Source organism: Copidosoma floridanum, unplaced genomic scaffold (assembly GCF_036245765.1).
Source record: "Copidosoma floridanum isolate Cflo_tuat_1 unplaced genomic scaffold, Cflo_Japanese_pri ptg000013l, whole genome shotgun sequence".
Classification (NCBI taxonomy): Eukaryota; Metazoa; Arthropoda; class Insecta; order Hymenoptera; family Encyrtidae; genus Copidosoma; species Copidosoma floridanum.
The window spans coordinates 37,870,855-37,977,541 of NW_028321890.1; the positions used below are offsets into that span (position 1 = coordinate 37,870,855).

Consider the following 106,687-nt stretch of genomic DNA (forward strand, 5'->3'; position numbering starts at 1 on the left):
TCGTGAATTCGTTGCTACAATCACGTTTTAAGAAGTTTGGTTAATTTTTTCTTTTCTTTTTTTTTTCGCATCGGTAGGAAAAGTAATGCAATTGCAATTAAAATGCTCGCGCTGCACTTTACCGAGATTACAACGTCATCGTTGTAAAAAGAGACATTACTTTGGCACGTAGTGTTATTTTTATTTTACCCTCGGTGAACACAGGTGATTTGTTAATTATCATACATTTATACGCATAAAAAAATATATTCGTATACATTTAAGCCTGAAAATTATATTTGGAGGCCAAGTTGTCCAATAACACCCTGAAATCATTATATAGACCAGCCATGTCTATATACTTGTATAATAAGCCTTACACATTTTCCTACAAATCTCAAACTACCTATTGCTGATCCACTCCTCAAACATCAAGAAATTCGTGTGTGGCCACTTAAATTGTAGTTTTCTTTGATGAAAATTATAACGAAGTAAGCATTTAATTTCCTGGTTGTCCTGTAAACTACAGCAACCACCATACCAGAACTTCCATGAATCTTTGACTGAACGTAAAAAGAAAAAAAAAAAAAAAAAAAACTCCAAAGTGCTGTTTGCTCATAGACCGTAGGTATAGGTACAGGTGTGCGCGATCTGCATACGCGCGGGTACGGGTGAAACATCCTGCCTCCGAGAGCCGCAGAAAAAAAGACCCATGTGGAATTTCGTACGGAAACGAACGTAACGTCCGCGGCGTGGTGGCTGTAGCCGAAGCACCGGGTGATTGACCGGATCGCATATTTTCGCCTCATTTCGTATCTCACGCGTCGTCGTGTCGTTGCACCGGGCCACACACCCAACCGATGATGATTAGTTGTACACTGTTTGCCCCGTACTCGCTCGTGTGTAAGTATCGTCTTGCCGGCTTATTACTATACCGAGCTATTTTTTCGTCTAAGAAAGCGCAAGTACACGCGCTCACTTATCGCACGCTCGTGATGATGGATGCCTCGATGAATTCATTGTTAACTCCGGCCAGACAACACAAATGCACGATGAGCGTGAACTTTGATATTTTTATCCGCAAGCTCCGTTGCTCGTTTTCACGCTTTTGCGAATACTCTGCGTGTACGTGCTTTCTTCTCAACGAGATAATTCGTCCCGAGTGCCGATTTACCGATCAGCCCTGGTTCATTTCAAGGAGTTTGTTAAACCATGTATTACCTCACCGCAGGCACTACATTGTCATTACCTCCCTGTACGTATGGATATAATTTTTTTTTTTTTTTTTTTTTTTTTTTTGCGTAAATTGCTATGATATATCGTAAATGGTTGATTACAGTACAAATAATATGTGCAGGACTTTACAGTGCTGTGATTCGGAAATAATTGAGCGTACCGTATAATATGTATTTCATATATATTACTGTAAAATTACGTGTTAAATTTGTTTTCAAGTATTAAATGAAAGGACGTTTTTTCCTAATTCATTGGCAATTAAAAAAAAAAAAAAAGTGCATGTACATGGGAGTGAAAAGGCGTGAATAGAGATCTCAAAAAAACCTCGACAATGTTGTAAAATAATTTTTATAGAACAAACATATTACATACTAGTCATGAAATCCCAAACATTGATAGCTCGTGAGTTAAAGACGCGTAATGATTCAAATGCTTATTGAAGCTATGATAGCGGCCAAGAAATCAAAACATGCTTTTCAATTACAATTTCTTGCATCACAATGCATATATCATTATGTACGTACTTGCTGAGATTTTACATCAAGTTGGATTTATTTATGGCTCGTTACCCTAAACAACAATTGGAATAAAAATATCGCGTGTACGAAGGCGTAAATAGTTTTCAACGCAAACACGATGCGTTGCACAAGTTCTTGCACTGTTGTGATTCTATTTCTGTTGAGTGACTGTCTCGTTACGATAAAAAATGAAAAGCTCTCGACGTTTGTTCTTCAAAAATCATAATTTCTTGGGAAAAAATTGAATAAGCAAAAAGGTTAACTTGTTTTACATAACGCGTCTCTCGTACTTGTCACGTCGATCGAAATTTTTTCAAGATACCTAAAAAATTTTATTCGTCATACTTTATCAAAAAAAAAAAAAAAAAAAAAAAAAGAAAGTAAGTGCGAAAAATTTACACTGCTATTACAAAGTCAGTGCACAGATAAGCTATTTGAAGTTCAAATAGCAAGTTTATTCATTATAACTCTGTACTCTTTTATCGGACCCTAATTAACATTTTTCACATGTGCGTCAACTATCATTCATATCGCACATTCGCGCCACTTGGTAACGAATTGATATTTTTTTTTTTCTATACAAACATCGGTATCATCGAGATTGAGTCCATTTTACATATTGAAAATTTAATCTTGACGATGGAGAAACTTTGACTTGATCGTGCAAAACAAAGCCAAACATATACCTAATCGGTGAAGTGAGAAAAAAACCTAGTAAAGATGTACACACCCGGAAGGTAAAAAACGATCATCGCCATTCTATTTGAAATACTTAGCAATGGCAGCTAAACAATTCAGCCAAGAGGCAAAAGAGATAAATTTTAGTTGCGGCGTAGTGTTGGCTGGCATAACTTGCGCGTCAAACAAAAAAAAACAATTACGCGCTTTGATTTATCTTACCTGTATACGAGAGTACCTACACCCCGCACTAACGATCGCGTCGGGGTGAGGTGCTTTGAACCAATTGCCGTTTAGAAAATCATCAGCAAAAGTGTAAGAAACCTAGTTTTTCTCGTTTACCAGTGTATCAAAGTTTGTCATCGTAAAAAAGTTTTTTTTTACTTTCCAATAATTTTTAAAATCATTAAAGTATCAAATGCCTACAAATAAATAGTCTCAGAGTCAGCGATCGTTGTTGTAACCGACGTGTGCATTGATGTTGAAGAATTTCGTTGTATTTGTAATATTTTGCACACGAGTGAATCACGATTGTTCAGAGGTAATAATATATGCGTCACACAAACAAAATATTTTCGAATCTTACAACATGTTTGTATACGAGCTACACGGCATCGTGACGATCACTACCGGTATCGTTGAAAATCACACGCCCATAGACTGTCGCGCGGCTCATAAAGTCTATACTAGAAGGGAAAACCAAAGAGTCAGCAAAGATTGAAATTTCGTCAACTTGTTAGTAGAGTTGCACATTTACGCGCCAAACGCAACTAATTATCCGGTAAAAACGTGGCACCGACTGCAAGAGCAAAAAATAGTTTCTTTCGCCTTCACCTTTGTGTGGAGCATCGTAATAAATCTTGAGCAAATATTTGACATGTATGTTCGTATCATAGAAACGTCAATGATGGTGATAACGTGAGCTCCATTCATACCACAATGATTCTCGAGGATAAGAGAGTCATCCGAAGTAACGCGAACCAAGGAAAAACGCATTTTAAGGCTTTATTTGATATTTAATTGACACTCGTGCTTCTCTTGTCGAGATACTCCGAATTACCGATGCCGTTGGCTCTCGAGCCTCTTCAAGTATACAAGTGCAATGCATCGAAGTGCAAGTACTTTAAGTTTAAAAAATTGGGTCTTAAAATGAAAAAAAAAAAAAAAAAAGATCAGTGATTAAACGACTCTTAAAGAGAAAAAAGCTCTTTTTGTCAAATTAAAAACGATGAGCATTCTCGTGAGGATTTCAACGTTTAGTATAACCATTGTATTTAACGAACAATTACATTTATCGAAACGTACATGAACGCGTTGGAATTTCAACACGCAAACACTTTCGAGATATTTTTATGTATAGTAACAACTTTAGTGATGAAAAGTTGATTTTTAATGCTATACGCTCGCAGATAAATTTATTGCAGCTTGATGTCGCGCTTTCAAGAGACGCTAAATTTCCCCTGTAAACTCAATGATTATTTTGAAACTACATATATAGTAAATGTATAAGTGTACAATAATGTAATAGAGTAAAATATATCAGCGCTCTCTCTCTTCCTTCGGGCAATTGGACGCGCAAATGATGATGCTATAGGTATATTTACTACACGTGTACACAACACGTAGTTAAAAAACCTATTGACAATTGTCGTGTGTAGATCGCGCGTAAGTATACACACAATGGGTCGCCGAGGCATTATCATCTCGGTATGTTATCGCTCTTGTTTCCTCGTGTGCTTTTTCCATCTACACCCCACTTGTACACCTCATCCCTCGGGCCAATCTCGCACCGATGCTCTTAGCCACGAAAATCGACTTTGGGGGCAGAGGGAAATTCCTATAGTTGCCCCGTGCATTTTCGTTGATGTACGAAAAAATTGATCAGGTGGACGCGCATAGGTACAATCGAGGGGAGAAACGGGGAGAAAGAGACGAGGCGGGCGTGAGTTAGTTGTAACACCTAGAGAGGGGGTTAGACTCGGGGCGCGCGAGTTTCGGAGCCGAGTCGGAGATCGGTAAGTGTATATGTATAAGCCCATCAAGAGAAGAAGTATATAAGGCCGGTATTATCTGTACGGTATATACACGAGGCAGAGGCAAACTTCAGGTCTCGGCTCGTCGGCTCAGTTGAGCCGCAAACGCCCGGCCGAGTGGTAGTATTTGTATATTATATTATATACATGCGGGACTCTGCTCTGCTGCAGTTCTCTCTCTCTCGATCTTCTTTTCTCCGTGGGTTATTGAGGTATTATACCTATACTCGCGTCTCGCGCTCTTCTCTGCTCTCTCTCTCGTTTTCCATCGCTGCATCCTCGCCGAGGCACCCTCTTGTGCAGCAGCTGTACTCTGCTTTGAGAGCATTGGTACATGTATACCTGTATACATATACGTATATGTACACACGGGCAAGGCAATCGAGGCTTCCTTTGTGCACTCATACCCTATTTATAATACAGTGTATAAGGTATTAAGCGTCGCCGCACCACCGATGCGACTAGTGTCCTGATCGAGTCGCGATCGAGGTGCTTCCGCTTGACAGCCCCCGCCACCTACGTCGCCACCACCTCTCCACCGCCAACCGCAACGTGCATACGTATATATATATTATATACACGTGCATTGGGCTCGCGCTCCTTGGACACTGTTTGTTTGGACACTGCAGCTGACACTGCTACTACATCTTCAGCTCGCGGCCACTTCAAGTAACGATAGGTGGCTACGCGCGCATTTTTACCCCTACGGCAAAGATCCACGTGCATCGGGTCCAAGTTACATCAACTGCGCGACATCCTCTCGAGTGAGTACTTATACATCTTGCACCGGTGGACAAGAAGAGGCCCTTCTATTGCCTCGCCAAAGGACGACTGTCGTCACGCACACCGACACGGGTGAGTTTTCGTTTATTTTACCTTCCTTGCTCTTATCCTTATTCTTATTCCTCGTTGTTGTTGTTGTTGTTGTTGTTGTTGTTGTTGTTTTCATCTGACGACGCAACGATGAATTACATATGTAAGTACTTGTACGCTATTACGGAGTCTTTTGACTGCTGCGCGTGCATTGCACTTTGCGTCCCATTGAGCGATTCTCTTTTATTTGTTATTTGTTCGTATACATATATGTACGTATACGATGTTGATCTTGCGTTACATTTTTACGCGGCATTTGTACGAGCTTCCGATAATGAGGCACCAATTTCCAATTGCTGTCATCCAAGTATTTAGTCAGTTTTACCAGGCCGGACAAAAATAATGTTAAATTTTTCTGCTCAGGTCGAAGTGAAAAATAATTAGTTGATTACTGTGCTGTGCTTTCCGTTTAAAAAGGCCATTTTGAAATTTTCAAACAAAGATTCGTACGAAGGATGCCGATGTTTGCGGACAAACAATTGAAGATCGCTGATGAAAGATTTTCTGCAGCTTTGAGGATACGAAAGACAAGCAAAGAAAACACCACTCTAGCGACTTATTTAATTTTCTTTTTTTTTTATTCGAATTGTAAGTAGATATATGGATAACGAAAGTTTCCAGTGAAACGACAATTATTCCAAAAATAGAGTACCTACGTCCAACCGTCCCCGGCCGGCGTTCGAACGCCGCGTTATGTTAAACGCCGCCTCGAACGATTTCAAACCGCCCACTTGAAACAGCCGAATTTCCTCCACGCCGTGAGCCCAATCATAATCATGTACGATCATGAGGGGAAAAAACTAAACTTTACCTCATCTGCATTTGATTCCTCGTCGTTTTCACCGAAAATCCAATTTGAAAATCAAATTTGCGTTTCGAAATTCGCCCCTCAATTAAATATTTTTCCACCGCCTTCTGTCTCTCTCTCTCTCTCGAGCTCCGTATAGACCGGCGTAACATTTTATTTATCAATTCGATCGAAAAATACCTGCCACGTTGGGTGCCGTTGAGCGACATTAAAACATTATATTATACCCAGATAATATAACACATTAACCGCGATACACAATTTTTTGTGTGTATACATATGCATAATTAAACGTCGCGCGGCATCGATTAACTGATTAAACGAAAACTCTCTCTCTCTCTCCTAAACTCGCTTTTAATACATATATATACCTATAATTTAATCTAAAAATATAGACATGTGCGCGAGCTTACGTAACGTATTACAAGTATATATATGTCGTATTGTAATGACGTGACGTACGCGTCTCGTTGGACAGCCGTGATCAATGTAAAGTTTAATGAAACAAAATTTCGGGACGATCGGCTTTAACACTTTTCGCTTCACATGTACTAATATGCTAATTGCACGAATCTCACCCGCGGCGCTCGGTTTGACACTTTTTTAACCAAACGCCTTTTCACTGCAACCGTGATTTAATTTTCTCGCGAGGTGTGCGTAGCTTTTGTTTGTTTACCTCGTACATTATTCGGTTGATGCGTATCGACGTAAATATAATATCTCGTTGTTTACACTCCGATCACTCGAAGCGGTATATACACACACATGCGAGACGTTCTATTTGTTTGATAAACAAAACGCGCTTGCGATCAATTTACAATCGGACGCGAGTATCGTTACAAAGCGAGGGTGTTCGTGCGAAATCGACGTTTCGTAACAAAGAAAAGGAAATTAATTTATAATCGCGCGAAGAAAAATAATCACGGGTCGTCCGCGTTTTACGATTTTTAGTTTATGGATATTGAAAAAGGGAGACAAGAAATACATATATTGACAGCATTTTTTTACCAACAAATCAGAGATATTTATACTAGTATCTTTTTTTTTTGTTAAGAAAAAAAAAAAAAAGAAAGAAAAAGAAGTGCTGTGGCGTGATTGATTTATTTAACGAAAGCAAGATACTTCCTCACGGTCACTAAGCCACGATAAAATGTCATTTATATATTATCATTTATTTTATCTGTCTCTAGCTGAAATGGCCATGTAAGTTGCCGGGGGCACAATAGATACATATATACATATATGGGTGTGTGTGTGTGTGTGTGATTCTCGGAAAACCACTGGGTCTTTCGTTTTTCGTGAAAGGCTGTGCGCACAGAGGGCTGGTATACTGAAAAGAAAACGAGGGACGGGGGGTTTCGAGAAAAGAAACATATGGGAAAACCGAAAAGCGTATACCTATATTCACGTCGAAATTTCCATAACTACTTTCCTGCACGACTAGAATCTCGGGTGCACCGCAAGATAAGCGATCCCTGAAACTTTCTCGGCACCGCATCAACTCGGCGCGGAATGCACCGCACTGGCTCGTATTAATAACTCTTATCACCATCACTGGATCTGTCATGTCGTGGTTGGGGAGTAAAAGAAAAAAAAAAAAAAAAAAAAGAAAGGGGAATCATATACCCATACATATTGTATACATGTATATATATACGGGCACTGTAAAATATACGGAGCTATTTCGTGTGATTTGTTTGATATCGAGAGAGAAAAGGGATGCTGCGGTATTGTGGACGGGATAGAGGAATTCTCAAACCTGTTGAGCAAACAGGGAATTGTATGGATGTATATATATATGCACACAGGCATAAGAGATAGGCCATTAGAGAAAAATGACCCGCTGAGAGCTGGTGGACAATATATAATCACGACTACCATAGGTACAACAAAACACACGTAAAATAAAGTAAAACTCACCAATTTACGAACATACACAATTAGAAATCGAAAGATGATCAATGTGATGAATAAAATTTTAGTTGGTAGTTATCGAGTGAAGCGAAACAACAGATTTATATTATATTTAAACGTATTAGTACACAATACATATGCCTACGGTATGTTTATTCATGTAAAACAGGGGAGGCCAAAAAATGCGCGTTCCCGATACTTTAGATATACTTACGGTTTACTTCAGTATACCTATGCTATACGAACAAATAACATTCATCGCATAGGTATACATTTATAGATTCGATCTCATTTAGCGACCATCGGTACTCATATCATCATCTTTAATTTTAATTTCAGCCAGAGTGGCATCGATTAATTGATAAAAAAAAAAAAAAAAAAAAAAAAAAAAATAAAGAGCTCGCGCGCATGAGGCTTCCTTGATCGCGATGAAAACGACTTACAGGTGTACTCATTTATTTATTTGCCGTAACGGCGCAATGTTTAATTAAGAGCAACATAGGTATACAGAGCAAAGGCGATTGCGCAAAGTAATCACGATTTTTCCCGACGCTCTGAAAATCTTGGCGCTCGCGCGATAAGCAGCGGCAGAGGGACGATGATATACATGTGTGTGTGTGTATTGGCGGTGCAGCGCCCGCGAGACGGATGAGAGAGATAAGAGGAAGATGGGGGTACCTTGCATGTATACATGTGTGTGTATGCACGTGAAATATCTGCGCGTAGATCGAGCTTTTTTTTTTAATCTCTCTCTCTCTTTACTGCTCCCGCGTTGAACGGATTCGCGGAAGCAACGGAGCAATGAGAAGCTGCCGCGGGACGGGAAGGATATACGCGCGGCGCTGCGGTCAGATGATCGGCAATGATAAGGTGATGCGTGTATAGCAGTGCCGCGGTCGAGAGCGCTGGCAATGAAGAAAAAAAAACAAACAAAAAAATACCACGCTCGTGTGGTTGCCCCCCCCCGCCCCTCTGCTTAGGTGTACCCATGGTGCGTTAGAGGTGCATCACCCCTGTGTTGCTGCATGCATTAAGTATACGTTTCTAACGTTTCTTCTTGGGTTTCCTGTTTCGTTTTCCTTTTTCTCGTCTAAATCAAACGCACGGGAATGGAGTCCGAAGCGATACTGTGGGCTGCATATGTAGGTATACGCTCGTACATACTTTATCGTTTCCCAGTTGAATTCGAGTTGAGTACTGTACTGTGATGATTTTTTTTTTTTTTTTTTTTTTTTTTTTTTTTTTTTTTTTCTCTATAGTTCCCATTTTCACGCGATTGTGTATAGCGTCCGCGTGCATCGCATTTCTTTGCTCCGGTTGTTCTAATCTCCGCTCGACTGTATTACGTATATATGGGTGATTCTGCCGTAAGTGGCCCCAATCAAATTCAATGTATTTTTTTTTTTTTCATGACTTTTGATGGTGAATAAATCAATTAAAAAAAAAAAAAAACATTTTCTCAAACAGAAAATCAAACGCTTTTTTCAATTCCGGCGGTCACAAATTCGGTTCGAGAATAATACATTCTGTCAAAGAAAGCCTACAAATTTTGGCACTTGTTACCATTTTTGAGTACACGATCCCCCCTATGCGGTATCCGACACTCTGAGCCACTATTACGGGAGAATCACCCATGTATATATATGTATATGTACGCACACGTACACCAAAAATACACGCGATGATGGACCCTATTACGGAAATAAGGGATGTATCGGAGAGGCAGCAGCAGTTGTGGCTTATCGGGTTTTCGCTGACTTGGTCGGAGAAACCATATAGACGGATGAATTAAACGAGCCAGAATGTAAAACTCGAGAACTGCTGATATGGAGCCCAGCTGTTGCTTCTCCAGCTCTTTCTCCTTTTTTGCATCAGTCGGAGTACCTTTATGTTATGCAGTTTTTAATGCGGGCTAAAACTTCGGGAGGATGGAAGATTCCGAAAATTAAGCGCCAACTGCACTTATTGTTATCATATTTATGTATATATTACTATTTTTAAGCCTCGATGTTGTACCTATATGATGTAATGGTCGATTTGCGGATGAATGTACATGCTTACGCGCACCTGTATATATGGCAGCGGATGAAGATGGGTAATTTTAATTTGATCGATGGGAGTCGCATCAGTTTTTTTGTCATTCGCCCATTGCGAATATTGCTCTTTCCTCGTTTTGAAATCTGAGTCAAATGCACGCGCTACGAATTTCATTACAGCTTTTTCAACGTTAGGGGTATGTAGTTGGTAAAGTAACAATCGAAGCGCCTACCTGAAAATAAATTTTACTTACTTTTTCTTGGTGTGTATTTAGCTTTTTTTTTTTACTGATTCTTTTGTTATTTCATGGCTTTTGATTCCTCACTACGAGCACAAAAGATGTTTCAAAAATTTTCGCATGTCACCCATCGCGGCCGGAAGTAAAAAGGAGCCTCAGATCGTCCGTTTATCGATACACGGACAATCTAAAACTTTTTACTTTACCGCGGGATTATATCAGTGTATTTATACGCCATTTCGGAAGAAATGGGTGTTTTTTCCCTGGTGACGTTACCTATATACATCATTATTTCATATCTTAACTTAAAAAAATTTTTCCTAGAAATTTCACGCTAGAACTAATCTTTGACTAACGTATGAAAAAAAGGGGAATAACGTCCATCACGTATACTCGTGCAGATTCGACATACATGCAACGAATCACCTTAATTCCTTATCTCCCTCTTCATTTCTCCCCTGGTTTTTTGGCACCCGAGACTTTTGCCCCGCGCTTTAAAAAGAATACGCATTTTTGCAACAGATAAAATTACATGTACTAAAAAACAAAAAAAAAAAAAAAAAAAAACGAACAAACTCATCTCGATGAAATGTAAGGCATGCCCGGTAATGGCAATTTTATCTGCGATTCCGGATATACATTGTTTTCAAAACAGCACTCGAGCACGCAGCGAGTATTGTGCAAATCAGTGTCGAAAACATCAACGGCACGCGCTCTCCTCTCGAAATGAGCAAGCAAGTAAAATTACTTAACGAGCCCAAGCGGAAAAGACTGCCGAATGGCAAACACATGGCACTGGTGTGGTTATATAGCGTTGCACCGCAAGTGTCACGTGTACGGACATATGTATAATATGTAAGTGTGACCAAGGAAGAGAGAGAGAGAGAGAGCAATGCGAACAACAAGATTATACATTATATTGACAAAAGGGGAAAAAGTTTCATAATTCATTCAAAAAATAATGTAGATCTCGCGTGGTACCAAACTTTGGGAAAAATATTTACGGTTGCGATTGCAAGAAAAAACCAATCATTGTGCTATCTAGATTTCGTTGCGAACTAATAAGGAGAAGAGGATAGTTTTTTCTTAAGATGAATCAATAACACATCAGCCGGACCGGTCCACATATCCTGTTGAGTCTACGTATATGTATATTAGCACCTGCAGCGCCATAGAAAGTTTTAGAAAGTCTTGTTTCACGACTCCCGTTAAATTATTATTAAAAATTCCTAAAAAAACAAATAATAATAATAAACTCCTCTGCATAATAGTAACAATTAAATTTACAAAGGGGTGGATCCTAATACTTTAATAATTTTTTTCAAACTGTAATTTTGTGCTTTCGGTGCTTTTGTGCGGTCTTTTTTTTTTTTTTTTTTTTTTTCAAGCTGAGTTTCCTAAGTATGTAGTAGCAGTAATATTGTATAAACTATAGCATCACGTTTGCGGCGGCACGAAGCAATCATCAGCCGATGTGCATCAGGATAAAATCCCGACGGTGACTCACGCGATGTGCTTCAATTGTCCGTACTTATTGTATACGAAAAAAAAAAAAAAAAAAAATAGTCCAAGAGGAAAGTGCGCAAGTTCAATTGCCGGATGGCAGCTCGTTCTCTTGATGAGTTGTTGAATTAATCTTCACTTGCTCGCGCCCATGCAGTGATTCATGGGGCGAAAGGAGACGAAAGTCTGAAAAGATGATAATAAATCGCTAAGCGATCATAGTCGCGGTTGATGGACGATAAATCATCGCAGTAACTCAACGTGCACGGACTTTAGTCGGTAACGTCTAAATCCTTAAATTTGTTCTCGTGCACTTTCAGCGCATAAACAGGCGCGTAACAAAATCGCCGTACTTAATTACTCGTTGCCAATCTAATCAACGTAATCGGCAGTGGCGACATTTTGACACACAAATACCATGTTTATCACACGAGACGGACAACAGGTGATAACCGACAGCTCGAGTCTTTCCCGTACCAACAATAACGCAATACGTAAACAAACCCGTCGGATGGCCGACGCGATGATAAACAACAATAAACAACAAAAAGAAAGGGGGGGGGAGCGAAAGAGAGAGAGAGAGTGGAGAAAAAAAAGGCAAAAAGCTTGTCGACAATTGCAGGATCATCATCATCGAGGCAATGTTCACGGACGGCAATTGGCTGGAGGTGGTCGCCACGGTGCTCCTCACGCTCGCTGTGGTCCTGACGAACTGCAAGCCGCTCGTGAAGTTCTGGAGCTGCAAGAAGTGGCCGATGGGAGCGCCGAGTAAGCCGCAGCTTTTAGCTACCATTGGTACACAGAGGCGTGGGTGATCATAGGGAGGTCAGGGGCTCAAAGTAAGACCGTTTTATTCGCAGGCACGACAGGCTCGATCAACGAGGGCGCCAAGGAGGAGGACGCGAGGCCGAAGAAGGTGAAAAAAAAACTCCTCACGGTTCGGGACGTGCCCGGGCCAATGGCCCTACCGATCATCGGCACTTCGTGGATGTTCTTTGGCTTCTGCGGCAGTTACAGCATCGAAAACGCCCACCAAGCCTACAGAGGTAAACTAAGCATCCCCTCTTCGTGTTTTCACGTGTTTAGCTCTTGCATACGCGTGTAATATAAGTATATATATCATGTGTGGCGTTTAATAAGCCTCACCGAGCTCGATTGGTTTATTTGGGTCACGCTCGTTGTTATTGGGGAATCGACCACCAAATAAGTACCTACAAATGTATTCGCGTCAGTGGTTGTTATTGGGATGGCCGCGACCATCCGGAGCCTCGACTTTATTGCATACTCATACGTGTGTATACAAGTATTGCGCGATTGGCCTTATCGAGTTTTTTCGGCCAAGTCAGTCGTAATGTATATATTATGACGACGAGTGTTAAACAAAATATCGGTTTGTCGATCGGTTGTAAGCGGCACCGGATCGTTCTTTAATTCGTCACTTAAGAGCAGATATGAGGAGTCGCTACGGGCAAGTGTGCAAGCAGGAATCGTACTGGAACCACCCGATAGTGTCATTGTACGAGCGGCGGGACATCGAGGCGATACTCAAGCGGCCCGTCAAGTATCCCATGAGACCGGCGCAGGAGGTCATCTCGTACTACCGGCAATCGAGGCAGGATCGCTACGCCACCCTCGGACTCGTCAACGAGTTAGTACACACTCATTTTATCATATTTTCATCTCAACTACATTATACGTGCTAATTGATAATCCCCACTGTTTTCATGCTCTCCCGATGTTTGTATGGTGATAAATTATTTTTTGTTTGTCCGCGTGAAAATCGGTTTCATTTTTCTCTTTTCTCTTTTTTAACGCCACTTGATTTGAGAATAAAAAGTGAAATTATTTTTTGCGTTATTTTTTCCCTCCTATTACGATCATCTGTATACACCGAATCATAACACGGGGTATTGAGCACCGTAAATTAAACCTCCGCGATAATCATTGTCCTGTAACCATGTGTGTGTACAAACAGTAGCAAATTCGCTTTACCATTTCATATACGAGAGGGCGTATGAATTATATTATGTATGTACCAATACATTCAATAAAATGAGATAAATGAGAGAAATGAAACCAAATAACATGAATGCACTGTAAATCCAAGTGTGTTATTTTAATTGGAGCGTGTAAACCGCCGTCACAGAACTTGCACGTTTCTAGGCGTTTTATTCCAACACGCCTCAAGTGTGTATTTTCCACACGCTTCAAACGTATTACAACACGCCTCTAAGCAAATTATTGCTAATTTCTTTTTTGCTCCGCAAATCATATGTTTTGTGGCCAAACAAATAATAAAGTTGCATATTACTAATAAAACAAGCAGATTCAAGTACCACTACTGAAATTATTATTTTAAAAAATTTTTGAATTAACTGTCACTTAAACTATTTTAGGTTCAAATGATTCCTTTTTTTTGTAGAAAAGAAAAAACCCACATACAAAAACTCGTCACTTTTGTTTAATTAAAGTTGAATTAATAAACTCACTATCACTGACTGACATCATAGCAAACTACCTGTGCGATGCATGTGACGCACATCTTAGGATAAACATCTCCTAGGAAGCTTCCACTATAAATTTCTTTCACGTAAATCCCGAAAAAGCAGTTTTTATCGTTAAAATCCTTCAGACATCAGCATCAAATGGCCAAATGAGCAAAGATGTATACCCTAACTCGTTGTTCGCGATGTTAACTCTTGGACTTGGACAAATTAATACTGAGATGACAAATAAACGGTTTCAATACATTATTTAATAAATCACATTTCATTACACAATTATTGTAATAAAACACGCTGTATATGTGTAATTAAACACACTTAGATTAACAGTGTGATGTATAAATTGTGCGATTTTCACGCTGGGAGATGATCATTATAGTGGCGGGTGTGAGTGATTGTGCGCGGGTGTGTGTTGAAACTAGCTATTAGTACGGGTGTGGGTGAGCGCGTGGTTGAGCGGGGCTGCGATGATATTAAAGCAAGTGCCAACAAACACTAGGCAGGGAGTTACGTGGCAGAAATTGCGGGCTACCCTGACGCCGGAACTAATGGGGGCTAAAACCATCCTAGGTTTCTTTCCCGCGCTCAACGGCGTGACCGACGACTTGATCGATCTGATACGAAGCCGTAGAGCCGTCGGCACGGCCGCCGTGCACGGGTTCGAGGAGCTCGCCTACAGGATGGGCCTTGAAAGTGAGTAAAACTCTCTTTTTTTCTTTTTCTTTTTTTACTCCAACATTAATCCGTATCCTCTATATCATATCCATACCATCCTCATTTTGGCCTTTTGGAGCAGTTATGTCAATGCATTGCTCTACCTTTCCCGATGACCGAATCATACCATGTCACTCGATTTATTTGTTTATATAATTGAATCCAACATCACCCTCGCTGTTTTATCTCGATTATTGTTTTCACGTCTTGAACAATGATGAATAATATTCGACTTCCGATTCATTACGATTTTTATGCGAGTCAGACCGAGTACATCACAAAAAAAAAAAAAAAAAAAAAAAAAAAAAAAGTTGAAATTATCTCAACTCAAAAGTTGTACATTTTTAATCGCGGGCACGAGCAGGTATTAATTTTTCATACAAAGCAAAAAAAATATATATATAATCAGTTACAGTGCCATCGATGCATCTTCGTCAATTGCCACGCTTTTGATTGAAACGATATATTTAATTCGCCAATAAATCGACGTTGACATCAATGATCGATTAATCAAGACACACGTTGATCCCTCCCACGATTAATGCACTCTCGTTGAACTTAGATAAAAGGGTCGATTAAATACATATATCACGAATACAATTTGCAGGCACCTGCATGCTGATGCTCGGCAGGCACTTGGGCTTCCTAAAGCCCGAATCCGTCGGCTCGCTCATCGGCAAACTGGCGGATGCGGTCAGGGAACACTTTTTGGCCTCGAGAGACGCCTTCTACGGCTTCCCCACGTGGAAGCTGTACGCCACTTCCGCCTACAAGAATCTCACGAAAAGCGAGGAGGCCATTTACAAGTTTGTTATATCCTTATTTACACGTTCATTACATCGTCCACGTGGTGTATTTTTCCTTGCCTCTCTATATGCGTATCGTTTATTCGATGATGTATTATTATTAAACGGTGAATTTTCACGTGCAGCATAATATCGGAGCTGATAGAGGCGACGATAAACGAGCACCACGAGAGCGCGAGCGACGAGGACATCGAGGCGGTCTTCCTCTCGATCCTCAGGGAAAAGAGCCTCGACATTCGGGAAAAGCGGGCCGCCATCGTCGACTTTATCGCCGCGGGCATCCACACGGTAAGTGCGAAGCAAAAACATGCATACTCACGGCTTGGAGGGATTATACATGGAATTGGTTGATATTTCAAGGTGGGCAACACGCTGGTCTTCCTCCTTCACACGCTTGGCCGGAATCCGCGAGTCCAGCGACACCTGCGCCGCGAGGCCGACTCCCTAGCGCCGCCGCGCTGCGACATCGGCATAGACGACCTCAAGGACGCCAAGTACATCCGGGCTTTCATCGCCGAGGTGTTCAGGTAACGGATGATCGACCACCGAGTGTGTGCGTTGAACGATTCATTTTTGCCAAGAGCAATTGCTCTCGATCATCGGGTCGTGTGGGTATATAGGCGAGTGAGAAATTGTTCGAGTTGCAGGTTACTTCCGACGGCTCCGTGCATAGCTCGGGTACTCGAGGAGCCCATAGATCTCGCCAACTACCATCTCGGTCAAGGGGTAAACACGTTGCAACAAATACATATGTATACCTATAAATACACTTTGGTTGCCCGTAATATATGTTTAATGCAATCGCGCTTGTTCATCCAGACGGTGGTGCTCCTGCAGACGTGGATCGCCGGGCTCGACGAGGCAAACTTCAAAGACGCCGATCAGTGTATACCGGAACGTTGGCTCGAGCCGGACAAGTACGAGCCCCACGCCCCGCTGCTGGTCGCGCCTTTCGGCTTCGGCCGGCGCATCTGTCCCGGCAAGCGGTTCGTCGAACAGGCCCTGCAGCTCATCGTCGCCAAGGTACCTTTTTTTCCCCTCTGGTCCTTTGAACTCCCGTGTTTATGCTTACTCGAGTTGATTTCTTTGCCCTACAGACCGCGCGGGAGTTTGACATAGTCGCGGACGAGGAGCTCGGGTTGCAGTTTGAGTACATAATGGCCCCGAAGGGTCCGGTGACGATTTCGTTCCACGATCGAGTCGACGCTACGTAAGTGGTCGTCCTTGATCCGCATACAGAGAGAGTGCTACGAAGAAGAGGAGGCGAAGTAAAGAAGAAAGCGAGAGAGAGCGAGAGTCTGAAATTATCAATACCACCCGAATAGCACTCGATTGTTGATAATTATCTACTTTATACGTATACATATACATATAATATATCGTTTATTGTTTAACGAGAGGCAAATGTCGGTCGATGTTTACTCGTCAACTTGGATTTTCTCCGCGTATTATTTATCTTCTTGTTTTTCCAATTTTAGCTCGTTTTCTTTTTTTTCTTCTTTTTTAATCGCATCGTCCTGTTTACATTGTCCGCGTCTCGAGTCTTGCGATGCTTATATTTATACACCGTTTATTTGTCAAATCACTTTTTTTCTTTTATTTTACCATATATGTAGCTCAAGTGTTTGAAAAAAACTGCGCGGATACGCAGAAAGATTTTTTAATTTAATTTTGTTTATCTTCAGGGAGCCATGGAAAAAAAAAAAAAAATGTTGAATCGCTCTTTTACGTAAGACCGCGCTTGTACGTCTCGTTACTAATTGTTATTTTTTTTGTTTTTCTTTTTTAATTTTACTCTCGTCAGTTATTATACGGTTTACGATAAGTCGTTATAGTGTGTAATGTGAAGATAGTACGATGCCACTTTACTACCCAACTTATAATATTTTAATCCATCAATCCCGAATGGAAAGTATTGCATGCATCGTTTACTATACTGTTTATTTAACAACTCATTTTTGTACGTTATATACACGAATACTTATGTGTCTTGGAGTCAATAGGTCGCACCTACTGTACAGTAATTAACTCGTTGATAAAAGACTATACGTGTCATGTTGATAGGTCAACTGCAAAATGTTGCACCCAACGTGTACAGTCTAACTTTTAGAGTAAGTGTAGTATGTGATGTATTATATTTTTGTACAAGACGTGCAATATGATCCTTTGTTTTTTTTTCTTCTGTTTTATTAAAAATTATCGCATGTATGCATACAAATTAAACCATTTGTTGTGAAACTGTTGAATGAAAAAAAAAAAAAAAAAAAAAAAAAAAAAAAAATTATGCAGTTACTCCGTGGATCTCTTATATTATTTATTTTTTTTTATAAATACTGTCCGATCGTTCTGCATGTATATTCATTATAACTGATACCGTAAATGAAAAATTTTATTTTTAAGTGAAGTACAGTAATTTGTTAATTATACTTTTTTTATTCAATAAGTGTGGAAAATAAGGTTATTTCGTTTAATACATCATTGATGTTTTATTTCGAATTCGATGTGTTAAAGTTAAACTCTACAATTAGTAGAGTAAAAAGAAAAAAAAATATGGTCATGGTGAAAAAAAAAAAAAAGAGAACAATAAAGTATTATTATAATCACAAGTCAAGTTTATTAATATCGATTTTCTCTTTGATACAGATAATATGTATGTATATTATATGCAAATATATATATATATATTACTTAATTGTTAGTCAGGTGTTACAAAATACTATTTTTATATTTATTTTGCTTGGCGGAGCGCTCGGAAGATTCGTGAGTATGGGTGAGAAAACAAACGTCAACGCGGGATAACATCCAGCTGTACCCGCTACGATGATGATTAAAGTACTAACAATAGTAATAATAACATCAATATTGACAGTACTAGTAATAATTATTAATAATAATAATAATATAATGAATCTCCTCCCTTCTCATACATGATCGTCCTTCCTTGCGTTGGCCATCAAATAACAAAGAGAGAGACGTCGTATTGTTACATGAGTCGTAGAATAAATAGATACAGAAAAAAAGAAAGTGGGAGCAGCGCAGTAAAAAAGCATTGGCTGACTCAAAAAAAGGATGATAATAAGAAACAAAAGAGCATAAGTAGCGTTCAGTCATCTCCCTTAAAACACGCGTAAAATGGCACGTGAGGGATATCATAATATGATTGTCGGTCATATTTAATATGTCATCATCATCATGGTATAATATATATATATTATATTCGGCACTTTATTGTCACACGCGTGTCTCTGTGCATGTGTAAAAACAACACCACAGACAGATTAGGCCAGAGAGAGAGATATATATAACAAAACAACAACAAATATACGTTCTAAAAAACAGTGTGTATAAATAATATACATAAGTATAGCTCATTACGTACTAGCCTCACTTGACGAGAGTTTTGATGCTCTTGGGCAGGTTTGGTATCGAGCCCTTGTTAACGCTCGCGGCGGTGGGCCGCATGAAGCTCTGGCTTCGTGCGGCGACGGTGCCGCTGCGCGGCTGGCTCAGTCTGGTCGCGCTGTTCCGCGCTTGCAGCGAGCTCCTCGAGTCGAGCTGCTTCGCGATCCGACCGACCAACGACGACGGTCCCTGCTGCTGCTGGCGCCCGACGCTGCTTCCACTGCTGCTGCGCGACGTCACGGTCGTCGGCCGATTCCGCTGATGGCCCGAGCCAACCCCACTCGACGGGCGCTGCTGCTGCACCTCCTGCGGACAAACAACGACGACAGCGCCACTTTACCAGGTTAGCTCTCGATGTGTCGATGTGTATGGAGACGGGTGGGTTCGCGAGAGACTCACCCCTGCGGCTCTGCGGATGTTCCTGGCGGGTCCGATGCTGCTGCCGCTGCTGCTGCTTCGGCTGGCCGGTATCTTGGTAACGGAGGACCTTGGCGTGGAGGGCCGCCGCTTGTCCTCGGCCGCTGCCCCTGAGCTCTTGCGCAAGTCGTTTGTGAGCGCCCTTATGGCCGAGGTGTACCTACCGAGTTGGGCTTGGCTGGGTGTCCCGGGCAGTCCCCCGATGTTCCTGACCGTGTTGACCGACGTCGAGCTGTTGAGGGAGCTGCGCGAGCTTCGCAGGCTACTTCGTGAACCCGAGCGCTCCACCGCCTCGTGGCGCGAGCTCGCCCCACCCACGGTGCTCAAGGACGTTGTTCCTCGCTTCGCGCTCTCCAGGCCCCGGTTGCTGCTGCTCGGGAAGCAAACGGTTGGTGTGCTGTTGTATGTATATAAAAGAGGAGGGGTGAGAGAGCTTACCGTGTGGTCGGGACCTCGCGTTTGACGCTGCTGGTGCGCTTGGGTAGGAAGCTCCCCGAGTCCTTGCTGGCCACGCTGTCCCGGCTGTCGCGCCTCTCGAAGCCGCCCTTGATCCTCGAGATGTTCTTGTCCTGGATGGCGTTGGGTCTCGGGTCGGAGCTACCGATGACGCCCTTCGGTAGGCCACCGCTCGTCCTCGGGACGGCGGTGCTGGTGGCGGTGGGGGCCGCCACGGCGGTGGTCGTGCCCGTGCGGGTGAGCTCGGCCGGGGAGCAGCGCGTCGAGTCGTGGGTGTCGGTCTCGTAGTTGCCGGACGAGGCCTCCTGGCTGAGGGTCTCCGAGACGAGGCTCTGCGTCTCCTCGAAACCCTCGTCGTTCAGATCCAGCTCGCGCGCCTTGCTCGTCGCCGTCAGGTCCGAGATGTACCGCGTCGAGCCCTGCTGGCGCGCCGGCAAAGTAGACGCCGGCTGCTCCGTGACCTTTGACCCGCTGCCACTGCTGCCTCCTGTTGACATTTTTTCGCTCATCTTACAATTTTCACCACCTACGTTATGTGGGTTTTTTTTTTTTTTACGAGTCCATGAATTTCGGTGGTCAAACATCAGGGGATCAATGGTTTCTCGAAACCCAAACACCAGAAACAGCTCGTACACATGACATAGGGATGACTGAAAGATTTTTCTGAAATACAGCCTACGGGATGAGAAAAACATTATACTGTACCGTTGGCTCGAGCGGTGGCCAGGAGCAAACTGCCGGGCGGCAGGTCCTCGGCGAGGGGGCTGGTAACGAGCTCGGGCTCGTTCATGAGTCTCCGCGACTCGCGCACTTGGCTGGGATCGATCATGCTGCGCCTCCTCTCGCGGCTGGGCGTGGCGCGCTCGGCGACGAAGCTCGCGGGCTCCCTTGGCCGAGACTCCTGCATCACCGGGCTCAAGACTGTATTGGTAACTGCCACGACGGGCGCCGGTTGGGTGACGGGCAGCCGGGAGGAGCCTCCTCCCCTGGTGGCGCTACCGGCGCCGGGTATTCCGGAACTCGCCAGTTGTTGGAGGTCCTTGGCCGCGGCACCTACCCCCGCCACGGCCGCGTCAATCTCCTGCTGGCTGGCCTCGCGCCGCTTGAGCTTGTCCTGCCAGACGCGGAGCATGGCCTCGCTGTCCCGAGCCTGGGAGCCGTCGTCCGTCGCCAGCGCGAGACTGCTGGGCCGACGGGCCGAACTGACCTCCCCGACGCCCCCGTCCGGCACGCACTGCTCGAGCTTCGCCGGTGTCGAGTCCTTGCCGTCGAGGACCACCGGGTCCTGGCTCTTCTTGTAGCGACGCGTGCGCCTGGTCGCCGAGAACCTGTCAAAGTTGCCGGTGCCCAGATCGGGCACCGCGGCCCCCGGCACCTCCTTGCTGTCGGAGGTGAAGAGCCGCCTGGAGGCCGGGGGTGTCTCCACGTTGTCCGAGTCTATGTCGATCCTGTCGTTGACCGCGTCCTCGGCGCCGCGCCTACTCAGCTGGGAGAGACGCCGGGACTGCGGGACGACGCTCGGGGCTACCGGGGAGCGCAGGTAGATCGTCAGCTCGTCGTTGCCGCCCGACTCGCCGCTCTCCGCGCTCGTCTTGCCGCTGTTCTTCTTTCGCTCCTCCTCGCGGATCGCCTGCAAATGTAGCCATGGCGGCTCGGTCATTTAGGATAGTTAAAGGCTGGAGATTGCACCCCGGGGGGTGCACGTACCTGTAGGGTGCTCGATCCGAGGATGTTGTCCGGGTTGAGCCGAGACCGATGCCTCCGGGAGTACCGGGGGTCGCTCTCCTCGACGCTCGAAACGTTTAGACTCGACTTTCTCCAGGGAGACTTGTCCTTTTGCGACGAAGCGGGCTGGGCTTCTGGTGTGTGTTTTAAAGAAGAAATACATGAAAATCCTACATTAATTGCCTGTACAGTGTTTATTGGGTGGCGCGTACCTTCTATGGCTTCCATGGTTCGCATGACGTCGGTCTTCTCGACCGACGGCCGCCAGTCGTATTTTTGGTACTTGTCGCTTGCCGATGCGTCCTCGGTGAATATACTCGGGTGCAGGACTCTGCCTTCGTTTTCTGCAGGATAAGCAAGTAATTGTTAGTATATAATATCACTAGAAAGCCACCGATGAATATGATACGCATATATGTATGGACGCTCACCAGAGTCTTCGAAGGACCGGCGATTGGCTTGTCGCTGCCTCGTTTTCCGCTGAAGCTCCTCGCCCGCGCGCTCTTCCTTCTCGTTTTCCGTGAGCCAGGCCTCGATCTTTTGCCTCCACGCTCTCCTATATTGTTTTCAAAAGAACCAATATTTACATAATTTCATCGGTACAAACGATATGCACATTAGGTATTAATTACCCAGTTGGTCGGGTCTCTTCCTCCTGAGCGAATGGCTTGCTCTCGACGAGAGGCGACGGCGAACTCGGTCTCTCGCGGTCTCCCGAGAAATCGGCGTTCAACAGGTCTCCCCGACGTGGCTGGCCGCGCGCTCGCTTAGCCCACGAGCGATCTGCGGACAGACACAAATTTCTGAGTCACCGAAGCACGACGAGCATACAACTATCAAACAATTGTAACATACCCAAGCTGCCCCACGACTTTCTTTCTCGCGCGTTGTCCTGGCCAGTGGTACGTAAAAAGTCCATCAGATTGTTGTCGTCGTCCTCGCACGGGATGCGACTTCTTCTTCGGCGTAGGGTTCCATTTGGCGTTATATCTGGGAAACGAGGGATCGGTATATGCAGGTCAATATGCATTTCGATACAAACATTTTTATGAAAAACAACGGCAAACCTGGCGAATAGGTATCTTCTTTGGTAGAGAGCTGATCGGGACCTCCCGAGCACGAGCCGAGGCGCCGGCGGATACTCGGCGATCCAATGGTCGATATGTCCTCGTCGGACGTGACCATGCCATTCTGCAGTCTCTTGATCTGACAATTTTCCAACAATGGAAATGTATATAAGGTCTACTGTCCAAGGGGGGAAAAAACCAACTCAACAGCGTAGGCTTACCTTGACGCCGGACTTCTCCAGCGAGCCGTACTCCATCAAGTACAAACTGTCCGACTCGGAGTTGGGCGTCTCCATCTGGCTGTTGTTCACTGCCGAATAAAAAAGAGAAGTAAGCGTTAGTTCGATCACCCGCGAGCACTAGTACAGGAATTGTTGAAAAACCAACACTCACGTAGACGCTTCTTGGCGAGGAGCTGCTCCTCCCTCTGCTTGCGCCTCGCGAGCACCTGCTCCTCCTGGAGCTTGCGCCTCTCGTTCTCCGCCACCGCTTGGTTGAACTTTTGGCAAAACTGGTGGAATATCTTGAAGCACTCCTCGATCTTGAAGGTGTTGGCGTCCTCGCAGAAGAACTCGGCCAGGGTCCGCCTGACGCTGTCGAGCTCGTCCATGTCGCGCTGCAGTTGGGCCATCTCTTGCTCGGCCATCTGGAGGAACTGAGCCATCTGCTCCTGGATGTCGGGCTCCGTAGACGGCACCTGTATTTGACTGCGGATCTTCTTGATGCGCGCGTCCAGCGCGTTGTACTCGTTCGTCAGCTGCTCCACCGTCGTCCTTTTCGTATTTACCACCATCATTATTAATACAATCATTTTTATCTCCAGACGATTGGATACTTAATGAGAAAAAAAAAAAAAGGATTTACTTGGTAGCTGAGTCGAGGGCGTTCATTCCCCGGGCAAAGTTCAGCAAGTCCTTTCTCTTCCGCTCAGCTTGCTGCGAAAAAAAAAAGGGGTCGGTGAAATTGAATACCACAAGTATATGTGAGCGCGAAAAAATTGGAACGGCAAGGACTCACCATCGCTACGTAATGTATGAGATTCATACCGGGCTTGTTCGCCCGGATCTCCGTGAGCTTCTGGAGGGACGACAGCTTGACTCCGGCGGCGTTTCCCGCGTAACCGCCCTGCGAAAATACAGCGAGTGTAACAACACATCATGTGTCATGCGTATACCGTAACCAAGTGATAATTATATCATGGGGGGGAGCCTCACCGAGTTCAAAAAGTTACCGGCCACTAATACCATGTAGAGCACCTCTTGCAGAGATTTGTTCGTCATGAGGTCCTCGCCAGCGAGGATCATCGAGTTTATACTTGGTTCAAGGTAACTCATGTTTGCCGCGAACTCCTCCTTCAGCAGCATGCACTCGATTCGCAATTTATAACTATAATCGGGATCATGTACTTTTTAATCATCAGCGATCATAGAAAAAAAAAAAAAAAAAAAAAAAAAAAAGGAAACTCACTTTGGTACTTGAATGAGCTGGAGGAAGAATTTCTCGGCGTTGCCGAGCTTCGACTTGTCGCCGTCGAAGCCCTTGAGCATTTCGAGCTCGTCGACCTCCGGCAAGATCTTCAAAAGGCCCCTTAGCTTCTCGGCGCCGATGTCGTCGTGACCCCCGTCCCGGATCAGCTGGATTATGTCCTCGTTCGAGCTGCAAGTTTCAATTATTATACTTTCGTTTTTTTTTTTTTTGTTTTTTTCTATTCATCCACCCATTAAGCATGTCATTGTACCGACCTTCTGAACTGCTTCAAAAATATGTTGACGTTCAAGCTCCTCTTGCCGTCCAGCAGCGCGATCTGCGGATAAACGCGTAGTGTCATCGATCGTATATCATATCATTATTAAAAAAAAAGTCGGATAATAGTTATGGAGGTTCAGCTGCCTGACCTCGGTGGGCTCGCGTCGGCGTCTCTCGGCGTCCGTGCCGTTGGCCGAGCCTCCGGTACAGTTGGCATTGGCGGGCACCATCGGGGGCACCTGCTGGCAGAACAGACCCTCCATCTCCGCCCAGTCGAGGTCTGCCATTGGCGAGTTCTGGTGCTCGTTGGCGACCAGCGACCAAATGTTCCGCTTACCGATCACCTGCGCCGATTCAAGTCGAGACAGGTAGTGTCGTTACTTAGCGATATCACCAATGGATATTATAATATATGATATGGTTGTAATCAATGTATGTGCACCTTGTGGTTCGGGATCTTGTTCCAGTTGATGGTCTTCATCTTGGCCTTGGGGGTGGGTATCTCCTGTTGGGGCAGGAGCTTGGCCCCGGTGCCGGTGGGAGGCTCGGGCGTGGGCACTCGGGCCGAGCCGGTACCACTCGAGCCCGCACCGGCCGGCTGGGCCGACAACTGCAGCAACAAACTGTTGGGAGGCGGCGACGGGGGTGGTGGGCCGCTCGGGGCCAACGTAGGCTGCTGTTGTAGCATGACGAGAGGCGGGGGTGGCGGCGGTGGTGGGAGTATGAGCGCCGGGGCAGGCGGGGGCGGTGGCGGGGGTGGCCCCGGGGCTGCACCTGTGATCCCGGGCATCGTTGCCGTGGCGGTCGTCGTCGTTGGCACCGAGGACTTGCGGCTGCCGCCGCAGGTCTGGTCGGCGCCTCGACAGTGACAGCATAGATTCGTCTGTGGAGATTATACGATGCATAACACGAGATTTTCCGTATAAATGTCTTTGATATAACCCAATGTGGAATAATAATAATGATAATTATATTCATGTAAAGTAAAGTATGGGTTATTGGGTTATTGGAGGATGCTGCGTACTTGCAAGCTGGGCGACCTCAGGAGTTTGGTGGCGTCATCCCTATTCTCCAATAGGGTGGCCCGGTGAACCAGCGTCTCGGCGGTGTCCCAGGCAAGATCGCTAGCCGCCTCCTTCGGGTCGAGTCGCAGCAAGTGCTGCAGTATACTCAGGAAGGGTATCTCCTGCGGCGTGTCTGCGACCTGTCGATTCGTTATGTACGGGTAATATTTTATACGTATACAACCACAGCTGCATGGGAGGAATATAATATAAAGGGTATACATACATATTTATATATATATAGGTACAAAACCTACCTGTCCGAGAATGGCATAAAATACATCGACGTGGGAGGATAAATCGATGCCGGGAGGTCCCTGGTTCGATAGCTCCTCGTCCGTGTCACGTTGATCGTCAAAGACGTCGAGCTGCACCCTGAGGTCCGGCACGTGGCTCTTGTCCTTTCTGTAGAAAGTAAGGACATTGCGATCGGGCTCGTACAGATATAAAACGAGAGCCTCTCCCTTTTTGTTTTTTTTTTCCTATCTGTCTATCTCCCATACCCTCTCTACTTGTACAATTTGTTTTTAATATGAAGCGTAGGTATAGCTGATGTTTGCACGATTGTGTCAAAAGTGAAGCAAAGAACGAACGATCGGTCCCAAGAGCTGTAGGCGCACAATAATTCAATACGAAAAATAAATCGCATCGAATACCCAAAGCTCCACGTGAAAATGCGATAAAACCCAATTAACCAACCACCTCGATCGTTAACTGTATAGTAAATCGGCACTTACAGATTGAAAAAAAAAAAAAAAACAACAACGATCTACATGCATTAAAGCGCTCGATGATCCTATATATATATATTGGCAAGTGGAAAGGGAATAAAGGATTATATACTTGTAACGACGCCCGCGTCCGTAGCCGCACGAAAAAACGGATGAATGGACGGGGACGGATAGCGCGTTCACGCACATCCGATCCGGCGATTTGGAATTTCAATCGCGTACGGCGCGCGTCGAGGGACACCTCGCCGGATTGACAATTATCATCTCTCTCTCTCTCTCTCTCTCTCACTATACATATATACACCGTGCGGAGTGTAAATAATACAGAGAAAAGGAGAGGCCCATTGTATAAGGGGGCGCTACGGGGGCCGGATGAGCGCAGTTAAACGCCGGTGGCAACTAAATGCGCTTCTCTCTCTCTCTCCGCGCAATCCGTTACGCTTAACGGAAATCAAAGTCCATATCACGTGGGTATTGTATATATATTGTATAGATACACCTTTGGACACGCGAAGAAAAGAGCCACTGCTATACGTATATATATATAGCTGATGATGATAGGACGAACCGTCACGTGGCCCATTGTTAATATATTGTTGTGCGCGCTGTACCTGTCATTGTGTATATACTACCTATGGGTGGAAAAGTTGATTGAGCGCCAATGACTTGTGCAAGACGTATGTGTGCGCTTACATCGATGATATTTATATTATATATACTTGCCGTGGCGGTTTGTACATGCATTGTTAGCCGTAAAGGTGATGTTGATCGGTAATCGGCCGATGCAATTTTATACAAGTATCGGGGTGTCGGGGGGGATAATTTGTCAATCGGATGAGCACCACCAGGTCCGCTGATATATAGGCGTAGGTATAATACGTGTATGTGTAAGAGAGTTGTCTTCTTCCTCGCGCGGCCTGTTATCTAGGTTAATGGTCCCCGTATCCCCCGCCTACGGCCAGACTACGGCGCCGCCGATGGGGTCGCGAGCCACTCGAGTATACTTTAATTTTATTGTCGCAGCGGCAGCGCGACGACACCGATAAGCGCATGATATACCTACGTGTGACGTTATGTATATACCCATACGAGGGAAGATGCCACACGCTGCGGGGAACATTGAAAAATACATGTACACCCATACTGTGTAGATAATGGGCACACTCCTTTGTGATGCTATGTATTTTGTGTTCGCCCCGCTGCCGGTCACTCATCCTTTTACGCGAGGGTAGATGAAATTTTCTTTCATTCGTTTGCACGACACGACTCTACGCCCCAAAAGTTTTGTCGCGGAATATTTCTCCCCTTGTACTTTCCCCCTCGCGGCTAGAATTTTTCACGGATTCGAGATACTTTTCATTGTATTCGGGAGTCGATCCGCGAAAGTGCAGCGTTGAAAGTCGACTTGCCGATTTTTCGATTCTAGTGGATCCAGTAGTTGGAATAATTATTTTACTACCGTATAACACAGCCAACAAACTTGAAGAACTGTCCCATCGGCAAATTTACTCGGTGCTCTTTTTACGTGAATATCTCTCGTTGGGATGTCCACCCCACCTACTTACCTACGAGCACCTTTGGCCACATAATATGTATACACACGTATAGAAGTGCACCGACGGATATCTCGGGGTTTATTTTAGGGCGGTTATTTTAAATATACCATAGTCACATATACTAGCGTGAATCACGCGCGCGCGGTTAGCCTTCTCGCGTCTAGCTGTTACAAGATATTCGTTGAATCCCACGTTTCCGTGCGCGAATCACACGCCCCTACCATCGCTGTTATAACTGTCGCGCGGGGGCAAACGCTTTATTTTTCATACCCTCGACACATCACAGCTCCTTCCTATGTATATATACATACACATTGGTATCTCGTGACAAAAGATTTAGCCCGTATATCGAGTATATTTTTTTCTTTCCCATTAACGTGTGCACTGACCTGCAGATAAATAAGTATATATATATATTGCAGAGTGAGGGGGGCCCCTAACGAGTTCTCAGCAAATCATGTCCCAACTCCCGCAATTACGAGCGAAATCCATCACTTCGGACGTAAGTACCGCGCAGCAGTCGTAGGTTTACGAATTGCAAAGCAATCAATGGGAATCGCCAGAGAAAACATAATATACTTGATCTCCGAGCCGAGAAAGAGTCGAGCGAGCGAGGAGCTCTTCTCTTCCTATAATAAATATATATATATATATATCCGCGGGAGGGGAAGGGGCCATATACATATACACTTGCGAGCATCACATACGTGTGCATGTCTCTAACTTATCAAACTCGCACACGAGTGCGCTCGGTTCCCTCTTGGAAAAACAAATAGTTACGAAAAAAAAAAAAAAAAAGACCGCTGCTAGCTATAGATAAACACGTCTATTAGAAATATATATATACCGAGCCGGCGCGACGCGTGTATTTTAACAGTAAAAAAAAAAAAAAAGTCGCGTGTCGCGATAATGCGTCCATTATATATTTATATACATATTATGAGCAGTATATCATATATTTTGTGCGAAAAAGGCCTGAATTTCATGCCCAGGGTATAATAAACGAATAAATAAAAGATAAAAATAAAAAAAAAAAAAAAAAAAACAACCAAATGTGTATATTTTCTCGAGAGTCTTGACGGCGATAGAAGCGTGCGATCGCTGCAGTTGACTGGAGCTGCTGAGGGTATATGCATGCATACATAATGAAACGGTGATGTATACGTATATATATATACATGTATAATATAATAGTGGGCACACACAGACTGGAAAGAAAAAGAATAAGAGGAAAGAAAGAAAAATACGCACCCACACACGCGCACTCCCATAAAAAATGCAGCACTGGCAGGCGGTATCTACTACTGCCTCCGAGGAAGTGTGTGTATGTATATATATGTATAATATACAAGTGCTTTTATATATAACTGCCACAGCTATATACTGTCGTATAAATGTATATACCGTTGAGAAGTAAAGGCCGGAGCCAAGTTTTTGTGCGGCGGGATGAGGATCGCTCGCGCAACATTAAGTTTGTAATATCATCACGTATCAATGAAGACGTTTTTACCATGCACTCTGCTCGAGTAAGTATAGGTACTCGTAGTATTTATGCAGGAGGTAAAAGTATATTGCAATTAGAAATTCACTCGGATCACTATATATATATATATGAAATAAACTCGCGTGCGCGCACCAGCGAGATGTGCCAAAAAAAAGTTGAAATCGCGTGAACCCGCGAGAGAGTACACTTACACGACGCGTTCATTCACGAGTAGCACTTGGTGATAACTGTACATGTATACTGTATATATAAGTACCGCGTGATAACGATACACGCAGATTACACTTCGATACAGGTGTAAGTACTTTGGGTCCGCGCGTGCCCCCGTCGGAGTCGAGCTTGCGGCGAGTGCGCTCCGAACTCCGGATGAAACTGACTGTCTACTTTGGCGCTTGTACTTGCTACCGCCGGGGGACCGATGATGATGCCACACTGCAGCCCAAAGTACAACCAACCCATGCGCACACATACGCGCTGTGTACACATATAGCTATATTCGTGGGCGCGTGCAGCGCATTACGCGTGTGGGTATACATACCTACATATAATAGATACGCGTCTCCAGTCGGCATCGCATTGGCCGCGTCGTCTTCGGAGGAGCGCCCCGGCCCTACCCACCCCACGCCCGAGGGATATATAGCGTGTGCTTTCTCCCTCCCTCCCCCGACTTCCCGTCCGGGGCCTCCTCCCTTCCCGGCTCGGAAGTTAATTCGGGAGCCCGCGTTCGCGTTATTCCCTCCCGTGTCCGCTCTCTCGACTCGTCGAGCTTTTCTTCTCCTCCCTTCTCTCGCCTATACACTCCGCTGTCCCTAAAGGTCACTGGGAATGTGGATAGATGCGCGATGTCTATTTCTCGCTGGTATATAGCTATATGGCTCCTATACACACGCGGACTCCCGCATATATGCAGAGAGATCAAATAATCGGCACGTGATCGTATCCAACGTCCCTCTATACATAAAGCGTTATACTACGGTCCTATCTATAAAATACCAATGGGTCGAAAAATAACCGCCTATAATGAGCTTTGGACTCGCTATCTCGTACGCGGTACCCCTCACGTTATGGCTTTTTTCCTTTTCTTATCACATATTTACCAAAGTACGTTGTATTACTTACCGAAGCAACGTACAGGAAATATCGAGGTCGGTGCTACTATACCGTCGTCTCGTTAAGCGCTCACAATGTACATATATATATATACCGACCTCCGCCATGTATATATATATATTTAATTTACCCATGGACGGATGTTTAGCCGCGATGGCTCTTATATTGTTGTACACCCAAGCAGTCGGTGCGGTGTTTTTATAGTAAGAAATACTCTCGGGTCCCTCTCCGAATGCCACTTGGAGATCTCCATCCGTCCGAGCACCACTATAGGTGTAAATATATATACCACCGGCACTTCTTCCCCCTTTGGCTTCCCGATCGGGTGTTTCTCCATTTGTATCGCGTGCGATCGTTTATATATTTGGAGCGTGCCATGGGGAGAGCGAAGCGAGACATTCATGGGATGAGCGGGGTATAGCTGTATATAATATACATATATACGTTCGGGTAACAGCCAACAGTGACGTTTTTGCATTTCAGAAAAAAAAAGTCGTAAAAATAATAATAACCATCACGTATCGTTAAATCGACGATCCGTACGTGTTTATAGCGATTCGCGGTACAAATACACGACTAGATGGGACGACATCAGACAGGCTCGAATAGGAGAATTTGATTGGCGGCGCGTGACGAGCGAATAGTTACATCCACCACGGAAAAGTTACAAGTACAAGTATACGTATAAAATTTACGAGCCGTAAAAATTGAAAGCCGGTGAATATAATGTGGTATAGTTGAAGCAGTGTTGCACCGGTGGTATAAAAACATTGATATTAGTTACGCGCATACGTATAGACTATCATCATCATCGTCTTCCAGGGAAGCGCAATTACACACTCGATGATATTACGTAAAAGAATTAGACAAACACTTGTTGTACAAATGTTATACGTACATTGTGTGCAGATCATGTATAGTCATGAAGCACCAACGGCATTTATATGTATATATATACTTTTTACAAGTGTATACCTACGCGTGAGAGAGAGAGAGCCAGTGGCGCTTGAGCTTTCTTTTTACGATTATACCAGGCAGTCGCGCGGAAAAAAGTTGGGAACCACGAGACCTTTAAACTTTGGCAGATCGGGTATCCCATCGGGGCTGAAAAGACATATTTGGACTATAGGTGTTAGCTCGTCAACACTTGAGCTTCCGTAGGTACACAACCGATTGATATTTCGGACCCTTTTATGAGTATACTGTACAAAAAAAGGTTAAAGGTCTCACGGGCTCCCAAATATATCTTTCGTGAGTATATCAGTGGCGACTCGCGCCACAGGTTGTAGGTGTATATTAGATCCATGCCACCTTTTACCGTGCCTACATTTCTACATACGTATAGTGAACCGTAATTTTAACCATTGCTAGCGGCTCGCGTTCTCATTTATTTCGTAATCGCATGGTGAATTCAAACGAGCCTGCATCGTCGATCAAAACGTACACTTGTATCGTTTCGTTCGACCCATATGTACACGCGAAACCAACACAAAAAAAAAAAAAACGCAAGCTTGAAATTTTCAATGAGAGTAAGACTATGCAAGTGTGAAGCGAGGACAATACCCTATAGAGGTAGTTTTTCGTCATTTCATCATCATTATTAGTACACAGGTGCATCGTATATAGGTGGTACACATACTCGATAATGAGTGTACTGTCACGGTGACTTTGTTGTTAGTACCCCCATATAATGTATATGCACAATTACTCATTGTTATTGTCAATGTAAGAATATCCATCTCCAGCGTATATATAATGTTACTTTTTGCAAAGCTCTCATATTATACGGTATACGCCTTGATGTAGAAATCTTACGTATAGTATGCAGTATGCATTTATATGCGTATACACGATGATTCAGTAAATATACTCACCGAAGGTCGTTGAGAACCGGTAGGAGTTTCAGGCCTGAAAGTAAATTTTATAATGAACCGGTGTTACGTGTACGGTCGGCTATGCATATACTATGTACCATGTATACATATATATATGGTTACTTGGATTATATCAATACCAAAAGTAAACTATTGCAATGCAAATGAATTAATTAATCTCACCGATAAACTCGTTCCGGATGCGCACGCGGTCCTTGAGGACCGGGGCTGAAATGACTAGACAGTTGATAAATGCGAGCAGGGCGGTCTGGTAATCCTCGGCCGTGGCTTTCCGCAACTCGTCGACCACGACGAGCAGCCGGTAGCGCTCGCCCTTGCGCTCCTGCAAGTTCCACGCGACGATAAAATCATGAAAAACGGGACGCCAGGCGCCACTTGTACCAATGGGTATACAGATATGTGTAAGTAATTAACAAAGAATAGGTGTATGGGGATAGAAAAGTGTTCGAAGCCCCTTTGCCCCGCCGCGCTGGTTTCTGTCGCGGTGCCTATGTGTAGTGAAAAAAAAAAAACAAAAAAAAACAATGACGAACGGCAAGGCAGTGCCGCCCATGCCGACCAAGGGAAGAGAATGCCGTGTGGAGGCCTTTTCATTGTCCTCGGCTATCCGCGAGGTACGTATATAATATATATAGGCATGCCCACGCGCTGGATTCTCTCTTGCAAGCCCAGGAGGTGTACGATACATACTTGTAATACTACCAACGACAGCTACAACGTCGAGGACTCCCGAGAATTCACCGACCAACTTATTGTTGGGCTTTCCCGTCTATATGTATATCGTGTATGCGACAAATATTGGTGAGGCCAATTGTATCGACAGCTGTGGGAGAAGGAAGCGCTGCTGAGAAAATATAAAAGCTCCATCTCAAAACTCGCGTGTAAGAGAACATAGGAATACAAGGTATATATTTAACGCACTTTTGATTTGCCATTTAGATGTACCCATACAATAACTCCATCTTTATCTTTGAGACGAAAACGTTTTGTTTTTTTTTTCCCCCGTCACGAAACAACAATGACAATATGATCTCTTGTATAGGTACCATGTGTAGTATCGTATTCCGCACGCGCCGAGGTTTATATATATATATATACAAAAAGTGGGAAAATAATGCTTTGTAACATCGTGTACTACCTGGTAGCTGTGAAGAGTGTCGATGGCGCGCTGACGTCCATCTTGGCTGTAGACGCAGAGGGCCGACAGTAACTCAACTACTTGCTTCTTCACCGACGGACAGGCCGTGTCCAGAGCTGTCGATTATACACGTACAATTGAGTCGTAAGTTCGTATAAGCATTCGTGGGACGGGGGGGGGGAGAGGAGATATTAATTAAAATAAGCGGGAAGTAAAATTATAAAATATAATCGAGGTGGAAAATATAATACGTGTGGGTAAAGGAGCGCTTACCGGAAGCGAGTTTCTGACAGTAGTCGGGGTTATCCACAATGTAGTCCAATCCCACGTTGGAATCCATCTTGGCTGCCGCATTTGCTACGATTTAACGCTCGTCCCGATCTGCAAAACGGCAAATATCAATCGGTTGTAAATTAACTATAGGTCCGAACGGCCTCGCTGCCTCCGCGGAACCAATTCATATACATATATATTTATTTCGATACCTATAGGTAACATAATATGTATGGTAATTTTTTTGTTTGTTTGTTTTTACAAAACAACAATCAGCCGATACTATTGGCGATTCCTGTAACGCAAACGTCGTTTTGCATAACGCGCGTGGCTCTAAAAGTATATAGGTTGGAGGAAAAAAAAAAAAAGTCATCGAGAGATATGAGTGTAGAGGTCGATATGGACCACGAGTTTCTAGGGCAGCAGATAAACAGAACAAGTACCTACTCAAGGAAGGAAGGAAGGAAGGAAGGAAGAAAGTGTATATAAGGGGCGGGAGGTAGGGAGGTAGGGAGGTGGGGTGCATAAAAGATTCTCCCGCGCGATCTCTCTATTATGGTACAGGCAGGATCCGAGTGTTCGACGGCCGCGGGTGCATGACTTCCGGTTTCATCATCGAAACTCATCTCAGCTCCAGCCCCGCGCTCGATCGGCTATTCATTGGCTCGGAGGGGGAGACTTTGCTTTCTCTCTTATACCCTCCTCTCGCGGGAGCGTGTATATGCTTATAATATCGTGCTGGATTTTTAAGCGGATAAGCGGGTTACTGCTGCCGTGTGCATACATACCCCGTGAGAGAAGACAACCAAATAGACGGGGACAAGGGGCACACACACACATATATATATATATGTACGTATAAGGTCTAGGTTGCTGATCGAATATTCAAAATCGAAAAGGTAGATATATGTTCCATCGTGTCGATCGCCGTCGCCGTTGTCCCCCCCCCCTACCCCTTTGCATCCTCTTGCCCGGCATTGTTGCTGCTGCTGATGTCCCCACCCCCTTCCCTCCCTCATCAATTATTCATTCCGCGGCGTGCTGCTCCTAAACATCTATATTTTCTCTCGTGTTGTGTCCTCGCGCGATCACGTGTATAATATGTGTATGTACATTGGCATAGGTATATATGTATATATATACGTATTTATAAAAAGATCGGCACAAACGTCGACGTTTATGGCACTTTTTTTTTTAACATTTGCAGTGCAACTGTGTGTATACAGAGAGATTCGCCGTATGTGTATAACTGCGCCCGCGTGCTCGGACGTTAAAGTCGAATTGAGTAAGAGACAACGATGAGATGGTCAACGGGCCCGTTGTAAGTGTAACCGATGCACATATTTTAATCCTCGTGAGCATAATATAATGTATACATATATACATGTAAGTATAGGTACTACTCACTAATGTGATAGCTACACGGAGTTGGATAATTTATTTTACTACTCGCCTTTCTCTTGCCTCCATGTAAGTAAATGGCATATACGTAGGGTATATAGGTAAGTACCGGCTTAATTTGAAATTTAAGTGCATCGTCCGAGTGTGCCTGTATACCTATGCAGCAGCAGCATGCGCCGGAGACAATTTGCAAATCGTGAGCTACCAACGTGGCATCGGCTCAATTTTCTCATGCTGCTGCGCTGTGCACGCTTACCCCCCCCCCCCATTCTCACCCAACACGTACCTCACGCGGCATATCATATAAGCCATCCCTTACCCCCGTTCAATTTATTCATACTTATTTTATTATTATTATTATTATTATTATTTGTTGTTGTTGTTGTAGCCTGATCGAACCAAATCCAAAAGTAATTAAAATTAACGCGAGACGCCCTCCCGACCCTGTAGGTATAGTGCTCTCTGGAGCTCGTGTTGCCGAGATCGCGTGCAAATAGCGTCAAGTGCATGATGATTATTATATACCTACACCGTACATCGCACGCGTAAAATGATGATTATTTTTTTTTTCCCCCTCGGCCCTTGTACCTGTTTGATTTCGTCGAAAGTATATAAAATAAATACACCATATATTTTTTGTATCCCCAACCATATAAGTGTATATATAATATATTATACACGATTAAACCGTGCCCGCGCGTTGCTGCACAGGCAAAATATCAGCTACTGCATGCGCTGCTGATTATTTACGACACCTGTAGGTGTGCGCGCGTATAAGTGATGCAATCGACTTTCCATATTAGGGCCCCCGCACCATCGCGATCGGCGCACGCGATCCATCCGCGATCCATACGTGTATATTGTTGCATCTTTGCGTGTCTCGTGCGTGATGCCTCGCATGCAGTTTCCTACCGATGCCAATTACAAACGCGTCGTATGCGGTGTTTGTTGATCCGCCGGTGGAAACGTTAAAAATTCAGGTCCAACACATACCGGAATATACCCCTGATCCTGCATACCTACGTGCAATTATTATACAAGTGGAATCATATTTGTTCGTTCAGCGTAAAATTCTTATTGCCGATCGCCGATCCCCGACTAACGTTTACAGCCACGGGAATCAATGAAAACTTTGTAGATTCCTCGTATTCTTGCAGCAAAACACTATTTCGCGTCCACAGGTATATGCATACCTATGCTTGTATACCACTGAACGAACGAATAGCCGAGTTTCGCGTGGTTTGTATTGTTCGTTTTATTGAGCCGTTTGGAGAAGAAAGGCAGCCGCGGAAAAAACGCCGAAAAATTCGAAATGTGTGGCAAACCTGTATATATTTATATACGCGCGCTCACGAGGGTAACTATACATAAAGAGAAATCCAGTGGTATAAAGAATTTCCCAAGTGCATGCGTGAATTGCGAATTAGTCGCTCACTTGAAAAGATAAATTGCGCCCGCAAGCGGAGAGAAAAAAGGTACCTGAGTGAAATATTGCCGTACCACATGACCTCTCGTGTATCATTTTTGGTGTCTATGAAGCTAGCGTAGCCAAGTCATAGGGCCATAATAAAACTCACACCATATTTTTTTGCTAATTATTTGCTATTTTTTTGCCAAAGAATTGATTTTTTTGCCATAGCCGTTTCCGAAAAACAATGGTCCTGCTGACTTGAGACTCAAGTCAGCGTAGCCAACGTAATATTTTTAGATCTCTTACACTTATCAAAACGAGCTTTAGGGCATAATTTTTTGCTAATTATTTGCTACTTTTCTAGCAAAGAATAAATTTTATTGCTGCTACCATCATCGAGTAACGGTGGTCCTGCTGACTGGAGACTCAAGTCAGCGTAGCCAAGGCGATGTCTCCGGATCTCTTACACTTATCAAAACGGGCTTTAGGGCATAATTTTTTGCTAATTATTTGCTACTTTTCTAGCAAAGAATAAATTTTTTTACTGCTACCATCATCGAGTAACGATGGTCCTGTTGACTCGAGGCTGAAGCCAGCGTAGCCAACGCTGTATTTCTAGAGCTGAAGCATACATTCAAACGGGATTTGAAGGATATTTTTTTGCTAATTATTTGCCATTTTTTGACTTTTGAAATAATATTTTTAGCGCAATACTTAACAAGAAACAATGGTCCTGCTTATAGGAGGCTCAAGTCAGCGTAGCCAAGGCGATGTCTCCGGATCTCTTACACCTATTGAAACGGGACTTTTACTGAAGAATTTATTTTTTTGCCATCACCATTGCCGAGATAAAATGGTCCAGCTAACTTGAAACACAAGCGAAGTATCCACTATATCTCCAGATCTGTTACAGTAATCCACTTAGGCCTTGGTGGCTTTTTTTACTAAATGTTTTTTATTTAGTAAAAAATATTTCGACTGAGAATTTAATTATTTGCTTTAACCATTCATAAGGCACTAATGTGATCCCTATAAGTAAACACCGCAGCTAGCGTGGCCAACTCAAATTTTTTTGGATTTCTTACACTCATCAAAGCAAGCTTTGTCTTGTTTTTTTGCTAGATCTGTAAGTATTACTTTTAGTTTATGTACGATACTATGACTGCTCAGAAGAGCCTATGTTACCGATTTAGTAAGTGTAGTGTCTTAATTATTTAATAACTATTCATTTCTGATAAAAATACTGGTTATGTCATCTTTTTTGCTCATACTTGTAAAATCAGTAGGTAGTGAAAATTCTGACTATATTCTCAATTTAATTCTGTGGTAATCCACTACTTGATTGATAAATAATACAATGTATAAACTTTGTAGTTTTTTTTCAAGTTGAGTTGAAAACCTCGTCCACGCAAGATGTAATAATATCACTTTCATCTGACTTTCATCATACGTCAATGAAATACTTGAGTCTCCAGTCAGCAGGACCACCGTTACTCGATGATGGTAGCAGCAATAAAATTTATTCTTTGCTAGAAAATTAGCAAATAATTAGCAAAAAATTATGCTCTAAAGCCCGTTTTGATAAGTGTAAGAGATCTAAAAGTATTACGTTGGCTACGCTGACTTGAGTCTCGAGACATCAGGACCATTGTTTTTCGGAAACGGCTATGGCAAAAAAATCAATTCGTTGGCAAAAAAATAGCAAATAATTAGCAAAAAATGACACCATCTCCTTTTTTCTTCCGTTGTCGTCGTTGGCACTGCGCGCTGTGCTGCTCTGATTTGGTGTTTTCTTTCTCACAGCTCATGTTTAATTATAAATCACGAAGAAAGTAAAAATGGAAATTGATACAGAGAAAGCAAAATAACCCAAGGTACTATTGATCTCGACAGGAGACGCGTGGTTTTAAAACAATTGTGCAGACATTTAGAAATTTTATAGCTCCGATCGATCAGTTGTAGGGAGAAAAAAGTGTTTCGTGCACACAACGTGCAAATAATGAATTGTCGATACACCTACTACAGATACGGAGTTGGGAACGGTCACCTTTAAAAGTGTAGACAGTATAATTTTTTGCTAAACGTATAATGCGTAACTGATGCTAATAGCAGTTGTACCTGGAATGTACCCCAGATGCAAATTTTAATTTACCGAGGGCGCAGTAATCATCTAAAGATTGAAAAAGGGCCTAACGTAGGAAATAGACTTGTTTATCTTTCAATACCTACTGTTTACGACACAGTTATTGACAACAAAATTTCTAGTGGAACCAACGTATACAAAAAAAAAAAAAAAAAAAAAAAAAAAAAAAAAAAAACCTGTGGAATTCGGAGCTCCCCGGTAAGAACGAAGTTCTCGCATGTATGGAGAAATCACATGTATACTATAAAGTACAAGTTCCGAAAATACATATGATAATTTTTTGTTATCTATTTGTACTCATTAATCTTTTATGGTACGTACTTACGTCTTTCCATACGTCTTTCTACCTTTGTAATCGTTTTTTCTCATCTGTTATCGTTTCTAATTTCATCAAAATTAAATTTTCGCTATTCAAGAATAAAACAGTTAATGTATGAGTAAAAAAAAAGGTTTATGCACTTTCTCTGTGAAAGACGATTATAAAAATAAAGCTATTACTTAGCAAGTGACGTCAAAAATTTTTGCTATGATTATCAGTTGGAGTAAAAGCTTTGAAACTCAAAAACGGCGCAAAATTTGTGCTTGAGAGTGAAAGCTCATTTTGCTAAAAGCATGTAAAGTATATTAGACAAAGGAAAGTTAATGGTGTATGTGAAAATCTTCAGCTTATACGATAATATATGTAGTCAGAAACGTGACGAAATAAACACAACCCCACTTGCCTCTGGCCCTCTACTTGTGTCTTTGAAAAGCTACTTTTTTGAAATTAATTATATTATGTTATAGAAACCACTCATCTTACAGTCTTACCATACCTGATTTCTCATGTACGTACCAGTTTTTTTTTTTTTTCTTTGTTGTAATTAGTGATAAAACATGAAAAGGGTAGAAAATAAGTTCTGACTTGAATTATTTTAAAGATAATATATTACTAATAGATAAAATATAATATACTTAATAGATAAAATTATAATATACGTTTTTTTTTACATACATTTGATAATATTTATTTACTAATTATAATTAATACATACTCTAAAAATTTCGCAGGCACGCAAATACATCGTAAACTAATAAAGAATATTTTTATCTTATTTCATTACGCTAGTACGTTTATTCACTAATTTTTTAAATTTTATTTATTTTTACACACACGTATGTATATATACACATAAGACACATATAGTATAAGGCACGAGGGCACTTTTTTCCTCAATATCAATTACATAAAATATCTCGTACCTCATGTAAGATGCATTAAAAATATCATATAAAACAAAGGGAAGAGTTAATATATTTTTCAACAAAGGATTGAGCGGATAGAAAAAGGTGAGGAGAAATTTTTGAGGAAAAAATGAATGAAAATGATATTTAAAATAAACCTTTCTTACAAGATACGACATACTTCATGTAATTAATATGAAGCAATAATAGTGCCGTTGTGCCATATATAATGCCATTAATGAGTTAAATAAAACTTTCTTACAAGATACGACATACTTCATGTAATTAATATGAAGCAATAATAGTGCCGTTGTGCCATATATAATACAATTAATGAGTTAGCAACGCGTATTGGTGTTAAAATTGAGTTTAGAAAAAAGTCATTGCTACTTAAGAGTAAACGCTTAAACAAATTTATTTACAGATGTGAACAATTTAGTTTTTAAAAAAAGAACCGAACTCTAAAGTGCAAAGATGAAATTTAAAACAAACTTACGAAAGGAGAGATTAAATCTAAATCATGGTGAGACTACGAGTCACTCTTCTGCTGGTGGTAAATACCAGGACGGCAGTGTGGGTGGTGAGCTGTAGTACGGCTCAGGCACATCAGGACAGCAGGAGGATGAGCTGCTGTTGGGTGGCGTCAGCATGGAAGCTACGGTGGGTTCGGTATCCTCCGAGAGTGAGTCTCCAGCCAACTCTTTGGTCTCCGGGACCGGTCCTGAGCGTTGAAAATTGTCAATGTTTTTTACATTTACAAGCTTCATCAGCTCCTCCTCCTGCATCATCCATTTTTTCACTTTGTGTCGGTTGATGCCGACCTTGCGGGCCTTTGTTCGATTTTTTGCAAACTTATGGTTTATTTCCATTGTGTTTAGCACTTTTATCTTAAAACTTGGCTTCGAACACGCAAGATCGGAGTTCTTGGTGTCTTCGCACGGTTTTTTCTCCACTTGGCTGTCGGGCAAAATACTGCAACTGTCTGCACTCAGCGGCAGAGAATCCTCTGGTACATAGTCCACATGGTTAGGGGTCGTCCTGCAGCTGTCTCTTCGGATCCGCTTGGGATGGATGAAAAAATGCTCCTCATAACCATCCTCTTCGTCCGAACGTCCACGCTTCATCTGCATTTGAGTTTTGTGGGATCTGGGGACTGGGATCAGAGCTTGCGTGGCTTTGGAGGGGATCGGACTGGTAGTGGCGTAGTGCTCGTCTTCGGATGGGAGTGTCAGCGAGGAGGAAGAGCAGGAAGAGGGCGACGCAGATGGAGGAGGTTCAGACTTTATCTGCAGTCTGGAAAATTTTACACTTAAGGCTGATGAAGCTGGAGTCGGTTCGCTTGACTGCGGATGGTACAGGTGGACAAGCGAAGGCTGGTCCTGCGACGGAGAAGCTGATGATGTAGCAACTCCTTCGCTTGAGGCTGAACGTACTCCATAGAGATAAGACTCGCGTAGAGTCTCCTCATTTTCAAGCCATTTTTTTAATTGGTGCCGGTGTATGTTGAACTTCCGTGTGGTTGCACGCTCATTCAGCTTGCATTTTTCGTCATAGTGATAAAAGTCAAGGACTTTAATCTTAAACGAAGGTGAAATCAAAATACCGCCACCCATTACGTTCTTATAATGGGAGTTACGTGGGCGATGCGGCTGCTGTTGTCGGTGCCGGGATTGGGGCTTGCTTCGGATCATTTTTATGAGGGCACTGTCCTCGCTAAGCACTTCACTCACTTTATAAGACATACTGGTAGATTTATTCACACAGACTTCAACAGTTGACAGAAACAACTAATGAAAACCGTGAGTTCAAGAGAGAACAGTTTAAGTATCGGTGCCGAAGCTTTACTGCAATATAACAGCTGAGGACGTCGTAAGCGATACTAATTGTCTCACTCCACTGGTCGCCTGTTACTGTAGCTACTGTTGCTACGCTGAGTTGGGCGTACTGCGATAACGACTCACCTCGTTAAGCATCTAACGCAATGTAGACCAGGCTGGCTAACTGGCTAATTGCACCAAGCATAATTATCTTTCAATTATGGATGTAGATACGCACGCACTCACGAATAATGGGCCGTTCAGAGAGTTTCGAGAAGCCCTTTCCCCATTTTCTACTTTATCTCAGCCTACCATAAATGCGGTAGGTGAGCATGATAACGGAAAAACAATGCGAGTGTACAGTTTAATTATGGCGTAGTTGTGTTTCGACACTTTTTCATGCCACTCCTGGAGAAGTCGAAGCTACCAGCTTTTGTCTGATTGTTTTTCTACTTTTTCTACTTTTTTTTAAATTTAATTTTTTATTTTTTTGAAACCACTCAAGAAATTAATACGATAGTTCATAAAGCTAGTGCATCGAAGCTACTGCTGGCTTTCGTGGTAGCCGGTATACCTACAAGGCCCGCTTTTCCCCCCATTTTTCACTGACACTCGCCTCGCGCTACTGGCAGAGACTTTCAAAATGAGACAAGCCCGAAATTGAGACGATCTTTGTACTCCAATAAGATCGAGTTTTCAGTAAACGGGCATGGCTGTTTCAATTATTTAAAAACTAAATGAAGAAATTAAATAATTACCTACTAAGAAAGCCTGAGGTTAGTTGTTACCAATCGTTTTCTTATTATTCTACACCTTTGTGCGATTGGGAAAGCCTATACTATCTTAATTACGGTTCTACAAAAACACCTAATCACAGACGATCTTATCGCTGGATTCCATTGTTTGTCGGACAATACCAATATTGTACACCGTACGTTGTAATCACGAGTTGACCGGACCAGTTGGCAACAGAAAGACAAGTTTCCAAAAAGTTGTGTTTGTATTATACTACAGCTCCTTGTATGGAGAAAATTGTTAATGCAAGGATTCAGAAATTATCACCTATGTTATCTTGCAATTTGAGTTATGCAGCAAAGAGAGATAAAAACAAATTTCTCCTATAAAAAGGTTGTAAAAAAAAATTATTACTGCATGCATGTATACTTTGTACAAACTTAATGTGTACATTTAATTGTGATTGAAATATTGGTGCATACTTTCATACTCTGCCCGGAAAGACATTTGCGACCAAGAAATAATAGTGTCATTTCATTTATTATTTTGCTCATGTACAGTGACAGTCGATTGTTAAGGGGATCATAAATATATCGCCCGCCAGAGTACATGGAAAGTTGGAAAGCTCATTTGTTCAGGTTTGTCGATTGCTATCCTCACAGCTTGGTTTAGTTCCTCGAATTTTAATTTGTTCAACTATACGGCTACTTGGAATACTCGTATTTGTGAGAAAAGCGTCAATTTATGTAGCTGTATGCAATTGAGTTTTAATTGCTATCGAGAAGCTATATCTCGTTTTAAAAAAATAATCAGTAAAACGATAATGTTCAAAAATGCTCTGTTGAAAAACCTTGTAAACTTTCTATTGTCAGAAAATTTGTAATACGTTAAAAAAAATTAATGTAAGTAACAATAACCTGCGCCAATTTTATTATTTAATGACAATTAAATTCTTATGAAGTGCGGACTGCAAAAAATAGCATCGAATTACAATAAAAAATAAATGCATGGATATTATAATACCCAACTACAATTAAATTAAAATAAAATTGTTTGTTTTCCAGTACAAGCTAACTATTGAAAAAAAAAAAAAAAAAAAAAAACAAAACTAATAATAAAAATAAAACAGCTGTTGCAATGATTATGTAGTTGAATAAATTTAATCTACAGATGTACAGTTGAAAGAAGTTCTCTTGACTCCAACTTTATAACAGTGGGGAGAGAATAAAATATTTCAAGAGTTACTCCAGTTGTAATATTAATTGATAGTATTTGTCAGATGAAACAACCTAACGATTAGGAAATAAAAATTGGAATCAAAGCACTGATGTTTAAGTAGTATGTACATTATATGATTTCAAGGAAAATTTGCAGTTAAATTCGCTCAGCACACGATTTCCATGTTGTCACAACGTTTGAGTATGAAAATTAAATTTATTAGCAATTCCAAAAAAGAAAGCATGATTTCTTCTGAGTCACTCAATCAATTTTGATTCTTGGAAGACTAAGCAAGAAAGTATCTACGTCAGCATTGACTGATGTGAGCAAAGCGGACAATCCACCAATACAAAATGTTCTGGAATGTTCATGTATATTTCACGATATGAAGAGAAACTCTGAGTCTTGAATTTTTTTTCCAAAACTAAGTAACATGAAATCGATATAATCACTTATCTATATAACCACTCCGAGCCATATGTCACGAGAAGGACATTGTACATACTAAGTTCCAAATCAACAACAATGTGTATATGTATCGTAGTACAGGAATCACATGAATTCAATTGAAATCGTATATTATTGTAAGGGTATAAGAAATATATAGCAGTAGAGACAAATCAAGTGTCTACGAAAAAGACAATCTGATCTTTGGACGGGATAAACCACAACAATTATCTGGGCTAAAGTGCTACAGTTAAAAGAGAGTTAAATTTGGCTCAAGTACAAGGATTTTTATTTGATGAGCTTAAATGTAACAAGATACGCATATATTTAGTTTTAAATTTACAAAATAGGTGTATTTTTAAGGGGAAAAAGTTTACGTTATTAGTACCAAAAACATTTGATAAACTTTTAGAACCAACACATTTTTTTGCTGCGCGTGGAAATATTTTAGTACGCCGTTATCTAAAAATTGTTTCAGATCATTAAGCACATCGAACATGCCACTGTCATTTAAATATCAATACAACAAAATTGAAGAAATATCTTGAAACTGCAATCGCTTGGCAGTAGATAATATGTTATCCGTCTGGTGCCTACCGAGAAAATCAAGAGCTATTAAAACTACATTTATTCAATAATAGCGAGCTATGCTTTGAGATATATAGATCATTACAGCTTTTCAGTTACTACGGACATAAAAATTGAATATATCTATTCGGTTCCATCAATCTTAGTTTTGATGAAAAAATATGAGAATACAATCTACTTAATTAAAAACGAATAAGATATGAAGTATGAATTGCAGCATATCAAATTAGTTCCTTATATCTATACAGCTGACGACTCGATGGATACACGAAAATATAGATGTGTTTTCGAGGTGTAATCACATTCATACACCTAATGGAAATATATTATCAGAGAGAGATCAAGCGATGTTTCTGCGAGTTGAGCGACACTGAGGGTAAGGTTAGCTGCTTACACCTAACTCAACCTACTTCCGGACGCTAAAGTCTAAATTCAATGACATTCAACGATCAGAACTGTTTCTCACCCGCATCTGAGAATATTTTTTCAACGGGTGGACATGCATACGACCAATTATTCAATTCAACATAATCGTCAAAAACGAAGTATCGGTAGGGAGGGGGGGGGTCCGTAATGAAGACAGTTCACTTCAATTTTGCAGTAAAACTATGAATGTTCATTTCAGCGACGTGTATTTCAACGACAACGATAGCTCAGTGCAGCGACTGTTCATTATTTCGACAGCCAATAACAAGGCAGTTTACTTCGACTTTCTTCTTATACTGCTCCGTGATTGGCTGTCGAAGTAATGAACAGTCGCTGCACTGAGCTATCGTTGTCGTCGAAATACACGACGCTGAAATGAACATTTATAGTTTTACTGCAAAATTAAAGTGAACTGTGGTTATTTCGGACCCCCCCCCTCCCAATCAGTAGTACGGATTTGTTTCGAGAGAAAGAAAAGCTTGCACCCGAAAACTATAACACTATTTTACATACATATGATAAAACAATATTTCGAAAGTGATGAAATTTTCTTTTAAATAGTCGAAAAATTAGCGTTTTATTTATGAAAAACGAGCTTTTTTATGGACACTTAACTTGCATGAAATTTTTTCAGTAAGGTAATGAATTATAAAGAAGTAGCTTATGTAAGTAACTGAAAGATTTTCGAATTTCAGACCTACGGCACTGTCAGTCTTAAAAGCGTAAACAAATTATCAGATCGAATAAATTTCTACAGTTTTGTATTTCCGATATCCTTTAAAATTGGTATACTGTTTTGGAGGAGTTTGCCAGATTTTATAAAGAAGTTTTAGTTAGAAACTGCAAAAAAGAGCCATTTGTGCAAAAAGGCACACATGGGCTAAAAAGTCAATACAGTTGTAAGTTCAACCATACCGTTGAAAAAATGCACATTTGATATAGAATAATTGTGTTACGCTATTAATGGCTGAATTTTCTGTTAAAAATCAAACCTGATTAGCTTCTTGGCAACTTAGTAATTCGCATTTTTTTAAAACTGTTTCCAAATAACTAGCAAAAGAATATCCCGCAAATCCTATTCGAATTGATACTACAGGTCTAAAAATACAGCGGTGGCTATGCTGACTTAAACCTCAAGTGGGACCATCGTTACTCGATGATGGTAGCAGCAATAAAATTTATTCTTTGCTAGAAAATTAGCAAATAATTAGCAAAAAATTATGCCCTAAAGCCCGTTTTGATAAGAGTAAGAGATCTAAAAATATTACGTTGGCTACGCTGACTTGAGTCTCGAGACAGCAGGACCATTGTTTTTCGGAAACGGCTATGGCAAAAAAATCAATTCTTTGGCAAAAAAATAGCAAATAATTAGCAAAAAAATATGGTATGAGTTTTATTATGGCCCTATGACTTGGCTACGCTAGCTTAATAGACACTCATTTTTGTGATCCTCATCCGCGACCCCGAGCTGTTTTGCAAGTGTAACACTTGCTGCACGGAGATCGGCGAGCTTATTGATTTTCGACGATTTTCAAGCACATATGGGCATACGCGTATACATGTATATATGTATATTGAAATCGACACCTCATCGCTGCAGGCGGGCAGACTCATCGTGGGCTGAAGGAGAAAAAGGAAAGCGAGAGATAGAGAGGGGACAAAAAAAATTAGAGGAAATAAAGATAAATGAAGTGCAAGCGGTTGAAAGAGAAATACGCCAAGGCTCGAGAAAGAAACGAAAAAAAAAACACCGAGAGCGAGGGTGCAGAGATGCGCGTGTCGCGCGTTTGTTGTTTCCTTTTCATGGTTCATACAACATATACAGAAAGAGAGAGAGAGAGAGAGAGATAAAAGCCGTACGTGCACTGTGTAGGTATATTACAATGATAATAACCATATGTAGTCATGCTCTGTAAATGGTAACGAGCATTCAATAAACGATCAAAATGAGTATAACGTAGCCAATCGTATGGTTGAATAAAAATCGATGGACGAGGAGGAACCACACTCGAAACGCCTTATTTATTTATATACAAATTTGGATTTTCAGTGTATCCGTGTAACATCTAGTGTTATAATTATTTGTAATTGTGTGAAAAAATCAGGTGAGGAGGGGGGGGGCAAAGTAACCAATGTTATATAAATATTGTACACACGCTGAAAGTTACACTACGTAAATGCACGCGTTACCCGAGTGAGCAAAAGTATAAGCGTGTATGTAACAGCGCACAGAAATGAAGGAGAGCGTCGTGGTGGAGATGATGACTGGATCGCGTTATCCGAGTGTTGGGTGCATCCGCAACAGCGGAGCGAGAGGGAGGGGGATCAGATGGAGAGTAATAATAAACGAATCCACGCACTCTGCTCTCGTACGCATATAGACACATATATGTATGTATAGGCACCGTGTATTTTATGTTAATATTGTAATCGGCGGCGCCAAGGAACGGATGCGTCTCTCCTTCTCTCGCCGCGACGCAACTGCAATGTTTGCGATGATGATTTTCTTTGCCGAATCACATGAATATGGTTTTTTTTGTTTTTTTGTTTTTTTCATTAAGCACATCACGCAACGTAGCCAGGCATTACAATATATATGTACAGGTACAAGTACATACCTGTTTAAAGAAAACACGAAATTTGTTGATGAATGTCACAACAGGCCGAAACGGAATAGACCGGGCTCAAACAGTGATGAACCGGGAAAAATTATTCGCACCCAATAATTTTTTGCAATAAACGTTCAGGGCGTTTCAGCGCGCGCTCACATGGGAGTGTATACCTATATATTATGTTCACTACACGTTGAGCCACGAAATACATGTATTATAGGTATACACTCCATAGCGTACGTACATCCGTCATAATTGTTCATTTCAATCCATTAGCATCGGAGCAAAGACGCACATACTTACTTATAAACACAATATTTCTGAATGAATTTTTCTGTGTGTATCCGTAGACGTAGCAAATATACTGGCTAAATGGCGCTCGATGTAATTAATTATCAGCAATGACAACGAAGATTTTCGTATCACGTGAAATCGATTTAAATGTAAAATTTACCATCGGTTGCGCAATGCCAAAAACCATTGAACCCTAACAGTCTCGTCATCGTCGGTATTTCTTCTCACAAGCGAATTCACGAGCTCCGATGAAAAAAAAAAAAAAAAAAAAAAAGAGCCGTAAATATGAATCTCATGAAAATTAATAGCTCGATTAATCGTGGGTGTTTCGACGGAGGAAGCGGCGACGCGATTCGTGATGCAAGTGGCGGGCCATCTCCGATGCTCTCGCTCTCGATATTAATATTTGTCGTCGCGGCAGGAGCTCGAAACATAGTGTGGTTCTTTTTTCCCAAAAGAGCGCCCGCAAACTCTATTATGCATGCAAATCGTCCGTGATTGATGAATGAAATTTTTGGGAGTATCGAAAACCCATGTAGGTATGGTTGAAAAAATGCGGGATATTGAGCAGAACATAACATTATACATGCCTGTGTGTAATGTGTGTATGTTATGGAGGAGAGATCCATTAAAACGGTTACAGGTTTACGGAAAATAAGAACAAAACGACGTGGGAGACGATGATCACGGGGACGAGAAAGAGAGATCACACACACACACGGTGCACGTTTATGAACGGGAGTGTAGAAAAAAAAAAAAAAAAGCCAAGTCCGAGTAAATTATGTGAGACAGTGTAGAGCTATTTACAATGTACACATACGTGTGTATTAAATATGTAGGTGACGAAAAATAACGAAAAAAAAAAAAAAAAAAAAAAAAAAAAAACAGGGGGAGGTATACCTACTTATATATACAAGTACCTACGAGTGGAGAAAGTGCACGCGCGAGGGTTCAAACTTTCGTCCCAGCAGCCGAGCGGATAATAGAACCAAACGAGCACGGCACGGTCGCGCTCATATACTGTACAACTATAGCTATATACGTATGTGTACTTACAGGGTACTCAAAACGGAGCGCGATCGCTAAGGACTGTTTAAGAATCGAGTGCATCGTCCAGGTACAAGTATACGTGAGTTTACCTTTGTAATATTGTATCCGAAAACAAGAAGAGACCAAACATATAGGTATGTAATATCATTTGTGAATACCGTATATTATATTCACGTATAGGTCACAGAGCCGAATAAAAGTTATGCGACCATCACTTATTACAGCTGGAGGCGATGCACTCGCTTGTATGCCAATTACGAGGCTAATTGTCAAAGCGCAAGCGTCACCGGAAGTTTGTATTACGGATTCGCGCTGCACACCATTATACCGCTATAATATACTCTACAACGTGATTGACGTATAAATATTGTGTACGTATATTATATAGGTGATGTATGCAACGCACTGTTTCTTTTTTTGATAATTAAATATAACGGTCGCGTCGAGGAGCCGCGTGCGTAATGAAGGATCGCCCACTGAGAGGTGACAGCTAAATCGCTAAACATCATTGCACTCAAACTTGTTGACGGCTCTTAGCTTTTTACCTGAAATCAACACTTGCCACGTGACATGAACGATAATTTTACGATTGCAATTTGAGCGAAAAAAAAACAAAATTATTACGCAATTTATAATCCATCGAGCTGATGTCTTCAATGCCAGGGAGATTTCACGCTAAGAGTGCCTATACTAAATATGTTTGAGTGAAAAAGTATAAGGAAAACAACGGCAACGGAGCAATTTATCTTCAAAATATTTAAAAAATAAATTTTCTCGATCGTCACTATATTATATATAGTACATAATATATATATAAGGTACCCAATAATCGCCACCGACGTCATCGTAATGACCAAGTTAGCCAACAGTGCTGTAACAACCATGAACAACAGGAGCGTAGGCAGGAGGCATAAATATATACCTGTAGGCTGATCATCGGTTATGACAGTCGGTGCCCGAAGAAAGAGAAAGACACAATGACGAGCAAGCACCTATACAGGTATATATATATATACCGCATGACACGACCGGGAGCCATCAGAGATCGGTGTGTTTCTCTCTCCGCTACTTAACTCGATCACTTTACTCGCCGCGGCGCTATTATGCAGGTAGGTATAGGTATACATATACTTATAAGTGGAACACGTCCTCGATCCTCGCGCACACAACAGCAAAGTTGTTGTTACTCCTCCTGCTCTCTTGTCGCTCTTTTCATTTTATTAGTTGATGATTAACGATCGAGCCGCACTTTTTTTTTTTTTTTTTTTTTTATCATCACCTCCCCTCCCTCTTGTCCCCCACAGCCGCGGCATTAAATTGGATTTTAAGGAGCTCAATGCGCAGCTCCGCGCGGAGAGTCATGCCGTATAGTTTACGAGCTCGAGAATCAGCCGAAGCCCATCGCTTGGCTCTTCATTTTTACTGCTCGCAACAACTCTGCATTATTATACCCTCTCTCTCTCTGCGATCGCGATGCGTACACATGTGTACTCACTTACACGCAGACGGTCTATTTATAGAGTGAGTAATAATTCTCTGGTGGGCGGCCGTGGCGGCGGCTTTATCCCTGTATATGTATAGGTATTACCGCCGATCGATACAAGAAATGAAAAAAAAAAAAAAAAAACAACGAAAGCTCTGTTATGACGAGCTGGTCGAGAGCGCCGTCGTCTCCGGTGAAGCTCCTCAATTCCAGGAAAAAAGTGCCGATGGGCTTCGTCCTTCCATCCGATGAGTTTGCTTTGAGATGATTTCGATTTATGGGGGAAAAAAAATGATTATTGCAACAACTGTCCACGATACGCATCGAATCTTTCGTACGGACCACCTTTGTACTCTTCATCCCGCAATAGATTTTCAATTCATTCGAAGTCAAATGAGTCTCTTTTAAAATCTTTCAAACGCCTCGATAAGATATATAGGTATTATATAAAACAACTGCGTTGCTCCTCGAAGTATACTTATTGCGGATCGATATACTTTTATGTAGTAATTAATCGTGCTTCGATCGTTTGGCTCATTAATTGCACCAATTGTATCGTATTTAACATGAATTGATGGGATGTATAGGCTGTTCAGCCAATACTGCATATTCATCGTGTAGCGTCGGGTGCATTAGGTGTACAAGAGGGAGCCGAGACCCGCGAGTGAGAACAAGCCGGCGTCCTTTGGATTTCCTGATGGTGGACTTTTTTTTTTCGTGCATGCGTAAGTCCATTAGCGCGAGCGATCCCTGCTATCGGTGTTCCCGGAAAAAAAGGTCCATTGCTCGTCGCGCGGGGGCAGTGCGGAGAGTTTAAAGTGAAAGAGCTTTAGCTTTGCATGCAAGTATGTACATACGGTGTAAAAAAAGTGCAAGCACGTGCGCAGAGCTTGTACAAGTTGGCGCAAACCGTAGGGTGCATTGGTGAGACACGCGTGGCTGTTATCCTTTGCGCGTAACAAGTAAGTAGATTTGGATGTATGTTTGCGCCGTGTCGTGAGCGCGTACATTCGGGCGTGAACTCGTAAAACCCGCCTCGGTGCCGAGAGCTGGTGTTTGTTTGCAAGGCTCGGCATAAGCTCGGCACGTACCTATAGGGTGATTCACGGAAGCGCAAAGGGGCTCCGCTAGCTTGAGCTCTTGATCGGTTGCGGTGATGTGCACTGCGTCTTTTCTCCCAGCTTGGGTGCACACAATTTTTTCTTTCCTGTACTACTACTACTACTACGTCGTTACCCGGAAATAAGGAGAAGAAAAAAAAAACAACTTGTTGGCAACTTTCGTAGGGTTAAATTTTCCATTGATTTTGCCACAACTCATTGAAATGTCTTTCCCGTTTTCGAAAGACTCTCCGTTTTATTTCAAGCACGCGAAGATTCGTCATTGCAGCGTTACTTGTATACACAAAGAGATAGAGACAATTTCTTTCCAAGAGTCAAACGCCGCTCTGCTCCAACAAAATTCAGCCTCAAACTTGTGTTGTTAAGGAGGAACGTAATGCGTAAATAAAATAATGATATTATGTTGAAAAAGTAAAGATTTCGCTACCTCCCCCCCCCCCCATGTACACCATACATCAAAGACAGCCCTGGCCGGTGTAATCATATGTACCCGGTGACTGTTATGTGGAAACAATTTTAATGAGCCCTTGGCGACGGTATTGGACAAAAGCACCGGCTCAATCTCGGTTCGTCAGCGGCAACGGAGGCCTCTCTCTCTCTCGCTTTTTCCCCTTTTTCCTTCGAATGTATATATTTGAGCGAGAGGAAACGCGTGCGTGAACTGGAAGCTGCTATATATACACACCTTTGTAAGTTGCTCGGGGAGCGGGGGCGAGGAGTAAAAGAGAAGAAAAAAAAAAAAAGAGTGGCTCGTCGCGCATGAAGGAAAAGGCGCCAGCGAGCCAAGCTCGGTCGCGGACGAGGCCTTGGACTTGTTTCCAAGGCGGTGCACGCGCTGCGCCGCAGAAGACCGAGAGGCTTAGGATTCGACGGCGGCTCTTATATACGTGGTGGGAAGGATTTTGCGTTCGATGCGCTTGCACGCGTTTGTTTTGTAAAAAAAAAAATAGATTTGACTGACGTGACGCGTGTACGTGGTATACATTATACCTATGTACATGAATGGACGGACAGGACGTGCAACTAATAATCGTAGGCAGCGCCAGGTAAAACGGCACTTACACCATACGGGGCACCTTGCCGACCTCGCCTGCAGTCTCCTCGTGCGCATTATCTCTTGGCTGAAACCGATTTTTGCTTTTTACCGGTCAACGCTGACTCTGCGTTTTTTGTTTTCCTCTATATTTCCCTCCCTTGTACGTGTACCTGTATACCTACTACATCGATATCATATGTTACGATTATATATATACTTCTCTCACTTGTTTTCATCGTGTTTTCTTGCAAAGCGTCACATATTACACATTCCCGCTTGGAATTTCCGACGGATGCGCGTTTCGTGTGACCAACGCCTGTACTTATACATATTAAATATGTGTATAAGGTACTGGAGCTATAACGCCAAAGTCGGTGATTTAACGATCGCTGCTCGATGCTGCTCGTACATATATATAGAATAACCAAGCGAAGATCGCCTTGGTTTCAACAAAATCTCTATTTACCGAACTTTTTCAAGCGATCGCGCCTCGTAAAAATGTATATTTCGCGCGAATCGTCATTTATGTCACTTAGTTTCGTAAGAAATCGTCTTTTTTTTTTTTTTTTTTTTTTTTTAATTATTACGTCTTTTAAAGCGAAGGTCTCGTTAGCGCAATGTCGGTAACGCGTGGCTTTCAAGAATTTCTCAATGACCAGCTCGTGTATGTGTACAGGACGCGCGTCGGTTTGTGAAACGTGCGAGGCTGCAGTGACGATAATTGCCGGTGACACTGAATATGACGGAGACACGAACGCGTGTTTGCCGAAAATATTTATACCCGATCGCAAAAAGCGTCGGAGTATAAGTATACTATATAGGTACACACGAGTCAAAGGACGCTCGTTCCTTGTTGCAAGAGTACACTGTATAGGTTCATACATTGTATATACCGAATGCATAATTGTGTCGTGTATAGAGGTGTGTACATTACACGCGCACCCATATATACATACCTATAAAAAGAGAGAAATAAAACCGCAGGAGAGATACCAGAGCAAAACTCATCGTTCACGGCATCATACATGTGATGTATGTATACGTGTAAGCTTCTGGCTGGTTTATGCCGATCTAATCTTCCATCCGATCGAAAAGTATACGTATGTATAGGTGTGCGGCGACAATAGCCACACATGCAGCTGCAGCGTTTGGTTTCCCTTTTCTGTGCACCATCACCCATACCGGGTACTTTACATACCTATATATTCGAGCTAGGCTCTCTCCCGAGCTTCGAGGGGCCGGTGTATGTTCAATTAAATTTCCCGCGAAAGTGCGCGCGCGCGGATCGGCACTGTGTTATTATTTATTGTCTCCGGCTCGCTTCCTATTTCTGCCATAGGTAGGTACATATACATACACGCAGATACATTGTATTACGGGCTTTTACCCACGAGTGTGGGTATATATATATACATGCCACGCAACTTGTGGGGTATATTTTAATGGGGTTTGCGTCGATGGTGCGCTTGTATAATACAATGGGGATAATAGTACATCCAGTGGTGTTTACCTAACATGTAATATACCTATATGGTATGACTCTCTCCCTCGATCCGATCCGATTCTATATATGATGTACGAGTCTGATGTGTGTAGTCTAGGTCGTGGCTAGGTCGTACGAACATTATGAAAAACAATCAAAATTTTTCGTCGTTTTGATCACTTTGAGTGTATGTTATTTGTATTTTTTCACTGAATTCCAAATCGCGGCTCATCATGTTTTTCTACTTACTTTTTATGATACAAACGTTATAGTAATATGGTATCTACGGTATAATTTAATTCGCACTTTTATGAATATCAAATATCAAATAAATTAGAAAATTTCACGTTTTGACAACATGCGTGTACAATATTATTAAAAGACATCTTAAAAACTTGCACATATCGAGGAGGGTGCAAAGACAATGTACTTGTATACCTACACTTGGCGATGACTGCAGTGCTACACAGGCGTGGAAGTGAAGCGAATTTCTGAGCTCATGATTATTTTTGCTAATGTATTATTATAAACAAACGCAAAAAAAATTGTGAGTTTAAGGGAAACAAATATTGTACGTGGTAAGCCCTTCAAATTGAAAACTTTATGCGACTGAACAGTCAGTTTCAGCTGAAAGCTCGAAAAATTTGTATTACTTAACAAAACAGCATAGTGACTATCACGATTTTAAAGGGATTTCGTCACAAGCTCGGCATAGTTTAAATAGTACATATTATCTATATGTAAGAAAAATAAATGAGGGGGGGGGGGGCTAAGCGACGAAAAAAAAAAAGAAATTGTCGCGGGAACAATGTACAAAGTAGCTGTATACCCCAGCATTGATAGCACCAGTTCTACGTGGTAGTAAGTAGTAACCCAGCCGCAGCAGCTGCACTTGAATTTGACGAGGCTCTGTATGTTAATGAGATGGCCATGACGCTCTGAACCTTATGTTATGTAGAATAAGTGGAAAAGCGCTGGCTATGCAAAGCTGCGGCGGAGGAAGCGAGACAAAAGGAAGCTTGTCCTACTATATACAGGTGCATGCCTACAAAGATATGTGTATGTTCATCGTGTACATTGAGGTGTAAATACATAGAGGGTCTTTGCAACATCATGATACATCAATCCATACGGTAATTCAGGAACTGGCTTTTTAGCTCTTTCATTCGTACATCATGTACCTATACATCAGTTATTCCGTACTGCCACGCGAGTTTTCATGTATTGGGCTTGTATAGCAGATGCGCGATCGCCTACGACTAGAATATAATATATGATCGGATCCACTCGAGGGTTCACGGCCTCTGGGACAAAAGTCTTTTTTCCCCTTCAAGCGCTTTCACGGATATGAACAAATTCATAAAATTACAGAAATCCATTACTGTCATAGGCATTTTTTTTTTTTTTTTTTTTTCTCAACATTTCTATCGCTTATACATATGTTCAAGGTCAAATTGAAAATTAATTTTCCTACTTATGTTTTTTCTTTATCCAAACTTGGATGACTGGAAAGAAATCGGTGAAAAAATTCATGCAAATTACGCAAAAATAGAACCTCCTTCGATTTTAATTTATCTCGAATTTCGAAAATGAATGAAATTATCATCGAGTATTGAGTATATTTTTGTAGACCCGCTTAAATATGTGTTGCACCGTTGTCGTGATGAAACGTATACAGTGCGATTCGTGATGCCGAGCAAGCGGAGAGGAAGAAGAGCAAGTTGCGTGTAGCTAAGCACACAAGTGTTTGCCCAATGGCATCAGATAGATGTACGAGAAATACTTAGGTAAGTATAATTATATTCTCTATACGGAAAGATGCGCGACGCCCGCAACAGTAAGCTCGCGCTCTATGTATAATATATGTATATACGTATAGCGTTGCAGGCAGGCCACATCCTCGTACATGTACCTATTACCTACTCTTTGCAACTCCAGTCGAGTGTGACCGATGATGCTTGTCCAAGATAAGCTCCTTCGCCCGAGTGTTTTTCACATATATAATATGTATTCACATGCACGTAAACATAAATACACGTACTGGTAAATGCACCTGGTTCATGAATTCCGTGGTCGTATACGAAAATGGCATCACACGATTCTTATCTAAATTCGATCAATTTTTCCGGCGTCACTGGTGATTGGAAAAAACACAACTTTTAAAAGTATATACATTTAGTTTCGACACCGCGAACCTTTCGTTTGACGAAAGTAGTTCAAGAGCACTTGAGCTGTAACTATGTATATACGTACAGGTACCTTGTATACTCGCTAAAACAAAGTCACTTCCGATTGCAAATACGTTAGCGCGCTAAAGCCGTTTATTTTCGTCGGCGTTAATCATCGGTGTTTCAGATAAAAGTAGAAGTGAAACTTTAAAAGCAAATGAAATCCCGACGGAGGTCACAATAATCTCGGGGTACATGTGTACCTGTACGCTAAAACGAAGGAGAGCAAATTCCCCGCAAGGTTTTTCCATAACGGATAAAAAGAGCTTTAATTAGATCGCGCGTATTTTACGATGTGCATGTATATATATATATTTGTATATATATATATATATATATATATACCTACTTGTAAATATATATAAATTATATGGAACAGGTGAGCCTTTGTGCCAATTAGAGATGGCCCCTAGCCATGAGAGTGCACCGCACGTCAAGCGTAATTATACGTAAGTACGATATTGCTGGAATCTTGGTTTCCCACCTGATTATTTCGATCGGCCGTTCCATGCTTACGTGATGGTGGAAGATCGAGAGTTTGGAGAAAAAAAAAAAGAAAAAAGTTCTGTTTTGCAATGGGATTAAAGTGCAAGTTGGAGTGACGTTAAGCAAAAGTGTCATCGAGAATGGCACTGGGTGAATAAAAATTCGCTGTAAAATATGGCGTGTGCCGATGATATATATATATATATATATATATATATATATATATATATATATATATATATATATATACATGTGTATATATATACATAATACCTTATGGCACTTTAGTTCAAACAAGAAAAATGTCCCACACACATAGTTACAGTACTTACAGGTAGAGGAGGTACAAACAAAATTATGCCATGCATCTGCAGATATATAGCTGGACCAGGAAAGTGCAAGTGGGTAGGTATATAGAGATGTATTATACTGCAGAGTGGGGTGCACGTGAAATGTGGATTAAGGAGAAGTAAGGATATTAAGGACCAGTTTCGCACGTGTATACCTATAAATGCATCTCACAGACACACATACCGTATAATAATATACCGATCTATTAAATGCTAAACGCGTACACATTTGGGCCCGTTTGTCGCTATGCCATAAGTATATGTACATAGGTGTATATTGATATGCTCGTAACGGTTGTCCTCTCCCGAGCGTTGCCGTGTCGCAGCAGGAGCAGCTGGCAGGGCATGTGTTATATATATATATATATATATATATATATATATATATATATATATACGTATATAGAGAAAAAAGCAAAGGAGCAAGCAAAGAGTCTCTCGTATATACTTATCTCTGTGTGAGTATATACCTAGGAGTAACTAGCTATAAGCTTATTGTGGGCGCCGAGGGAAAGGGGTAGAGAGCCAGGGAGCTGAAGAAGGAGGAGGAGGAGGCCAGAAGGGATCCGGGCACTCCTACTATTATGTATACGTGCACAGCGACGATCGCGAAGGCTCGCGACTCGCGACTCGCCGTTCGCTTTCTCCTCGCCTCGCTTGCCACCAACAGACCACACGTGTCTGTTCGTGTGTGTGTGTGTGTTTGTGTGTCGTATCACGTGTACTACACTTATACGCAATGGCATTACTTATACGTGTAAATCGCTCTTGTAGCTATTTTATCTCTCTCTCTCTCTCTCTGTGTGTGCGTGTGTGTGTGTGTGTGTTTACTGAATACACCGATCATACGTGAGCGCACAAACACGTTAAACGTAAAATAATCGGAGGAATATAACACAACTATATACCAACTATGTATGTATTTATACGCGTATTTAATACCTAGGGTGTGTGTGTGTGTGTGTCTTTACCTGCACGGGCACTTGGTCACAGGCGCCGCCGTCGAGTTTTCGGTCTCTTATTGCCGCGCGAGTGTGAGCAGCTCGCAAATAATATATGTATACGTTCAAGTATCTACCTCCTATATGTATGTGTGTGTGGGTTTACATGAGCACACGAATTTCGAAACGATGCCGATCGTGTCAGGCGCGTTTCGAAAATTTAACGATCCCCCGTATGATATTATGTGGGCTCACTGCTCATATTGCCTCGGGAAGGACGCGAATGATGCTGGTTACAGATACCGATGTGTTATTCGTAATCGCTTCTGCTTTTCATAATATATAGTTGTTGTATCTCTTTGAGTTAATATTTTATTTTTTTCATCAATGCAACATCTCATAAACATAAAATGATACACGGTCCCTTTCATTTTCCTAACCCCTTGCATGCGCTCATCTCGCTTTTCGTGGAATATGCAATGAAATTAGCAGGTATACCAACAAAAATGATATCCACCTATACAATGATACATCAATAAAGTACGTATGTATGTACTGTCAATTGCTCCCGCATAGGAGCCGCGTGATGTGCCGGAAGTTCGCGGTAGGTAAGTCTATTGTGTCGCTGCCCAACCGCGAATACTTACCGTGACGTCACGCGGGCGTAGGTGCTGCCCTGCTGAGCGTGACGTCACTGCGCCGTACACCTATACCCTGAGCACTATGTGCTTGATCAATGATATACACATACCTATTATTGTTACATCACCGTATACAACTTGTATACTAATGATTTTAGATGCATACTTTCTGTCGTTTGGTATAAATTTGGTCCCCTCGATTCACTAGTGCAGCACTTGTCTCTGTCGCACCTTTTGGATCGCACTTGTCGACTGTTTTGACGAACGATCGATCTCAAGCTGTATAGGCGTTTCACCACTGATTTTGCTATTTCAAATTATTTCTGTACGTTTTAATGTATGCTATTTTCTGTCGCAGTAGATTATGACTGAATTTGGTAAGACCGACGGCTGTATCTACTGAAACTAATAGAGATGCAATGGACTCGTTTACGAGTAGCCGTTTGGATATTTAATATAATGATCAAGATATGTATAAGCATAGAACCGAGGGAAAAAAAAGACAGAGGTGATCTTACTTTTGTATTTACTGGTGTTTAACGAGAGAGACGGCGAAGAGTATAGTATATAGAGTTGGAATTGGATAATCGCGCGAGAAGAAGAAATTTCCGTTAAACTAGATTCAATTGGGGTTTGCCGTTTATAAATTGTTTTTTCATGACAACAGATGTGTGTGCCCCTGCACTTACGATCGATTATCGCCTGCGGAGCTTTTTACCGCGAGCCTCGTGACGAAAGATCGCCCTAATGGGATAATTGGGCGGTTAACTTCCCGTCCTCCCTCTCCCGCCCATCCGTACGCTTTTTTGTCCTTTCGGGCCAACTCGACTCCGGTGCCCCAATGGAATAACAATACTTGAACTAAGCTGGTATGTAATTGATGAAATGTCATTTTAACAGCACGACAATGAAATCGACGAAAGCTCTTGATATCTCGTAGTTGGGTGCACTTGGCAGATTTATGCGCTTAGCAAAGATGAAAGTACAAGTTTATCAACAGCATCCCACTGTGCGATTCAACATGTTGGTATGGTCAATTGGGTGTGTTATAGTGTTTTTTTTTTTCCAAGTGTTGCGCTAAACCAACAAAATCGGTGCAGAACACAAGGCCTCGCGTACATATGTTTGCCAGTTATTAGCCATTGGGTAAAGGTCTCCTCGATACTTTGTTTTGGATCGGACGTGGGGGTTGCAGGCTATGACGCACAGTAGGAAGAGCGAGTCTTCCAGTAATACTCGTACTAAGGAAAAAAAAAAAAGAGGGAGAGAGAGAGAAAAAAAAAAGAAAAAACCGATCCATACCACTAAAGTGGCTAATTAGTCACTCGAGCTCGCACACGGAGCGTAAAGGAGCACCGATCGAGGACAAGCGGCGAGATTGGGTCAAAACGGGACGAGGAAAAAAAAAAAAAAAAAAAAAAAAGGTACGAGAGTGAGCACTTGTATCGCGGTTTTCCATCAAAAAGCGAGAGAGACGATCGGCGGGGGAGTAAATTGGAGCCGAAAGGCCTCGCGATTTTGGTTATGCGTTAAAGTAAATGGACTTTTGCTGCTGCCGTTGTTGTTGTTGTTGTCGGCTCTCCTCCGGTCCCTGGCTTACCTTGTCGCAATAACGTGGTCATGGCCCCGTGCGCCGCGAACCGATCCGAACCGATCGCCTCTCTCCCTATACTCTACAGCCGAGCGCTTGCATTTCCCGCCGTACAGGTATATACCTGATTTTACTCCTCTAATAAAATGTGTACAGCTATACACACACGTGCGCACTTCTGGATGTATATCGGTATTGGCAACAACAACGGAGCCGCGGGAGCGAGAGAAACGGTAGGCCTCCTTTGTCCATTTATGCATGCAGTCAGAAACAGAGCGCAGGGTGCGGAGCGCCGTTGGCGCGACCGAGCGAGTCAGCGGCGACGACATCGGTGGAAGAAGTGCCGTCCAACGAGGCGCGAGCGAGGTCCTTTCTTTATTAGGAAGCGTTACGCACGCCCCCCCCCTCCTTAATCCCGCGTGTCCCGCGAATGACGAGGATGGAACGACATTGGCGCGCGACTCGCCGACAACGACTCAGCGACGCACACGCACGAGTTTTTTTTTTTTTTTTTTTTTTGTTTTTTGTTTTTTTTTTTAACGCATATAGTTACTTATCAAGCGTCGCGTGTAGGTATACGCGCTTCTTTCCGATTCAGCATCGATTCCGTCTTCCTTTGACTTTTTTTTTTTTTTTTTTTTTTTTTCCGATTAAACATAAAAATCACGCGCTGAAACAGAAAAAGTAGAAGAAACCGCAAGCGGGAGAGTATAGGTATATAGCAATTGCGTTACGCGCGATCGTTCGCATGGGTGTATATTTTATGTATACACACACGGAGGGGCGACCTTCTTGGCGTGAGGCCGCCGCAAAAGAGCGTCTTTTCTTTCGCTCCTTTTTCTGCGATAATTGCGTTTTTGGCTCCTTCTCGTTTCGTCGACTCGCGTCGGTCTTTTGTCGGTCGCTCGATTCTTTTTTTTTTTTTTCTCTCTCTTTTTCGTTCGAGAGAAATCGCTGAGAGAGAGAAGGCCACGGTGACACGGCGCGACAGATGCAGATATTTACAGAAATCGGCGCATAATATTCCTTTATCGCCGGATATCGCGCTTTTTCGTGCGCGAGTTGTTAACCGATGTACCTACTTGGTGTGACCGGTAATTATCGCTCGATTGTCGCCGATTTTTTTTAAGTACCGATTGACAACACCGAGATCGCTGTTTATCACGTATATACACGGCACGAGCTCTACAGACGGTACGACTAAATAAACGTGGTGTACCATGTAGTATAAATATTATTGTATGCTCGAACGATAGTGTGAATCGTATCGCTCGTCGTTATCTCCCTCCATACACGTACACGCACCATCTTCTCGCGCAACGCTCGAGCCGCTCGAGAGAGTTTGTTGCCTTGTACTAGTACACAAATATATAAAAGTTTACATCGTTTGCTTCAAGGATAAAAATGAAAAGACTGAAAAGCTATCGCGACATGATCTCACGTCCGCACGTTGTGTACACGAAAAATAACAAATAGAAAATGAAAAAAAAAAGAAAAAAAAAAAAAAAAAAGTCAGGGTCCAACTCAATTTTCCCGATTCCTCGATAGTCTCAGATCCCAGGTAATATAAACACAAAAATACGGCACTTATCGCACAACGTAAAGAGCAGCCAAGACCCTCTGTATATATTGCCTGTCTCCCGCGCGCTCGTTTCGCAACATCCTTGTGAAATCGCGTTATCGATCTCGCTTCGAGCTACGCTAAGCTGTACACAATCTATACGATAACACGCGGTACAAACACTATGCGGGCCGGTAGTCTTGCGCGTATATTCATTCATACGGGCGGCATTGCCGTGTCGCGTCATGCAACTACGTGTATACAGGTATACATAAGCACACTCGTGTAACGAGATCGGTAAGGCGGTGCAAGTTCATCAACAATATACATTGGCTAACAATAATACGTAAGCAATCGCGGTGCACGTGCATGCATTGGAAAAAATTGGGGAAACAAAAAGGAGAAATCGGATGGAGCGCGGGCGATGTGCGTGTCCCAATCTTGGCGTGTTATTACAAACCGTATTCTCTCAAACAGGACGTGAATCTGTAATCAATACCTATACACCTGTGCGTGACGAGTTCTATTTTTATTTGCTATTATATCCACGTATTGTTTGATCGATGTACAAGAGTGGCTAACCACGAGGAAGCAACAGATCGTTTTCACTCGTTCTTACCGATCATTGTGCGGGCGATTCTCTTTTTCACCTACATTGTTCTTTTCCATGGTCCCGTGGCATGCCGATCCCGCTACTTTTTGTTTATAGATTGAAGAAGAAAAATTTTAAAAAGCGTGAATTGCAAAATTCGTGAAGACCATTTTGAAATCGGTTAAGTACGTATCCCAACATTTGTTCGATTAATTTCGGAGCCCTGGCGCGCACGTCAAGTTTTTTGAGCTGCTGATTCTCGAGTATTTCCACAATAGGTAATCCAATACATTATTCCATTCGCGAGACGAAGCTCACGTTTACTGAAACTTTGCGTGTAGGTATATATATATATACCATGGCTCGTGTCATAACGACTGTTCAAGGCAAAATCATTGCGCCACTCCGCGATCGAGGATTCCCTCCGCGTATAAGTCCCGGCAAACTCGTTTTCTACGTGGGTTTTTGGCATAGCCACTGCTACGATACCTGCGTATAAGTCGCGATACCGGAACGTAGGTGGGAGTACAGCCGCACGAAAAACGCAAACGAGATATCAAAAAGTCGCGCTAGGGGAGATATTTTATTGTCCGTCAGTTCTCCTTGCTCACGTTTTACATAACAGATCCGCACAAGCTCGCACGGTGCGGGGAATAGGAATGTACAAAAGAGCAACGAGTGAGTATAGCCGATCGGGCAACCCTTACCTATTGGCAGTTCCCCGCGGTCTCGACTGGCTCACGTGTCGGCCCAGAAGCTCAGCAACAACAGCAGCGACGAAGACTCGGACGGCCCTTGCTTCGCTGTCATCTCCTCCTCGGGCTCGGCCTCCAACCGCATCTTCCTCACCCACGTCCCACTGTACTACCGATCGCGCGCGCGTCTAAGGCTCGATCGCGCAAAGCGCACTCATATCGATGTAAAGTATCGCGAACGGAGCATCAATTTGTATATTGTTTTTTTACGGTGTACAACCAATACAGGTAAATAGTATGGGTGCGCGCGCGCGCGCGCGATCGGTTTGTGTATACCGATTTTTGTCGCCGAGGAGGCTCAGCTGGCTGCTCGCGCGGCTCGCCGATTCGCGGAAACTGCGCTGTTTCTTCGCGAGCGCACGCGCCCGTACCAAACTATATATACATCAACTAACTAACTCTCGTGTGCTCCTGCCGCCTACTCTCCGTGTCCCGTCCTGCACCCGCCCGCCGTTGCTATCCACTTATATACTTACCTATACTCCTATATGCCCGTAGCGGACTCGCCCGTCGCAGGAGCAGGAAAGAGAGAGAGAAAGTCATCGCTCGTCGTCGTCGTCGACTAGCTCACGTGTATATATAATATATATACATATACGTACCCATGGGTATGTATATATATATATATATATTATAGGCGCACACTTGGTATACCTAGTGCGCGGAGGAGGCCCTCCCTCTCCTTCTTCCATGTAGTCATACAATCACCGCGATAGTCCCATGGATCGTAACACATATGTATGTGTGTATCCTGAAAGTGCAAGAGTATATGGCCAAGATCGGTACACGCACGTATAGGTATATATGTATATTTTACATTAATTGGTATACGGCAAGATGCGGGGGCGGAGGAGCGCGCGCAGGCGCGCGACCTTCTCCCCCTCGAGCGATCGCGTCACCTGCCCCGTTTTTCTCTCCATCAGCAAACAGCACGTAGGTATATATTATATACCCATCTATACCTACATACATGTATGTATATGTATACCTATACATACTGCCCAAGCAAGTATATATATGCATATAGGCTGTAGTACCCACGATTATGTGCAAGCGTGTAGGTATGTATAGTTATGGCGTGGAGGCCCCTCTCTCTTTCCCTTCCGACACCCACGACTCCCACGCAAACAGCCTCCTCCTTCTCGCTCCCTCCGTGTCCTCTCCCTTCCCACTCTCGGACTTTACGAGACTCTCGTTTCGCTCGTCCCGATCTCGACCCACCGCCACTCCGATCCGACTCGGTGGCTGGTTGGCACGTGCGCTCGCGCGGGTCTGTTATGGAGGCCCCCGCGAGAACTCGGCAGTGAGCTTGCAACCATTGGCACCGCAGAGCCTTACATCTGCCTGATGAAGGAAAAAAAGAGCAGTGTCTCAATTTTACATGTACATATACAACATAAGTACATCGTTGAAGAGTTAGTTCCCATATGCTGATTATTGTTGATTCGCGTATGTTTTTCAGGGAGATCTGTTGGATTCACCGACATGTTTCACTAGTGCGAGCTTTTTCTTCGAAAGAAGAATTATGTTTCGTCAAACGTTATAAACAATTGACACCTAAGATTCACACGCAACGCTTTATTTGGTAATAACTATAGTTGTTGAATAATGCAGATATTATAAATACACAGGCTTACTCGAAATCACTAGTAGCAAGAATTTTATTTTATTTTATTTTATTTTTTGACTGTTAACTCCAACTAATCTCCATTTCGGTAATGTATATGTATAAACATGTTTTTGTACAATGACAAAAAAGTATGTGGAAAAATCTACTAAATGAAGAGAATATCACGGGCGATCGTTGTAGTGCCCAAGTTGATTTTTCTTATTGTAAAATTTTTTCATCACAATTATTTAACAAGCCGGGCAATTCGGGGTCTCCCTGCGTATATAATATCTAATACAAATGTTGCTGTTTACCAGTGTAGCCATTAAAGCAACGCTGCATGATGCGCAAAAAAAAAGAATTATTAAAAAACCTGTGAAAACAATGAAACTTTTTATTGATTCCACTAATTAGCAAAAAAATGTTTACGATATTTAAGCGTACTTAATACATATATCACTTAGAGTAAAAAAGATGCACAACTTTTGCGGCTTAAGATTTTTTTTTTTTTTTCACACTCTTCAGGATGATTTATAACGAATGATTGTCACCTTGTATTTAATAACTCGAGCTCTCGAGCATCAAAAGTGCGCGGTCTCTCTTTTCAAGTACACGCGCCAACCTTTTGCGCGCATCCGTCCCGTGTATTATTTACCTACGGATGGACAGTCATGGTAAATTAAACTTGAATTTAATTTAATAATAATTATTCACCTTCGACTATGGTACCCATACATTCGTGCCAAAACGCATCTAGTCAGCAAACTTAGATATGGTACGTGTATAGATTAGTTGACACGAAGTGTACCTCTGGTAAGTAATTTAAATTTTCTTTACAAGTTTGAAATTGATTTGAAATAACTGAATAAAATTAAAAAATATACTATTGTGAGGGGTGTGCTCGAAATAAAAACAATACATAGCATGTGCTTGGCCATCTGTCCTCACAGTCATCGACGATCACTCGGGTGTAAGGCGGCTTTTACTCGTAGGTTTATCTGTCATTTACAATATTAAGAATTTATTGAATTCAAAGTTTTGTTCTCTCGTGATAATAAACACGTATCCCAAGTCCCCGACTCCACTTTCGATTGGGCCCTTATTTATAGACTCGAATAATACGTACAGCGGCGAAAATCTGAAGCTGCGAGAGAAAGTTCTGTATTATCGATCTTAGCATTTTATAATGGAAACAGTACAGCAGCAGAGCACTCCTATATGTAGAGTAGAAGGAGGGACGAGAAAAAGTTATCGTCAGTTGAGCCCTGCTCTGGCAAACATACGGCACACCGCTGTAAACCACCCTTTGGGGTCATTTTCCAAATTTCGCATTCAAGCTATCAAATATTAATTTGCTCTCCAGTTTTTCATTAACTGCTTGTTTCGATCACTCAGAGATCGAATTGAACCAATGGAGAACGAACTGATTCGCCCAGATTTGCCCAGCCGCTGCACGTGGTCACCCAATGCAGCCGGCAGCCATCACACGGAACGAAGCAAGTGAGTATTTTTTTTTTTTTTTTTTTTTTTTTTATGTTTTGTGTACTACACTCATTTAGGTATGCGCGTACAATCAGTGAAATCTTTATCTGTCCCTCTGGTTTGCCAATGAGTGTTACGAGCGTCACGTTGTTCATGGTTTATCATGGGTTGTGGCTGTTTATGACCGTGTGTTGACAAACAAGATGGACAGATCAGGGTTCTACAGATGGTACGTGTGTGTTGTACCTACTTGTGATTTTAATTTCATCACGAAAACCTTTGCAAAGTAGAGGCTCTGCCAGAGAAACAGTAAAAAAAAACGGTTTGTGCATAATGTACCCTGGTAAACTCTTACAATAATCATTAATAATAATCTTGCTTATGTCTCATCTTGGCAGGATGATGTAATAATATTAGAGATTTCTCTGACGGTTACGAAAAAAATGTGCTCCAATCGATGCACCTTCAACGTTAATATAGCGAACCTGAGGAAAAAATACACTCGTTACAAACAAAAATTGGCTTTTATTCATTGAATTTTTTGAAATTAACAAATTTGTGTAAACAACTCGATGTAGGACTTGATGGGTGTTTAGTAAATTTTAATTCGGTTTTCTTCAAAACTAAAAGTGTGTATTGAAATTCGTAATGATACAGGATACACAAAAAAGGTACCAGAAAATCAAATTTAATGATAGGAAACAAATCAAGAGTATATCGATTTCTTTATTTCCATAAATTTCATCATTAAAATATTTTATCCACCGTGTGCTTCCTTACAATTCTACGTTTAATTTTAACGAAAACTGTAATTGCCACTCTATTTTATTTATATTTAACACTTTTTGCATTCGTCATGCTAAATATTATTCTCGTATCTTGTGGTGCAGGAGGCGCTCCTTGTACTTGTGCCCTGGTTGGGTGTGCCACCAGATGCAAAGATAATTTTATCAGATTACCCCCTACTGAGGATGCAGTAAATATTTAAAGAAGAAAAACAAAAAAAACAAAAAAATGCCGAAACAGGGAAAATTTGTTTTTTTTTTCGTTTAAAAGTTGTCTTTATTTTCGTTTACTGCTTGATGTATCGATAACGAATAACGAATTTGACTTTTAAATACGTTACTTGTTTTTTGTGGCACATTGATATAAAAAAAAAATCTCTCCTCAGCAAGATAGTAGTATTCGTTAAAATATTATTTATATCGGAACAGACCTCGAAAAAATATCATATTTCGCGTAAGATTATATATATATATATATATAATGTTTCGTCATAAAAATCTAGAGAGAAATGTATTGGGAATAACAGCGGAAAGTTAGCACGAAGTGTCCTTCGTGGAATTTGACCCTATGATCAGCTAAAATATACCTGAGGGTGTTATTTTGCCGGCTCACGAGCTGCGAGTCATCGCGATTTTTCTTGGACCCACAGAAAGAAAAGAAAAATTTTTTTGTTGATGTCCTGACTTATTTTTCGAAGTCACTCAATTAATAAGCCATTATCACTGATATTAGTTATATAATCGTACATTAAAAAATTAAATTTTTCCACTGTAATGAAAAGATTACGCTGAGAATACAACTCCATGTGAGTTTTTCATTAATTGCTTTTTTTTTTTTTTTTTAATGGACACAGCATATAAAAAACTTAAAAAATGCAATGTTAGTCGATACGCATAACTTTGTATCAAAAAATGTTTACATGAATATTTGATTTCTTTGAATTTATAATTTTTCTGACAGGTATATTATATTATGTCTTAATGACATGGACGAAGATAATTAAAATAGTTTTCTCTTAAAGTATAGAGTACAAAGACTAATGAAAAATAAAAAAAAATGCAATCAATGAACTGTGAATGAAATTTCGTATGGGCATGAATGGACGCAAAAAGATTTATTTATTTTGATTCCTTACAGACAATGTGACAGGAAAAAGGTGATGCCCGACATCCTTCATGCTATCGGAGGAACACCGATGGTTCGACTGAACAATTTGCCAAAGACCCTGGGAATCAAGTGCGAAGTGTGTAAGTGTCGATTTTCTCAGCTCGTATCTCCTGAATTTTCGATTTTTGTCCCGTAACTCTTGAAATTCGAAAATTAACCAATTAACAAAATTAACCATACAAAGGACTCGAAAACTTGACGCAAATGCTCATATGGAACTCTATAAACCTTCTTGCGACGAAAAAAAAAACTTTTTGCTGTAATGGTTGTCCTAACTTATTGAAAAAACAGAGTTCATTCTCGAATTTCTAGACCCTACATGGGATAAAAACCTGAGCGTTAGCTAATAGATTAATCGACGTATGTACAAATAAATTGTTGTCAATCAAAGTAGCGAGCGGTAATCGATAAGTGACGCGTAATGTGATTAAAAAAAAAAATGCCCGAATGTCGAACGCCGCCAGTCGCAAAGTGCGAGTTCATGAACCCCGGGGGCTCGGTAAAGGACCGGATCGGCTTCCGGATGGTCCAGGACGCCGAGGAGCGGGGCCTACTCAAGCCGGGCTGCACGATAATCGAGCCCACGAGCGGGAACACGGGCATTGGGCTGGCGATGGCCGCGGCGGTCAAGGGCTACAAGTGCATCATCGTCATGCCGGAAAAAATGTCGGACGAGAAGGTGTCCACGCTGCTGGCTCTGGGCGCCAAGATCGTTCGCACGCCCACCGAGGCCGCCTGGAACAGTCCCGAGGGCCACATCGCCACCTCCCAGAGGCTGCAAAAGGAGACGCCCAACAGCGTCATTCTAGACCAGGTACCAATTGATCGCCCGGGAGATGACCATTTAAATTGACCAAACTCTTTTGGTGCTCCCAGTACACGAATCCAGGAAACCCCTTGGCTCACTACGACCAGACGGGCTCCGAGATTTGGGAGCAGTGCGACCGGAAAATCGACTATCTGGTCGCTGGGGCTGGCACTGGTGGTACCATCACCGGGATCGGCCGTAGGCTCAAGGAGCTCTCGCCGACCACGAAGATCGTGGCCGTCGATCCCGAGGGTAGCTTGCTCGCCGAGCCCCCGGAGATCAACGACTCAACCGTGCAGATTTACGACGTCGAAGGCATAGGGTATATTTATATGAGCTCTCGTGGAACATCGTTTATAGTCACCTGGATCGTGTCAACCTGTTTGGTTTTCTTTTTCAGGTACGACTTCATCCCTACCGTTCTGGACCGTAGTATCGTCGACATGTGGGTGAAAACAAAGGACGCGGAGTCCTTCCGCGCAGCTAGACAATTGATCAAGGAAGAGGGGCTGTTGTGCGGCGGCAGTAGCGGGGCTGCTTTTGCCGCGGCGTTGACGTTCATCAAGGACCTGCCGGCTGATAAGCGCGTCGTCATTATTTTGCCGGATGGTATACGTAACTACATGACGAAGTTCGTGTCGGACATGTGGATGGAGTCGAGGAATTTTCTGGTTCATGGGCTTGTTAATCATTTGTTTGGGGGATAACATTTTTTTCCTTATTGTGGTGATTCGTGTACAGTTTGGCATTGGGATGTTTTAGGAACCGCCCAAGCCGGACAAGAGCAACGAGTGGTGGTGGAATGTACGAGTGTCTGAGATACTCATCAGTAAGCCCGTCTGTTTTCCGATTGATTCGACTTGCGGGGATGCTGTGGCTCTATTGAAGACCAAACACTTTCATCAAATGCCAGTCATCGATAACGAGAACAACGTCAAGGGCTTCGTTACTCTGGACAAACTGTTGGCATGCATGATTTCCGGGGAAGTTAAAAAGTCCGACTTGGCGGTGAAAACTATGCAAAAACAATTTAGAAAAGTTGCCAAAGCCACGACTTTGGGGAGATTATCGAGGATGTTGCAAAAAGACGTTTATGCAGTGGTCCTCAACGAGGACAAAAATGGTGCTCTCATTGGAATTGTAACTCAAATTGATCTCATGAATTTCATTTGCGATAATTAACATGATACTGACACTCTGTGCCAAGTTTTATTTTCCAAGCAAGACGTATGTAATTGATCGATTTTTATCTAGATAAATCATGTCTCCTGTTAATTGTTTTCTATGGACAAACTTGTTTCACAAATGTTTCAAATTGTTAAACGAAAAAGACTTTTACAGTTTTTCAGGTTAAACTTTTTATTGACTGATATATTTTATGATATTTTTGCAATAAATAAAACAAACATTAGAATATTGTATCCGTGTTGTTAATCGCTTATCAACAGTGAAGTACATCACAGGTTGCAGAGTAAAACAGACTCATTAGCCAAAATGCAATAAACTTAAAAAGTAAAATTAGATTCTTTGAACTTCAACATTAAACTTACAGCTAGGTAAGGCAGATACCTCTGCCTTGACAATGCAGGCGATACCAAGATTTGCCAAGCTTCCTCTGAGAAGTCCACAAGTAAATGCCAGCAAGCGTGGACTTTCCTTAAGATACTGTTTGCTTCCACTTTTGCCTATCTTGGCTAGTAACCGAAATTCATGATCATGCAGCACGTAAACTCCGTGATGATTTGTTCGCAAATTATCTATTTGTTTGTGATAGAGGCTAGTCCAAAAGTCTGTGCAAATGAATTTAATTATATCCAACTCATCCTTGAATCTTGGCCATTCTCTGGTTAACCTTTCGATTATGCGGTAGCCAACACTGAAGCCCATCCATTCCAAACGTGAAAGATCTTCCTCTTTATTCTATTGAGCAAAGGTAACATAGATATTTACTTATTTCATAAAAATAAAAAAATTTACCAGTAAATTTAAGACAAAGATATTGAGTAACCTTACATTATCATCGGATGATTTGCTCACTACATAATTGACTATTTCTCCATGAAGGTATTCAAACAGGCATTCATCAGCTTCTGCTTTGGTATTAGAAGTTGGCTTTATATCAGTAAACTGATGTTTCATTTTAATTATTTAGTATACCGCCTGTAAATTTGCTGTATGCTAACTTTTGGGTTAGGTTTTGTTTTTCTACAACGTCATAGGTGCTAAACAAATGTTTTTTATCGTCACATAGTTTTAACTGAAGTATTAATGTTTGTGTAATGCATCTACACGAGTCGAATTAAAATTGGTTTTTTAATATTGCAACGACTCTTGATTATTTTCACTCCCGTCAGAAATCGGACACTGTGCACAGCGACTGCGGGTGAAACTGACATCATAATATAAGTATATGTACATCACCGAGTCAGCTGAAGCACGTATATTACATCTGTGTGGTATGTTGTGCATGTCACGGTGAATCGCAAAAAAGTCATTTTTGGACAGATTGACTTTGACATAAGATAAATGTCTCGCTTCGGATTAATTAAATAAATTTTTGAACTTAGGAAGTAAATACAATAAAATGAAAATATTTTCATGAAATATACAGAGTTTTAAATACACCTTATTTCGAGTGGATTTAATTTTTGTCCCCACGATATTGTTACGTTTTACGTTTAACACACAGGTATGTGTAAAAATGAAAAAAAATTGTAAATTTCTTATCGCTTTCAAATTTTCACAGGGATGATGGAAAAAAAAAAAAAAAAAAAAACGCGTGCAGAATATGTTGTATTAATTATAAAAAAAAAAAAAAAAAACGGCGTAAATGAATGTAGCTGACGATTTTTTAAACCTAATTACTTTTCATAGTGAATAAACTAATTTAACTAATTGAAAATGAAATGGCACTAAACGATAATTAATTTGATGGGAATATCTGTAACTCCTCGTAACACTATCCGATTTTCACCATTTCTCGTTGCAGTGCGAGCAGCACGATCAATTAAAAAACCCTTATCAAATTCCTCGTGTATACGTAATATTTTGCCATTATTCACCTTTATACGGCTAAATAGGCATGAGCGAAACCGGTACTTCGAGACAAGATAAGACGATCTCGAGGGAAAATTTTGAGACAATAGATTCCAAAGGCTCGAAAGCCTTAATGACTTTCCTCGGGACCTTTGGGACTTTAAAGAAGCTTTTTTCAATGACCCCTCAAGACGACAAGTCTCGTGTGTATATCATTTCTCGGTATCGTACATACGTCATATACATACCACGCTAATATTTTAAAACATTATTAAAAACCACGCCCATTTTTGTCTAGAGATAAGCTAATGGAATACCTTATCACCATTATCTGTCGTGAGGAAAAAAAAAAAAAAAAAAGCATTATAAGCATATTATATACAATACGATATACCCACCTACAGACAGAGATAAGACGGGGTTGCGCCACTCGTGAATGGTAATAAATTTTTTTACTCGAGCATGAGTAGGGAATTTTTAACTATTATCAGGATTTCGTCTAGCATTATGAATGAGTAAGACGAACCAGAATGAAGTTATTGTGACTGTCGCATTAATGGCTCAAGCAGATTCAGATTAGATAAGCTGTCTTTTACTGGAACTCTACTGTTTCTTGAATACAATGTCTGGCGGAACTTGGACGCATATTTGACTTATGTGTATACGTAAAGTATATGTCTCTGATAAGCGTGTATTTATATGTACCTCGGAATAAACCCACTAATGAGTAACTACGATTTGGGGTCCAAATAAACACGTTTTGTGTGACCTACCGTTAATTTTTAAAACTTTCTCTTCTTACTTGTTCAGGGCACGGAAGAAAAGACCTGTAAGCGACACATTCGACCACCTTAGCTCACGGTAGTTTAGTTTCTACGAGGAAATTTCGTTTTTTCATTCTTAACGTATGAACAATTTTTAACATTATAACTCTCTGCTCAGGAAAAACCAAAGTCGGTCTTGCACGAAAAAAGTTGAAATCGAGTACCTGAAGGCTATCAAAAAAGCCAAGTTTTAATTTTAAAATAATTTCTTGAAATTTAAATTATTTCTTTAACTCACGTGTACACTCTGAGCGACAATCCCGCTGAATTTTCGATTTTAACTTTTTTAACTTTGTGAGCTGTTCGAAATCTTGAAAAAGTAATTTTGCCATTCGAAATCTGTAAAATACCCACGAGTGCCATTACCGCCGGAGCTATATATTGTATATACATGACTGATGGGCCACAGGGACTGTTGGATACGGCGCTCGTGGGGCGAATCCTGCTTTTCCTACCGAGGATCAATTTTTGAATGGGCCAATACAGTTTTAGTTTTCCGGCTAAAAAAAAAAAAAAAAAAAAAAAAAAATAATTTCAGAAATTGCTGAATTTACACGCGCAATTGCCAAGTTCGAATCAAAATGACCGTAAAAACCGAGGAATCAGCACGCGTATCGCAATATCGCGTAAAACAGAGAGAAAGAGAGAGAGAGAGGAAGGTAAAGAACAGAGGGAGAGTTGGCGGTTTTTCGAGTGCGGGTCGAAGCTGATGTGTTTGCGAGCGCTCTTGCACGGAGCCAAGGTCCGTGGCGCGGCTCCGAGCTCCGAGCGTGGCTCGTTCTCATGGACTTTGGGAAAGTAAAGCATCGAGTCGTGCGTCCATGGAATTCCGGGGGCGCGAATGTACACGAGAGAGGAGGACTGCTCTGGTACACAACACATATAGTCCATGCATACACACTGGTCTACTAGGTATATATATATAGATACTATACAGGCAGTGCGTTGCTCACCATCATCAGCGTTCCTTCGAGTGGCGTCCCGGCTATCCGATATATAAGTACAAACACACAGTTTGCGCGTGTTGTTCATCATCGTCATTAAGTAGTGTATATAAAGTACCGCAAAAGTTTTTACAGATATACATAGTTATATATAGGTAGTTATTATGTCGAGAAAAAAAAGCCCTTGCTCTGGTTAGCCGCTCATCATCGAGCATCCAGCATTACATAAACATTATTACATAGAAGCGGCTACAGTTGCATCCGTAACGGGAATACCCGCGGTGATTCGAGGCGGGGGCAGCCAAACTTTGAGTCGACGATTTAGTTATCGGTTATCATCCGTACAACACAAATCGACGCGCATACTCGAGATAGCTTATCGAGTGGGCACATCGGGGCATCGGGCACATATACGCTTCGATACCGCGCTGAATGCTGGCCCATCCGTCCGCCGTCGCTGCACCGAAAGCTAGCAGACAGGGTAAGTGTACGCGCGCGCGTCCCCCCTGCGTTAGCCCTCCCCGCACGCCAGTGTACGTCCACCAGTAGCCACGGATGTATCTGTGAACCCGCTGCTGGTAGCAGTGTACAGGAGTTGTACGGTATAGTGTATCAGGTACCTGTTACTCATACATATATACATATCATTATTATCTAGTGCACTTTTTTTTTTTTTTTTTTTCATCACCAAAGTATATACTTTCAAAAGTCCATGCGAACAGTTAATCGTGTCCATACCCCCCCGCTCCTTTGCGCGTTACACAATTAATTATAAATAACGGCTCGACCGTTTGGTGCGTTCACATAACGCGCACTGCTCGCTGCCCTGCGCTGCCTCCCCCCCCCCTGCATCGTTCCTACGTAGGTACGCATCTTAAGTACATACTGAATGTTCTCTAATTTCCCCGACAGACGACATCCATCAGCCATGAAGTTTTCGGAGGGTGATCGGGTTCTTGCGAAAGTGCCCTCCACCCAGGAGTTCGAGGGGGCGAGAGTGATCAGCGCCAGGGGCGGCAAGTACAAGGTGCAGTTCGAGGGAGGCTCGGAGCAAACGCTCGGCGAGGCCGATGTCAAGGTACGTGGCCAAAGTAACTCAAAGTCATAGGCGCCGCGCGAACATTGCCCGCGTGGCGCGCGCTTTTATTTTGAATGGTTTCTTTGCCCTCCTCCGCCCCACCGCCATCCCTCTTTGGCCTCTCTTTTATCCCCAGCCGCGTGTACCGCTATTTACCGCCTTATAATACGTGTATATACTCTTCTGCCGTGTGTGGTGGCATCCCCGCCACATGGCTTCGAAAATGCAAGCAGGTTTTTAGTGTTTCGTTTTTTTTTTTCTCAGGCCAGAAGAACCTCGAGGAGCCAAACGAGGTCCAAGACGAGAGTCGGTGCAAAAAGCCCCACGAGAAATTCGCCCGGGCGAAGGTCACCGGGACGAAGATCTCCCGCCAGAGCGCCCAACACGCAGTCCAGAAAACTCCCCGTACGGCAGCCGAGGCAGCCTAAAATTTCCATCCCAAGATTAGAAATTCCAAAAGGTTGGTCTCCCAGATGTTTTCTTTTTTCTGTTTCGCCCCCCTTCCCCACGCGAGCGCTAAAATTATCACACCATTTTTCTTATTTCGCTATTTTTTCACTCCCTAAAAATCTTGTTGCTTTAGGTTTTTCATGATTGTTTTTTTTTTCTTTTTGTTTACATTAGTTGAGTTAAAAGATCTGTGCGCGATCTAAATCACCACGGCTACTTTTACGGTCACTATAAAGATTTTCTTTTGATTATGTCATTTTAGAGTATAAACAAATCAAATGGTACGACTCTTGATTGTAATATTTGTTTTTTATTTGTAACTCGTTCTATATTAATTTTTAATGCATTACAATACAATTTGAAAAATCGCGCCGAACAATTTTCAACTCGACCTTGCTCTTTCAACCAATCCCACAAGAAAAAAGGCGTCGGTCACGTGACAATCGGGGAATTCTTAAGCCAATGTGTTTGAAAGTATAGTTGTTCCGATCTTTACGAAAACGGAATGTTTGCCACTTCTATGCACTGTACTTTTACTTTGTCTAATTACAGATAATTCAAGCGATACCGATAGAACGGAAGGATCAGAAAGTTTGAAAGATGAGTTTGTTGAGCCAAGTATGAGATCGAACTATAGAGAGCTTGGTCCCGTCACACGACGCTCCATTCGTATCATGTCAAATGCGTCCAAAGCAGAACATGACCAAAAGTTGTCATTACTGAAAGGTGCCGATCGGTCAGCGTCGCTTCCAGCTGAAAGGAAATACGATGCTTCATCCGAGGGGAAAGAGAGAGGCTTCTCAATGCAACCCGACGATGTAATACTTATTTGTCACTAAAATTATTTTTTTTTTTCGTAAACGATTTTAATTTTCTAGGACGTGTTAATACTGGACTATAAAGATAAGGCTGACGGAGATTCTGGAGAAAAGCATAAAAAAATTAATCTGATTAGTAAACCACAAGAGTGGGGTGGCTGGTTCGGAGCGCTTCTACTGATACTCTTTACTCCAGTTTACGCCCTTCTGTTGCAACTTGTTTGCTCATTCAACAATTGCAAATACAAAAATATTTTCAATTTAGTCAACAAGCGTGATTGGAAATCTTTATTTGATCTCAACGCCTTTCTAATGTATGCCGGATTTATAGCATTTGTTGCAATTATGTCTGCATTACCGATTGGTAGGCTTATTGACGGTCAACAAACCAAAACTGGTCGTCTGCAGTATCGCATTAACGGTAAAAATTTATTTTTTTTCTTCAACGTTATTTCTTTTTTATTTCATGTTCCGATAAGTTTCGAGAAATTTAATGTTATCAAAATATTTTCAGGATTTTGGACTCTTCTTTTTTCAATATCAGCCCTTTTTGGATGTCACTATTATGGATATCGCGTCGATGACATTATAATTGGAAAATTAATTCCATTATCAGTCGTTGGCTTGATTTATGGGATAACATTGTCCATCGCTTTATACATAAAGGCTGGTCGAATTCCCGTATCAAACCTTAATATGTATGCTGCCACCAACAACAGAATCTATGATTTCTGGCAAGGCAAAGAAGTCAACCCCCGAGTTGGACCTTTGGATATCAAATTAATTTTAATGAGAACAGCCTTGATTGGAACGGTAAAAATTGAATTTGTATACAAAACGTATTTCTTAATTAGATTTTAACTTTTATACGGCATGGTTCCAGATAATTGTTAATTTGGCTGCAATCTTCAAAATCTCTGAAGTTAAACTTGGCTGGAGCAACGTGGATCCCGTTGCTATAGCTGTAGTGTCATTGCAAATAATTTATGCTCTTGATAGTCTGATTTTCGAAGCTTCATTTTTATCATCCTTTGAAGTTATTTACGAGGGAACAGGATACATGCTCAGTCTTGGATATTTAATTTATCCATTCTTAACCAGCATAAGCATTAGATACTTATCGCATCACAAGTATGTTTTATTAAAGTGTTTTGACTTTATTGTGTGGAGAAAAGAAAAAAAAAAAAAAAAAACATTAATATGCATTTTTCAATCATTTTAGAGTCCAGCAGCCCCTTTATTTACAATGCTTCTTCATCATCACTTTCATCATAGGGTATGTGGTTTATCGGCTTAGCAATCATCAAAAGGACAAATTTAGGCAAAATCCATTTGAATCGTCTGTATCTAGTGAGTACAAAAATATTTCACACCAACTTTTTGTTTGAGTTGTATTATTTTTTTAGATAAGTTTCCTTGAAAAAAGACATTAAAAATTTGATAAATTTTTAGAACTAGAAAGTATACCAACCAAGAGAGGGAAGCGTTTGATTGTGTCAGGATGGTGGGGATACGTCCGGCATCCGAATTATCTTGGAGACATTATAATGCACTGGTCGATTGCTTTTCTCTGTTTTTCCACTGATGTGTTACCCTACATTCTTGCAATACAGACGACATTATTACTCATTCATAGAGCAGTAAGAGATAACGCTCGGTGTCAAGATCGCTATGGATACGCTTGGGAGCAATATTGCTCGCGCGTCAAGTACAGAATAATAAAAGGAATTTTTTAAAAAACCTTGAAAAATTGTGAAAATCAATAACTATGCGTTCTTTGAAATGCATTTATAAATTGTGTATGCAATTTAAAATTTAATTAACAAACTGCTTGGAAAATCCAATTATTCGAGCATGACGTTTCGAGAGATTTAGCAAATTTCATCATAATTAGAAGTATTATGAAATTAATAAATGCATTTCAAAATGTTTAGACCCCAAGTGAGACCTTCAGCGGCCTTAGTGAATGAACTTTTGGCGGGTCGCATCAATTGTGCAAAGGCAAATGAGACTTTAAAATTGACATGAGCCTCTTTCGCACATCAGATCTCGTCAAACATAATTTTTATATATTTACCCTTTACCTGTGAACTGAGAATGTTTTAAAAATCGGCAGATAATGAATGAAGTATTTGTGCATGACATTTTACTGTATAGGAATAAGCGATGAGGAGTTTTATACTTTTTTATAAACATATACATGTATAAAAAAATTTTTATATATATATACATATACATAATGATGTAAAAGTGGTGGCACTATATAGATGACAAATTTTTTTTTCATGAATAAATAAAATTGCAGTTTGATCCTCATAAATGATTCTTTTAATTCTACGTTTTTTATGTGATATATATTATGACCTCCAAAAAACATGAACAAAAATTCTTGGTATGAAAAAATTAAATTGTAACTAGCGATATTCAATACAATTGTAAAGTTATATTACGTTACAAATAAAAAAGAGTTTATATTATATAGCTACCGTAAACGAGTAGGTGATTTTCTGAATTTTTGAAATTAAAAAAAAATCAAATGGTAACTTTAATTTTTGCTATGTGTTGTAATAATTTAGTCAATGTCTGTTTCACATGTGCTGTGATGGAATGGTATGATAAAAATTGAATCCGTGCACTTTTTACACTTGTAAAGATAATTGGCAATACAATAGGTATACAAATTTTCACGAATTTATTTTGTAAACTTTGAAATACTGTTAATTAATAAAACTAAATATAAAGCATATTATAAGTTAGTTTATTAATTTTTTTTACGTTAGTTCATGCTACCCTTTAAGTTTTAAATATTGCGTAAAAACTGGCAGTATCGATGAATAATTGCTGAATTAATTATGTCCACTTGACTCTGACGAGGTCGATTAGTTCGAAACTTTGTGTTGTGAAAAACGCGTGTTTTAAATAAAGGTGTGTAGAGAGCAGAGAGTGAAAAGAACCTTTGTCCCGAGACTCCCGAGCTATAGGCCTCGAACGACCCTATAGTGTGAACCGAACGACGAAGTCGTACGTACCTATTTTCCGGTTTGTTTACGGTTTACGGCAAACTTGTATTTGTAATTTGTATGTTTAGTTGAGTTAAGCACAATCGCGAACCGTGAGCTGCAAAAACTGCAGTTTGATCATTAAGTAATTTATTAGTAAGTACCAATAATGGCAAGCTATTTTGGAGAAGTAATACAACCTAGTTCAAGGGCTTTTTGGAATGATGATGATGATGACGAAATTATTGACAGTAATCAAGAAAATAGGTAATTATTTTAATTCAACTACATAACCTTTTACAGTACAAATACGAAAGCTTATCATAAGAAAATTTTTTAAGTATTTGAATTCAACCAATTGTACAACTTTAATTAAAATACAGCTTTTTTTTTTTACCCCAGAGGATTCGTAATTAAATGGCTTGAAGAAGAACCATCATTTTTCGAAAAATTGTTGGTTATTGAAGGAGAAATGATGACTGGTAAAAAAAAAAAATCCATCGTATTCAAATTTTTTTTAAATATTTGAGCAATTGAGTTGACTCATTTGATCATATTCCAGACTTTGCAACTAATTGCCTATTTGAAAGCACTACCCGCTGTATTTGCACCATAGGTTGTGAATCTGACAAGTACTTTACAAAAGTGTATCAAGTTGGAGATCTATACATCTGTGTAATTGGTATAAAGCTCGATTTGGCACTTACTGGACAGTTGTCTTCAGCTGTAATACTTCACATTACTTGATAATCTTATTATTTATTACTTAGTTTTAAGAGTTGTTACTTCATTCTTTTAGATGATCCCATTGTTAAACAAAGCAAGGCATTTAATTTTACTTTTGGCAGAGCATGTATCGCGTTTTAAAAGTGAAGTAGACAACAGTTCAGAATCTTTTTTGAAGTCGTTATGCTCTCAAAAAGCAAGAATGGACAAAAATCTCAAAACTCCTCCATTGAATCAGCCAAACATTGTTTCAGGCGTGTGTGCTGGAGGTAAGCTGACTCTAAGCATTTAAATTTAAATTAATTTTAAAAAATAATGTTTTTGTGTTTCAGTGTTGTCTTATGCAGAAATAGCTGATTTGCATTGCATTATGTATATACTTTACACAGATACGTTTACATTGGACTCCAAAAATTCGTTACCACTTGCAAAATTATTTTCGGAAACATTTGGTAAATCAATTTCCAAATTTTCAGCTGGAGATACAAGTTGCTTCAATAAAGGAAATTTGTACATGTAACAATTAATCATGGTTAGTTAATTTTTTTAAAAATTATTTTAATATACATCATCTAAATTTCACATCGATTACTCTCCTAATACTATGACAAAAATGAAAATAGTAACAAATATAATAATGGTAATAATTTTAAATGCTCATGGTACAAAATTACGTTACTACAAATTTTCATTTAATAACAAGGCAGTCACATTAATACTTATTAATAGTTAGTACCTACAGGGAATTATATAGTGAGTGCGGATTTTATAATTTTTCAAGACATAATTCTTACGTAATTCATAAAAAAATATTCCATGTTAACATTTACAATTACTTAAGTAAATTAAAAACTAATTCTTCCATTTATGGCGGTGGTGGATAGTATGTCCGCTGTGAGTTTGAAGGGGCCGATGATGCACCACTTGGAAAATAATTTGAACTTGGTGGATAAGAATACGGCTGATGAAACGATGGTTGGGAAGGTGTTGCTGATGATGGCGATGGTCTCATAGGTACAGCAACATTTATGTGCATTGGTGAAATGTGATTCAAATTATTTACAGGAGGTGGTACGGAAATATTGGTTGGGGGAAAAACTGGCGTGAAAGATGAATTCCCTTGTGGGAAAGATGATGAATATGGTGGAAAATGGCTTGTTACATCCATCGATTTTGTATTATCAGTAACATCAGCAGACTGACATCCATTCGCTGAAACAGCTGTACTCTCGGATTTAGAAACCTTGGCAGGTGCTGTCAAACAAATTATTCATTAGCCTACAGTTTTTCTGATATCCTACTTTTTTTTAAGTATTTTTTTTTTTATCTATTCATTACCATTTGATGCATTCAGTGGCGATTCTGTCAATGATTGCGTTGATGACTTGTCTTTGACAGATTCATTTGATGGCGTCATAGGCGGAGATTCTGGAGTTTTTGGATTGTTTGCTTGTGAATACAAATCTAATACTTGATGGCATATATCTATAAAATAGAACGTTTTCATTTTTTCATTGTAAAAATGGGTTATTAAAAGAATTTTTAATGATAAACCTTCTAATAAATCCATTGTGACATCTTCAACAAACATGTCCCACCATCTTAAGTGTTTAGTTTGTCTTCCTGTCCAATCAATGACATCAAATTTGCTTAATTTTCCTGCAAGATACATAAGGGCTACTGCTATAATTTCTGGTTCCCACTGAAGTGACAATGTCGTGCATAAACTACAAATGGAATTAATAATATCAATAAAATCTGATAATATCAGATAATGATCAATAACCAACAAATATAAATTTTAGTGCTCACCTGTCATTAACAAATGTCCATGCCATTTGTACCATTTTTTGCAACTTATTTTTATCACCTGGAATCACATGAAATTACAAAATGTAAATCTTTTGGTTGAAGGTACGTTAAAAGTAGTTTGGCAAAACGGTTATTAGAATTTTAAAATACCCTTTAGACACTTTGCATATTTTAACAAATAGCTGTATGGGTGTTCCACTTGTAAGTCAAACTTGATGGTTTGCAACAGAATTCTTTCTAAAGTCATTACTTCTTCTTTAGGATCATCTCCAAAAGTTAGAAATTGTTGATCAGGAAGTAACGTTTTTGCAGTTTTGATTATGTCTTTGCATTTTTTTGGTGTTTCCTCTACTTTGCCAGCTAAAAATAAGCAACAGCAGGCTGTCACCTGAAATATGTTAAATCTTTGTTACCAGATCTTGAGATTTAGAATTTTGCCTTAAAGTCATCAGACAACTTGACATTTATACTCACGTATCGAGGAAATGTTTTAAAGGAATGGAACATGTAAAACCGATGAAAATACACAACACCAGTGGCCATTGTGTTGTAGCCAAGATCCATTTTTGTTCCAACATCAATAATAAATCTGGCACCTTCTTTACGGTATCTGGATTCCGTGTCATAATCGATTCCATCCTGGATAGAGGGTGTATTTCGCAGTTCTTTCTTTTCATAGTACCAGCAGGGCATTTTCGAGTTTTTAATTTGATAGACGATAAAAGAACAAACCAGCATTGGCTTTGCCTTTCAAGCCGTTTTCCAACTTGACTCACTTCTCTTAAACAAAATGTATTGTTTCCCAGCAATGCTCCTCAATCAATATGTCTTTCTACTGACTAATATGTACATACAGATGTAGAATTTTCATTCTTGACTTCAAAAACCATTGTTTTGCTTTTATTTATTTATTTATTTTTTTAAACTAAAACACTCAAAAGCAAAAGTCCGAAAGTATCAATATTACATTTAAGTATATAAATATCACTGTTGGTTTCACTAGTATATGACATTTATTTAGTACGTGATGGCAACCAACTCCAATTGCATGCCAATAAATATTGTAATTGATTTTAGCATTTACCGAGTGCACATGAATTAGGTATGATTGTGCAAAAAACACTTTACATGTACCACATAGAACAACAAAGCTTGTCCATTGTTTGGAGCCCAGAGGTTAGTTTGGAAATTTGTTGACTATTCAATAACATACGTCCAAAATGGTGAGAACGCACTTGTGCTTGTAATTAATGAATTATGAAGGCGCTCGACACTTAATTACCAATATTTAATGATAATTTGTTGCTTAAATGTATCGTAAGCAAATAAATAAAAGTTGACTCGTGTGCTATACAGACTACTCACACAGACCGGTGCTCCGAAACGTTGTATATACATGACATATCTATTTATCAGTGAGCATTGCAGCGGGAACTCGGGAAAGAAAAAACATCACTGATTTATCAAACACTACTTATGCAGTCTGTACTTTTATGGATGGGGGCTTACAATATGCTTACCGTATAGCAACACAGGAACCCAAACGCATTTCTTTTGTTTCAACACTTTGCACCTACCTACTTGCCGCTATTTCATATAATAATCACATTTACCACGCAAGTAGATTAAAACTTGAAGAGGAGTGCTATAATTGTGTATAGTTCCTGCGTGCGTATTGCGTCAATAAGACTGCGTATGATGAAAGTTTTTAAAATTTTTTTCCACCAAGCAAGTGCATGGTAGAAGCATTAAAAAAAAAAAAAAAAAAAAAAAAAAACGATTAAAATTGCATGCCACTAAGTATAAATACACAAAATGTGTATAAAAAAATTAATATTTACCACTGCGTCACACATATATTTAGTATACCTGTACTTATATACTCTTATATGCGTGTTTTTTTTCACTCTATGTAATTACCCACATACACAGATATATATCTATATAATCTGGGTCTCGATCAACACGTTCGTATTTTGCAAATACTGATTCAAGTATTTTTGGGGCTTTGTAAATTCGTATTTCTTTTACCCATCTCAGCTGCAAGTGACAAAAAGATACGTCTTCGTGATGTTATAAGTATACCCACATAAGATCTAGCTCAGTAGTCAATAAGTGATGATTTCAATTTAGAATTTGATAATACTTTTGAATGAATTAATGTTAATTTATAATTTTGTATTATAAGTACTTGAAACTACCTCCGTATGTTTACGTGGAGTATATTATATATTTATACATTAATTAAGATTAATCAGTGCTGGTTGTTGCTTATGTAGAAATGATGTAAATCGGTAACCGGCAAACTGGCTTTCGTCTTTTAGGGTGCCTGTACATGGGAAACCTGCAGTCTGGAGAATGCCAGTCAAAGCTTCGGCGGGCGATTCAATTCAAATTGATAGAGATCAATATTTTTTTTTTTTTCTTGCATTCCGTACAACAGACACCTTGTTTTCAATGAAACTAGACTCTGAAGTCGTATTTTGATTTTAGAAATTGATTTTGGTAAAAAATTTCGAGTAAGTATAACAAATGACTAGTTTTTGCTGGCAGCCTGTTACTGCAATTTCCCTGTTTACCGACTAGTCGTTTGTTATACTGACTCCAAATTTTTTTAAACTTTTTACTAAAACCAGTTTCTAAAATCAAAATACGACTTCAGAGTCTAGTTTCATTGAAAACAAGGTGTCTGTTGTACGGAATGCAAGAAAAAAAAAAAAGTATTGATCTCTATCAATTTGAATTGAATCGCCCGCCGAAGCTTTGACTGGCATTCTCCAGACTGCAGGTTTCCCATGTACACGCGGCCTTAGAAATTAACAAACTCTTGGGAAATTGATGAACCATGCATCGATGCATCAACTGAGAGTATAAGCATATAAGTTGTGGTTTCCGAGCAAGGTGGCGCAACGTGCGCTATTCTTGAGGGGAATTTTTGTCTTACAACCACCTTTTGTTCCTGTAACTGTCCGTTAGGCGGCCAACATAGATTATCGGCTTTTCCGCAAGTGTCAAAAATTGAATATCGATTCGGTTGATACATATGTTGTAACGACCCTTAAGCTCTGGTGGAGCACCCCAACTATACGTACACTTGTAGGTTTCTCGAGGCAAGGAGCAACTGAGTGAACTTTTGTTTCCGCTAAACGATAGTACTTCGATGCCACGAAGCAAATAAAAACAAGAATTAGCAACTATCTGTAATGAAAGGTTTTCGAAATACTGCCTGCAGAGTTAAAGATGAGTTAAGTAAAGAAAAGATGGACGATGACTCGGATTCTATTTATAAAAATTTAGCCACGCGAGAGTTCTTTTCCTTTTCATCGCGCATTTGGGTACTCTAAAATTCTTTCCTTTTCCGAATTCTTCGGTAACAACAAACTTTTTTCGTATGGCATCAATATTAATTTTTTTGTTTCACCGGAATCGCATCTAGTAAAATTTTCCATCAAATCTAAATCACCTCCTTCGTATATATCCATGCGCACCCCTGTGCTTGATAAACTCATTTGAAAAAAAAGTCTCCAAGCGCGTGGCTGCAGCTCTTTCAAATAGAATGGAATTTTATGAAAATGCGACATGTCATCCCCAATAAGCCAATATTGTGCACCTTTACGGCTCGAAACCTTACATCCCAATAGCCGTCGAGCTGTTCGAGGGTCACCGTCACGCCGACACGTACGCGTATAGGAAAGATAACGAAAAAATTGAAAAAAACAAACCGAAGGGAGAGGGAAAAAAAAAACCAAGAGATAAAAGACGAGGTAAAAGCGAAGAAAGCGCGTGCGAGCGAGGCGAAGAATGAGTATGAATAAAACCGAGAGATGATGATAATAATACACGACAAAGATTGTGATGGGAAGGAGAGAATGTACGTGCACGCGTATATAGGTGCGGAGAAACGAAGCGGCTATCTGTACGGTGACGAGGAGCGTTCCCTCGTAGGAATAAAATAGTAGTAGGTGGGCATATATATATATACATGGCAACACACGAGGGGCGCGCTCGGTCTCTCTTATCTGCGGATAACAGGCGCGAGCCAACCAAACACCAGCTGCCACATGGAAATTATCTACGTATAGGCGATGCCTCCCCGCAGCTAAATTCACATACGGCAGAGGTACGACGAGCAATGATGCAGTATTAGGTATACCTACACCTCGTTTTCTTGGTTGTTTTTTTTTTCGTTCTTCCGCAATTATACCCATCCCAAAAATCGACTGGTCCCTCAAGGAATATACTTACGGATTTTAATAAAGCTGCAGGCAAGTATAGTGCTCGCACATGTGACATATATATACATATATGGATGTACAGGTAAATGAGAGAGAGAGAGAGAGGAAAAAGAGAAAAGATGATGAGCAGGTCTCTCGCGCGTTACGTAACAAGATGTGCGCGGGGGCCCGAGTGAAGAAGCGTCCGTATCGTAAGAATGGACCACCCAGGATGGAGGAAAAAAAAGGTCGAGAGAGTGAGTCGGTCTTTACTGTTGCTGCCGGTCTTGAGAGCCGACGAAGAGGCTCCTCGGGAGGGTTGAGCGCGAGAACGATGAACCTCTCCATCAGCCGGACCCAGAGAGAGAGAGGACAGCTTTTCTTTTCTCTCTTTGGAGGTGCAACGCACGCATCAGTGGAATTGTTCGTGCGCGGACTCGAATTCAGCTATACATTGCCACTGTTGAGGAGAGAGGGGGGTAGGAAAAAAAAAAAAAGGCCAAGGCTGCACTCTTCGTATAACATGTACACGATGTATAATATTATTATGTGCGTATCGCGATGGGTGGGCCCGGCTCCTCTCGAGGTGTTAATCGGGAGATATGTGCCGGCTACCGTGTGCATCACTACTCCTATGCTCAATTAGTGTACACGTGGGAATATACATATATACCTACCACGACGGCCATGCCCCATCTCTTACCTTTACGTCCCACGTAATATACGTATAGAAATATATGTGTACACTCTCGCGCTCGCATGATTATTCTTATTTCCCCCTCGAGTACGTATAGGTGGGCGTGTGTATTTTTATACATTGATTCCGCGGAGACACGGCACCGTCATCGGCAGCGGAACAGAGGCCTCCCTTGTTGTTCCCGAGCGCATCAGCGCACACCTAAAACACTTATTTATAGGTAGGTATATACATAATTATATTAAGTATATACGTAGAACTCCGTTTGTGCATATTATGCCGTTGCGGCTCCGACGCTTCTTTCGTATGGCACTCTCTTGTATTTAACACACACGTCGTGTCTATTCGTGTCCATCCCAATATTTTCTGCTGTATCATCGGCACATCGACGTCCGCGATGGTCAAGCGAGAGCTACTTTCAATGGAAAATGGAGCATATAATCATCGGAAAAAATTGTATTTCAGGAAAAAAAAAAAAAAAAAAAGGTGCTACAACGGCTTCGAAGCATTTTAATGAGTCCATATTAAGTATTTTTTTATTATTATTATTATGTGGATGATCTAAATTTTTTTTTCAAGTTTTTCGCCTTTTTTTCTTCATTTTCTACTTTTGAGATATCAAAGAAATGTTTCCCACGCTTCACGATGGTGCTGAATTATGACACTTGACACTTGGTTGTATGATGATACGCGTCGCCTCTTCGACGCCACCCATTACCGTTGATTTTCTATCAAAAACAAAACGACCCAATCATCCCGAAGAGTAAAATTTTTCCCCCCAAATTGCATAGTACTTATGTATTTATTCAACATTTGCGGGACATTTGTGTCTGGTTGGTATAAAATCAAAGCTCTGTTTCATTTTTCTAATGCTCAAAATCTATACAATTTCTCAACACACACGCGCGCACACACTCGGTAACACCGGAAGTGTAGCCAGCATTTTGGCCTTGGATGAAAACGAGGTCTCAGCGCCGCCTCGCCCGGAACGGGGCACTCGATTATCGCGCGCGCGCGCGTGCCCTGTTACCCGGTGAATTTCGGAGGAGCGTAATTGCCAGGGAAAATATTGTTCCCCTGTCAATAACTGGGCGAGTGGTGGTGTCTTTTTTTCTCCTCCTCCTCCTCTTTGATCTACATGCATGTGCAGAGAGTCTGGGGGGCGAGTTTGCGAGCACACGCACACACACACATAGGCGAGAGGAAAAGATATAGATACTTGTCGTCGCGCTGGCAGTGTGTATACCTACGTTGTACAGGTTGTACCCATAGTAGGTATATATTTATGTGTAGCGACAGGGGATGGGACGAGCAGGGCGGAGAAGTACACACCCACAGTCAGTCAGTCGGAGGTTACCTCTCCCTCCCCCCCCCTCTCTTGGGGAGCTTCACCCACGGATTCGGTGGGAAATGAAAAGAGGATGAGAAAAGCTGTGCTCCACGCGTACCCACGAAAAGGATGGGAGGGTGGAAAAAAAAAAAAAAAAAAAAAAAAAAAAAAAAAAAAAAAAAAGTATAAAGGCGAAAGTGAATGGAGGCGCGGGAGAGAAAACGAGCACCGGGGGGTTGGTCGGGTTTTTGGTTCGCGTCGCGCGTGCTACGCGGCAGTGGTGGTGCTGGTGCTACACTTCTATTTGCAAAAACAAAGTTTGCACGGGACAAACAGGAACCTGTCTGCAGTGTGTATATGTACCACACACACACACACACACACACGTTACTTCATATATATGTATAGTATATACACCTATACACATGTGGGTGTATTATAGGTACATGCGCACATGGTTATATTGGTTGTATGCATATACATACTAGCTTGGCACTTGACCCGTGACATATATTATAATACAAGGTGGATTATCGTCGTGTACGTACGAGAAAAGAAAAGCGCAGCACATCCCTTGAATCTGCTCTCTCTCTCTCTCTCGTTATAATCTTCTAGCGCATTACATTATAGCTGTGCTAACTCAATGTATCTGTTGTGTACTTATTATTGGGGCAAAAACAACAGCCCTTCCTTTTTTTCCTCTTCTATGGCTCCTTTTCGCGCTGATATATACACTCGTATACGAGAGGTATAAATACATCTATACATATATATCCCAGCTTGTACATAATATTATATAATGATGCGTAACTCGTGTAATACCAGCAACATATACACATCGGTGCCGGAAACGCGAAAATAAAATAAGCTCGCCGGCTTCGAGTGGCGAGCAAATGGTATAGCCGATCGATCGAACGAGCAGTTAGGTTCTGTGTTATTGTTTCGCTGAGAGGCTGGTGGTGGATGGTGGTGCCGCCGATTAAAGGGTTAAGAGGCTGGATGTGCCCTTGCCCGCCCGCTACTATACACTTACTTACCAACTAACCATACGGATCCATCCCGTGTATACGTAGTTTTCGTTGGGCGAGTTGTGCAAATGTTTATCCTGTGTAGCCCCTCTCGCTCTGTATGTATATAAACCTCCCGTGCCTGCAGACGGACAAACCAACGGCTGGCATACACCCATCATCGACCGGGTGTACGCGCGGAGAGCGGATCCGCGCTTCCGATGAGCCGTGCACAGTCGTTGCGGGGGCCAAACATCGGCAGCCCGCTCCGAGGGACCCATATATGTATACCCAGGTGGACACAAAAATACACCTCGACGCAAATAAAATCGGCCGCGAGAGCGCCCCTGCAATTAGCCCTTTTTTTTGTTCCCAACCCTCCCATATATATAGGTATCTCAATGGCTCGCTCTGCTCGACTCCCTTTCTCCATCCGCGTCGCGCGCGTGTGCTTTTAATTTAGCGGCCGGCAGGCAAATGTTTGCGCCACTACCTCCCCCCCCCTGTGTATGGGTACGTGGCATCATCATCATCCCCGTCGCACTCTCTCGGCGTCCTGTACACATGCTTGATATGTCTCGTGCACGCGCCGGAAAAGCGCAAGTGTATAATATATAGAGGAGCCAATCCACCGGTGATGGTCGGCTTTTCAAGTCGCGCGCGACAGGTGCACCCCATATACAAGACGAGATTTCCGGACTCGCGTGTTTTTTCTTCCCTACACGAGAGAGAGAGAGAGAGAGAGAGAATTGATAAAGATTGTGTCGAGGGAGGGAGGGCGTGAGAAAGCACGAGCGTGAGAAAATTGTCGGTCCGAGCACACGCGCTTTGCATAATTTACGAGGGCATCATCGATTAATGCGCGCGACGCGCGAGCGAGTGAGTATATAGGTACACCCACGCGGCCCGTGTCACCTTGTGTACACCGTGTGTACGCGGCCGAGCTCCCCTGGGAGGGGGGGGAGGGGTGGAAACGTACATTTATAATATCACGATGATTGACGACGGCGATAAGTTATTGCGACGAGCCGGAAGGGTGAACGGGGGGGAGGACGGACGCGCGCAATTACGCGACTCTCGCCACGCGTCGGGCGATGCCTACACCCGTGTAAGTAGCTCCTTCCTACTTACCTGCGATGTACATATATACATATAATATATACCCATCGTAAATATCGACGCGCGACGTTTAAGTATGTCTAATAACCCAAGCGCTCCCGTCATATTTCCCCGTAGCGCTGCCGTTGGGACTCTAAGGTAAACCTCGCGCGCATTCACACATACATATCGGGGGAGTCCTCGAGTGTGTCCAGCACACGCGACCGGAAGCGTAAATATTCGAGCCCCACTCATCTCTCTCCGGTAGTGTATAGGTTTTACTGTCCGCAGCTACCCCACGCCCCGTATATTTATACCTATACTACTACCCCCTTCTTCTTCTTCTTCTTGCGCCCTGCCGCAGAGGGACCGACCGACTTTGGGCTGCTTTGCACGCGCCCACGTAACCCCATTATATACATCATTATGCGTGCGCGCACGTGCTGTATCTGCGGTCCGAGTCATTATTTCACGATTACACCGCGGCCCGTGTAGGTATATAATGTATATACATATACATATAGGTATATATCCCACGTGTCCACATACGTGTATTATAACGCGGTATTAGGAGCATCCACCACATGGCCCTGATCAACGTTTACCCTTTTCGACTCCCTCGCCCCTACCGGTACACTCATATGTATACGGTATGTATACATATATCGGACGATATACTTGATAATCTCAATATACTTGTTTATTTTATACACTTCATGCGCCTTAGTTTAATATTATAATTATGTGGTATTTGAAACAACAGGTTTTACATGATATATATATTTATAAAGTTTCAACTTTTCGTAAGTTGCCTCGTTGAGGTTGATTCGCAAAGACAAATATTCAGCAGCCAACATACCAATAGTTGTATACATCATTTTTTTTATTAACTTTAAATAGGTACAATGTTAAATTGTTTTTTTTAATTATTCAGTTCCTCAGTCTCTATTCAATGCGTTTCATGGCTTGGCTCTCCGTGTCGCAAAATTTTTAATTATCTCGTCATGGTTTAGCACATTGGAAATCGGAGCAATTGAATTTTATTGGGATCCACCCTATTGTGTTTTCCATCATTGTACCTGACCGGATAACAATACAATACAATGCTAAAATTCCACTCTTGGGATAAGTATTGTCTGCACGTCTCAATAACGATTAAAATTCTTTGCCCACAAACGGTGCATTAATATACAAACATAAGTACATGACAATTTCTCACTTTTTCATGAAATTTCTCGATAATTTTAACGTTTTGTTTCTCTCTTTTTCACTCGATTATTCTTTTTCGGTATGTATACCTACCTGCTTTGGGTTGTAAGAACTATTTGTTTATCCCATGTACGTAACTGTACGTAATGCAACGATACCTTACCCCCCCCCCCATTCCGGAATCAACTCGCAGTAAATCTGCCGTGCAAATTTATCTGCTCTAAAAGTTGGTAGTGGCGTATACCTCGGTCATTTCGGTCGATCACTATGTAACACCTGTGGAGATAATCTTAATTTCATTAGCAAGTAAACCGGTATATAATTACCTACACCTATAATAATACTTGGTCAAATAAAATTAAATAGAAATTTCAGTAAAGCGAAATGGGTAACCGAAGAAATACAGGTATACATATATATGTATATCCACCTTTGTTAAAAGCCGCAAAATTTTTGTACAGTATATTATATATACCGTAGCCTGTATTATGATTCACCCACGTGCAGGTATAAATATACCAATATAGGTATACTTGCTCGGGATGGGGTATAATGGGTGCCCGACAGCAGTGGGCCGCAACCAAAAATTACTTTTTTAAATGTCGACTTATCATCCTCGATAATAAAGCCTTCCGAGGCAAGTCGGGCCCGGTGGTCACGCACCGGCGCGCCCAACACCCCTCGACTCACACTTTGTAGGTATAGGAAACCCAATTTCTTCTCTTAATTATGCGCATGCCCCGTCAAAAATGTCACTTTTCCGCCTATCTCATGCAACCGCCTCGTGCGTGTATAATGTACGCCAATACCCGTTAACGCCCTCACCTCCCCCGCCACTATTACAAGCTTTTACGCTGGTTATAAACGGAATCAATTATCATGCGTATATATAGGTGTTGTATAGTCCAGCTGCCTTTTCACCCCTACGCCATTTGATTCGTCTCCTCCTCCGTTGCACTTTGACCGTTACTGCATGCATATCCACGTATTTCGTGAAATTGTTGCAGCCTCTCTTTCGACCATCGCCACACCAATAATGTACCAATGATGTCTTGATATAATTACAAATCAATATACACTTTGGAGAATTATACATCGTGAAAATTGATTCAAGTCCATATAGTTTCGGCTTTCAAATAAAAACGAAGGGATGAAAAATAAAAAAAATACCCCGTCTGCTCTACATTTTTTACCTTTGGCTTTAAAAAAAAAAAAAAAAAGTGAGTGACGGGTTGTTTAACGGCAGATTCGTCGCACCGCGAACAAATTCGGCCGCAGGTATTGTTCGACTATCTGCCGTTTCCCCGAAGCGCGGGGATTATTTATACGCGCGATGCGTATGTGTGTAGACCGAGTGCACCGGGTGCGTAGATGTAAAGGGTATAGGTATGGGTTGCTGATTAAAAATTCCCGCCGTGAGGCTCGTTATTCGCGCGATTCACCACCTGCCCGGTTAAACGATGGTTTGCTATGCGCGTCGAGTTTTTCCAGCGCGGGGGAGGAAAAAGAAGGGAATCGACAACCGATGAGCTCTTTTAAACGGCTCGGGTCCAGCTTGTTTTGCGGGGGTACATATACATACGTGTCGATGGGTGTTGTATATTATGTCCTTGTCCATGTCGGGCGGTGTAGTATCGAGCGATCGAAGGACCTTCATGGGGGTGGTTGTATATATGTATGCACGCCTGTATACACGAGAGCCCCGCGGACTGCTGCCGGTAACGAGTATTTGCTGGGCAGCTCGATGCATAGTTAATGATTTGTCAACTCGGCTCTACCCTGTATACATCACCCAGGGTGCACTTGTACTATAATAGTGGTGGTGGTGGTAACGGCAACAGCCATACACATATATATATATACATACCCATATACATGTATACTTGGTGCGTGCTGACTAGGCCATACATAATAACGCTCTCTCCTGCCCGGAGCTCGGATCATTTCTCTCTATATACCTATACAGCTAGTAGCGGCGTGTAGGAGGGCACGGCTTGCAAACACCAATCCTTATGCAAATATGCAACCATCCCCCTTTCGTCTCTCGCGCCCTCCTCTTCTTTGCGCCAACGTTGCAATAAACGCGGATAACAAATTAACACCCCAATTTCGTCGTCCACCCGTGCGTATATTTATATATATGTATACATGTTCCTATATAGGCTTATATGGATCATCGGGCATACGGGGCTCATGATTTTTTCATACCGCTTCTTTTACGTGATGAGATATTGCCCACTTTTCTCGATGATTAATACAATACATTGTCACAGTTTTACTTAACGTGGCAGTAGCTCATCCTCGTTTATCTAACCATACATTACAGATTTTCATGACAAACCAATAATTGGCAATGGTGAGTGTAACAAAACAAGGGGTGATGAATAAAGGTGTGACGATTCAAGATAAGTTTACAATAAAAGTCATCCCTGTACCGATTTATACATTGGATATTGGTGGATTTTTTATTAACTTGGGAAAAAAAAAAAAAAAAAAAAATTTTTTAAGTAAAATTACGCAAGAACGATTGATTTTCATTATAGGATTGAAAACCCTAGCTGGTGGCTCAACGTTTAAAAAATAAAATTAACACCTATTATAATTTGATTGTGTAATATACCAGTGATTCCCTATACGATTGGCAACAATGAATTATTGTAGAACAAACAATGAGGGCATCGAGATGCGCTGCCCCATGATGTAATAAATTACCGTCACTGTATAGTACATATATACACACAATGCACAAGTGAGCGAGAGCAACCGTGAAATTTCATCGATGCCATAGGTCGAGAGTTTCCTCCTATTAGTCAGCGAGGATTACACGCTGCCGTATGTAATATATATATATACTGGGACTAGTCGGAGCTACCGATCTTTTTTACGCACCGCATGCCTATATATATATGTGTGTGCACCGTGAAAAGGAAGAGACAACAATAAACCAGAAATGCACAGACCTGCGCGCGGTCTTGTGTAAGAGAAGTAGCATATCGGAATCAGAGGTGGCAAAGGAAGCGGCGAAACCCTCCTCGGTTGGGCTGGTAAAAAATGTCTGTTGGACCGTCGACGGCAAGCACATCGAACCGTATATAAAGCACCCATACCCACTTATATATATATACCTATAAATGCGGCACATGCAGCTACAACCGTGGATGTATATATGTATACATTTAAGTTGCAGAGCAAAAGGGCCTATGGGTATAAATATATAGCTACTTGTACGTGAGGCTAACGAGATCAGAGAACGCGGAGTTCCGGGGTTTGGCTACCCGCCTATGCCTCTGTTTGCCGATTGGCTTAAATCAGCGCTAAGCCGATCCAATCCAATCGAGAGCTACCCGGCACCCATACATACATTTTATTACGATGTACCTATATATATATATATGTACAGGATGCCCCCCGGCACCGCATGGACGATCGTCATCATGCAACGCACCTCCACCACCGTGAAGATCACGGCCCCCCTCCTTTTCTCTCTCTCTCTCTCTCTCTCTGCGTGACCGTCCGATGCGGCGAGGGGCCCCGAGGCCGAGATCGCGGAGAATCTATATGTACACCTATATATGGACAAAGTAGACGTGTGTATATATATGGGGACCGCTACGGTATATGCTTATACTTCGTATAGGTACACATTTTTCATTTGTCAACGATGAAACGGCATCAATCGGGGTGCTGGCGTTCAAGCCTTGTTTGTTGTTCCATCCTCCTCCGTTAAATGCATATATATACATACATAATCCACGGGTGTGTATTTATGTTGCCGTATTATAAAATACCCTCCTACGGAGAATTTACTTACATGTGTACGTGGGTATAGGTATACACGAGTTATTATTGAATCGTGTAAGCGTTTTATCGGGTGACACCCGCCGCTCGGCTGGGCGCCAACTCGGGCCCGAGAGGTGGTAGCAGGTATACCTATACCTTACGTGTATAGGCACTGGTTTGATGCTGCATCGGGCACGCGACCATCACGACGACGATCTGCTGCACATAATATTATGTGTAAAGAAAAAAAAAAAAAAAAAAAAAAAGCTGCATGTATACATATATAATACCAATAATACCCATGGTGTGCGCGTCTGGGTGCAGTATAATATATATATATATATATACCTATACCAACAAATAAAAACACCCTTGCACGCTTAGGTAGGTACACAATAACGGATAATATTGTATAATATAATGGGTGACCGCACGAGGTAACCGAGTCGCGAGTAAAGTATACGCGTGTGCGGCGCTGCGGGGAGTCGGTCGAGATCTGGTCTTACACGGCTCTTGTCACGGATTAGGTGCGCGCAGTCGATTCCAGTCAATTGCGGGTGTAAATATAAATACGGGGCGACAAACACATACAAATTGACACAAAACGAGAGAGAGAGAGAGACCCCTGGCGCGAGAGCTCACCACCGAGAAGCCTCAAGGTATCCCGTTTCGTTCCGTGCATATACTTAAGTAAATGCCTGGCCATCAATGGCGAGGAACCACATCGGCTGCCTGCCCCCCCACGTTGCGTACAGGGGGCTGTCGTTTTTGCATGAAATTACTCATGGGTGTATCGGGATGTTGAAACAATTTGTGGTCAGGGATGAAAGGATTGTTTTCAAAAAATATAAATGTATATTACCTCAATACCTACAGTGTGAAAAAAAGTAGAAAAATTTCGATGGGGAGACGTGAAAAAAGGTCCGTAAATTTTAAAATTTTGGGATGCCAACATGAAGAGTATCGATGTACCTACATAATATATATCTCTGCCCAATTAGCCGTCAAATATACGCTATTATATAGGTATGCCTGTATCGATGATCGGTCGTGATTGGCAAGTATCGTTTTACGGCGACTAACGAGCGGGGGGAGGGGGGAGACAAAAGGCGCGGGTCATCCCGTAAACTGGAGAAGCTGTACCCTATATAATGGCCCCGGGAGTCAAACCGAGCTCGGGGAGACGCATAGCACCAAAACAGTTGTAAACATCACGGTCCGCCCGTTACACACCAATTTACTTGGGTGTTACATATGTATATATTATCTATGCAGTATATATGTATATGTATACTACACACAGGACTCCCGCCGCGCAGTCATCGGCACAATGTACCCGACACACCGGGCAGTTGTTGCTCTTTCCTAATTGTGTATACATATATATACATGCATTGCAGGGAGCTCGGATAGCGCGGCGGGGGATGCCTAATACACGTACCATGCATAATATAATATCGGCAATAAATATCATACTCGTAGCAAGCGATAGATACACCTATACCCAATAGGTATAAGTATATAGTGTGCAGTGCGCACAGATTGAAATTATATGGACCCTGTACCTAACAGGTATAGCTCGGAAGGAATGGATGGAGAATAATGGAGAGAGAGAGAGAGAGAGAGCGGCGGAAGGGCCCTAATAGCTTGCGGACAAAAGTCAAAGCCCCGATGCACATGGGCGATGTATATACATATACACGTATATTATATAAGCTGGCGGATGTGGCTCGGTTCGGGCTCAATTGCCCGTGAAATCCTCGGTGTGTGATGTGCCCTTTTTGCTTCTATTCCGATGCTCGTCGGTCCTCTGATCAATGAAGGGAGGAGGAGAAGGCACGCATTATCCAAAAACGTTGTGGCGCGTTGCACCTATGCGCAACAATGTAATACAAGGGTAATTGATGCGAGCGCGTTCGACAAAAAAAAAAAAAAAAAAAAAAAAAAGGTTCACGGGGGCGTGCGCGGGCGTGGACGAACGAGTACACGTGTATAATGTAACGGAGGAGTCGCACGACACCTTAAATCGCGAGGAGCATCCCTGATGAATCGTCGATCAATTCCGGGTGGAGTAATGGTCCGGTGTGTGGGCGTTGACCGATCCTCCTCGGACCGTGGGAATATATGGATATCCGGCTCACGTGATATTATTATATATAAATGATACACGTACACTTGTAAGTGGTTAAATAATAATATAATGCCGTGCCAGCGTATACGCGTACATATATATATGTACAAAAGCCAGGATGACTTTCTCGCTTGCTTCCGCTCGTAAGCATAGGTATATACTTCCCATTTAGCTTCCTTAAATCGCGCCGATCCATTGATTGTACATATTTATCGACGATGCAATTGACGGAGATTTATCACTGGATGTATACCCTCTCGTGTGCTGGATGATAGAAATGTGACAAAAAATAGATCAAAAATATAAATCCGTACGATGAAGATACTACTGATTATAGCCATTAATTTATATGTATTAATATAATACAGGTAGGATGGATACAGGCTGTAAATTGTACGCGATGTATAAAAGTGAAAGCGGATTCTTTGCGAGGACGCTCGCGCGTTTACTGTCGCCGATACGTATATATAAACATACATACATGTATATATTTTGTAGGTATACCTAATCCGCGACAAGTAGTGTGTGTCGGGTGTGCGGCAGGTAGTGCTTTTGTAAGTATATGTGCACGATTTTTGTTTTGTTACAAGTATTCCATGCATTTTGGCTTCAATGCGCCAGTATACATTGCAGTTGGGATGTTTGGGTCCCGTGTGACATAACATTATTACATCCGATCGGGATCGAGGGGGCGGGCCGGGACCTCCTCCAGCTCGTAAAATGTATACACTATAATACTATAATATACACGGACGCACGACTTCCGACTGCCATTATTAATTTATAGTCGTGCAACCACGAGAGCTCGAGCGGTAGTATAAGAGTATAGCAGTGATGCTATAATATATGTATATATTATGTACATGCACCCAAATAATCCATTTGTACATATGTATATATGTGTGTGTGCACGTTGTGTATATAATAATGCGGGAATTCGCGGGTGACATCACGTGGATCACAACTGGAGCTAGAATCGGTAGAAATAACATTTCGGAGCCGGCGACGACGGTGATGACGAAGTGGGGCTTAGCTCCAACAGAGAAAGAGAGGGATGAAATGACCGTCGCATGTGTCCAAACCTATATAAATAGAGTATCCCGGGGACGGTATATATATATATATATATAATATGTATCAGCTATATACATATTAAAAGTATGGGTATGTGTTGTGTCTCATCTATGAACAACATGCGTATGGATATTATAATGTATTATAAAACGTGAGGACCCTCGTGGTGTAGGTATACTGCATGGTCCGTGGATAACAGATTAATATGATAGAGGTGTGTGGTAGCTGCACCACAGTTGGGATACAATATACTATACGTGTAAGGGCTGTATTGTCTCGGAGTGTTGATTTGGCTCAAACATTGACGGAGTCAATCTGATCTTGCCGTCGCGGCTGTTTACCGCTTCACTGTACATAATCTTCGGCTCTAGTGCAAGTAATAAGTATATACATATATACTCCCATCGGGCCATTTTCGACAAAATTTGGCGGACTTACCGAGGCCGTGTCTTTAGTGCGGTTCGGGGTACAAAGTTACGACGACATCGCAACCCTTATCATTGACAATTGTAACGGAAAATCAAGAGCTGCCGGAAGCATGTATAAAGGGCCACAAAACCGAACAGTTGCGCGCGTGTGAGTGTTTTTCCATACATGAAAAAAAAAAAAAAGCAAATAAAGTTTGCCGCGCGAGTATAGCATAAAGTACATAGCATGTATACGGTATAAATGTGGTGTATATATATATATATACACGTTGGGCAGCGGAGCTTAGTCTTGTATAAAATCTCATAAAATCTCATAACCCGAGGGCTCGGTGCAGATTTGCTCTGGTATTGCCGCCGCTGGGCGCCGCAAGGGAAAAGAGGGATGTGTCGGGAGGGGGGGGGGAGGGGAAGGTGCACCGGCAATTCAATAGAGCCGTGTGTTTGTTTTTGAGATCACGCAGCCGGCGGATTTTCCCCGAAGATGACGTCGAGAGGGATGAGTCCCTTGCAGCGGGGAGCAAAATTTCAAAGGATATTCCGTATTAGAGACGCCGAGGGCCGGCTAAGCATCGCCAAAGTTATACCCACACATGTACTGCGCTTGCCACGCATGGAACATATTATACATGTATATATTAAAAGCAATGGAGTATGAGTCGCGTTGCTCGAGGTACGCGGGCACATCGGAGATTCATCTCCATCAATTTGACCGAGCGACGATATATATATATATATTGTTTTATTTTTTTTCTGCAGGTCAAGCTTACGAGGATAAACATTGCACGCGTATGGGTATAGGATAGATATATACAGTTGACGGGAGGGCACCAAGTCGAAACGAAAGCATCATCAGCGCCTTGGGCTCTGCCGGGAGCTTTGCCGTGCATCTATTATGTATATATGTATATACGTATACCTATACCTAAGTATTATATTATATACCTAGTATATGACGTATAAGTGTGGGTGGCGAGGGTGATGCCGCACGAAAACGAGGAGGAGGAAAAGGGAGGGCAGTGGTTCGAGTATACGTAACGCGTACACATGGAGAGGTGCACCGAAGAGTGTGTCGGTTTGGGCAAACATGTCTCTGCAGCGTTGTCAGGCGGGCAGGAAATTACGACCGCCTTTAGTCGGCACAAAGAGAGAGAGAGAGAGCAAGCGAGGGCAGCCATATATATATATACACATATAGGTTAAGCTGTACCCCCATATATATATATGTACAGCGTGTATTGCGGGCCCCCAGCCATCCCCGGAGCTTGCGAGCTTTCGGCGCGGGCGTCCGCATGCGCCGCGCGACCCTGTTATACCTTGCCTCTTTCCATCACCCCCCCCACCCACCCACCCTTATAACCTCTGTTTCCCTCCCTCCTCTTTACCCGACCGTACGGGGGGGTATATATATGTATACCGTGTTTTGCTGCTGCGTCCCCGGCCAGAGCTTCGCACCCTCTCCGTGTACTCTCCGTGCTCATCTATATGTATACTATATTATAGACCAGCCTATACACCTATCTCGTGTGTGACTCCACACTTTACGTGGTGTGGCAAAGTGTGTTTCCCCACACAAGTAGGCAGAGCAGTTGTCACTTATTTGCGGTGTGTTTTCGTTTATCGTATACGATCAAGACGAGCGAAACGAATGAATAAAGATAAAAGACCGTCCTGGCCGCGAAAAATCAGCCAACTATGTGTGTATACATTATATAGGAGGATAAAGTTGGTGGGGGGTGGTGGTGGTGGCAACAACTGCTGCACAGCCAATATCGCTATGTTGGCGCCGACGGGCTAGCTCTCGCTCAAGTGACTGGTGCTGATTGATGTTGCGCTGATGTTTGACTAGAGGGTGGGTTTTGTATAACGCGTACGTGTGTGTACCACATATATATACATCCACACGATCTGTAGTATACGGGAGAGAGTTGGGGAGCCTCGTACATATGTAGGTGTATTTATACTAAATCCCCCTAGGACTCAATAAGCGCACCTACGCCCGCGGATGCTTTCTTATGACGCACTCCTTCCTCGAAACCCTCGCCAGCATACCGTTCGATTTGTTTAAAAACTCTGCATCCCCCGTCTGTCGTCGAATCGTTCGCGTATTCCCCAATGATGCATATATGCACGTGCTCGATCGTCCGGCTGTTCGGCATATATTTTTTACTTTTTATTTCTTCAACCCGACATACTATACTTGGTCAAAAGTATTATATATACATATACCCCAATAATCCAGAAATTGTGTGCTCAATTGGTCGATAAACCATATTTTTTATCATCCACACGTTGTGAGGAATATATATATTATATTTGGTATACATAAAGGGTGCAGGTGTGGTAAAAATGTACACCCATACTTACGCACACCACCACCATGTGTACCTATACAGGAGAGGAGCTAGGCGCGATGTAATTGAGATCGCATCGAAATTGGATATCGGAGCTGGGGCTATGTATGTGTATGTACACCGCGATTCGCTGCCTGATGGAAAAGCCATTAATTATCCGATGCGCGCGGCGCGCATTTTAATCAACTTTAAAAGTAGCACACGGTCCTCTCGTTTGTTTGAGAATAATTAGCAGAGCCCCGCGGGGCCCCGGAGGGATGGGCGCGGTATACCGGGACGCCAAATGAAAATGGCCGGCGCGCGCACGAGTGTGTGTGTGTGTTTATACACGTACACGGTACAGAGGAACCACGCGCCCGCGACCGCTTATATACTCTCGAATTAGAGCGGCTAAAAGAAAGAGTGCCCATATATTTTTTTTTTTTTTTTTTTTTTTTTTCTTCACCGACGATGCAACATCAATATACAATCAACACAAAAGCCACCGCTGTCGCATAAGCGAGCTAATTAAGCTCTAATTATTATTTATCGGGGTGTCTCGTTTGTCTACATGTATAACTGGGGCATGACCATCATTCAAGGGCTCGCTTTTATTTCTTCCGGGGTCGTGTACTTTTTCATTATTTCCTCGAGGGCTGGGACAAAGGATATATAATAAGTATACGTGGGAGTGAAGGGAAGGGACGGTGTAGGGCACGCGGCAAAGGTTGTACCTATAATCGGGGGGTATAGAGGGCCCGCCGCCACCGCGCCAACAGGGCTCTCGCAAATATTGGTGTTTGCCAAAGACCATCCTTGATCCGTGTTCCTCTCGCCGTCGCGCTCCAAGCTCGGCCAACCAGCCCATTCGAGCCCCGTCGTCTGTCTCCTCATCCTGCTCTCGCTTTCTTCTTCTTCCCAAGCGTCGATTAGTGTATATAGGTTATACATGTATACGTATATACATCGACAGGTATACTACCTCCGTATGTGTAAACCCATGCCGATGACTCTCGGCTCACTTGTTATATACTTTTGTATAATAATCGTTGCGGTAAATGTGCGCCCGGCTATACAATATACATGTAGGTGAGGTGTCGTCAACCTATACATCTCATAATACCTCATATTTATGTACTCGTGCACGGGTCACTGCTCCCCCGGCAACCTCTGCAGCTCCGAAGGGCTCTCTCTCTCGCGTCGACCGGAGCTTTTGTTTGGCGAACACAATGAACAGCAACAAAAGCATCAGCCGGGGATGGAAGCTCGAGAATCGCTGCAGGTTGCCGATCGTCGTATATACAGCTCCGACGATGCGGAGGCGGTGGCTCATACGCGCAAAAAACGACCAACGACTCTTGTGACCGGTAAAGGCGCACATACATATATACATAGAAAGAACGACTCTTCATTTTTCACGCCACGTTGCCTACCAATGGCTATATATGTATAATATTATGTGCTTGTACTTGTGTGTGCATGGTGTGGAAAAATATACAGCGACCTGCTGCTGATGCCTATTTGCCGAGTGGCCCCAACCGCAGTGCTTTTATTGCGCGCCCTGTGTGTCAAGTGCCACGCATGCTGTCCCCGACCAAAAAAAACAAAAATCTCCTTCCACTCCCGTAAACTGTCTCGTATCAGGTTTTTGTCAATACTTGCACCTTTTTTCTCCCTGTGTAATATACTCGCTGATAACATGTGATTGGTCACCAACTCCTAACGCGGATTGTATGTTTTCCAGCGCTGTAGAGGAGACGGAGGAAAAGTCGGAGGGGGGGGGGGATCGCTCGGTTTTTGTTTCGCCGAAAATGGATATCCCATAGCGCGCACCAATCGGGCCCATGGTTTCGTTTTTCCCGGCTGTGCTAAATCATACCGTCGTAGCCCCATAATAATAATAATAATAACTGTTACACCATTGGATAAAAATTAGTGCAATGAGGGCAAAGAAGACCGCGGGAGGTAGAAAGAGGCGCAAAATCCTGAGGAGGAGGGGTTACTACTCCACGAGTCACATCGTCCGCGAGGTCAGCCGCATATGCGCGGTCAAGCCGACCAAGACCTTCCGACGGCAGATCGAGGTGGCCCTCCGTCGCGGGGTCACTTTCGGCATTTTGGTCAAGTCGGGCAACAAGTACAAGTGGGCTATAGAACAAACTCTAACCTACGTACGTATAATTATTAACGTCTCTGATGGGAAAATCCGTGGAGCAGATTCGATCCGGAGTCGTCGGTGTCGGCGATGAAGAGACGCTGGGGCAAAAAGTCGATGGCAAAGAGGCAGACGCGTGTCAGGAGGCAACAGCAGCCGAGCAACAACCGGAGGAGCCAACAGAATCAGGGGACGATCGTGCCGAGGCCGACGGTACCGCCACCGCCCAACTGGCAGGTGAAGCCCCGTAACCTCCTGGACGAGCCCATCACCAAGGTCATTAAGTCGCAACCCGAGAAATAAGGAGATCAGGTATACGTAGATGCCGAATCTCATTTTTTACGGGGAGTTTTTTGGCCATTTTTTACACCTTTTGGTGGTTGCGTTCTACATAGGTAGTATACGGGAAGAGAGGCGGCTGAATCGTGAAGACTTTGACCTGAGGGTTCGTTCGGATAGCAATACCCCAATAGCCCAAATTTTAACAAGATTTTAAAAGAGTCCTAGAAAAAAGAAAAAACACACATACAAAAACTCGTCACTTTTGTTTAATTTAAGTTGAATTAATAACTCACTATCACTGACTGACATCATAGCAAACTACCTGTGCGATGCATGTGACGCACATCTTAGGATAAACATCTCCTACGAAGCTTCCACTATAAATTTCTTTCACGTCAATCCCGAAAAAGCAGTTTTTATCGTTAAAATTCATCAGACGGCATAAAATGACCAAATGAGCAAAGATGTATACCCTAACTCGTTGTTCGCGATGTTAACTCTTGGACTTGGACAAATTAATACTGAGATGACAAAGGCACGTGGTTCTCAATACATTATTTAATAAATCACATTTCATTACACAATTATTGTAATAAAACGCGCTACATATGTGTAATTAAACACACTTAGATTAACAGTGTGTACGCCTATTGTTATTTGTTACAGGAGGAGGAGGAGGGGCGAGTCTTTCATCGAGGGGCCGATTTCACGCTGGTTGGCAGTGCCGGTTGTATATATGCATTCTTACCTATTGACCGCGTAATCCTGGACATCCGGCACCTGTTTTCCACATTTTTTTTTAACGCGACAACCACCGTATACCGGCCATCCGCGAATAAGGTACGCCGCCACGAGATATATTCCCACACTTTTGTTACTCCCCGATGAGCCAATAATAAACGTGTACCTTTCGACGTGTGCGACGATACAATGGACGGGGCGAGTCTGTATACCTATACATATATATATACGTACTTCCGAGTTTCATTCACGGTGGAGCATGTCTTCTCGCTCGGGGCATCATCAGTTATTCTTTTTTCTTCCATCTCGTGAATAAGTAATATAACTTGCGTCATCCGTTTGGGCGACAATGATGAAATACGATACAAAGGCACGTGGTTCTCGCCCTCGACGGCTACAACACAATAAAAAAAAAAAAAAAAATACGCGCGAGCAAGGAAAGTGTTATATATATATATATAATTATATACGAGACAAATAAAAGGTGCGAGTATTGTTGTAAAATGTTATGCACTTATGCGTATATCGCATCTACAGGGCACAAAGTGTATACAATATAATATACGGCGCAGGCTCTCTTGGTCCGCTCGTTATAAGGCTTGAATAAATAACGTTTCGAAGCCGAATGAATACATCGGTCTTTTAAAGACTCGTCACCATACCTTAGTAAGCTTATGTGTACACCGTATACTAGAAAGGAGTGCATTGTCGCAACAATGGGGAGTAGGTGTACAACACTATATACTCGCGCGCGCAGTGCGGCTCGAGCATTATATATTATTTGATTGTATTGTTCCCAAATTGCATGTTGCGCCTGTGCATTACACCTACACCGTGTAACCTTTAGTTGGGTATATATATATAACGTGAGTAGTCTTGTGTGTGTATAACGCACGTAATGTACTTGGTGATGCTCGCGGCATATGCCGGCAAATTGGCCGGTCGGAACCAACGTCAACGCTCGCCTATACATACGTACATACGCGCGAAGTAGGCTTTTTGATGTTTATTAGCTGGAGCAGGTGGCACAATGGCTATGCTCGAAAAACAATAATTTCTTTTTTTGTGCTTCGCTTGTGCGTATCGTATAGGTGTACCAACTTCCTGGGCCGCGTGCTCGTAGTCGTAAATTTCTTTTTCTTCGGCTCTCTTATCGCTGGGAAAGAAGAACAAAAATTAAAAAAAAAAAGAAAACCCGTGAAATTTCCTGGTGCAATGTGTGACTGTTGCGTAGATATATATGTATTCGGAGCACTGCAGTCAAATGTGACCCGGTGCGCCGAGAGGGAGAGAGAGAGAAAAAGAGAGCCTTGAAGAGCGACAAACTCTGGAGATAAGCAAACGAAAAAGAGGAAGGAAACGAAGTAGACGAAAAAAAAAAAAAAAAAGAGAGACGATAAAGCAGCTTATTGTGTGCTCCGACGTGAAGATGCTCCGCTCGAGGCTGCTCGGATATATACATATAAACAGATGCCTTTATAGGTTTGATAATAGTATAAGTATATACGGAACACCCATAGGTGGTACCTACAGGAAGGTGATGGCAGACCCGATTGAAAGAAAGCTCCGAGTGTCTCACACGAGAATGATAGAGCGGGAGCGACCGAACCAGCCTCTGAACCGTGCGTGTATATATATATGTGGGTGACGTATACATACGTATACATCCCAGTTTGCTTGTTGCCCGCTGGCTATAGGATATTGCGCCCCCATAACCCGATGTAGTGGGTGTACAACATATATATATATAAGCACAAGCTAGCTTACGCCAGCCGAGCCGTGGTTATTTGGCTGAGCAGAGAGAGAGAGTACAGCCCCTTGCGTGTTTGCCGAGAGGGATGCTGCCGCCCCTCCGATGATTTCCACCGGGACTCTCGGTACGGGCATATAATACATAGCGGCTTTAATCATTTGATTGCAGCCGACGCTTCGGGTTTTTGTTCCCTCTACAAGTATACATCATACAACATGCACATATAGCCCGTTAAGCGCGCCGATGGCCACTCGATGATGTACGTGTATAATATACAGTAGCTCTCTCTCTCTCTCTCTACCATCCTCCTTCTTTTACAAAATCAGAGTGATGCCCGTGATTTTTCATAAACGCCATTGT

At 42.0% G+C, this 106,687-nt stretch overlaps 7 protein-coding genes across 9 annotated transcripts; 4 read left to right on the forward strand and 3 right to left on the reverse strand.

Annotated features, from left to right (window-relative positions):
* The first annotated feature begins 4,825 nt into the window (after positions 1–4,825).
* shd (cytochrome P450 family 24 subfamily A member shade) lies at positions 4,826–17,539 on the forward strand. 2 transcript variants are annotated; one of them, XM_014357030.3, is made up of 11 exons: positions 4,826–5,299; positions 12,440–12,612; positions 12,678–12,863; positions 13,267–13,465; positions 14,821–15,014; positions 15,643–15,841; positions 15,967–16,129; positions 16,202–16,368; positions 16,489–16,567; positions 16,661–16,864; positions 16,939–17,539. In XM_014357030.3, exons 2-11 carry the CDS (start codon positions 12,459–12,461, stop codon positions 17,053–17,055), a joined length of 1,662 nt encoding a protein of 553 aa, XP_014212516.1. In that variant the 5' UTR covers positions 4,826–5,299; positions 12,440–12,458; the 3' UTR covers positions 17,056–17,539. The 2 variants fall into 2 exon arrangements, with proteins under 2 accessions (XP_014212516.1, XP_014212517.1); XM_014357031.3 differs by having other exon boundaries at positions 12,440–12,585.
* Positions 17,540–19,182: 1,643 nt separating this feature from the next.
* Positions 19,183–63,878, reverse strand: form3 (FH2 domain-containing protein formin 3). Its single transcript, XM_089591561.1, has 27 exons — positions 63,512–63,878; positions 33,926–34,033; positions 33,653–33,768; positions 32,677–32,836; positions 32,494–32,527; positions 25,976–26,123; positions 25,679–25,858; positions 25,097–25,537; positions 24,804–24,998; positions 24,651–24,712; positions 24,376–24,564; positions 24,123–24,294; positions 23,926–24,033; positions 23,773–23,843; positions 23,302–23,681; positions 23,130–23,218; positions 22,909–23,083; positions 22,697–22,831; positions 22,474–22,624; positions 22,273–22,397; positions 22,054–22,185; positions 21,824–21,975; positions 20,822–21,746; positions 20,302–20,603; positions 20,099–20,271; positions 19,643–20,033; positions 19,183–19,546 (listed from the first exon to the last, which is right to left on the reverse strand). The coding sequence occupies exons 2-27, from the start codon at positions 33,990–33,992 to the stop codon at positions 19,226–19,228; spliced, it is 5,394 nt and encodes a 1,797-aa protein (XP_089447687.1). The 5' UTR covers positions 33,993–34,033; positions 63,512–63,878; the 3' UTR covers positions 19,183–19,225.
* A 2,314-nt stretch (positions 63,879–66,192) lies between these two features.
* Cbs (cystathionine beta-synthase) lies at positions 66,193–70,805 on the forward strand. The gene is made up of 6 exons (XM_014356918.2): positions 66,193–66,668; positions 68,574–68,683; positions 69,068–69,417; positions 69,480–69,733; positions 69,812–70,082; positions 70,174–70,805. The coding sequence occupies exons 1-6, from the start codon at positions 66,580–66,582 to the stop codon at positions 70,591–70,593; spliced, it is 1,494 nt and encodes a 497-aa protein (XP_014212404.2). The 5' UTR covers positions 66,193–66,579; the 3' UTR covers positions 70,594–70,805.
* Trs33 (trafficking protein particle complex subunit Trs33) lies at positions 70,759–71,797 on the reverse strand. Its single transcript, XM_014357035.2, has 2 exons — positions 71,425–71,797; positions 70,759–71,331 (listed from the first exon to the last, which is right to left on the reverse strand). The coding sequence occupies exons 1-2, from the start codon at positions 71,548–71,550 to the stop codon at positions 70,930–70,932; spliced, it is 528 nt and encodes a 175-aa protein (XP_014212521.1). The 5' UTR covers positions 71,551–71,797; the 3' UTR covers positions 70,759–70,929.
* Positions 71,798–74,192: 2,395 nt separating this feature from the next.
* Positions 74,193–78,877, forward strand: LBR (lamin B receptor). Of its 2 annotated transcripts, none has more exons than XM_014356938.3 (9): positions 74,193–74,696; positions 75,128–75,293; positions 75,558–75,753; positions 76,296–76,561; positions 76,622–76,982; positions 77,076–77,374; positions 77,445–77,692; positions 77,784–77,911; positions 78,014–78,877. In XM_014356938.3, exons 2-9 carry the CDS (start codon positions 75,144–75,146, stop codon positions 78,295–78,297), a joined length of 1,932 nt encoding a protein of 643 aa, XP_014212424.2. In that variant the 5' UTR covers positions 74,193–74,696; positions 75,128–75,143; the 3' UTR covers positions 78,298–78,877. The 2 variants fall into 2 exon arrangements, with proteins under 2 accessions (XP_014212424.2, XP_014212423.2); XM_014356937.3 differs by lacking the exon at positions 74,193–74,696 and adding an exon at positions 74,703–74,831.
* A 718-nt stretch (positions 78,878–79,595) lies between these two features.
* PSMG1 (Proteasome assembly chaperone 1) lies at positions 79,596–80,808 on the forward strand. Its single transcript, XM_014356960.2, has 5 exons — positions 79,596–79,827; positions 79,963–80,042; positions 80,123–80,286; positions 80,360–80,555; positions 80,619–80,808. The coding sequence occupies exons 1-5, from the start codon at positions 79,730–79,732 to the stop codon at positions 80,804–80,806; spliced, it is 726 nt and encodes a 241-aa protein (XP_014212446.2). The 5' UTR covers positions 79,596–79,729; the 3' UTR covers positions 80,807–80,808.
* A 102-nt stretch (positions 80,809–80,910) lies between these two features.
* On the reverse strand, positions 80,911–83,720 carry CycK (cyclin K). Its single transcript, XM_014356958.2, has 6 exons — positions 82,573–83,720; positions 82,249–82,486; positions 82,099–82,156; positions 81,841–82,013; positions 81,625–81,771; positions 80,911–81,540 (listed from the first exon to the last, which is right to left on the reverse strand). The coding sequence occupies exons 1-6, from the start codon at positions 82,834–82,836 to the stop codon at positions 81,152–81,154; spliced, it is 1,269 nt and encodes a 422-aa protein (XP_014212444.2). The 5' UTR covers positions 82,837–83,720; the 3' UTR covers positions 80,911–81,151.
* Between the last annotated feature and the right edge of the window lie 22,967 nt (positions 83,721–106,687).

Excerpts from the sequence above, each read along its gene's own strand:
- shd (XM_014357030.3), top strand. The coding sequence starts at position 12,459 with ATGTTCACGGACGGCAATTGGCTGGAGGTGGTCGCCACGGTGCTCCTC. Across the intron at positions 12,613-12,677 it reads GCAGCTTTTAGCTACCATTG|GCACGACAGGCTCGATCAAC; the intron begins GTACACAGAGGC and ends TTTTATTCGCAG. Across the intron at positions 16,130-16,201 it reads TCGCCGCGGGCATCCACACG|GTGGGCAACACGCTGGTCTT; the intron begins GTAAGTGCGAAG and ends TGATATTTCAAG.
- form3 (XM_089591561.1), bottom strand. The coding sequence starts at position 33,992 with ATGGATTCCAACGTGGGATTGGACTACATTGTGGATAACCCCGACTAC. Across the intron at positions 24,565-24,650 it reads TTTTTGAAGCAGTTCAGAAG|CTCGAACGAGGACATAATCC; the intron begins GTCGGTACAATG and ends TGAAACTTGCAG. Across the intron at positions 22,832-22,908 it reads AGAAGATACCTATTCGCCAG|ATATAACGCCAAATGGAACC; the intron begins GTTTGCCGTTGT and ends CTCGTTTCCCAG.
- Cbs (XM_014356918.2), top strand. The coding sequence starts at position 66,580 with ATGGAGAACGAACTGATTCGCCCAGATTTGCCCAGCCGCTGCACGTGG. Across the intron at positions 68,684-69,067 it reads GGGAATCAAGTGCGAAGTGT|TCGCAAAGTGCGAGTTCATG; the intron begins GTAAGTGTCGAT and ends GAACGCCGCCAG. Across the intron at positions 69,418-69,479 it reads ACAGCGTCATTCTAGACCAG|TACACGAATCCAGGAAACCC; the intron begins GTACCAATTGAT and ends TGGTGCTCCCAG.
- Trs33 (XM_014357035.2), bottom strand. The coding sequence starts at position 71,550 with ATGAAACATCAGTTTACTGATATAAAGCCAACTTCTAATACCAAAGCA. Across the intron at positions 71,332-71,424 it reads GCAAATCATCCGATGATAAT|AATAAAGAGGAAGATCTTTC; the intron begins GTAAGGTTACTC and ends TTTGCTCAATAG.
- LBR (XM_014356938.3), top strand. The coding sequence starts at position 75,144 with ATGAAGTTTTCGGAGGGTGATCGGGTTCTTGCGAAAGTGCCCTCCACC. Across the intron at positions 75,294-75,557 it reads TCGGCGAGGCCGATGTCAAG|GCCAGAAGAACCTCGAGGAG; the intron begins GTACGTGGCCAA and ends TTTTTTTCTCAG. Across the intron at positions 77,693-77,783 it reads AGATACTTATCGCATCACAA|AGTCCAGCAGCCCCTTTATT; the intron begins GTATGTTTTATT and ends CAATCATTTTAG.
- PSMG1 (XM_014356960.2), top strand. The coding sequence starts at position 79,730 with ATGGCAAGCTATTTTGGAGAAGTAATACAACCTAGTTCAAGGGCTTTT. Across the intron at positions 79,828-79,962 it reads GACAGTAATCAAGAAAATAG|AGGATTCGTAATTAAATGGC; the intron begins GTAATTATTTTA and ends TTTTTACCCCAG. Across the intron at positions 80,556-80,618 it reads TTCAGGCGTGTGTGCTGGAG|TGTTGTCTTATGCAGAAATA; the intron begins GTAAGCTGACTC and ends TTTGTGTTTCAG.
- CycK (XM_014356958.2), bottom strand. The coding sequence starts at position 82,836 with ATGCTGGTTTGTTCTTTTATCGTCTATCAAATTAAAAACTCGAAAATG. Across the intron at positions 82,157-82,248 it reads ATATGCAAAGTGTCTAAAGG|GTGATAAAAATAAGTTGCAA; the intron begins GTATTTTAAAAT and ends ATGTGATTCCAG. Across the intron at positions 82,014-82,098 it reads TGGACATTTGTTAATGACAG|TTTATGCACGACATTGTCAC; the intron begins GTGAGCACTAAA and ends TTCCATTTGTAG.